The 125,569-nt window shown below is 37.6% G+C and overlaps 1 protein-coding gene and 1 pseudogene across 2 annotated transcripts; one reads left to right on the forward strand and one right to left on the reverse strand.

Moving 5' to 3' along the window:
- LOC108647608 overlaps positions 1–1,397 on the reverse strand; it is a 3,544-nt pseudogene extending 2,147 nt beyond the window's left edge.
- A 29,929-nt stretch (positions 1,398–31,326) lies between these two features.
- Positions 31,327–120,437, forward strand: lama4 (laminin subunit alpha 4). 2 transcript variants are annotated; one of them, XM_002936937.5, is made up of 40 exons: positions 31,327–31,844; positions 49,472–49,573; positions 58,832–58,959; positions 61,219–61,299; positions 70,165–70,379; positions 71,500–71,600; positions 73,939–74,119; positions 77,251–77,343; positions 79,155–79,306; positions 79,567–79,677; positions 81,721–81,832; positions 84,393–84,560; positions 85,132–85,328; positions 85,641–85,757; positions 86,262–86,410; positions 86,735–86,876; positions 88,922–89,018; positions 89,538–89,654; positions 91,174–91,359; positions 92,035–92,174; positions 93,358–93,522; positions 94,760–94,905; positions 95,598–95,760; positions 97,629–97,762; positions 99,601–99,772; positions 100,580–100,711; positions 101,170–101,309; positions 102,634–102,769; positions 103,461–103,598; positions 103,722–103,855; positions 104,500–104,658; positions 106,154–106,307; positions 107,064–107,251; positions 108,807–108,996; positions 112,356–112,511; positions 113,760–113,919; positions 114,739–114,869; positions 116,973–117,066; positions 117,459–117,578; positions 119,901–120,437. In XM_002936937.5, the coding sequence occupies exons 1-40, from the start codon at positions 31,650–31,652 to the stop codon at positions 120,044–120,046; spliced, it is 5,742 nt and encodes a 1,913-aa protein (XP_002936983.2). In that variant the 5' UTR covers positions 31,327–31,649; the 3' UTR covers positions 120,047–120,437. The 2 variants fall into 2 exon arrangements, with proteins under 2 accessions (XP_002936983.2, XP_031758207.1); XM_031902347.1 differs by lacking the exon at positions 77,251–77,343.
- Positions 120,438–125,569: the final 5,132 nt, after the last annotated feature.

Below are 125,569 nucleotides of genomic sequence, written 5' to 3' on the forward strand. Positions count from 1 at the left end.
CCGAGGTAATGGATAATGTTCGGCACATAAGGCTGGGTTTACCGTTACTTTGAAGTCACCGCAGATTCTGACATTACCTCCTTTTTTGATTACAGGCACAATCGGGGTTGCCCATTCACTGAATCGTACTGGTGAAATGATTCCTTGTTTGAGTAGGTGGTTGATTTCTTCCTCCACCTTGGGTCTGATGGCATATGGTACCACTCGAGCTTGGAAAAACTTTGGTTGAGTTCCTGGTTTCAGATTGATGGTAGCTGTGTAACCATTGAAAGTTCCTAACTCTTCACTGAAAACTTTCTCATGCTGTTTTAGAAGGCTGTCCAATGTCCCTTCGTTGCTGCGGTGTACTGCACTTATTGATTTGATCTCACGCCAGTCCAGATGAATTCGGCGAAGCCACTCGCGTCCGAATAGCGGAACCGCATTTCCGGTAACAATATACAGTGGTAACCGTGCACGTTGTTTGTTTAGCTTAACGCACACCTTGATGACTCCTTCTGGCCGGATTACTTCGCCAGTGTATGTCTTGAGAACAACGTTTGTATGGCGCAGACGAATGTGACTTAATTTATCTCTATACAGTTCCCCCGAGATAATAGAAACTGCCGCTCCTGTGTCGACTTCCATCTCTACTCGTAACCCCTCAATTTTTGGTTGTATTTTTATTACCGCTGTCCCTTCCTCATTTTCCCTTTTCATTATGTTCCCTGGTGCAGGGTTTTGCGATGTTGCGGTAACGTTGTGTAGTGTCAGTTCAGACTCAGTATCCGAACTTGTCTCTTCATTCAGCCTTTCCGTCTCAGTGCCCATTTTGTGAATTGTTTTTTTCTTTGTCATTCCCTTACTTTTTACATAGTTTCCTTTTCCGAAAACTCTCGGTATTTTCACCTCTGTCTTTGCACCTTTACATGACCGAGCGATGTGGCCCTTCTTTCCACAATTGTGACACAGTTGGTCTTTGTAAAAACATTCATTTTGGGTATGGTTAGACTTTCCGCATCTAAAACATTTTGCCTTTGGCGATTCTGATGCAAAAGACATGGCATTTACTTTCAATGAGTTACTTAAATGCTGTGATTCCCTCGATACAGCCTCCATTGACATTGCTATGTCCACGGCCTTTTGGTACGTGAGCGCCGATTCAGTCAAAAGCTTCCGCTGTATTGACTCGCTGCACAGGCCACACACCACTCTGTCTCTTAATGCATCGTTTAAATTGTCACCAAATTCACAGTGCTCCGCCAGTTTCTTTAATACAGCCACATACTGTGCAACACTTTCCCCCTCCGCCTGATTTCGTTTGTGAAACTTGAACCTCTCAGCAATCACAATAGGCCTGGGACTGAAATGCGCTTGCAGTGTGTTCACAATGTCTCCATATGACATAGTGCCGGGCTTAACTGGTGCAATGAGGCTACGTAAGAGTCCATAAGTGGATGCTCCCATTACGCTGAGGAAAACCGACACTGTTTTTCCCTCGTCAATGTCATTTGCTTTCACGAAGTGTTCAAAGCGTTCTACATACGTGGTCCATTGCTCTCTCGCCTCGTCGAAGGTATCAATCTGTCCAATGATCGTAGCCATCCTTACTTCTGGCTTGACAACTAGATATTGACCGTGGGCACGTTTCCCTCGTCGCCAATTTATGTTATGTCGGCATCAATATGCACAATTATGTTACTATATACTTGTTTTTAGGTGCACAATAACTAGCATGAAAACAGTCAGAGCATGGAGAGTGAACAGGCTATTTCCCTTCTGGTTTATTACTTCCGGGGCGCATGAGACATACATCACACCACGGTATTGCCACCTAGTGGCACGTATGTGAAATAACACTCAAATACATTACAATTTTTTTTATAATTCTAATATTTTTTATATGTAATTGTAGAAAAGAATTGCAGCTGGTAACTTATTAGAAATGCATATTTACCCATTTTTGGCTCGTCCAAATGCAGTCTTTTTTTTAAAAAATGTATGGTCTACTGGTATAAAACTACTGTTATGTGATTTTTTTGGCATCTAGAGTATGCTAATTTTTGGGGCAGTGCTTTGGAAATTTGTTAGGGTACTGCTGGGAGTTTTTGACCTATACTAGTCAAAAATCTCCATAGAACTATACATGTTTGGCATTGGTGCATTTAGGAGACACAGAACTTTTCAGTCAGTTTTATTTTCATGCATAAAATAAATGATGTTTCTGATATACGTCTTCACATTGAGAAAAATATGATTTTTTAAAAGCCTATCTTGTTGCAAAGTGGAATTACAAAAGAATGCTACCATATTGGTCCTGAAAACAAAACAAAACAATATATAATTTTCTTAGGCATACGTGTAGTCCCCCCAAACCAGGAAATGACTGGTTCTTTTTTCTCTGTAATAATGAAACAACCCTATTGCATTCATTTAATGTATAAATCAGTGCTGTCCAACTTTTTTATATGTAGTGGGTAAATTATTTCTCATATAGCTTGAAAGAGGGCTGGATTAAATTAAAGGGATGATATCATACAGTGAAGTGTATGGTGAGCAGACTGGGGCCAAAAAAAACTCTGGCTCAGGCCTCCATTTGGACAGCCCTGGTTTAAATGATTTTTAGCAAATTTACGGTACGGAGGCCCAAATCCCTTGTCTGGAAAACCCTTGGTTCGGAATATTCTGGATAATAGATCCTAGGGTTGATTCACTAAAGTGCGATAAGTTTTATCGCACTTTTTTTGCGTTAAAATAGACACGACAATTAGCACGCGATTCCCTACAGCATTACCACATGCATTAATTTGCACACAATTTCAACACATGCATTAATTAGCGCGCCGAAATAACACTAACGCATGATTCAATAAACACTTAGATGCGCTAAATATTGCATTAGTCTATGCGAAAATTAACACCTACTTGAGGCAGGCGGTAATTATAGAAAAGTACAGTTAATGAGCTTTTGGCAACACAATATGGACTTTGCAGTATTATTTATTCAAGTCTGTGTTGGCCCTAGAGTGGCCCTAGTAGCATATAAATAGTCGCATATAAATAGTAGCATATAAATAGTAGCATATAAATAGTAGCATATAAATAGTAGCCACATATAAATAGTAGCTGCATATAAATAGTAGCCGCATATAAATATTTATATGCTACTATTTATATGCGGCTACTATTTATATGTGGCTACTGTTTATATGCTACTATTTATATGCGGCTACTATTTATATGCTACTATTTAAATGCAGTATATTTATATGCACATAAATATAGGCGTTAATTAGCGCACATAATAATAGGCGTTAATTAATCCGCATGCGGTAAATGCAGCATAGCGCGTAAATTAGCGCAAGTATGCTTATAGTGAATTGTGCGTTAAGTCGCGGAAATTTAGACGCGATAACATTTTTAACGCACGCTATAAATAGCGCACGTTTTAACGCACTTTAATGAATCAGCCCTCCTATACTTTAACTTTAATATATTAAGGGCAGCATGGTTGTACACTGGTTAGAATTAAGGCATTGCAGTGATGGGGTCCTACGTTTTATTGTAGCCATGGATAGTGTCATCAAAAAGTGTGCAAACAAGAAATTAGCAGCCTCAAATGGATTGGACTACTTTGTATATGGGCTCAATTTAACACAAAGGTTTATTCAATCAGAACCACAGATAACATTGGTGTTTTAGCTGTATGTTTTTATAAATGTATTGCACATTATTAATATACATTTTACCCGGTATTGGTCAGTGTTGGGATTTTTATAAAAATAAACTTTAAGAGAGGGTTTGTCTCCGAAGGAATAACCTGTATGCCCTTTAATAAGTAAAGGATTGATGCAGATAAACTACCACATCACATTATTTATGTGGCCAGTTTAAATGCTTCTGCAATGTACTGACCTTTCTGAAACGAGTCAACAAGGAAACATGCAGAAGACAGGGATGATTTCCTAATATAGAAATTTCATGACATTTAAGGAGTACGCTGGTGCTCCATAAGAAGATGATACAATATTCCTAGTTGATTTGCTAAGTTACAAGTACAGAATCTCTATTAAACAGTATGTTGCTGGGCTATAGCTCAGTACACAGCTTTACTACTTGGACAAAATATTATTGAGGGTAATGCTGGTGTAGGGGATCAGAGAACCCTGTCCCCTGTTTTTCAGTCTGTGATCTCATCCAGCCTAGCTACAGCCTGGGGAGGGATCCGATTGGCTGGATGCCCTGGGAGAGGTGTGCCTAAGCTTTAGAGCCAAAAATCTAGGGGCGGGCCCAGCAGTTTATAAAGGGAGCCCCTGCTGTTGTTTGTCAGTGCAGGGAGAGAGAGCCAGAGTGAGCAGTAAGTACAAAGTGTTGTGTTCAGACTTGAAAGAATAAAAGTCTGCTGGACTGCCAGGGAGTATAAAGTCCTCTGTGGAACTTTCAGTGTGTGTCCCCTGGAGTGAACAGGTATTGCTCGGTTGCCTGCTACGTGGGAGCAGCCACCCTTTTCAACGGGGAAGGTACTCTGGGGCAGGTAGCGCTACCTGGGGGGACTTAAAGGAGAAGGAAAGGCAAAGTCACTTGGGGGTGCCAAAATGTTAGGCGCCCCCAAGTGACTTTAATCGTTACCTTGCACCCCGGGCTGGTGCCCCTGTTAGGAGAAAACAGCACCAGCCCGGGGTACCTGTAGCGCATCGCTTCCTACTCGCACTGCTGCTGTTTGTCCAGGACAGGCGCATGCGCAGTAGAGTGAAAAGCCGACTTCTTCAGCTTTTCACTCTACTGCGCATGGGCTCGCAGCGATACAGGAAGGAGGAAGCGCTGGCAGCTACCCCGTGCTGGGGCTGTTCTCTCTGAACAGGGGCACCGGCCCGGGGTAAAAGGTAGGCTATTGAAGTCACTAGAGGGTGCCTAACATTTTGGCACCCCCAAGTGACTTTGACTTTCCTTCTCCTTTAAGAGCTCTTGGGGAAGGGACTGAACTGATTTAAGGGTTGGGGTCTATCCGGATTCAAGTTGGGGCTGGGCAAGTACAGAGACTGTGCCAGCAGTGGATAGCCCACACAAGTTCCTCAGGACAGGATTATCAGTTATCCCTAAAGCTGTTCTACTTTCTATTTCAAAAGTTATATAAAGTTTGATATTTCTGCAACCCGTGTGTGAATATTTCCTAGTGGGAAACCCCCTTTAGGTGTGTTCCTCAGTGTTCACTAGGTGGAGGCACTGCGCTGCTGCCAGTTCCCAGTATCAATATTACTCTGAGAACACACATCTCCTGAAAATACAGCCCAATATTAAGTGAATGTGCCAAGAAAGGGTTACACTGGTAAGGCATGCTAGAGGCTGTAGTTTGGCAATAATGGCCACACTGCTCAATAAATGCTTTTTTTCCAGTTCTTAAAGGCATGCAGAGCAATAGATTCATAATGACCCTCCAGTGAGAATCCTGTCTTCTGAACAAACTTGAATCTCTGGTCCTTGTTAATGTAGGTCTTACCAATAATATTAAACAAAGCCCTCTTCTGATGACATTATATTTAGTCAAGTGAATACTAAACAGTAATCTCTTTATTAATGATGAGCGAATTTCCGCATTTCGCCATTGGTGAATTATTTAGTGAAACTTCTGTGAAAATTCGCGGTGGCGCGATTTCGCGCAAATCGCCCCGCCGCGTCTGCCATCCCACCGGCGACTTACATGTTCGCCGGTGGGATGGCAGGGGAAGGCAACTCGGGGAGATTAGTCGCCCGCGAACAGGGAGTTTTGCCGCGGGCAACTAATCTCCCCGTGTGCCAGAGCCCTTAAAACAGTTCTAGCACAAATTGCATTGCCCGTATCAGATAATCATTTTCAGATTAGATTAGGTTAAGAGAAAATAAAGAAACTGAATTACTAAGGGCTCTGGCACACAGGGAGATTAGACGCCCGCGATAAAACAAAGCGCCCGGCCGCGTATGCCATCCCACCGGCGATTTACATTTTTGTCGGTGGGATGGCAATCCAGGGAGATAAGTTGCCCGCGAACAGGGAGTTTTGTGTGCCAGAGCCCTAAAGGAGGAAAGATCTATCATTTATTTATGGGTAGAGGAACTGTCCCTAGAAAACATTAGAAGGTAAATCCAAAGTTCTATAATAGTTTTAAACCAGTTGGCTAGGATTCTGTATGTTAAACAGTGTCTTGAGACTGACTGATATTGATGAGGTACAATACAAAATCATTATATTACCTTTCTCTTTTTCCTTGAAAGGAATCTATTAATCATCCTTGTGCCCAATATTACTATTTTAACTTGAATGCCAGCCATCATGGCTGCCCAAAATACAGTACCGGTATAGGACCCGGTACCAAGGGTATTTCGGATAAGCGGTCTTTACGTAATTTGGATCTTCATAACTTAAGTCTACTAAGAAATCAATAAAACATTAATTAAACCCAATTTTACATCCAGTAAGGATTAATTATCTTAGTTGGGATCAAATACAAAGCACTGTTTTATTTTTACATAGAAAAAGGAAATCAATTTAAAAATCTGAATTATTTGATTAAAATGGGGTCTATGGGAGACAGGCTTTCTGTAATTCGGAGCTTTCTGGATATCGGGTTTCCGGATAAGGGATCCCATACCTGTACATGAAACATATTCAAGCTTCTAAAGTAAGAATCAAATTTCTACCACTAAAGGGTAATAGTACATGCATACATAACCCTTACAATTTTGTGTTACTGGTCCTTACATGCCATGCTGTTGGCTAATATTTTCTCAGTTTTTTGCCTTCAGTTTCAAGGACCATTGCTAAATATATATATACCAGTGAGAAATCTTGAGTGCCTTTTCTCAATTTACAACACAGCTTTGTAAGGGCTAGAAAATGACTTTAGACCAAAACAGCTGTAAGCAATTTGTAAAGTAAATTTTCTACATAAACCAGACCACAGTAAATGTACTAAACATATTTACCAACACAAGACAATAGTAATAGCAAATAACCTGTTTCTTTGACATAAAAATACTTGTACAAGTTGTTCGTTTGCAAAGTCCTACCACTTTGGCAAGACTTTGCAAAAGGTAACCATCGCCATCAATAGTTATAAACGTAACTCACATAATAGAAGTTCTGTTAATGCCTAGAGGGGCCTGTGGGGCAGGCAGAGCAAACAGTGCAACCGAGGACTAAACTACAACTGAGACTTTTTTTATCAGATTTTGTGGTTCAGGCTTTATGTGACCCACAAAATCTTGTCATGCAACAGTACACTATTTTATGGGATGCTACAAAATCTGATCCCCACAGTTGTAAATCAGATCAGATAAAGTCAGATGGTGTCTTTTGTTCCTGTATCCACATTCAATAGTCAATGTATTTCAATGAGAGAAAAAAGTCCCTTAGGGCAGGGTACATGGGGAGATTAGCCAGAATGTAAATCCCCGGTGGGATGGCATATGTGGCGCCGCGATTTGCCTAAGTCGCCTGAAGTTTCCTCTCAAGGCAACTTCGGCAAATCTTGGCAATGCATATGCCATCCCACCGGTGGTTTACATTCTTGCTGGTGGGATGGCATTGTGGGGAAATTAGTCGCCCGCAACCACAATGATTTGTTGCGGCGCAACTCCCTGTGTTCCCCTGCCCTTAGACACCATCAGCATCCAACGTTCCCTTCCGACAGATGTGTTGTATAGGACGCCATCCTACAAAAGTTCCTTGTAGTTTAGCTCTAAAGCCTCAGTATATTTCTGCTTCCATCAGCATGATTTCCTCAAAAAAGTTGCTCAAGGTTTATACTTACTGTTCTCTTCTTGAATATTTGCTGAAAGAAAAGACAATTACCTGACACTATCTGACTTTATCTGATCTGATTTACTTTACAGCTGTGGGGGTAAGATTTTGTAGCATCCAAAAAAATCTTGTGCTGTTACATAACAAGATTTTGTGTGTGCACTTACATTTTTTGCATCCTTTTTTGCATCTAAGCAGGTCTGGGTGGGCCACATAGCTAGTTCAGAGAGTGCAACTGTTCTCTCTACATGCGAAGAGCTGAAAATTCAATTATAAAAAAACAGAAATTCAGCTCAAAATTACCAGAAGCTTTTGGTAACCTGTCTGAGACAAGGTTCTCAGCTTGCCTTGTGGCAGGAATGGCCCTGAGGTTGGTGCTAAATGGAATTGTCCATGGAGATTCCATGCATTTATATTCCTAGTAGGCTGTATATATACAGTATATAAATGTATATATACAAAATCTATGCAGATTTGACAATCTGTCTGAGCAGGTTTGTCATTAAAGTAATGCCCAACTCTGTATTTGTGAAGGCCTTGTCATAGGCTTGAGCACTGGGGTTAGGATAGATAGGGATTTTTCTATCCTATATTAATAATTGCAATAAACTGGTCAAAAGGTTTTTTTTCCATGTTATATGGTATTTTTCTATAAAATAGCTCAAATTATATGCTGAAAACCTAGACCCCACCAATAGACCCCTAGACCCCACCAATCAAGAACTTAGTTGTATGCCTTCCCATGGTGATCTCAGAAGATATATATTACATCAGGTGAACATCTCATCAACATATCCAAAACAATAATAAATAATATAATAATATAAATGCAAGTGGTCAAAGGTGCCCCTGCTCAAATATTGCTCTACAGCAAACATAATTAATACGTTTTGGTTTCAATTTCTCAAAATAGTCCTTCCTGTAAGTAATACTTCCTTATTAAAGTTTGGTGGAACTGTACCAATACAAGGACCCCAGTGGGAGCAACTTAAAATGTGAACATTTTTAGGCATGGCCAGTGCAGATTAGAATTATGGGCAAAAAGCAGGACACTATCTGCAAGGAATTTGCATATTCTTCCCAGTGCTTGCATAGGTTTCCTAGACTCCTGATAAAACTGACTTTATATGTAAAAGTACTCCACTGGGGCAGTGAATAATATAAAATCTCTGTAAAAGCTACAGAACATGTTGGTGCTACATTAAAAAAAAAGAATAATAATTGTTACATAAGGTTAGAACAAACGTTACTAATTTAGTATGATATCAGGAATATTTTAAACATCACATTTCTGTTACATTAATTAGCTTTAGCAGATATTTTTTAAACTATTTTATGATATAGCTTTATGAAAAATGTTTCATGAATGGTTTAGGCAATATGGACTGAGTTTGGCTGCAACATTAAGATTCAGAATGTGCCTGTTTAAGGTGCTTCATTCATAAAATATGAATGAGCTTGTTGCTTAATAACTTACTGCTAAAGCTTATTTACTGACAAGAAATCAGATGCAGACATAGACTTTTGCTGCTTTAGCAGATCTATTAATGGGACGCGAATGTGCTGGCTGCTTAATAATTTGCTGCTAAAGCTCATTAAATAACATAATATAAATTTGCAGCTTAAGTTGATAAATTATTTATGACTTAATTTGTTTTTGTTTCAGCTGATTGTTTTATATACAATTCTTCTGACATTTGTGCTGGATCGTATTATTTCAAAAGTGGGCAGTGAAATTAATTATTGAGAACAATGTAGTGCAATAGATTTACTTTTCAAGGGCATATTGACCAAGTGTGTTTATTTAGTTCTACGGTATCTGTAACACCAGCTTTGAAAAAAAAAGAAGACATTTTTACAATCTCTGTGAAAAAAGTCTGATTTGTTTTCCTGTATACAGTATATCCTGCACAGTGTAGATGCAGGTTCAGATCATCCCTGTATCAAAATTTAAAGGCAAATGAAACCTTTCTAGCAAGCAAAGGGCTCCTATACAGGCCCCCTTATCAAAACCCCTCCCTCATGAATGCTATTGTTTTTTCATACTGGAGCAGGAAAAGCTGCTTAAAAGGGTTGGCAGCTGCTATATTAGCCTCTACTTCCTATCCTTGCATCCTTGGCCCAGATCACCAACCAGAAGCACAATGGAAGCTGCCATGTTTTGCAGCCAAAATTCCCTCTAATTTCCTCTAACATTCCCTCTAACATTCCCTCTAATTCCCTCTAATATTTATTTAGAAAGCGCCAACATATTCCGCAGCTCTGTACAATAAGTGGGTTTCATACATTGGACATACAGAGTAACATATAAAGCAATAATTAACCGATAGAAGAGGTGAAGAAAGTAAACGCCAGTACCTGTACACAAAAGTGGAAATCAAAATGCCATGCTCAACAGTTCTAGTATTAGGTTTATCTACAACCAGGGCAGGAACTAGGGGTAGGCAGAAGAGCCACCTGCCTAGGACGCAACAGTAAAGGGGGTGCTAGACAGGTACCTCTTTTGCCAATCCTTAATCTAGGATACCTTACCCCACCACTTATTTCATGGCACTCCCCCCTCCACAATGTCATTTGCGCGTTCATGCACAGTAAGGGGGCACAGTGGTGGCAAGGTGGCCGCCTCTGTCTAAACAACAAACAAAATTCTTTACACCCCCATCTTTTCTATTCTTTTGTGTCTGTTTTTGTTCTGTTTGCTTATAACAGAAGTCTCTGGGTTCCCCCTGAAGTTCTTTTGCAAACACCTATATTTTGTTGTATAGTTCCTTAAAGGAACAATACGCTCCATTTTTAGCATTAGTTCCATGAATAGAGCTTGTACCAAACAATCTTTCTATCTATCTTTTAAGATAACTAATAAAAAAGACACAAAAGTATTATAAGACAGTTATACACATTATTATATTATTGAAATATACTATATTACCAATATTTATATATCTTATATTGATAAACGCAAAAGATGTGATTATATAAAATATCAGACGGCCATAATTGTGTACAGAACTGCTATTAGGCTTCATCTAGTATACAGAATAATATATGTAACTGTGCATTCCCTAATTTTAAATGAAAGTATAATAAGGAATTCCATCACCACATAAAGGCAGAATGGTGCAGACTGAGATACAAATTGTAAGATATAATGTTTCCCTACTGTATATTATACTTATAATAAAATAAAGTCATTAAGAAATTGTGTGAAGCAGTAAAGGCAAAGTCATACAGGTCAGGAAACTCTGAGTATCACTTCCACAAACATACACAGTGTTTGTAACACAAACAGGGGTTATTATAATAAATTAAATAGTGGAAATGAATACATAAGTGCACAATTGGGATGAGGTAACTGCCCCTGCTCCAATCTATTAGAAAGAGGAGACAAGCAGAAAAAAAGAGAGGTTCAATATATCCAATACTATAAATTGAACAATATTAGAAGTTACTGAGATCCATCTATGTGCCCTGTGCATTTAATTTCAGAGTATAACTAGAAAAACGTTTCAAGTTCAACTAGAAAAACATTAATTATATAAACATTAGGGCATAATATATTTTGTAACAAAAGCAAATGGCACTCAGGGCTGCAAACAAGGGAAACCCTTTAAAAAATTTTATTGCGGAGGTGCAACGTTTCGGGGCAAAATAACCCCTTTATCAACCCCTTGATAAAGGGGTTATTTTGCCCCGAAACGTTGCACCTCCACAGCCCTGAGTGCCATTTGCTTTTGTTGCTAGATTGGATTTGGGAGGGTGCCGATCCCTCCAGCAGTGTGCACCGGGCGTTTAGTTATTTTGTAGAGCCAGGGTGTGCGGAAAGGTCTCTGTTGTGCTTACATAAAATATTTTGTACCACAAATATGGATTCATGCAGCTTTGTTAGGATCAAGTACAAGGTACTGTTTTATTGTTACAGAGAAAAAGGAAATAACTTATACAAAAGAGATGGCCTTCCCTTGAATTTTTAGAGAAACAACATATGAAAAATCGAGAACTGCTGAAAACCCATTCTTAAATCTCGAAAATATCTACAAGTAAAAAAAAGTTTTGGCGTGTGCTCTTTCCACTAAATATTGGATATGCCCCTTAAACATGGTATTAGATGTAACAATTTAGTGCCATCAGTATATATACATAATTTGTCAATGCCCCCCCCCCCCCAAAAAAAGATGCTAATAAGCTGCTTTGTGTGAAATTAATGCAATAACCATAGGCGGAGGGTGACTTTTTGTTTGGGGAGGCTAAAGATGGGCCATACATAGACAGACCTAAAGCTACACCCTGTACACTTAAAAATCCTCCTACTTGTGCCTGCGCTCAATAGCACTGAATTCGCTTGGGTGCAGCACATGTAGCCAATATCTGACAAAAAGCGCAAGATTTTGAAGCGTATGTAGCGTATTCTCAGCGTGTTTTTTGGCTTGCCGAGAATACACTAACTATGCTACGTGTCGCATTAGCCTAAAGTGTTTAAAATTATTCATACATGCACTTCTTTGAGGGGTTCTCCATCTATTTGTGTTTGTGATCACTTAGCACATTACATACAGTGAGACGCAGTCTATACTTACAAAACCAGCACATTATATGCAGTGAGAAGCAGTGGGTACAGATGACAGATATTCAGGCCCTGGCACTATAACACTGGCACTGATACACAATATTATTTTGTTTCCCAGCTATGCAGTCTCATGAGGGCTCCACTGTAACTAACTAGAAATGAACAAAACATAAAAGTAAGAAAAAAAAGCACAATTAGGTTTTTCAGGAGGAAAGAGTTAATTCAGAACCGGGTGATAGGGATATTATAGATGCCAGTTTACAAAAAACTATTTAAGTTCAGTGATTCAGCCTTTAGAACATATACAGTATAGTACCTGTGGGAGTTGGATGAAATCTGCAGCAAAAGTTGGTGAGGTTCTTAGGTAAACTTACAGCCTGCAGATCCTTCTTAGCTTCTTTTCTGCACTGCTTTCATTTTGTAATATCTCCCAATGACTGCTTATATCTGTGCCTTGATTGGTCAATTTTACTGTCTGTCAAGAAAGCTATGCTCTGATTGGAGAAGCCACAAGAAGAAAGATCAAATCAAAGCACAGCTGTTTACAACAGACCTGAGCTTGGAGAAAGGAGGTATGCCAGAAGATTTTCTGATGTTAGTTGTTCCAGAGCAGTGCAGAAATGGAGTGAGGTTTTTTTATTTTTTTATTTTAAGGTGCCAAGCAGGGGAGGCTAAGCCTCCCCTGCAGTTATTAAAAATAATTCAATTAGTGAAAGGAGTACAGCACACAATTTATTGAATGGAGTACAGCACAAATCCAGAAACTTTATTGTGTTTCATTGCCTAATGACAATTAACTGTTAAGAAACACCTTCCTAAAAAAGACTTCTGTATCTGTGGCCTTGAAAATGGTATATTGTTTCCCACATACACCCAGGGGGTAGGCAAAAGAGGCACATGCCAAAAGTCCAACAATGGGGGGCGCTAGACACAAACCACTTCTGCCTTAATACCCTGAGATAAGGCCCTACTCTAGCTCCTCACCTGCCAACACAGCCTGTCCCTGCTCCTCTCCTGACCTGCTTGTAGCATTATTGAGTATTGATTATTCAGACTTGATCAGACTTATATCAGACTTGATCATGCACCGGTGCCTTGATGTCAGTTCATGTCATTCTCTAGGAATTATTGATGCATCAATATTTACAGCCCTCAATTTGTTTTGCAGAAGACTGAGCACATATGGTTTCCATTTCTGTATCTTTTTTTCACAACAATCAGTTATAGTAATACAAATGTAATACTTGCAAACAATGGTTTATTGCTCTAAACAGTTGCATAGTTTATAGCTAATGGAACAGCATATGTTAATGAACATAATAACCACTAGGGTGTGCTACTCTTTAATATTCTGCATAAAAACAGCCTATTGTCAGAAAAATGTCCTATATTGTAGGGCACCAAATAGAGGTATGAATAAGATAATATCACTTTCAAAATAATTTTAAGGAAAAATTAAGAAAACTGTAGGCATTATGACTTGTAGGTTTAATTTATAACTAGTTTGAAAAAAATGTTAACTCATAATTAGAGTTTAAGCAACATATAGGCAACCCTAGGTAGAGCAGCAGGTTTTCCATCCACATTTGGCAACAGTTATACATGAATGGTTAGACTGAAGAATTAGATTATTCCAAAAAAAAACGGGAAATACCTTAAAATATTAGGACAACACAGCTTGCTTTCAGAACAGGGATCCAGCATTACATCCAGCAATTATACACAACTTGAATACCTCCGGGATCACCAGTAATATCTCAGATCTTAAAACTTTTAAAGAATATAATAGAAAAGACCATTAAAAATGCAAATAACACCAAATAAACACCTTAACAGAGATATCTTATATTGTAGGGTAGCCTTTATACTCTTCCTATACAACACTACCTTAGGTTTTTTCATATAGTATGTGTCTTAGATTTTTTTCTTCACCTTTCTTAAAGCTATAGATGTCATTAACTGAGACCGAGGGTAAAAGTGCAAGGGCACTAAGGGGCACAATAGTGCAGATTCAGGGAGTACTTCTTCCTTGGGTCTGGCTGCGCTTTGTATTTCATTCCAGATAAAGTAATCAGGTATAGGGTATGGCATCCATTATCTGGAAGTCCCTTTTCCAGAAAGTTCCAAATTACAAGAAGGCCATCTGTCCATTTTAATCACATAATTCAAAGTTTATTAAAGTGATTTTTTTCCCCTCTGTAATAGTGAAACAGTACCTTTTACTAATCCTTAATTGAGGCAAAACAGCCCAATTATGTTTATTTAATTTTGTTTGTTGTTCTTTTTTTTTTAGATATCCAAACAAAAAAAACAGATCCCCACCATCATCAGATAGTACCCCACTAAATCCAGTGGTGGAGAAAGGAGGTACCTGGCTGACTCCGGTGCATTACATCACTTCGAAACATTTGCATTACATCACTTACATACTGCACATGCCCTGAGGTCCTGTGCACTGAACCAAAATACAGCCCTTTTTTGCACCAAGTTATTTGGTATTTTTGGCTGCAAGAGCCATTCCTTTGATTTTGCTCTCATGAGAAGCTGAATGTGCACCCTTTTTGCATCAACTCACCTCTTTGATTGTGTCTCTGTCATGAAGCTTTATTTTAAAACTTTTTGGAAGCTTGTTCTCCTTGTTGCCATGCTCTCCCCACTGCCCTCATTTTTTTTTTTTTTTTTGCAACATAGCTTCTCATGTACAGGCATGGAGGATGCTACCAGGTAGAACTTTTCATCCCTTTTTAGAACATCTGTTTCCAAAATGTTTCAGGAATGGAGATGCAAAAGAGATAAAAGATACAAAAGATATAAGACTAAGGACAATATATCACAATGTTTTGTCTGTTTATCCCAGGGTTAAAAACAATAAAAGGGTACATTTTTTGAGAACGGCAGACTTTTTTTTCTTGGAACGGATAAAAATGTAAAATCCCATCCCCTAAACAAACCTTTGCTGCCTCCCAGGATCCAGTACAACACAACAAAAAACAGGTATCCCAAATAACCATGTCCAGAACCGGTGAACTTAAATGTACATAGTTTATGTTGCTTTCACTAGAAGCCACAAAAAAAGCAAATGGCACTCAGGGCTAAAAACAAGGGAAAACCCTTAAAAAGTTTATTGCGGAGGTGCAACGTTTCGGGGCAACGTGACCCCTTTATCAAGCTTGATAAAGGGGTCACGTTGCCCCGAAACGTTGCACCTCCGCAATAAACTTTTTAAGGGTTTTCCCTTGTTTGTAGCCCTGAGTGCCATTTGCTTTTTTTTTGTGGTTGTACTGGTTTTGGAGGGTGCCGATCCCCCCAGCAGTGTGCACCGGGCATATAATTTTGGAGTGCTAGGGTGTGCGGATAAGGTCTCTGTAGTACAATACTGCTTTCACTAGAAGCCTCAGACCATACTCTTTTTGACTGTTTGATTTAAGTATCAATTGGACTCTTTCCACAACATACCCATGGTAATTTGGCACACCCAAGCGTTTGACAGCCAATTACCCTACCGCTCCTGAATCCCAAGACGACCAGATATAAGACAACCACCAACGCAAATTGCTATACCCTATATTGAGTATATATGTCAAATCCTATGTTACTTTGGTATTCTCCTGCAATGGACATTATCTGCATATGTGGAATCTGATTGTTGTTAAAAAAAAATAAATAAAAACAGTTTAAAAAAAAAAAAAAAAATCCCATCGCCTACAAAAGGGATGTGATACAGTATATCTTATCAGTCTGTGCTGCTTTGGAGACTGTGGGAAAAGGTATTTACAGTAGGTATAACTCTGGTCTTCTGTGGGTTGTTAAGCAGATACAGTTATTAAGAAATTCTTTGGGAAATATATTCCTTTGCAGCTTGGCAAACCAAAAGCTGCCACAAATGGACCCTCTTTCCCAGATGAAAGGGAGCGTTCCTATAATTAGTATTAAATATTAGCCAATGAATTAAAATTGGTATGACTCCAAGGGGGATGATGAAAAATAGGAGCACAGGTGCAGTAACCTATAGCAACAGGTAGCATTTTCTTGTCCCCTGTTTAAAAGCAAACATCTTACTGGTTACTGTGGGTTACTGCACCTTGGCAAACTTAGTTGCGTTTATTATATATGGGGGTATACCCCCTATGCCAAAATCTTTAACTCACCAGTAATTTTGTTGTTTCCCCCTAATTTACTATAATAGTAACATATTTAAAAATGTAAATTATTTGTGATATTATGCATGATTCAGCGGAATGAGCATTTCCTTGCCTCATATGGAACCTATTACACTAACAAATTTAATAGAGCTTAAAAAGATTAATGACTGTAAATGTACCAACAATTATTCTAATGAGCCATTGGCAATAATGAAAATTACATCACTGTTATAACATTGTAATTAGATGAGATGATTAGAAAACAAATTCAATAACCTAACCACCAGTTTCTGCAAAGGATTTAAAGTCAACACAGGACTGATAAATTCATTTCTGAGCGTCTGCGCTAAAGGAATGGAGGATAGAATGTATTTGTCAGAGCCATAAATGAAACAAAAAGATGCTCTGGCCTTTTTCAATCAATTAACTGTAGGTGAATAAAATGTCATCAAATGTTCAAACAAAAAAAGGGGATGATTTTAACCAGTTTTAGGGATTTTCAAGAATAAGTGAACCATTTTTTCTATCTCTAAAATGTCTCTAAATAGTGCCCAGATTAATTTACCTTTCTACCTGCATTTTGTCTCATGTAAATTCTGTATTACAAGCAGTTCTGCTGCAAATCTCTGAGTTACTTTGTAGTTTAGCATGAAGCTCCACCCCCTTTTCTTTGCTGAGCTCTCCTTCTTCCTTTGATTGCGAAAACAGTCCAAGAGGTGTCTACTTCACATGCCTCATTTGCATTGGAGCAGAAGCAGGAAACATGCGCAATGGACACCTCCTCATCCTCCTTCACAGTCAAAGGAAGAAGAAGAGCTCAACAAAGAAAAGGGGCAGAGCATCATGCTAGACTAGGAAGTAGCTGAGAGAGCTGCTTGTGGCACAAAATTTACATGAGACTGAATGCAGGTAGAAAGGTATGTTATTCTGGGGGAGGGTTGCCACCTTACCCCTTTGATACCTGCATGGCTGCATATTAATCAACTCATTCAATTTATTGCTAATTAGCCATACAGGATGTGGATCCAATACTGGCCAGTATAAAAGGGATGAGGTGGCAACCCTATTCTGGGAGCTGTATAGAGTCTTTGTAAGGGCTTTAAAAATAAAAGGCTTACTTATCCTTTCATTACCAAAGGAAGTTTCAAGTTAAAGTGATACTGAAAGCCACTTAAATTTTTTTTTTACACCCGCTGTTGTGTTTTAATTTGTCAGCTTTAAATTCCTTATAAACTAAATCTGCAAAGTTTTGTCACTTCATAATTATGGTAGCACGAATTACAGACCCACGGAGCAGCCATGTTTGTTCCCCTCTTCCGGGTTTTAAAAAATGCCTCCCAAGTGAATAAATATGCCAAATCACAAACCTGCAACGCCCCTTCTGCTTTCAGCCGGTGTGTGACATAAGCTCAGCTACGTTGTCTATGTGTAATGGGGAGCCCTTAGAAGCAGGCAGGCACGGGAAAGCTTAAGCTGCCCTGCTATTTCATTCTTTGTGGGAAGAGCAGGGGGGGGTACAGCCCTTTGAAGTAGGCAGGCAATGGAAAGATCAAGCCTGCCTGCTATCTAGTTAACAACGCCATGCGATGCTATACAAGGGAGGGAGGGGGAACTCTTTGAAGCAAACGGCAAGCTGAATCCTCCCAGTTTATGAAGTAGTCCTTTTGACAGATTGAGAAGCTACAGTTGGGTTGCTAGACAGTCAGGTTCAGGATCTTCAGTAGGATTTATGTAGAGAAACAGGACTTTTAGGAAAAAAACATAGGTCAACATGACCTATAGGTAGCTTTGGAAGTAGGTTCATATTTTTATAAGTATTTTTTTGGTGTCAGTATCACTTTAATGTAATTTTCTGTTTATGGTGTGTGCTTGCAGGTATCAAAGGGCAGCTCTTCTAACTCACATTAAGGGCAATGAGACATGAGGAGATTAGCCACCTCACGATTAATGTCCTCTAGCAGTGGCAACTAATCATCTCCTAATGCTTTCCTATGGCTGATAATATAAACCGCCGTTAGGAAAACATATGTGTTGCTTCAGTTTTCTGAAATCGCCCAAAGTTGCCTGTTGAGGAAGAGTTCAGGTGGCTTCAGAAAGCTGAACACATTTTCCTACCAGCGATTTACGTTATCGCCAGTAGGAAAGCATTCAGAGGAGATTAGTCACCACGGCTAGAGGAGATTAATGGTGGTCTGACTAATCTCCTTGTCTGTGTTTTTGCCCCTAACTTTAGTTTAGGCAAATAGCTGTTCAGTTTAGTCTGTAAAAGAAAATTGCGAACTATTTATTTGTGCAGCAGATAAAACACTGATATGTAATAGCTTTGCAACAAAACATTTTCTAGTATTATTGAATCAACATAGTGATTCTACAACATTCAACATCTCAGATATATCTGTAGTATGTTTTTGACTCTGTTTCCTGTTTGTGGACATATCTGTATTAAACTTAGACCGTGAATATTAAAGACAATTGTGTGATCTTTCTTAAAAATGCCATGCACTATGTGGGAAAATGTTAAAATAGCAAATGCTCAGCCCTGAGCCTAAGAGGGCACATTGTCCTTGCAATCCATTCGTGTTATGTCAGTTAAAAACTATTCACAGTTCAATTAAAACAGCAGATGCGGCTCAGGCATTACTAAATATCCTCAAACCTTTCGTTCATGGTGCATTCCAAAGACAGACAGCCTTTGACATTATACTGTAGAAATGCTAAGCTGTAGTTAAAAACAGATGTTACCTTATTGTAGTTATTTTACTAACATGATTTGCTTTTGTAATGGTTGGCACAACTAACTGCCAATTTCTAATAAATTCACTGTGCTCTCTTAAAGTAATATCTGACACATGCACAGAGAATTGAGCCAATTGTGCCTTTTTTTAAAAATGAATTGTAATCTGTGTGTTGTAGGTAAAAATGTACACACACACAGACTTTTGAATTTGTTGGGCGGATGTTCCCTCTCTTCCCATGGGTATTGGCTGGGTAATGCTGTAAGAGGTGGAAGTTCTCCTATGATTATGTGTGTGGTAGAAATTCCATGATTTGGAGGCTGCTTGTACCTTTCCAGACAGCTGTTCTCCAGCTGCTCTTCATCTAAAGTCCTGAGTTTACACTGACAGCTAAAGGCTGTAGTTTCATGCAGGCAGCCACAATCATCCATTGCTGCAGGTAAATTACTGGATATTAAGATAATCAAAAAGCAGTTTAGAGATTATACCTTATTCAAATCAGCCACTGCTGCAGTGGAACTTACAATCTAAGATCCCTATCAAATTTACACACACATTATGGTCCGTCTAATTAGAAGTCAATAACCTGCCTGTTTGCTTTTTTTTCATTGACACTGGAAGAAGAGCCATGTAGACATGGATAGACATATAATATAAAGGTTCATTTATGAATGCAGATTTTGGAGCACAAATTGCCATGTTTTTTGCCCATGATTAAGTGCCCATATCAGTGCCGCCTCCCTCCCTGCGCGCTTAGATTTTTCATGTCAGAGGGGATAGCGTTCTCTGCACTTGAAGGCTCTTTATGTTACCAGGAGCGGATTTTTTTGACCTTTGTAGATCCTTTGAGCCTATAAGATCATGATGTTTTTTACTCATCATGCAGCCCTTTTTGACTAGTGAACTTCTAGAACCCTGGAGCTACCTTCAGGTCTAGGGTGGTGCTAAGCACTTTAGGATCAATAGGCACAGTTGTGTGTCTTTTATCAGAAGTGACAGGATGGGCACATAGAAGTGCATGATGCAAACATTGAAGTGCATGAGCCTTTTTGGATTCAAGCATCTTAATGAATCGTATCAAGATATACTCTCCATTGCATCCATTTTAAAGCACTCACATCTTTCAGGCACTGAATAGGCAATTAGAGCTGTGGAAATGATGACTTTACTATTGCAGGCTGTGTAACTGTAGGCCCGTTAAATAGATTTTGGGACAGGGAACCATTTTTTATGGAGGACATAGTTACCAGAGAAACTGATAATGGAAGGGTTAGATAAGACTATGAAGGAAACTTATCACTTTTTAGTGAGGTTAAAACCAACTGTTAAAATATATTAGTTAGCTTATATCTGTTAAGATATAAAAACAAATATTCTATTCCATTATTAATGTAATGCTGTAAATTTTCTCTTGAATACTCAGTTTCCCACATCACTGAACCACAGTTATGTACAGTTATTATTGCTCATGTTTAAAGTATTTGAAAGGGAAAACCAAGAGTGCTGTGAATACCCAGAGGCAACACGAATACAGAAAATGAAAAATGTCCTTATTTTCCAGAAAATGCAGGAAAGGATGACCTAGGATGTAACCAAAACATTACTTCCCTGAAATAACCTATCTGCTTAGTTATTTTGTATCCTTGCTTACAGTCTGTTTACTCCCTTCTCTACAGCTCCAGATTTCCCATGTAATTGTCAGTACAGATAATACAAATATTTATTAAAGATTTTGGATGGAAACCATAACAGCAATAGATACATAAAAACAAAGAACAGTTTAAATGTAATTGGATACTTGACAGCATGTTTATTCATTTATTTAGAAAAAATGGGCTAATGTAGTAAAATTATGCAGATTTGCCACATAGCAGTAACCCAAAGAAATCTATATATCTCAACTGGTCTAGCACATTTGCTATGTTCTTTTGCATGGGCGAAAATGTGCTTTCTGAATTGGTATGGATACAGTAAATCCAGGGTTCAGTTTGGGATTCGGCAGAAACCTAGCACTGCTTGCAGGATGCCAGTAGGATTGCCAGCCAGATACAAAGTTCTCAGCCAAACCGAATCCAAACTCTTAAAAACTTTAAAGCTTTGGACAACTGTATATGACCATTTGTTAAAAACAAATTGTATTTTTCTAAAATTGTAATATGCAAATTAGGGTTTGGATTAAGTTCGGCATCCTCCACAAAAGATTCAACCCAAATACAAAAAAATGTATTTGGTGCGTTCCATCCCAAGTCATCAGGAGTGTTCCACTGACCTCTGTTTTTCCTAAATAAACTGGTCTGTTCACCCTCTCCAGATGAGACTGCCTCACAGAAAACTAGTATATACCTCCCAACTGTCTCAATTTTCTAGGGACAGTCCCGATTTTAACAGCTTACCCCGCAGTCCCAGATTCTTACTAAAAACTCCCTAATTTCCGTTTGATCTCCTGCACTGAAAGTCGAAAAAGTTTCTCAAACTTAATTAAATAAGTAGCTTTTGGCAGAGAGCCCAGAAAAGTTAACAGGCAATACCTGCACTGAGATACAATTGTAACTAATAAGCCAAATAGGTCTCTTGGGGAAATTGAGACTTGCAGATTAAAGGGCAATTTCACCTTTTTTATTGCAATAAAACACAAAACAAGACTCCAAACCCCAGAAATGTGTTCAAACTTTAAATAACCTGCCAAATTTTGTAAAAATGGGAGTGGTATTTAGGGGGTGTAGTCGCTAAAATGGGCGTGTTAAAAAAGTCGCATTTTTCAAATGTTGGGAGGTATTCTAGTAGGAGGTGATCGGTTTTACAAACATGCATTAGCATTAGAAAACCGGAGAGACCGTAAGGTTAACTATAATCATTGGCCCCCTGAAAGCTCTCTTGGGTTTTGTCACTTGAGTATGTTTAAGTGCATGTAAGTAAGATAGTATCGTACTAGTAGGTGTCTTACTAGTGTCTTACTAGTGCCTTACTAGTTCATAAACATAGGAAAAAACACTGAAACTTTTCCACACATTCAGTTATTTACAACCATGGTGCAGCACCAAAAATGACACTTATTTGCTCAACATTAGGTTTGTTCAGCTGTGAAATACTTAACTATGGAATAGTGCATACTACTAAAGTGTGTCCAGACTGTCTGTGAAGGGGAGCCTTGCATTTTGTCTCAGCCACAGTCTGGCATTAATCACAGAGCCTTTAAGATATTTGCCAGTAAGCCCTAGACTAATTTAGCATTAGTCTGTTTTTTTTTCCAAGACACTTGCATTAACTGATAACCTTTGTTTCTTGTGGCTCAAGCTAGTTTCATATGAATATTGGTGCGTGAATGATGAACTACCTATCCTAACCAAAATCGGTGTGCTATGGATAAGTTTGAAAATTAAAAATATATATTGTACTGTATACCACTGATATATATATATATATATTTACCATTTACACATGAAGTTGTGCACTCATATGAAAATGAATTTGTTGTTAGCTTTCAAAAAAACAATTAAGTCAGGCAGTCCCAATGGCTCTCCTTGGAAAGGAATTCTATCCACACAATACACTACTGTATTCTAGGAATTTTGAAGTGTATAATGCATAAAAATCAAATCACTCTCCCTAATGTTAATGCCTAGGGAATAGATTAGTTATATGGATAGCTATGTTTTTAAAAATAACTAGTTCACTTCTCTTATCTGCTGAAATGTAATGGGTTACTGCCATCTTGGGCTCTATTTGTTAGCTACCACAAAGAGCTATGTATCTTTAAAAAGGAGACACATTTCTTTTTTTACAATAAACCAAGAGAATACCATACACATAACACACAAATGTGCCCCACTCCACACTGGGATTACCACCTCACCCTCTTTATACTGGCCACATATTGAATCTACAACTTAAATGGCTAATTAGTAAATCAGACTGAACTGATTTATGTGAAGTCATGCATCATGCATCTAAATTAACTGCTAACCAGATATGCAGGATTTGGATTCAATATGTAGCACCATGTATCTAAATTAATTGCTAACCAGCCATGCAGGATGTTGATTCAATATTTGTCCAGTGTTAAAGGGGTGAGGTGGCATCTCTACTCCAAACACACATTCTAGATCAGAAGATAACTGTCTGGTATATATAATAAGTGCTAACCACCCACCAACTCCACAAGCAGCACAAACCAACTAAGCATGTTGGTTATTTTTAAATGTAAATGTTACCCTTTTTTATTTTTTTTTTACCCTTTTTTGGCAGAGCACGGATACAGTATGACCCTCTTTCAACTGGACCATCCCATTATTTTTCTGAAAAAATCAGGATTAAAAATGCCAAAGGTTCTTAACCATAAACACAGGTTAATTAAATACACAGAGATAGAACTCACATAGTACAATATTGGCATAAAGGTATATAGGTTGCAGCAACAATTGTTCACAGAGCAGAACACACTGACACCTCTATGGAGACATACTTGGCAGTTTTTCAGTTCAACTTTCTAAGATAAGGTTGACCACCTTTTGAAAAATATAATACCAGTTGGGCTGGGGGCAGGGACACGATGTAAGGGGCAGAGCTATAATGCAAAAGGAGTGGGGTCCTGACATCATCACCAGACCGGAGAGCTGAAATTGAGAAGCATAGGAGTTCTAGAGGATGAACACTAGTCATTACAAATTTACAAGCAAATACATTGCCGCTAAATGTGTTATACAGGACCCATCCTTGGCTGGTATTTTTCCAGCTAAGTTGTTTAAAAGTAGCAGCCAGGTGGCAACCGTACTCTGATATGAGATACCCTATAGTTCTCCACATCTCCACATTTAAGAATGTAAAAATGGGCACAGTTATTTTGTTCAGTGACCCTATTCATCAAAGGTACTGTTTTTCGCACTTCCCTATAGCTCTTTGTGACAGTGGGCCTGTCCTGCCTCCTATATCAAATCATGCCTACTGAAGCAAAGAAACCCTAGAGCTACTGTCACCATTAAACTGGGAGAAATTCCAAAGTTTACCACGGCAAGTTGCATCAATAAGTGCAAATAGGTGCTAAGAATTATGCAATCCTGCACTTATACTGAAATTATGAGAAAAGAGTTGCATTGTGGGTAAAGAAACATGGTAAATTTTGGGCAAAATTGATTGCATTTTGCAACTGCAAAATGGGTAATTGGAGTAAGTTATATTATTGAAATTAAACTGGAGTTAAAAGAACATTAAACAAAAGCATTTAATTAACACCACTTTTAAGCACCAAATTTCTCCCTACAAATCTAGGCAGAATATTGACAAAAGTAGGGTTAACACAAATGTAAAGCTAAATTGGAGTGTTTGTTTGTGACAGAAAATTATTAAATGACAAATGACAATGATGATTTTTAACAGCAGTTTTTTTTTTACTTACGCCAAAATGTTTTTTTTTCACGTCATAAAGTTGAAGTTAAGCCATTTTGACAGTTTAAACTGACCTGTATTCACAGAAATGAGTAAGGCTGTTGTAAATTCCAGTTTAATAATTTTTCTTACTCTACTATTAGTTTGCCTCACTTTTGTTAATTCTCCCTGGTGACTTTGTTCCAACATTTTAATGAAAAAAAAAATTGGGGGGTGCAGGCAATACTGACTTGCTACATATTTACACTCACCTAAAGGTTTATTAGGAAAACCTGTTCAATTTCTCATTAATGCAATTATCTAATCAACCAATCACATGGCAGTTGCTTCAATGCATTTAGGGGCATGGTCCTGGTCAAGACAATCTCCTGAACTCCAAACTGAATGCCAGAATGGGAAAGAAAGGTGATTTAAGCAATTTTGAGCGTGGCATGGTTGTTGGTGCCAGACGGGCGGTCTGACTATTTCACAATCTGCTCAGTTACTGGGATTTTCACGCACAATCATTTCTAGGGTTTACAAAGAATGGTGTGAAAAGGGAAAAACATCCAGTATGCGGCAGTCCTGTGGGCAAAAATGCCTTGTTGATGCTAGAGGTCAGAGAGGGGTATTAGTATGGTGTTCCTAATAATCCTTTAGGTGAGTGTATATAGTGCACTGGGAAGGAATCACATGTTACAGCTTAGTGGAAAATGTCTAAATTTAATAGAACTGTATTTTACCACTGGAGATTAATATTTGGCTGTGGTTAGCAGAGTCACTAAAAAGGAATAGTTATTTTTCTTTTTATAGAGAACTGGGAAGTTCCCACTATTCTGCAGAGGAAGGCATGTTGCACCACACCCAGAGTTTAAGGATATTTACAGATGGTTATTGCTTGTGTATAATGATGCACACCCACTGGCAGCTGAACAGGGTCTCTCTAAATAATAGAAAATGCAATGTGGTTACCTGAATCTGACTCCCAGCAATAATTGCCTGAGGAAAAACAAGCCTTGGAGCCATTGCTCTCTACAGGGGGTTTTGCCTCTACTGAATTGCTAAAGGATAACTGAGTTTAGAGGATTCTCATAAATGTCCTTCCACATTACAAAAATATATTTCTATACTCTCTTTTTAACGTTAATGTTCTATAAAAGGCACAATCCCCTCAGATGGTTAGGTAAGCAACTTTACTGTCAATTTATTTGCTGCTTTATTTCTACCCTGAAAATACCTATTCCATTGAGTTTAAAATATTCAGCCCTCTCTCAGATAAGCAATAGAACTGTGTTATATATTAAGGATGGTGATGGTAATATAGGTACAGGACCTGTTGTCCAAAATGCGCAGGACCTGGAAAACGGGTCTTTCTGTAATTTGGATCCCCATACTTTGTCTCCCAAAAATTATTTAAATGTTAAATTAATCCATTAGAATTGTTTTGTCTAAGTTAAGATTAAATACAAGGCACTGCTGTATTATTACAGAGAAAAGTGAAATCCGATCTAAAAATTTTAATTATTTGATTAAAATGGAGTCTATGAGAGATGCCAGTCCCTAATTCAGCTTTTTATGGATAATAGGTTTCCTTATAACAGATCCCATATCTGTACTACAATTTCAAAATGGGGCCACATTAGGAAAGTATTGAAAAAAGCAGCAGTAAAAATACTTTGTTATTATAGCAGTACTGCCACATATTTAATGGGGTGACTGCACAGGCCCACCAGTAAAAAGAGTATCTTTGCCATGGGACCTGTGTTACCTTAAAGGAGAAGGAAAGTCATTTTGGCATTTAAATGCCAATAGATTCCACATTAGTGCCACCTAGAACGCTATTTATTCAGCAAAAAAGCTTTACTATACCTGAGTAAAGAGCCCTAGAAGCTCCCATTGTAGCTTGGTCTTGGTAGCTTCCTGCTGCAGTTATAGGCATTGGAAGCTCAAATCACACATTCCTAAGGGTGGGGGAGTGAGTTCTTATGCATTCTTATGGGAGGGGGGGCAGGAAATGGGAGGGGAAGAGGGAGAGAGGAGAGAACTGAGCAGACTCAAACCCCAAACCTGAAGGAGCCCAAAAAAGAGGAAGTCTGATACAGAAGAACATGTTCACAAAAAAGGAGACAAGAAATCATGTGTTTCTTTTGATAGAGGACTATGCTTATGGCTGTATTTACATAAACCTTTCTGATAAAGCTTACTTAGTTTTTACCTTTCCTTCTCCTTTAATACCTTAATCTTAGAGATAGATATCCACACATAGATAGAAGACCCTTTTAAATTAATACCAATGTATTCCCATTGTATATTCATGGAGAAGAAAGCTTGGTGAGCAACTTGTCAGAACATGACCAACAATACCAACATGTACATAGTGTCTTTGCATTCAAGGTTTATGCCTAGTACAGCTGCTAAACTAATGGGTGTCACATGATTACTCCATGATATTAATATATGCAAACAGAACCTTGTGCTTAGGAGCAAACTTATGTGCAGAGCACTGCAAAACCACTTGACCGTGACTGTTAGTAAAGGATGCCTAGTAATAGCAGCAGTGGGCAGGAGCTGACCATGGTGATGGCACTGGCAACTAGAATTTGGAAAAGAAGAGAGTGTTTAGCAGATCAAAAGCTGGTCGGTATGCTCTTTTTGTTGGGGCACCAACAAAAACTGAACTTTTTCTTCAGGATACTCTACAAGCATAACATTTGACGTTTTCTGTGACCTGTGGAGTAGTACCAAGGAAACAATGTAGTAACAAGTTCATTTGTTCCATTTCCTGTAACCTGCAACCCGCTCTTGACCTCTGCACTACTTCCATTTCCTATTTTTGTTTGCCCATTTTTTTCTGTCTGTCTTCCCAATAGTTTATATATAGTGATGATCAAACTCAGGCAACATTTGCTAAACCCTGGAAAATTTAACAAAACTGCTAAATTTTCCGAAGTTGAATTGAAGTAAATGAAAAGTGTAATTACATTGTGGTTAAGGCGTTTTAGCTCAGCAATAGCATATACATAGACCAGCATTGTTAGATACTGTACATTCCTTTCCACTATGCTACAACTTATCTTCATAGAAAAAAAGTCATACCATCTAGATCCCAGTTGTTTACTATAGTTATAGTATAGTATGGCTCCTTGACAAACTAGTTTCACTTGGGTAGAAAATTGCTAATCAAAGGATATATTTTATTGCCAAAAGTATCCAGACATATTTTTGACAAAAGTATCTGGACATTCCATCTTATATAACATCCTCAGTTGGAACACTCACTGCTGAATTCCAAACTGTTTCTGGAAGCAACACAGGACAAGACTATTCACTAGGGGTTTATGGTTTTAATGGGTGATCAGAACTCACCAAACATCACCATGTTCAGTGCCAATTGTCTGCTCTGGAACAGTGGAAAGACATTCTCTGAAGTGCTAAATTACCTTTCTCCATCTGGAAGTTTGACTGATGAATCTTGGTTTCACCGATGCCAGAATGCTACCTGTCTAAATGTATAGTGCCAACAGTAAATTGTGGTAAAGGAATAGTCTTGAAAAAGCAAACCTTACAGTTACAATTTACAATGACATTCTTGACAAATCTGTACTTTGTGGCTACAGTTTGGGAAAGTTCTTTCTGATGTCAGCACACTAATGCCATAACACACAAAGCTAGATCAATACAGAATGGGTTTGCTGAGATGGAAGAACTTGACTGTCCTTCACTGAGCCTTGACCTCAAACCAAATGAACCCCTGTAGGATAATCTGGAACACAGACAACAAGGCAGGCTTGATCCCCAATGTTAGCCTTTCAACAATATTTCAAAATCTAGTGAAAAGCTTTCTCAGATGAGTATAAGCTGTTATAGCAGCAATGGATCAATACAGGTATGGGATCCCTTATCTGGAATCCCATTATCCAGAAAGTTCCGAATTACGAAAAAGGCCATCTTTCATAGACTATATTATAAGCAAATAATTCAAATTTTTTTTTCAAAACATTTCTTTTTCTCTTTAATAACAAAATGGTACCTTGAACTTGATCCCAACTATGATATAATTAATCCTTACTGGAGGTAAAACAATCCTATTGGGTTTATTTAATATTTAATATTTAAGCAAACTTAAGTTATGGAGATCCAAATGATAAGATCCCTTATCTGGAAAACCCCTGGTCCTGAGCATTCTGGATAATAGGTCCCTTACCTGTAATACCCTTGGGTTAGGAATGAGATTGTAGACATTCAGATGTCTGGGTAATTCTGGCCACACAGTGTATCAGGGATCTTCAGTCTCCAGCCCTCATTTGCTGTGGAACTACTGATGACTGGCAACAGGGGCGGGCCAAGCCGACCGGGCGCCCTAGGCAACCCAGTCGGCCAACTCCGCCCACCTCTCGCCCCCCCGAACGGCGCATGCGCGCCAAAGCACAGGAGGAGGTGCGGTGACCAAATTAGATCAGTCATTGCCTCCGCTGCTAATGACAAGCGGCGGAGGCAATGACAAAGTAGCACTAGGGGTAGGCAGGAGAGGCTCCTGCCTGGCGCCCCTCAATCGTTGTGCCCTAGGCAGCTGCCTCTTCTGCCTACCCCTAGTTCCAGCCCCGACTGGCAAAGAGGGCATGAATACATTTTTACCAATTTCAGAACTTCTTTTACATGCACCATATACCTATTCTTTAAAATACTTACATACATACTTAATAATTTGTTCACACTTTATGGATCATGTTTTTTTCTTCTTTTTTGCTTGGTTCCAAAACTGAACAAAAATAATTTAATAAGATAAAATAACTGTCATTTTCGATCTATAAATTGTAAGTATAATTGTAACTATTCAGGGAGCTTAGAAATGAAAGATATTTATTATTCCGTTCTGACTCAGATCGCAGAAATTACATAAAGGTTACATTCCATGAATTTCACAAGTTTACTGTGGAAAGTACTGGTCAGTTTTTGGGCAACAAGCTCTGACTTCATACACTACCAGCCTTGTTTCTGGGGACTGACAAAGCACGTCTTTAAAGGGGAAACAGAGCACCCTTTGTAAATAACAGCTCTTGATTCTAAGATGATGCAATAACATATAGTAAAACACCAGCCTACAGAAGAATTTGTGTCATGGGTAAGAAGTACTTTTATAAAGCATGATATAGAAAATAAAATGTAATAGGTGTGATCATTTCTTTATCTGCTTCTGGCAGCATCTATAGCAGCAGTGAGGATAACAGCCTCTGAGAGGGTAGCATAGCTGTTCTAAAAGCTCTAGTTCAGCAACAGCTAAAAGGCATAAGGGTTGATTCACTAAAGGTCGATATTTCGAGCGCTATTTATAGCATGCGTTAAAAATGTTATCACTTCTTATTTTTTGCGGCTTAACGCGCGATTCACTATAGGATACTTGCGTTAATTAAGAAGCGATGTTGTTTGCGTTATTTAAGTCGCGATGAGCGATTTTCTTGCGTTATTTTTGCAGTATATTTCGCCGCTTTCTATATTATCGCACGATTTAACGCATGTAACCATTACGTTCATAAAACTACTTTTCTGCAAATGACCATTTCCCTGAAAACTGGATGATGCGTCACTCTAGGGCCCACACATACTTAGAAAAATCTCACTGCAAAGTCCATGTTGTGTTGCCAAAAGCTCACAAACCACAATTACCGCCTGCCCCAAGTAGGTGTTAATTTTCGCACAGACTAATTCAATATTTAGCGCGTCTAATGCTTCTTAGGTGTTTGTGAATCATGTGTTAGTATTATTTCTATGCGAGAATTAATTAAAATTAACGCCTTGTGATCATGCGTTATTTAGCACATGCGATATGCTTCTTAACGCACGCGATAATACTTTAGCGAATCGAGCGTTATTTTTCACGTCAATTATAATGCAAAAAAGCATGCGATAACACTTATCGCACTTTAGTGAATCAACCCTATAATGTTTAGGTGTAATAATCATGTTTCGCGTGATTTACAAGGGGGGGACTGGACGTGATCATTTTATCTAATGCTTGGTCACCTTATCCATTGCTTTAAATTCCACTGCAGAATTTTCTGCAAATGCCACCTAATAAAGCCAGTATACAGTGCATCCTCACTGTTTAATATGTAATTATGGAAGCCTCATGTTATTGATTTTACTATTCTGGCAAGTTAAAATGATATTTAATGCATCCTCCAGTCCTCAGGTAATTAACTACAACATTTTGTCCTGATGGACACACATTTTGACAGCGTGGAGTGAGGTGCCATATAACAAAAATATATTTGCTGAGACTTTTTAATAATTCTATAAGCTTTTAATTTCGATAAAAAATCCCAATGAAAAATTAACAAGCTTATCTCAGTGGTGACTATTCTAACTGTATAACTGACCCACTGTATCATGGGAGGCAACTGTATGGCTATATTAGAAACAATTCCACAATGATATATGAACAGCAACAACTACTTCAGAGGGTCTGGAATATAACCAAAGAATCCTTTGCCTTTATTGTTTTCTATATACTTCATCTTGATGAATGTATTTTCATAAATCTCCAGTACCTCAGATTGTACGTTTCTGCACATACTTTTTTAAAAAAAATAATTATTTTTATAAGAAATATTCAGTCAAATTGTTGATGGGTTTAAGCGCTGAGTATATGCTCAGAGTAAAGATGATTAGGGTTTAGAAAGTAAAGAGTGTTGTTTCCAAGCAGGAAGATCCAATGCACTGCGAGAAGCTAAGTTGCCAGAGGGAGGGTCTAGTAGAGAAGGTAGTGTTGAACGCTAGGAGGGAAGGCAGAGCCGAGGAGAGGATTGCACAAGCTGTATCCTGTATGCTCCCTCTGGAGATAAGGTAGCTACATGAGCTCAGCTTAAAAGCTCTGCGGCTCAGACTTTGTCCGTGTTAACTGAAGTCTCCAGGGGAAAGGCAGAGAAACTGGTACGAGAGGGGAATGTTTCAGCTTGACTGAAAGCACAACTGGCCGGCCAACCGGCTGCACATCTGGAAAGGAAAATCTCAAGTACAAACTGGAGTAAGAAGGCAGTGCGCCTTGCTGCTAAAGGACACCTCGTCTAGTATTTGGGAAAAAGGTGAAGAGAATGGCTCACTTTTCCCCGTGGTATTTTATATGCATGTTAATGTCACTATGGAGGTATCTCTGCGTCTGCAGTGGCTCTATGGAAGGTAGCGCTTTCCATTTGGACTCTGAAGGCAGCACTTCCATCCCCAGCGGGCAGGACATGGTGCAGCTGCAGCACGTTTATATCCCTGCCAGGCTGGTGCCACCGGCACAGGTAAGGACGGTGCCCATAATGATATGTATTACTCTCACAGCACTAAGACAATGTTATTGGGTTACTAAAAGTTTTATGATTTAGGGACTGATTACATAACTGTCCACAGAGGGGGTTGGAGGGTCACTTGCTCCACTATGGAGTTTTTCACTGGAGCAGGCCAAGAACAAGGTCCCAGGTTCCCATAATGTTAAACATCTCAAGGATTACTGCCATTGCTGCCTATCTCATTCCTCATAGTATTGAATAGGGAACATGAGTACCTGTGGCTGCAATACACCAAACCCTAGTCTGAGCTCCTCCATATTGTATGCTGAATGTTTTAATATCACTTCCCACAAAAAGTCTGTTATTATTTGGTTTAATGCCTCCTATTGTTTGGCAGCTGTGTCCATTCATTTGCAGTTCTTTTTCTGTTTGCCTTGTCTTGTTCTAGAGCAGTGATCCCCAACCAATAGCTCGAGAGCAACATGTTGCTCCCCAACCTATTGAATGTTGCTCCCAATGGCCTCAAAGCAGGTGCTTATTTGTGAATTTGTGGCTTGGAGGCAAGTTTAAGTTGCATAAAACCCCAGTTAAATGCACATAGGGGCTACCAAATAGCCAACCATAGCTCTTATTTGGCACCCCAGAACTTTTTTTATGCTTGTGTTGCGCCCCAACAACTTTTCCATTTGAATGTGGCTCATGGGTTTAAAGGGTTGGGGACCCCCTGTTTTAGAGTATACCAGAAAATATTCAATATAAAAGTTATTCACCATCAAATATATAAATATGAAAAAATGTCTGACAAGCCTTCTGTACACACCTTATCATATAAGCCATTTTGTGGACATTTTGGACTTTAGCCTGAAGATACTGGCAGGACCTTACAATTTACCCTTAAAAGACAGTGTATTTATGCTGATTTAGGGGCCCTCTAGCTGTATTTCTACTTTAATGAAATTGCAGCATAGTTCAGCTGTATAAAATCTTGATGTCATATATTCTACTTTTTTTAATTATCTTTGGATCATCTTCTCTGCCCTCTCTTGCTGTACCAGAATCTCCAGCATCTAAATGTTTAAAATATTGTATGGTATCATACTGTATAGCCACCATGTTTTTGCCATGGCTGCACTAGCAACCCCCGAATATTCACTATGCGGCCACAAAGTATTAAGGTAGCCATACATGAAAAAACTTGCCTGTTTGTCGTTGTAACCAGGCGCAGGGCCAGATTGGCTAATTCACAGGTTGCCAACAATTGGATCCTGGGATGTGGTCTTTACAACACATACTGGTTAATCAAACCTATGAGAAGGCCTATGCCCAGGCCAATAAGCTGACAGCATGGTCTGGAGGGGCCAAAATGACTGGTTTTATCGGCCCATGCATGGCCAGCTTTAGAGAATAAATGTAATATTGTATTCTAGAAGAGATTTTTTATATATATTTGTGTATTTAGCAGTAGTGTAAAAAGATGTTACTGGCACCAACAGCAAATTCAATTTTGGGCCAACACCCATAATTGCAAAATTATACACACTGTAAGCTGCTTGCTGGGATTTGTCCATTAAAGGACATGTAAACCCCAAACACAAAAATGTAATCAGTGAAAAGCCTCTTTGAAATCTTTCAATACTTGGCACTCTGGTTGTTCAGAGGTTAATAGTAAGGCTGCAACATCCCCTTAATCACTTAGATTTCCTTTCCTCTTGTAACTCACTCGGCCCCCTCCCTCAGGGACTTGCTTTGACTTCTGGCTTGTGGGCATGCCCAGTTGTTCTAAGCTCAGATGACTAAACACGCCCTCCAGTCTAGCAGCCAGTGAAGAGATGGCATTGCTGGTTCCTATAGAAACTCAGCTCTAGCTGTCTGCTTCAATTTTTTGTCTCCTAACTTTCTCTCCTGAGCTGAGCTCAAACATAGCAGAACTTTTATCAGACAGTTGTGCCTGTGTGAGCCGATATTCTTGATGAAATGTATGCAGAATCAGGGTCTTTGTATGTGTATGCTGTTTGCAGATTTAAATGATTTAAATGTGACTGATTATGTATCAGAGGAAAAATGGCTACCGGGTGTAAGCTGCTATATGCTTTATTAAAATGTGATGGTGCTGGCAAATGGAGGGGATATATGTAGTACAAATGTTGCCATTTGGGTGGGGGAGACCTGCTCAACTGATATACATTGTAGGCAAATGTAAGCTTTACATGTCCTTTAATTATTTTTTTACAAATCAGACCTGGCCTTACCTTAACACCTAGTTATTGTATGCAGGTGTAGGGAAATAGCACGCATCACAAATCAGAAAAACTTTAATCCATCACTCCTCAACATTATTTGGGCACTATGACAATGACTGTAATCCGCCTGTCAGTGCGCGCATAGAGAATATTTCGGACAGAAAATGTTTGAGTGTTCATTTTGTAGCTGAAATCAGTTAAATGTGCGCACTGACAGGCAGATTACTGACCTGCCAGGGTGCACACAAATGGTGCAGAGGGGGCCAAATTAGTCTTTTCATGTGTGCCAGTGCCCTAAGTCAAGGAAAACAGGTTGATTTGGTTATGACCTTTCCCCCACCCCCACCAGAAAAGATCCTGTGGACGCCCATGGCTGATTACACACTGCAACTGTGTCTCCCTGATACAGATTCCCACCTCACATCTGGACACAACAGCAGCCCTTTATATAAAATTTAGTTTATGTAGCACTAATAATTACAGAGTTGTAAAAAAAAGTTCCACCAATGGGTTTGCATTCTATGTTTGGTGCCTGAGGCACACAAAAAAGTTGATTGGAGTCTAATGAAACTTTTTCGCATCATAGTGTAGAGCTGCTAAATAGGCTTAACCTAAAAACTCATTTGAAGTTCAGCTCCCTGAGATCCATAACTCTTATTTATTGATTGTATGAAAAGTATTTATAACTTCATTATTTTATAAACTAGGAATGTATGAGCACCCTTCACTTTACAATCTCCTGCAATGTCCCAGTGTACAACTTGCAAGTTATTTTGTACAATATAATATCTAGATGAATAGAAGGTAACCGTACAAAAGAATATCTATGTGTAAGGTAACATATATATGGAATATGGTGTATATATGCAGTGTAGTGTATATGTGAAATTTCAGGTGCAAAGAAAGTAATCAACATGTGGAATTTAAGGCATATGTGCTAGGAAATATCTATGTGCAAGGTAATACCTATGTATTTCAAGTTTTATGTTACACCCATAAAATGAAAAGTTAGATTTTGAAGTTGAAAGTGTTAAAGTACCTTAAGGTGAAAATGTGCATTATATTCATAAGTTTCTGTGTAGAAGGAAGAATGTTTAGCGCTATGCTACATTCAAAATCGTATACAGGTATGGGACCCGTTATCCAGAATGCTCGGGACCTGGGGTTTTCCAAATATGCATCAGCTTACAGGAGGCTTTGTTTGGTGGTAATCTTGTTTTTATTCATCCAAAACTTGCCACCAAGGGAAGAAATTCAAAAATAAGCATCAGCTTTGGGGACACTGAGAGCAACATCCAAGAGGTTGGTGAGAAACATGTTGCTCACGAGCCACTGGTTGGGGATCACTGCCCTATATAATGACCTATGGACTTTCAATAACTATTATTTCACAACTGTTTAAAAAAGAACATATTAAAGATGTATAACTTGTGAACAGGGCTGTGTTTATGACCCATGCTGCCCTAGGAACAGGACCATCTCCTCTCTGCAGTGCATCTGCAAGGCAGTCTTTATACATGGACTAATTCCAGAAGAGTGTGGTTCCCCCCTACCCCTGTGGCCACCAAATTTAGCCATATATACATATATAGGCACCCAAGGGTCACTGTCCTAAGTTTGGGCCCTCGGGTGCCTATACGAAAATATGATCTTTATCATGCATGAAAAAATAATTACATTACATTAAAAAAAAGGCAACTCTATATGTAATTGACCTGTGCCCAAAGCATTCCAGTAAAGCCAAAGATAGCTTATGTTGCTGATATATATACAGGTGTGCAACCTGTTATCAAGAATGCTTGGGACACTGGGTTTTCCAGATACGAGATCTTTTTGTAATTTGGATCTCCATACCTTAAGTCTTCTAAAAAATAATTAAAAAATGGATTAACTCAATAAGACTTGTTTGCATCCAATAAGGATTAATTACATTTTACATGTGATCAAGTACAAGGTACCGTTTTACCATTACAGAGAAAAAGGAAATCAGTTTTAAAATTCAAATGTAGTCTATGGGAGATGGCCTACCTGTAATTAATAGCTTTCTGGATGACAGGTTTCTAAATAACGGATCCCATACCTGTATATTAATTTTGGCAGATCAGTTCAGTGTTTATGCACCTATTATACATAAGCTCCACTGAATGAGCTCATGTCAAAATGGAGGTATATTTTCAAATTAATTTATTTAGTCAATACTAAAATGGATCGAATCCACTGGAAACAGTTTTAAAAAATAAATACATCAAATTGCTCATAGCTTACTGTATTCTATACCTTAGTCCAGTCTGTTTTTTGGGGGCTAATAGGTTGAGTCCCTGGAAGGCTCTGCCAAAAAAATACAAAACCTTACCTTGTCCAGAGCCTGCTGTGGGATTTAGTAGCTTAAATGAGCCAGTCTTTTGGAGGTGTGAGGGATCAAAAACTAAATGACTACAAATAGGAAAACTATAGTACAGTTATGAAATCTGCTATCTGGAAACCCGTTATCCAGAAAGTTCCGTATTATGGGAAGGTCATCTCCCATAGACTCCATTAAAAGCAAATAATTTACATTTTTAAAAATGATTTCCTTTTTCTCTGTACTAATAAAACAGTACCTTGTACTTGATACTAAGTTATCTTAGTTGTACCCAACTAAGATAAAATGAATCCTTATTGGAGGTAAAACAATCCTATTACATTTATTTAATGTAATGTAATGTGCTTAAATGTTTTTTTTTTTTTTAAAGAATTAAGGTATGGAGATTTATAGAAAGACCCCCTAATCTGGACAACTCCAAAATCCGAGGTCCCGAGCATTCTGGAAAATAGGTCCCATACCTATATTTACCCTCCAGTATTTTATAAAGCTACCCGTCCAAATTACAGCTTCATTGTGTAGTATACAATAGCAAAAGTGAAACTACCATTGGTGCAGTGAAGCTACAGGGGCTAAATAGTTGATAAAAGGAAAAATTAAGTCATTATAAGTAATTTTTATTTAAGTAGCAACTGAAAATATAGTCCTGCAGTGGAAACATGCAATGTGATTCATATGCTAAAAGTGAACTTTTAGCAAGTGAAATTTGCTTTTATTTGTAATTTGTGTCAAAGGACATCTTTAGAAAATGTTAGTCAAATCTGCCCTGCTGTGCCTTTATAGCAAGTTGACAAATGTTCCTATGATTGTTTTTGCAGAGCAGCCTTACCCAAGAGGCAGATAACTGCTGCTCAAAGTGCTTGATGCATGGGGATTTCTTACACCTACTCCTAATATATCATATTATTGCCATGGCTGAAATATTGTTCTTAAGTCAAGCCTTTGCCCTATAACCCATAGCTAAACTGATATATTTTTTCTCATGCCTAAATAATCCCTTGATGCACTCTGACATTTTCCTAATAGCACATGGGCTGGTATTCCATGGGGTATTATGATGCTCTGAGAACTTTATAACTTTTTCACTTCTTTGGTATGTGGGGGAATCATATTCCCTGTTCTGTGAAAGCTTTGAATCCAATACAAAACATATGAGTCTTCTCATTTACACACAACATAATTGGTTAAGTTAGAACCACATGAGAGTTAAATCTAAGTCACCAAAAAAAACCCACAAGCTTTCAATCATCATTTTTGTGAAATGCCTTAAATGATAGTATAATTACAGTTTCAGTACAACCCTGTTAGTGGAACAGTGCGACTATTTACATGAATACATGTAAAAATGTATGGCCTTGTTTCATTTCTGGGAGCATTTCAAGAGCTGGGCTGCATCTCATACAGTAGTCTTTTTATCTTTGAACATGTTTTTATTTCCATGGTTCTTAGTTATTTCTATCATTTTCAAATTATTTAAGCCCTGTGATGCAACCACTGAAGTGTTTTCCCACATGATAATCAAGCATACTAAAGTTAATTTATATTCTTCTAGTGCATCTGGTATAAGGGCCTTAGTAGGATTCTTTGCTAGTTTTATGATGCTGTAATCACTTTTGCCAAAAGAACACATAAACAGGCAAATAAAGCTTTTATAGCCTAAGTACAGACTACTGCAATTAGACTACTTATATGATGGGGCTTTTAGGAGTCAAAAAATATATTAAATGGGAATGTGTAGTTGGTAGTGTTTACATTGTTTCATGGGCAGAAAGAAAAATGTTTCAGATTACCCACCTTTTAGTAGGTTCTTTTTAATCTTGAGAGGCATTGTGCTTTTGGGTAGAATCTATTATCAGGAAACTCATTATTCAGAAGACTTAAAAATATAGGAATGCCATTTTCCATAGAGACCTATTTAAATAATTTAATTTTTTAGTCATTTCTTAAAATATACCACTTGTGCTGGGTGGTAATTATGCTTGCACAAATCTATGGTGGTGGCAAAACAATGTTATTGTATTTCTTAGTTGCTTTTGTATTTTTTTTCAGACCCCTTATCTGGAAAATTTCAAAAAGTAAGCATTCCAGATTCTATCCCATTCCTGTATTAGACATCCATTGGGGCAGAGGCTAAGAAACCGAAACTCTTTGCATTGGTATAAGCTAGGTTTCCAATGTTACACGGGTAGACATATTTTGAGGCCTGTGCCCACAACAAATTGTGTTGCACACAAAAATTGTATGTGAAAACACAAGTTTACATTGTGCACTCAAAATAATTTGTTTGTACACAAAGGAATTAGAGGGAACATTTTTTATAAGTAATATAGCAGAAGTGAGAGTGGTATATAGTAAAGAACAAGTAGGAAGCTAACTGTGGCTGCAAACAGGGTAGTATTAGCTTAATATTAGGGTTGATATGCCCTTTAACACAGAGGTGACAGCCATTACTCATTGGTGCTGCTGATCTCTACTGTTTGATATGGATTTAAGTTCTTGGATAGTGGCAACTCAGCTTGCAATTTTATTTATCTTTTGTTTCTGTTCATAATTAAATCCTTTTCCCAGTGGAGCTTACAGTTCAAGGTCTTTATTAGTTTCTCACAAGGCTGCCCCATACTACTAAGTAAGCAGCCCCACCCAGGGTCGCTAATTATTAACCTATTGCTTACCTGGGCCTGTGAGGAAGGCCCTGCCAACGAGTACATTTGGGCCCCAATGAAAAAATGGGCCCATGCATGCATGGCCACGTTTCTGATCTACCTCATTATGCCAAACCTCACCCTAACCTGTGTTTTTATGTCTCTGGGGACCCCATATGCCATTGGGTCCTTGACTGCAGTACCCCCTGATGGCAGCCCTACATTCATATAATACTAGGATCAGTTTACTTCAATCGAGATTTGCAAGTTGAGTAGTGCCAGTGGGCAAACGCAGCAACAGAGTGCTGTACTTACCACTAGCCGAACGGCTGACAGATCCAGTTCTTAATGCAGACATGCAATTTATATATCTGAGCATAAGTTTACCTTTATTCATAATGACTGCAATATAAAATAGCATTAGCTGTCAATAGTGTTGTGTTCTGCATGGCTGTTCAAGGCCCCTAACGTACTGTGGCTGTTCCTTAATAATGCTTTTATTGTAATTACAATTTATTAATAATTACTGACTTAGCACACTGCTAATCTATATCACATCACCGATGATAGAACTATCAAATACTTTGTCATAGCAATACAACCAAATATGGTAAAAATCTGTACAGGGCCTGGCAAGAGCTTGCTGTAGGAATTGGTGGGAAACTGAAATTCACAACCAGGACTAAACCAACACATCATTGTATGGCTAAGTGATTAAACATAACTTCCCATCATTTTAGCATTTAAAAAATAACATTTACTTTATCAAGCCAGTTCCACATCAAAGGGTTATGAAACTCATTTATCAGGTACAATAATAAGACAGCATACTATATACTGTGAAGTCCAAGTAGCTGCTGACATAAAAGCAAGTCAGGATATGAAGGTAATAGGGCCCTTAGGAAAACAAAAGTTTTTACTGTAACCTTTGAGTTTTTCCTTCCATAAACGAGAATTAGTCAGACTTGACCAAAACAATAGTTCTTTTTTTAACTGCACTTTTTAAGCTGCCCTTGTAAATACAACCTTGTAAGATACAGGATATATAACAGAAAATGGGAACAGACTGCTCATCTCCATTCACATATTAATTTTTTTACTACAGTCCATGCCAATTGTACTTCACTGGCATATATGTTAGCTTGTACATAAGGTATACTGATAATTGTGGAGCGTCAGTTGACTATTGAAATTTGTTCCCAGACACGTTAAACAAAAAAAAATGTTTTCCTAGGGGGAAAAAAAGCATACAGTAAAACTAATTTGTTAGAACATATCCACAATGAATTATTAAGCAAGCTTTGGGTCAGGTAGAACATAGTTTTTGTTTTTTACCCATATTAATAGAAAAAGACCCACAAACATGCCCATTATCCAGAATGCTCAGGACCAAGGGTATTCCAGATAAGGGGTCTTTTCATAACTTGGATCTCCATACCTTAAGTCTACTAAAAAATTAATAAAACATTGATTAAACCCAAAAGGATTGTTTTGCATCCAATAAGGATTAATTATATCTTAGTTGGGATCAATTATAAGGGACTGTTTTATTACTACAGAGAATAAGGAAATCAGTTTTAAAATTCTGAATTATTTGATTACAATTGAGTTTATGGGAGATGGGCTTTCCGTAATTCGGAGCTTTCTGCATAATGGGTTTCCGGATAAGGGATCCCATACCTGTACCATTCATTTTGATTTTTTGTGTCTGTCTTTTGAAAACAGAAGTTTACATACTAAACACAAAACTTTATGGTGTGCATTATCTCATTTATATATTAAAAAAAAGAAATGAAGGGCTGCTTGGGTTACCACCTTTTTAGAAAAAAATGCAGACCTTTCTTTATTTTTATCTTTCTTCCATTAATAACATTGGTACTAAACATCATTTTTACAGGCCAGGTGGCAACCCTAAAGGCTGCCTAAAAAGGCATATGGGATTTTCAACTTGGTCAAGGAGAGTCAGGGAAATATTTGTTGGTTTGGATACTCTTGGGGCACAATAAAAGGGTGACTGTTATGATCTACAGTTACCTTGTTATTACTTATGTAGGCATGAACAAAACTTGGACTGCAGAAAGAGCTTGAGTCCAAATGCCATATCCTTTGCAACAAACAATTTATCATGAGAAGAGCATTTCAGAAAATTTAAGATTAATTGATCCACTAGTATTTGTGATCATGCATCAGTTTACTACCATGGTTGATACAAGATATTTAAAAAGAACTGAAAATACAGGTATGAGATCTATTATCTGGAATGCATGGAACTTGAGGTTTACGAGATAAAGGGGCTGTTTAGTAATTTGGACCACAAAACCTTGGGTCTACTAAAAAACAATAAATAAACCTTGCAGAATTGTTTTGCCACTACTATAGATTTATGCAGAGAAAAGATTTTCTAGATTTATTAAGCACAACTTGGCATCTAAAAGCTGGCAATTTGATGTAGAAGTCAGTTAATTTTTATTAGCTATTTTTCAATTTGAGTATTCAAGATCAATGTTTAAATTTGATTAGATTTACTGAAAATTAGATTTACTGAAAATGTGATTTGTGCTTCTTGAGTAATTTTTTAATTTACATTCATTTCTTAGATATCAGAAGTTTTTATTTTGTATATTTATGTATATATATAAATATATATATGTATGCACACACATATGCTGTGCAGACGAATGCCGGGGTCACAGAGCAAGTATGTTTTATTTCCTATGCTGTGTAATTGAGCCCTAGAGATAAGTTACACTGTTTTCTTTTGCAGTTAAATTTAGATAAACTGGTCACTGCAAATCTAAGCCACACATGTTCCAGCTAGCAATATGGTGGTTTCCCATGCAGATCTTTAATGAAAATCAGCTGTCAGAGGCTAATAACTCAGCATATGGTCTACCAATAAAGTTTAGTTGTTTTTGTTACAAAATGTTTTGCTGAGTTGGTGGGTGTTTTACAATACTTCAAATCAAAAATAATTTTCAGTTTTACATTAAATATATAAACTGTTTAATTAGAATTGTACATCTAAATATGTTCTACAAAAATTACTTAAAAGCATTGGTTATGATGAGAATGTACATTTTTGGAATAGTTCTATTTTTTTCTGGTGAGTTGTAACACCAGAGAAGAGCACCTTCTTAATAGTATTAGGAACTATCTATACCAGTGCTGTCCAACTTCTGCGGTGCCGAGGGCCAGAATTTCTCTAGCATACATGATGGAGGGCCACTAATGGAAGCCAGTTTTGGCCACTCCCCTTTTTTGAACCACACCCACTTCAAACCACACCCATTTTATCACAATAGTGGTAGTGCAGCAAAAACCCAAATGCTTGGTCCTCACTGCGGGGATATCAACAGTTATTCATATATGAAAGAATTATATTATGTCATATTAAGACACGCCCTTAAATCCATATGCCTCCTCCTCCCCTGTGGATAGCACAGCAACCCCCAGCAACATAATTACACACCTTAGGGACCATTTATTGGCTGTTTCCAACTACTAACAAACTCCCAGAACAAAGCCCTGTGTATGCCATACTCTGCCTGCCCTATACTGCCTATGTGCCATACTATGCCTATCCTATGCTGCCTGTGTGTTCCATATCCTCCCTGCCCTATACTGCCTATGTGTCATACTTTGCCTACCCTATGCTGTCTGTGTGTGCCATATACACAGGCAGTATAGTCCAGGCACTACATACAATGTCTGAGGTGTGAACAGGGGAACAATGTGGATGATTACAGCCTGAATCTGAGGTGAGAACCATGCAGGGGGCCAGTTAATCTCAGTACTGATACTATTTAAAGGAACAGTAACACCAAAAAATGAAAGTGTATAAAAATAATTAATATATTATGTACTATTGCTCTGCACTGGTAAAAGTTGTGTGTTTCCTTCATAAACACTACTACAGTTTATATAAATACCCTGCTGTGTAGCCATGGGGGCAGCCATTTAAATTGAAAAAAGGAGAAAAGGCACAGGTTACTAAGCAGATAACAGATAAGTAGCATAGATTCCCATTGTATTCTACACAGTTTATCTGTTATCTTCTTATGTAACCTGTGCCTTTTCTCCTTTTTTCAATTTAAATGGCTGCCCCCCATGGCTACACAACAGCTATTTCTATTAACTACAGTAGTCTTTCTGAAGCAAACACACAACTTTTACCAGTGCAGGGCAACAGTACATTATATTTTAATTATTTTAAAACATTTTTATTTTTTTGTGTTACTGTTCCTTTAAAGCTTACACAAAGGTAAGCCATCAAAGCAGCCAGACAGGTGGGGGGCCATACAGAGGGGGGTCAGCCTGCGGGCCGCCAGTTGGACAGCACTGATCTATACCACTTACAGAATCAGGTATATCCCTAATCATTTTTACCCACTCAGACCCAAACACAACCTGTAACAGCTTTATCTGCATGGACTATTACCTGACCCAATACCCACTGCCCTTCATAAAACCAAAAGTGAAGTTATCATAAAACCAATTGTGGCATCATCCAAGTACTGGGGGTATGGGAGGAAGAGAGACAAGGATGCCTATTTATCTACTCAAAATTCTGACATGGTGACCCACACTCCAAACAAAAAAATAGCCATTGAGTTACTCTCCATATGGTATAATGTATGTTTTTTTGGGGGGGTTTTTTTTGCTGCTGGAATACCAAAGTTTTTTTCTTATTATACATATCCAGGGCCCGCATTTTCTTGCTTTGCTTCATGGTAATGTCCTGGACTTGTCTGATACAGAGGTTGAGTAACTGTTAATGCTTAATTTCATTATATACTAACATGGATTGGTAACATTTGCAATGAAAGTGGCAAATTTTGCCCATGTAACTGCAAAACCCCAGTAGTGTTTAATATAGCAAGCTTTCCAAAAATGAATTAAATGATTACATGCATTGTAGCAGCAATACAGTTTTTTGTTTTTATTAATTCTGACAAACACTTTAGACTGTACCGTTGCTTTTTTAATGATGTGCTGGCTTTTAGTAAAAAGGGAGTGTTAAATAAGATTTCCAGTGCTTAACTCAATGCACTGTAATCATCGTATGTTGGTTTGCCATTGACAGAGTTAAGCTTTCAGCGCCTGACTTTCTTGCTAAGTGTTAGTTACATGTACCCATAAACTGAGCTGCCTTAGAGATAAACCTCTCAGCAGTACATTCCAGAATTTCAGTTTCACATGCAGAATAATACAGGATCCAAATAAAACCTTTGTCTTACTATATATGGAAAAGTAGTGAAATGTATTTATAACACAGAGGCTGATTATGTGGTAACCGTTGGTACCACCACAAAAGCTGTATTTGAATTTTCATTTAGATCAAACACATTGATTTATCTGAAAGCTGATAAGATTAATTGTATGGGTAAATATTCTTAATTTCATGACTACATGTAATATGTCTACAGAAAACCTGGTAAATTCAGCAAATGTAGTTTATAGCAAACTTGTTTTCCTTGTAGTTAAACTCTCCATTACTCATGTGCTTTCAGATTTTATTGTACAGGATAGGGCACTTCACCTTGGGTTTTGTCACAAAAATTATTTCTAAAAGGAATATTAGTAAGCAAACCACAGTCAAATCTAGTGCCCCTAGATTGAAGTAGATACCATAGAATGTGGCCAAAGAGCAAGACGGATAAATGACAAAGACCTAATATACAGCACAAGCAAAAAGCAAAGAGTAGTCAGAAAATAAACACCATCCAAAAGTAAAAAATCAGTTATTTGGCCTAGAATAGTCTAGTAAGAGAGAGACCTTCAGTAAGACTTTGAATGCTGGAAATGGCTGCTTTTGGCAGCCACTTGTGCTTCATCACGGTGTGCCAAGCCATAAATCATCCATTAATAACTCATGTGCAAGCTAGGATACCTCATATTTACAGTCAATCATTAATAACCCATGTACTAGCCAGGATACCTCATATTTACCACAACTGCATTCTGGCTATAAGCATCAGATTTGTGCAAGATCTCTAAAATGCAAGTTTCAGGGGAACACATGAAGGTGGCAGCACACTTCTCTTCAGATAAGCATAACATAATTGTGAAATGATTTTGCTATATACGGTAGCTTTTCAATGATTGTGTGGCAAATGATGAGTGGGATAAAAGATACAGGTAGGACATAAAAGACAACATGCTGTATCCACCTCACTGCAAAAAGACTAGATTCTGTGCTTCTGGTTACCCAAGGCATCATGTTTATTTTGCATATCATTCAGTTATGAATTATATGTAAGAATTATGATGGCATACATACTGAGCTGCCTTGGACATAAACCTCTCAGCAACACATTTAGGAATTTCAGTGTCACATACAGAAGGGGATCCAAATCATTATACATTAAGATTTATAAAAATGCCACTCTGAAACTAAAATGTGATGGAGTTAAAAATGCTAAGGAGTTCTATAATATAAGCTCTAGGTGAAGGATGTACTAAGTGCTATAGGGGTTATGGTGGAAATAAAGGTCTGATAGGAATTGTCATTAGCTGGGGCATTTTGGGGGACTCTCGCGTGCCAGAGCAGACCAGTTCATCTCATGAAAGCTCTATGTTACAAATCAAAACAGTATTGTAATAGGTTTAATGATATCAATTATAACAATAGCTGTAATTGTACATTGCCCTTACCTACTCTTGGCAAGCACAAGTTAGTTTCCAGACATTATGCAATGAGTGCAGGCCCTCTCAGTATATTTAAGGAAATGGGAATCTACTTATCACTAAACATTGACTGTTAGAAGCCAGAGATTTCTAATAACAACAATTGTAGTCTCATGGCCACAGTGAATAAATAACAGTAGTCATTTCCCAGTACTAGAAGGCAAATTATTATAGGTTTGGCATTTTTATCTGGAATGCTTGGGACCTGGGGTTCTCCAAATAAGTGTTTTTTAGTCATTTGGATCACCATACTTTAATTCTGCTTAAAACATTAAAACAAGAAACCCAATACGATTGTCCACTAGTACTGCCACCAATACGGACTTATTTTACTTTAGTTACAGTCAAGTAGAAGGTACTGCTTTATTATTACAGAGTAAAAAACAAACTATTAGATTTATTCGCTTAAAATTGAGTTGGCTTTTAATAATAAAGAGATTTCTGGATTACAGAATTTTATAGAAGAGGTCCTATACCTGATTCTTGGTAGCAAACAGTCACCAGATCTAAAGTGGGATCATTACTGGATTAGAAAAAGGGATCTGAGCTTTTAAAGTGCACAAAACAATGCATTTTATAGGCATTATAGGCTTTTGTGCCACTGTATATATTGTATAATGCTTGTTAGTGGGATTATGGGGGACTGTGGATTATGTGATGCTTTATGTGCTGCAAGTTTTTTACACCTATAATAAAGCATTTTCAATATGCTAGCTGCAAGTTACCGCAAAATATTTGTGCAAACAGTAGAATTATACTGTGAATTCCCATGTTTATTCACACAGATTTACCCAACTCACCTGTAATTTGCACCCAAATTAAAGTTGGTTAAAGAGCTGGGTGCACAACACTGCGCATAATGAGAGCAGGCACTTTCAGTGTGGAATTTTTCAAATCTGCAAGCATTTTTTACCAGCACTGCTCCTGATAATAGTAAATTAGGCTAATACCACCATTATATGTTTAAAAAGGCTAGCAGGGTTAACAAAAATTAAATTCCAGGTTGGCATTAGGTCTTTTGGGGTGCCCAGAATTCTGCCACGTGTTATTTCTTCAAGTTAACAACTTGGCTACAGTCAAAGTAAAAGTCCATAACATCAATTTAAAAATCCATAGCATCAAAGCAGAAGTCTAGAACATCAAAGTTCAAGTCCATAGCATCAAAGTAAAAGCCCATATCAAGGCCCCAACTATCATAAATGGAGTTCCATGACCTGTATAAAACATTGGGTCAAGGGTCATGGAACCAGTGGAGTGTTTGGCCCATGAGCCGCCCGTGGCTGCTCTTCAGGTGCTGACCCCGCACTTACCTTTACAGTTTCAAAATCAGAAATTTGGGTCTTAAAGTTACCAGGAGCGGATTTTTGCCTGAGGCGAGTTTCTTAATTTGCCTCATGGTAGCAGCGCCCCTGCATGGAACTTTTCGGCAACTTATAATATTCTAATATTGTACAAAAGGGGGGCATTATTTACTATATATCTTTAACCATCCATGCTATTCATTACATAATATCACACATAAAAATCTTATAAATATCTTATCTGCAGGTGTTCTATTTTTAAGCATAAATACCCTCCCAGACCTACTCTAGACTTTGCCAAAGGCTTTCTTACGTCATTTGCCATATGCCATATGTCTACCCATAGACATATTAATATGACATTATCATTTAGTACAGTTCTGCCCATGCAGTATACACAGTATATACTGTATATATATATATATTCCAGTTTGGCAATATTCTTTAATAGGTCACTTAACATAATATAAACTGTTGGTTAAGTATTTATTCTGGGGGTAAATTTTCCTTTAAAGGACAAGGAATGTCAAATTCATGCTAAACTATTTCAACTGTAATTTCCTTATACTGCACATGTGCACAATCCCAGAAAACAACAAGGTATGGCACCTAGAAGAATATTGCTGGGGCTGGTGCATTTCTCAATGAAGACAAACTCCATCCTAGGATACAGTTTTAAAGATTCTATTTATGTATATATATGGAAATTGGTAGAATATGCATTTAATCATAATTTGCTACGTTTTGTTCTAGTATTGGCTACATATACAGGTCCTTTTCAAAAAATTAGCATATTGTGATAAAGTTCATTATTTTCTGTAATGTACTGATAAACATTAGACTTTCATATATTTTAGATTCATTACACACAACTGAAGTAGTTCAAGCCTTTTCTTGTTTTAATATTGATGATTGTGGCATACAGCTCATGAAAACCCAAAATTCCTATCTCAAAAAATTAGCATATTTCATCCGACCAATAAAAGAAAAGTGTTTTTAATACAAAAAAAGTCAACCTTCAAATAATTATGTTCAGTTATGCACTCAATACTTGGTCGGGAATCCTTTTGCAGAAATGACTGCTTCAATGTGGCGTGGCATGGAGGCAATCAGCCTGTGGCACTGCTCAGGTGTTATGGAGGCCCAGGATGCTTCAATAGCGGCCTTAAGCTCATCCAGAGTGTTGGGTCTTGTGTCTCTCAACTTTCTCTTCACAATATCCCACAGATTCTCTATGGGGTTCAGGTCAGGAGAGTTGGCAGGCCAATTGAGCACAGTAATACCATGGTCAGTAAACCATTTACCAGTGGTTTTGGCACTGTGAGCAGGTGCCAGGTCGTGCTGAAAAATGAAATCTTCATCTCCATAAAGCTTTTCAGCAGATGGAAGCATGAAGTGCTCCAAAATCTCCTGATAGCTAGCTGCATTGACCCTGCCCTTGATAAAACACAGTGGACCAACACCAGCAGCTGACATGGCACCCCAGACCATCACTGACTGTGGGTACTTGACACTGGACTTCAGGCATTTTGGCATTTCCCTCTCCCCAGTCTTCCTCCAGACTCTGGCTCCTTGATTTCCGAATGACATACTTTGGACCACTGAGCAACAGTCCAGTGTTGCTTCTCTGTAGCCCAGGTCAGGCGCTTCTGCCGCTGTTTCTGGTTCAAAAGTGGCTTGACCTGGGGAATGCGGCACCTGTAGCCCATTTCCTGCACACGCCTGTACACGGTGGCTCTGGATGTTTCTACTCCAGACTCAGTCCACTGCTTCCGCAGGTCCCCCAAGGTCAGGAATCGGTCCTTCTCCACAATCTTCCTCAGGGCCCAGTCACCTCTTCTCGTTGTGCAGCGTTTTCTGCCACACTTTTTCCTTCCCACAGACTTCCCACTGAGGTGCCTTGATACAGCACTCTGGGAACAGCCTATTTGTTCAGAAATTTCTTTTTGTGTCTTACCCTCTTGCTTGAGGGTGTCAATGATGGCCTTCTGGACAGCAGTCAGGTCGGCAGTCTTACCCATGATTGCGGTTTTGAGTAATGAACCAGGCTGGGAGTTTTTAAAAGCCTCAGGAATCTTTTGCAGGTTTTTAGAGTTAATTTGTTGATTCAGATGATTAGGTTAATAGCTCGTTTAGAGAACCTTTTCATGATATGCTAATTTTTTGAGATAGGAATTTTGGGTTTTCATGAGCTGTATGCCACAATCATCAATATTAAAACAAGAAAAGGCTTGAACTACTTCAGTTGTGTGTAATGAATCTAAAATATATGAAAGTCTAATGTTTATCAGTACATTACAGAAAATAATGAACTTTATCACAATATGCTAATTTTTTGAAAAGGACCTGTATATACTTGCTCCTCATGCTTTTTAAATGTTTTATTTATTTATTTTTTGCTTTTCAGAGATGCCATATGGGATTTTATTATTCAGTGTCTGGAGAATGTTTACCCTGTAATTGCAATGGAAATGCACAGAAGTGCTTGGATGGATCTGGAGAATGTTTGGTAAGCTCATGTTATATTTCAGATTTTTTTGTTTTAAGGGATATGATTTTAAAACCTGTAAAATAAAAATGAACAATTACTCTTCCTAGCTTCTTCCCTCTTCACTGAAATTCTCAGTAAACAGTTAAAAGAGAAAGAGGGGAACACAGACCTGTTTTAAAGCAAACATCTTATTGGTTGCTATGGGTACCAGCACTGGGGCAATCTTAGTGACTTTTATTACAAAAGGAATTAGTTTAGTGGGAGTTAAAGGAAAACTATACCCCCAGATACCAACTACACCAACAGATAGTTTATATTATGTTAAGTGACCTATTAAAGAATGTCGCCAAACTGGAATATATATATATATATACAAAAAAGACCAGCAACACTGGGATTTCTGTGCAAATCAAAAAAGTATTTAAAAGTATTTTTAAAGTATTTAAATGTGCATATACAGCCAATGTGACGTTTCGGTCCTCCCTGGGACCTCCCAAGGCAACCACACCCTACACCTTAACAAGTATATATAGCCAGTGATAACCATTAATTAGGAACATGACATCACCAAATGCAAAGTGCAAAGAAAAGTGACTAGTGCAAATTGACTAACTTTTGTTTAAAAATACAATAAGAGCCAGCAATCTGGCAAAGTGATTAAAATACCATGTAAGCCCATACAGTCATTTCAGTTTCACATATATCAATACTATAACAAAAGTGCACAGTGCAAAGGTTAAAACATGATAAAAATGTTTTTAAACCACAAAATGGATAATTACATGTTTCATACCAATATCCTAGCTTCTCTAGCTCAATATATGAGGGTCCCCATTTTTCTATCTAAAACTCAGCTATTCATTCATTTTTACTCACAACTTGATGATTATAGAAACTGCGTCGATACTTACCACACTGTACCATGTACCTATTAGTGTATTCATAATCAAATATAAAAAACATGAGCAAAATAGCATAATATATAGAAAAATGCATTAACAGTTCCTCACAGTCTGTGTACTGTACCCCTTAACCAATAGGTAAAACACAGTTCAATTGCATAGTAGTTACATAGTTACATAGTTACATAGGGTTGAAAAAAGACCAGTGTCCATCAAGTTCAACCCATCCAAGTAAACCCAGCACACCTAACCCACACCTACCAATCTATACAGTCACATACATAAACTATAATTACAACCACTAATACTAACTGTAGATATTACTATCACAATAGCCTTGGATATTCTGATTGTTCAAGAACTCATCCAGGCCCCTCTTAAAGGCATTAACAGAATCTGCCATTATCACATCTCTAGGAAGGGCATTCCACAACCTCACAACCTCCACCACCTACGCTGCTTCAAATGGAAGCTCCGTTCCTCTAATCTAAAGGGGTGACCTCTGGTGTGTTGATTGTTTTTATGGGAAAAAAGAACATCCCCCATCTGCCTATAATCCCCTCTAATGTACTTGTACAGAGTAATCATGTCCCCTCGCAAGCGCCTCTTTTCCAGAGAAAACAACCTCAACCTCGACAGTCTCACCTCATAGTTTAAATCTTCCATCCCCTTTACCAGTTTAGTTGCACGTCTCTGCACTCTCTCCAGCTCATTAATATCCTTCTTAAGGACTGGAGCCCAAAACTGCACTGCATACTCAAGGTGAGGCCTTACCAGGGACCTATAAAGGGGCAAAATTATGTTTTCATCCCTTGAGTATACAAGACAGCACTTTATTTGCTTTAGTAACCACAGAATGACACTGCCTGGAATTAGACAACTTGTTATCAACAAAAACCCCTAGATCCTTCTCCATTAAGGATACCCCCAACACACTACCATTCAGTAGATAGTTCGCGTTTATATTATTTCTACCAAAATGCATAACTTTGCACTTATCAACATTGAACCTCATTTTCCAGTTTGCTGCCCAGTTTTCCAATTTTGTGAAATCTCTCTGCAAAGCGGCAGCATCCTGCATGGAACTTATAGTTTTGCACAATTTTGTGTCATCAGCAAAAATAGAAACAGTACTCTCTATGCCCCCCTCCAGGTCATTAATAAACAAGTTAAAAAGCAAAGGACCAAGGACTGACCCCTGCGGTACTCCACTAACCACACTGGTCCAATTTGAAAATGTTCCATTTACCAGCACTCTTTGTACTCTATCCTTCAGCCAGTTCTCTATCCAATTACATATTATGTTCTAGGCCAATATTCCTTAATTTGATCATTAACTTTTTGTGAGGTACTGTATCAAACGCTTTAGCAAAGTCCAAGTAGATGACATCAACTGCCATTCCAGCATCGAGGTTCCTACTCACCTCCTCATAAAAGGCGACTAAATTAGTCATTCAATTCAAGTACCCTATCCCTTATTACCCCTTCCAAAAGTTTTCCTACTACTGATGTCAGACTAACAGGCCTATATGCAGCATTTAGACCCCGTGGGGCCACACAATGTAATTTGAATATCCAAAGGGCCTCTCTTTGCAACAACATACGATCAATATTTCCACCTCTGGAGAGGTCAGGGATGCAGTCAATGGGCATACACTTAAAGGAGGATGCTGGATGTTTGGCCTGTAGCCAATGCTGTGCCACAGGCTGCTTAGAGATATCCTGCTTCACATTTTGTTTAGGTTTGGGATCCAAAGCAGCCCGTATTGTTGCACGGTGCATGCTCACACTTTCCTGTAATTGTCTATTTGTTTTGCCACAAGGGAACTTAATTATGTAGACCACATTATGGGATGTGCAGGTAAGTCTGTGTTTTATGGTATAGGCTCTTCCACTATGCGGATGAAAGAATGTATCACCTGTGATTAGGGTGTTACACATCACACAATTACCACATTTAAAAGATCCCTTTTTCTGTATTTCCCGTTGTAGATTAGTATACTTGCTCACCAGGTCTGTAGGGGATAGCAATTCTTTAAGGTTTTTGTCCCTTTTATGTCCAAACTGAATTCTACCTGTATTAATTGCAGTTAATTCCATGTCTGTTTTGACAATAGGCCAATGCTGTAACACAGAAGCTTTAAAGGGGAAGGAAAGGCTAAGTCACTTGGGGGTGCCAAAATGTTAGGCACCCCCAAGTGACTTAGATCGCTTACCTTGAACCTTGGCTGGTGCCCCTGTTAGGAGAAAAAAGCACCAGCCCAGGGTACCTGTAGGAAGCGCTTCCTCCTTCCTTTCTCTTCTGCCGGCGAAATCCGTCGGCCGGCACATGCGCAGTAGAGTGAAAAGACGACTTTAATGTTTAAGTTCGGCTTTTCACTCTACTGCGCATGCGCGCGCAAGCGAAAAGGAAGGAGGAAGTGCTTGCTGCTACCCCGGGCTGGTGCTGTTCTCTCCGTACAGGGGCACCAGCCCAGGGTAAAAGGTAAGCGATCTAAGTCACTTGGGGGTGCCTAACATTTTGGCACCCCCAAGTGACTTAGCCTTTCCTTCTCCTTTAATCAATGGAGTTCGAGCATCATACGTGGTGGTATAATATAATACATTTTCCTTATTTCCACCACTCCCTTTTTCACATGCATTACCTTTTAGTAAATCAGCCCGATCAAAAGACAATGTGCCCAGTGCTTAGTTTCATTTATCAGTTTCCTCAGGTAACCCCTTTCTAAGAACTGTGACACCATTTTGTTCACAGCCTCAGTCCTCTTCTGCTCATCACTTGTAACCCTCACTGCCCTCAGCATTTGGGACCTAGGAAGGGAGTTCAAAAGATGCTTTGGGTGGCTACTTGTGTAGTGGAGTAAGGTATTCTGTGGGCTTATGATATATCTTTGTTTGCAATCTGTTGCCCATTAGGTCGTTATAAACCATTACATCCAAAAATTGAATAGTCATATGATTATAATGCAGTTTAAACCATATAGGTGGCGGTACCCTAGTCAAATCCTCAGCGAAGCTTAATATTTCCTCCACAGGCCTATACCACAGAAAAAACAAATTGTCAATATAGCGTCCATAATAGCCACCATGCTTACAAAAATGGTGGTGACCCAAAATATACTGGGTTTCATATTGATGCATAAATGTATTAGCATATGAAGAGGCCACATTTGAACCCATAGCGGTCCCTGTAAGTTGCAGGTAAAATGTATTCTCAAACTTGAAATAATTCTTATATAGTATAAACTCCAGCAAGGTTAGAATAAATTATTGACAATTGTGTCAATAACTCCATTTTATAATACTGGTAATCCAAAACCACTACAGCTCCACCCTTATCTGCTGGCTTAATTATAATGTCCAATCTCTTCTGTAACACTTTCAATACAGCCTGTTCCTCCCTAGTGAGATTACCTCAATGTTCCATCAATCTGGGGAGGTGGGTAACGGACTAATTTAGCATCCTAGAAAATGTACGCAGTGATGTGCTAGGATCAAAGTCACTTTTAGTTTTTAAAAATACTTGTGCGTCCACTTCTATTGGGTGTTTCGGTACTGAGTGTTTAAAATGTTCCTTAAGTCGCAGGTTATGCGTAAACTTGTAGTTATCCTCTACATTCCATTGCTGAGGGTAGAAACTTTTTTCTCACCTGTATTTAGCTGGTGTTTGGAGAAATTCATTATCTTCTCCGTGCCGGTCTCATTTTCCAACGTGAAGGTCTCCCCCTCGGTCGTCCTCTTGCGGTGTGTCCAACCTCCGCGTCTGTGCCTGGCCCCCCGCTTGCCTCTGGGGGCAGATCCACTTCTAAAAAATTGCTCTGCCATGTGCGCTGTGCGTCATTCCAGCCTGCTCCTCCTCGGAGTCACCGCTACTCGAATATCCCAATGGACGTGTCATCATCCTGCGCCTTGGTCCTCCCGCATGTCCTCCATGTCGCCAGCGATAAACCCTGTAATCTTGCTCTACACGGAGGAATTTAGATCTCTTAAAGGCAAGTATGTCATTCTTATATCGTGTCACCTTATCCTGCAACTTCTTTACCCAATTTATTCCGGATAAGGGGTCTTTCTGTAATTTGGATCTCCATACCTTAAGTCTACTAAAAAATCAATAAAACATTAATTAAACCCAATAGGATTGTTTCGCATTCAATAAGGATTAATTATATCATAATTGGGATCAATTACAGTAAGTTACGACAGTACAGTAAGTTACAAGTACTGTTTTATTACTACAGAAACTCAGAAAAGTCCAGTTGTTTTAACTTAATTCTACTAGACACTGTAAGGGATATATGATTTCTCCAAATTAAATTCTTTGAAGATGAATAAAGCCTGACTTCATAAGTGCATGATAAGCAGCAGTGATTTTTTTTATTTTTTGCCTATTTCTGCCTATTAATAAAGCTAAATTAAAGTATTAGACCATTGATGTAGATGGCTTTTTAATTCACATTACTGCATGTTTACATAAGTGTCAGATGCCTGTGGTGATGGAATTTATTGCTCAGAGTCAAGGCCTAGTAGTTAAACAACCCCTAATTTGTGCAGTTGGAAATCTGAAACTGTAAACTAAACACAGGAGCTGAGAATCTGCACTAAAAATGTTATTACCGAATATGTTTCATCTTCAGCATTAAGTTAAAGGAAAAGTAGTAAAAACTCTAGAATTGGCTTTATGGGAATGGTTCAAATAGAGCAGATCTAGTAAAATATACTAAAGGAAATGCATAAACACTTTCCACGTAGCCCTGACACATGCAATGAAAAGAAACATTAAAATTCAAATTGTTACTGGTTATACTTTGTGTTAATACACACAAACCCATGCACGTACACAAAAATAAAATATACATGTACAGTGGTGCTTTGTTGAAAAACATGCCCCATATTTTTTTTTTTTTTACTTCACAGACACTGGGCACTCCATTCACAATCAATCTATTTTATCGTTCTATAAAATTACATCAACGTTTCGGTCCTGGTCTAGGACCTTAATAAAGATATTATACACATATATATATATTGTGTATAACATCTTAATTAAGGTCCTAGACCGAAACGTCGATGTAATTTTATGGAACCATAAACTGGATTGATTGTGAACGGAGTGCGCAGTGTCTCTGCAGTAAAATGTCTAATACAACTACATGCAGCACCTGATTATGAATATGTATATAGTTTCTTAAGTGAGTGCGGACTTCTTTGGTACATAGTATATATATATATATATATACAGTATATATATATATATTAAAAGTCCAGGAATGGTGCACACAGAAAACTTCAGGTACTGCCTGGGTGCATGGTTAACATAACATAATTACCGGTAGTAAGCCCAAACAAACCGCACTCACAAGTCCTGTGAGTGCGGTTTGTTTGGGCTTACTATATATATATATATATATTACATTACATTAACATTTATTTATAAAGCGCCAACATATTCCGCAGCGCTGTACAATAAGTGGGTTACATACATTGGACATACAGAGTAACATATAAGGCAATCAATTACCGATACAAGAGGTGAAGAGGGCCCTGCCCAAAAGAGCTTACAATCTACAAATATATATATAGCAACACAGAATGCTCTGTATAGCAGTGCAGCATTCATATGTCATAGAAGGCAGAGTGCAAAGTACAGAAAAACAATCTGCCAGGTTTTTGCTCTTGACTGCTGAATTCCACACTTGATAAACTGTTTAGATTTCTGTTCTCACTTTAGGAGCAGAGGGAACTGTAGACACCCCCATGAGTGTAGCCCTGCTGTGTTTTATATCAATAGATGTGCAAGTTAAGCTATGCAAGGGCACAGGCCGCAAAGGGCCCTGCATTTACCATCTGAATTATATTAATAAAGTAATTATTACCAATATATTATGTATGATCAAATTGATCATTGAAACGTTATAAAAACCATTTATCATTTATTTTTATTTAATATTAATTATCAAGTTAGGTGGTGAAAATAATTGAAATCAATTTGGCAAGGCAGTAACTTTGTTGTAAGACTTAGCAAATATTGCAAAACAGGTCACATGGTGTGTATACAATATTCAAAAACAAATTTGTTATGCCAAAATAATCCACAACTAGGAAAGTCACAGTTTGCAGTTTTGTATAGGTATGGAACATATTGCTCAGGACCAGGAGTTTTCCTGTTAAGGTTCTTTCCATAATTTGGATCACCATTTAAACATTAAATAAACCCAACAGGATTTTTTTGCCTCTGGTAAGGTTTAATTATAATTTAGTTGGGATCACATAAAGGGTATTGTTTTATTATTACAAGGAAAAAGGGAATTCATTTCTTAAATTATAATTATTTGGTTTAAAATGGAGTCTATGGTAGATGGCCTTCCCATAATTCTGAGCTTTTTGGATAATGGAATTTCCAAATAACAGATCCCGTACTTGAACTAATTTCTGGGCAAGGTTTTTTGTAAACAGACATTTTATATAGTGCTGACACTCTGCAGCACTTTATAGTAATTATACCTCATTCATTCGTAATAAGTTAGTTTGAATATATCAGTCCCTGCCCCAGTGCATCTAACTGTCAACCTTTCTACAAAGTTTATATAAACCATATTTTTTTTTTGCACCCACAGCATGATTTAATTTATATGTCTTTTTGTGTGGTGGTATCTATACAGATTTTCTAACCACAAGTTATTGGCGCCTTGCTTCATACTGGTGGTTTCTCAGTGGAAGTTGCGGGTTGCATTATGTGTGTGTTAACAGCTGGAAATATCAAACAAAGCTCTTTTTCAGAAATCCATAGGCACAGAGTAACCCGTCAGTTATATGGAAATGCTTGGGATCTGGGGGTTTTCAAATCTTTCTGTAATTTGGATCACCATACCTTAAATCTGCTAAAAAATTTTAAACATTAAGTAAAGACAGTAGTATAGTAGTATTGTTTTGACACCAATATGAATTCATACAGCTTAGTCACCATCAAGTATGACGTATTTACAAAAAGGAAATCATTTTTTTTTTGCTTAAAAAGGACTCTGTGGGAGATGCGCTTCTGGCAATTTGGAGCTTTCTGGATAATGGGTTTCCAAATAAGGGATCTCATACCTGTAATTTCCAAATAGTACATATAGTCAGTGTCGGACAGTGGAAGGAGCACCCAACCGGAAAATCTGATCAGAGGGCCCACCATTCAGGCCTCACCCCCCACAAATAAGGGCCCACCACCCCCATAAATACCGGCACCTGCAGTCATGTAATGCATGCCCCCTAGTGCTCCATCACACAGCTTGCCGGTGTGCTTGGCGAAGTTGGGCCCAACAGGATCAGGGCCCACAGGGTGTTTTCCCTTACACAGGCAGGCCAGTTCAACCCTGCATATAAGTTGCTAATATGATTTATATGAGCAGTATTAGTTCTGATCTTATTTTTAGAAGTTTTGCATGATGGTGAGTGCTCTAAATAGGTATTTTGTTTGTTCATTAAAATTTATCTGATACAGTTTGTTCTGTTGCAGGACTGTTGAAAAGCATACATAGTATATTTTCCAAACAAACGTATTTTACTCTGTAATAAGTCATCCAGTATTAAAATATTCCTTCAGCACATGGGCATATTAAAGCAACAGTAACACAAAAAAATGAAAGTGTCAAAGTAATTAAAATGTAATGTACTTTTGCCATGCACTGGTAAAAGTTGTGTTTTTGCTTCAGAAACACTTCTATAGTTTATTTAAAGCAAGCTGCTCTATAGCCATGGAGGTACCTATTCAAATTAAAATAGAGCTAAATGGTGCAGGTTACACAGCAAATAAAACTGTAAAACACCATTGTATTCTAGAGAACTTATTTGTTATCTGCTGTGTAACCTGAACGTTTTCTTCTTTTTTCCAGCTTGAATGGCTGCCCCTGTGGCTACACATCACTTCAAATAAACTATAATAGTCTTTCTGGCATAGTCATTTATGGCATTTTTGTGAAGTAGTATACTGTTCACTACAAATTGTCATGTTCATAGCATCCTTTGCCAAACTGGCACCAGGCAAAGAGAAAAGTCATTTCTCACTTACTTTAACAGTCAATGTAATCTTTGTGACTTCCTAAATGGAGCAAATTACTCGCAATGGGTACTGCCGAAGTCCAGTATTTAAATTAAAAATCCCAATTTATGTTTGAATTGGTCCATTACTTACTTCACAGTCTTTATGGAATATTCGTACTATTTTGAGATTGGATGGGCTTATTTTTCTTATGAATGATAATCTTCTAAAAATGTATTTGGGAGTAAATTTGGAGAGGAAAAAATGTAGTTCATTGTTTTAAAGCAATAAGATACATGTTTTTCTAAAGGCAAGTGCAAAATTAATTGTTTTGTTGTTGTATTTTTTCCATAGGACTGCCAAAGGAATACAACAGGCAAACAATGTGATAGATGTCCTCCAGGTTATCTTGGAAATGTGGTCCGAGGAGTACCCAAATCTTGCCTGCCATGTCCTTGCCCTTTACCATTTAGCCCTAACAAGTATGTGTTAATCAAAATCTTTTTTGATGTTAATTATGTTCATGTTTCTAGTAAATGCTGTTTGACATGAAACATACAATATGATTCACGGGTTACATTGAACATTTTTTTTTAATTAACAGGTTATATTTTTAATTAGCATGTCACATGTTTTATTCATGAGGTTAATGCTGTGTAACATATCTTTTAAAGCACATCCTGTGTTCATTTACATGACCAAAAGTCTACTCACAGATAGCTATTTCAGTTTTTTGGTTTAAATCATGAGGTTTAAAACCTCAAGCAATGAATGAAATTTAATCTCAAAAGGTATATATTTCGGTCTGCTTCGCTATTATGATTACAATACTTGCTACATGTGCAGTATGCATGATTATTACATTTTAACTCAGCATGTGTATCTGTTTCAGGCTATTGCAAAAACTGTGCTAGTTATAAAAATACTTGCTCAATTTCAAATTTGTACGTATTTAAAATATCATTTGCTTTGATTGTTTTTGCTGTTGAGATGACTGAGAGTTTATTTTTTCCTCTTGGGGGAAGTAGAATGAAGTAGAATACATGATCTCATCCCTGCTGTGATGGGAACATTTATTTTTGTGTAGTTCCCATGAACGGAATTCTTATTAGCTTGTAGTATGAAGAGACAGATGCAGCAATCTCTCCTGATTATAGCAGATGTCCTTTCTCATTATACAATGCCAGAAGTTACTGATCCTTGATTACCATAACCCAGTGCAGAAATGTTATGACTCTTAACATTGATATAAAGATGTGAACCCATGGCTGATAAAGAGAATTTTACAGATCTTAATTATTTGGGGAGACATTTTCTGTAACATTTACAGGAGTCCCAGAAGGAATAAAATGCCACAGAGGATGAATAGAATGTACAGTTCTGAGTGGAACTGTAAATGTGTTAGCAGCAGGAAATATAAGTAAGAGGAAGCTAGAAAAAGAAGACAATAGAAGGGAAGCATAGCCCTTAACTATTTACTTTTTATATGGATATTGTTCTAGTAATTCAAGTTTACATAAACGATGACCAGTCCATAATAGCAAAACTGTGTACATCAGCTGCATTAAATGAATTCCACCAACAATATGAGTGGCACCCATTCTTCCTCTTAATTGTTTCACACTTGTAACCTCAGGCATGCAGCAGGGTGGCCACCTGGTCGGCAAATAGGAAACCGGATGTCAATGTTGTTCATAGGAAAGAAAGAGAACAGAGATAGGAAAGCTAATAATTTTTCTGAAAAAGTGGTAACCCTACCATGGTGATTGTAAATCCTAGATTATCATGGCCTTTGAGACATGATGTTGTGCACTCCTGGAAAAAAAACATATGCTGCTGTGAGGCAGTTTTGGATATTTTCTTCCAACAGAAATACAAACTCTTCTAGGCAACCACTAGAATGTTTATCAAACATCAACCCCAAAAGATACACAAGTAAATAACAGATGAGTAGATGAAATTGGCTATACATACTATACCCCAACCCCAAAACCCCAAAAGATACACAAGTAAATAACAGATGAGTAGATGAAATTGGCTATACATACTATACCTATGTATAGCCAATTTCATCTACTCATCTGTTATTTACTTGTGTATCTTTTGGGGTTGATGTTTTGATAAACATTCTAGTGGACTTACTTTTTAAGTAATTAGAAATATGGATATTTAGTTGTGGCTTGCCATTATTATGCCATTGTTACAACTAACAGCTAAAGCTGTACAGCTGAAGCTCTACTGTGGGACATCAAACTATGTCACCCTCTCTACTGTTACCAGTATCATGAGCTGGGAAAATATATAATTCCAGATCTCTTCAGGTCGAATCAGTGTCTACCTTTTGATTTCAAATGGGTACACATTCAGTATATGAGAATCACCCAGTATTATTGCTGTCAGATGAAAGAACTTACATTCCCACCCACCCCTAAAACACCATGTAAATAACACAGTTATATATTAAGGGAGTGGGGGTGATATATTAAAAGAAGCAGAGTTTGAACCAGCTAACCATGTTACATGATAATTGGTGGCTATAAGTTGTTACTAGAACTTTACCAAACTCTGCATATGTTATAACAACATATGTTATAACAAACCAAACCAAAATCCTAATAAGCAGTTGGTTTCTGCTTTATTGATAAGAACAAAGCAGCAGAAGTTGCACACTAGCCTCTAAGTGACAGTAATTATTAATAATAATTCCTGGTAATGATAAATTAATCTTTGTTTGTCTCCAGTTTTGCTATTGCTTGTGGTGTCAAGAGTGGTTCTGTGCGCTGTATCTGCAAGGATAATTATGCTGGACCAAACTGTGAAAGGTAAGCGTGAAAATAGCATCATGTCCAAATATTCTCCATTTCTTTTGTGTATTTTCATACTGTGCAAAATGTTAAATTGAACCTTTATCCCCATACTAATAAAATGCAATATTTGCTTAGGCAATAGGCACATTATCCCATAGCTACCAAAAAAGTTTACTCTTAAACAATAACTGCTACCTGCTGATTGGTTGCCGTGGGTTACTGCACTTAAAAAAATGTATTTCCCTTTATTGCATAACTCCATTAAGACGTTATCAGTAAAATATAAGTGAACCTCAAGGATGGGACCCTTCTAGGAAAAGCATGCAGTTACATCATAACCTTAAAATACAGGTAGGCCCCTTTGTGTAGGAGAAATTAGGCAGGATATAAAACATGCAAACACTTCTTAAGGCTTTAGGAAATCTTAACAAGTGGTCATTTATTATATGTTGCATATAAACCAGGTATAACAATCCACTTAATCAGTGAACAGCCTCTTTGAAATCTTTCAATAACTGTCACACTGGTTGCCCAGAGGTTAATAGTAAGGCTGCAACATCTCCTTAAAGGAGAAGAAAAGGCTAGTAAAGAGTTAATCCCAAGCTGCAGGCATACCTTCAGTTGTCTCAATAGTGCCCTTAAGTCTCCCCATATTTCACCTGTTCAGAAGATCTGAAGCCTAACAGGAAGAAAAAATGCTGAGCTGTGTACAGAAAGTTCCCATAATGCCTCACTCCTGCACAGACATCCAGACCAAACTGAACATGCTCAGTTAGTAAGACCTCCTGCTGATTGGCTCAGATCCACATTCCTAAGGGGGGGAGTGAGTTCTTAGTATTCTTGAGGGAGGGGGGAGCAGGAAAGAGCAGAGAACAAAAAGCTGCGTGTCTCTGGCAGAGGAATTACAGACACAGGAAATCTTTTTTCAGAGAAGTCAGTGCTGCGTTCCTGTGAGTGCTTATGGCTATATTTACATAGACTTTCTGATAAAGCTTACTTAGTTTTTACCTTTCCTTCTCCTTTAATCACTTACATTTCCTTCTCCTCCTCGCCCCCCCCCCCCTCGGGAATTTGCTTTGACTTCTGGCTTTTGGGCATGCTCAGTTGTTCTAAGCTCAAATTACTAAATACGCCCCCCAGTCTAGCAGCCAGTGAAGAGATGGCATTGCTGGTTTCCATAGAAACTCAGCTCTAGGTGTCTGCTTCAACTTTTTTCCCCCAACCAACTCTCCTGAGCTGAGCTCAAACACAGCAGAACTTTTATCAGACAGTTCTGCTTATTTGAGCCTGTATTCTTGATGAAATGTATGCTGAATAAGGGTCTGTGTGTGTGTATGCTGTTTGCAGATTTAAATGTATCTGATTATGTATCAGAGGCAAAATGGCCACTGGGTAAAAGCTGCTATTTGCTTTAGGAAAATGTGATGGTGCTGGCAAGTGGAGGGGATATATGCAGTATAAATAATGCCATTTGGGTGGGGGAGATGTGCCCAACTGATATACATTGTAGGCAAATGTAGGCTTTACATGTCCTTTAAGGGCTGAGGGTAGTGTTCAAGGAGAACTAAACCCTAAACCTCAGCCCCTCTCCACTGACCCCCGTTCAAGCACCCTCCCCGCAGAATCTTTTTTGTTCAAATGTGTGTCAAACTGCCATAAATCTGCAGAGTTAGTGGCCAGTGTTATTGGCCAAGAGTATTGGCTGAAGGTAGTGGCCGCTCTTATGGACTGAGGTTAGTGGGTAGTGTTAAAGGAGAACTAAATCCTAGCCCATTCTAACCCCCCCTTCATTCACCCTCTACTCCCCCCCCCCTTCAAGCTCCTTCCCCGCAAGGGAGCTAGGACGGGGGCCAGAGGTAGGGCTAGGGTTTAGTCCTCCTTTAAGGGCCTAGGGTAGTGACTGGTGTTAAAGGCTAAAGGTACTGGCTGGTGTCAAGAGCCAAGGATAGTGACCGGTTTGAGCCCTGAGAGTAGTGGCTGGTTTTATGCCTTTTTTTATTTCCAACAGATTTTTATGATTGGGTGTCATGGGGCGAGAGTAGTGGCCAGTCTAATGGCTAGGGTATGGTAAGTGTTATGGGCTGAGGGTAGTGCCTGGTGTTATGGGCCGAAAGTAGTGGCTGGTGTTATGGGCCAAAGGTAGTGGCCAGTGTTATGGGCCGAGGGTAGTAGCCGGTGTCATGGGCCGAGGTTAGTGGCTGGTGTCATGGGCCAAGGGTAGTGACCAGTGTTATGGGCCGAGGGTAGTAGCCGGTGTCATGGGCCGAGGGTAGTGGCTGGTGTCATGGGCCGAGGGTAGTGGCTGGTATTAAGGCCCGAGGGTAGTGGCTGGTGTCATGGGCTGAAAGTAGTGCCCGGTGGTCTGGCCGGGGGTAGTGGCTCTTGACATCGGCCACTATATTTGGCCCTTAACACCAGCCACAACCCTGAGCCCTTTTTTCTCTGAAGTGAACTAAACTCTAGCCCATACTCATCCCCCCTCCCACCCTCTACTGCCCCCCCTTCAAGCTCCCTCCCTGCAAGGGAGCTCAGAGGGGGTGCAGAGGATGGGCTAGGGTTTAGTTCTCCCTTAAGGGCTGAGGGTAGTGGCCGGTGTTAAGGGCTAAAGATAGTAGTGGCTGGTGTTATAGGCCAAGGGTAGTGGCTGTTGACGCCATCCACTATCTTTGGTCCTAAACACTGGCCGCTACCCTCAGCCCTTTTAGGAGAACATGGGAAAAATTCCCATAAGCCACGCCCCTGCACCGAGACCCCTGTTCATGCGTAATTTGTAAGACTATGAGGAAGCTTCCTGCTGATTGGCTCAGATCCACATTCCTAAGAGAGGGGGTGGGGCTTTGTAGCATTCTTATGGGGGGGGGGTAAATCCTGGGTTTCTTCTCATAGATCAGTGGAGCTTTTCTGTGAGTGCTTATGGCTGTATTTACATAGACCTTTCTGATAAAGCTTACTTAGTCCATATTATTCACAATGTGTCCTGTAAATGCATATTATTAGATAAAAGTCCAGTTATATATTATGGTTTCTAAGTATTGTAGCCTCAACTTTTTAAAATGTTCAACTGTTCTTGAGAACTGTGCTTTCTCATCCTGAACACACATACTAGATAGGGTCTTAAAGTGGACCTGTCACCCACACATAAAAAGCTGTATAATAAAGGTCCTTTTCAAATTAAACATTAAACTCAAACTCATATTTTTATTAACACATCCATACCCATTATGAAAGCATTTAAAAATCCCAGCTGTCAATCATATATTGCCTGCCCCGCCTCTATGCCTAAGGCATAGAGGTGGGGCAGACAGTTACTTTCACTTTGAATTCAGGACTTCTTAGATGTTGCTGCACTCCTCACATTCCCCCTCCCTCCTCCCTATGGTTTAATGTAACCAGAGCATGGACATGGGTATCAGGTCCCCCCCATACTGGCAAAGAAACAAGATTTTGGCAAGATACAAAGCTTTCCTTAATAACAGTTTCCACAAAATGGCAACTGTCTTCTTGCTGCAATTGTGAATTCCAAGGCTAAAGAAAATAAGATTAAAATAATGTATATAGTGTATGTAAAATGTATTTTACTTGACAAACACAATAGAAAACAATTTGGAATTATTTCCTAGGCTGACAGGTCCCCTTTAATGGCTTACTAGTGCAATTCTTCTTCCATTTATTACACCTTTTATTACACACCACAAAACAAATGGCTGAAATTTTTTTGTCTTGTTTTGAAAAATAATTCTATTTTATTTATATGCTGCTTAAAATTTAAAGAATGAACATTTTTCGGTTTTGATTGCTAAGAATTTACCTTTTTTGAAAATCTTCCAGAGCAAATTAGAATGTTTCTGTAGTGGATAATTTATGTATACATAGTGAAGTAATGTACTTACTTCTCCAGGCTTGAAAGGGGGTGGTATTTCGGTTTTTCCCAGTTGATGCCGTAAAAAACTGGGTGTTTTTGGATGTCCTTGTAAAAACCCAGTCTCTTCTCAGGGTTCTTCTCCAGGAGCTACAGAGAAAAATGATGTATATGAATATATTTGTGTACTACTAATGATAAGCTGCCGGGGTCAGGGCTGCTGCTAGAACTATAGGAGCACCACTTTGTCCCTGCGAATAGATATGTAATAGCAGGACAAGGAACTTCATGTCCCCACCTTTCTCAAGAGATCTTCCAGTTCTGAGTTAAGCCATTCTGGAAAAAAAGGGGCTTGTCGTGGATAATAGATGTCAGTCTGCGCCAACGTCATATGGCTTAATTTCCAGTACCTAGCAAAGAAACAATAAAGTATTTTCCATAAGGTGGATACAGTCAGTATGAAGCAGCAGAGGGATCAGTGTCTCACAGTTTTTTAAAGCCTCTGGGGCCATGTACTTCAGTGTTCCATTCCTGCCTTTAATTTTCTTCCCGTCAACCAAATTCTCAACTGCCACACCAAGTCAGCTATCTTGATGTGTCCATCGCTAGTCAACAAGATGTTATCGAGTTTAATATCCCTGCAAGGTACAGATTAGGATTAAGGAGGAGTAGGGTCATAGAAGAAAGCTCAAAGTTTATTATGCCCTGACTAACAAGTTTGATATTCCTCTCATCATAATACCTTAATACCTCTCCAGAGAATGCCAAGCATGATTCTAAACTATGGAGATTAGAGAAGGACTTTATACCCTTTTGGGCTTAGTTTACATTGGTATAGCCTCAGATTTGCTCATGCCGGCAAGTACAAGGGTTTAAACCCTGTAGAGGTATAGGATCTATTATCGAAATTTTTTGTATAAGGGAGCTTTTGGTAATATGGATCTCCATACCATAAGTCTGCTAAAAATCATTTAAACATTAAATAAACCTAATAGGATTGTTTTGCTACCAATATGGTTTGGAATGGTATGGTTCCTGTCCTACAGTGCAGTGTGCTGTGTGCCGCCACCCCCCCTGCACATCCAGAGAATTTAGCCAGAAGGAAGTGGAACAGATGGGCGGGACTAGTAGGGTTTTGGGGGAATTTTTTAATAAATCAGTCCAAAACACAACTTTTTTAAGCACAATCCTTCACAAATGTTTAGAGGAGTATAATTCACTGGTACATTCTTAATTTTTACATGATATATCTCCTTTAACAGGTTTTCGGATAAGGGATGCCATACGTGTAAAAGAGTCACAGTCCTTTATTTTTTCCCCACAGTTTTAACTAAAATTACAGCATAACTGTATGTAATGCAAAATGTTGCACCTTCTGTGCCAATGCTATAGACAGGGCCGGAACTAGGGGTAGGCAGAAGAGGCACCTACCTAGGGCGCAATGGTACGGGGGCACCAAGTAGGTACCTCTTCTTTCACCTACCACCGGTTCCAGACCCTTTTCCCCCACTGTGCAGCAGCCCGGTAACCTTTTCCTGTAGACCTGTGCCCTGTGTGTGCATGCACGCATGGGGTGGGGGGTTGTTGGTGGCGGGCTGGCCAAGCGGACCAGGTTGCCTAGGGCGCCTGGCCGACTTGGCCCGACACTGGCTATAGATTCTGCATTTCCAATCAGTTAGAGACATGAGGTTATCTGCACATTACTCTGTAATCCTTGTTTTTAAATTATTGTATCACTGCATAACTTTCATGCATGTTAATATAGACATAGATTGTAAAACAAAAAATTAAGATATCTGTGAATTTTACAAATTCTACTTACCGATGGAGAATGCCTTTATTGTGTAGAAATTGCAGACGACATACAATTTTTTGCTGTGTAGAATCTTTGCAAATTATAAAATAAAATAATATTTAACTATACTGAATAAATCTTTTTTTTATCTTTCCTTCCTTACAAGTAAAAGAAGATCAAATAAGAGGAAACCATGATAGGCAGACTTGCAGGGACCATTCCCTCCCCTTAGGCTAGTATAGTCATTTAAACCCTCCTTCACTTCATTCCATGTTGATCTAAGCATTCTGGGAAGTCCCTCTGCTTTCCATGGTGGGAGTCACTTATGTTATTAAGTTTGTCTGAAGTCAGCCTGTGCGTTTCACTACTTGATTCAGGCTGCCTCTGCTGACATACTCCATCACTATATATAAGTGTTTTGCTGGTTTCAGGGACAAAAAGAAAGATACTGAGACACAGGAACAGATGGACAAACATCTGGTACAACGCTATGGGTTACAAGATCTGGAAATCTGTTATTACATTGCTCCATATAGGGCTGGTTTTAAGGAAGTACAGAAAATTCACAAGACCTGGGCCCTAAGAGTCATTGGGGTGACCAATGACCAATGGTGACCAACGTATTAAGCTGATTTTGAAGGGAAGAATGGGAAGTAGTTATGGGATTATTGGCACTACCTTCTACCTGAGTTTGAAGAGCTGCATATGAGTGGCAAAGGAAAGAGCACCCTGCAGCCAGTTTCATGATTCTCAGTGCTTTGTGGATGGCATGATTGTTCTTCCGCTTCTTCTTTATCTTCCTTATGGCAACAAGTTGGCTTTTGCTGGAAATAGAAGCCAACAGCAATAGAAAATAAATGTAAATGATTAGAGAGTACTTTGCCTTTAAGCTTGGCCATCCATAGCTGTTAATGTAAATGTAATGTAATGTAAATGTATCCTTACCAATGTATCCTTACCAATGTTATTCAGACAGACAAATTGTGCTGTGGTAGTTAGACACAGGGGCCTCTTGTGTTCCAGTTTTTCGTACAGGTATAGGATTATTAATCTGTAATAATTGGAACCTGGGGTTTTCCAGATAAGGGATCTTTATGTAAATTCTATCACCATAACTTAAAGGACAATGTCAACCCCCCAAAAAATGTGTTGCCTAATAAAAAAAAATATAATTCTTAGCAATTATCCAATATGATTGTATTTAAAATTGCTTTAAAAGTTATTTGTAAATGTGCGATTGCTATTCAAAGCAGCATTTGCTTTACTCCAGTTTATGACTTTGTAAACAATGTTGCAAAGTTCATTCTCCTTAAGGGCTCTGGCACATGGGGAGATTAGTCACCCACGACAAATCTTCCGTGTCTCGGGCGACTAATCTCCCCGGATTGCCATCTGATCGGCGAAAATGTAAATCGCCGGTGGGATGGCAATCCAGGGAGATTAGTCGCCCGCGAACAGGGAGTTTTGTCGCAAGCGACTAATCTCCCCGTGTGCCAGAGCCCTAAGAAAGTCAGGTCTGTCAATTTACTGCCTTGTGCTACATTGTTTCAACAGTCAGAGCCACCAGGGCAGAGAAAAGAAAAGGACAGGCAGACACTGCTTTTAATAGCAATTATATATACAAATAACCATTACAAATTTGTAATGAATGTATATTGCCAAGTTGCTTAGCATTATGTTATCTTTTATTAGGCAAAAAAGTATTTGTTGGGTTGACATGTACTTTAAGGCTGCTAAAAATAATTTAAACATTAATATATCCAATAGAATTTTTGCCACCAATACAGATTCATGCAGCTTAGTTAGGATCAAGTAAAAGACATTCAGTAAAAAGTATATTTTACAGAGGATAAAGATGTTATTAAAAATGTTATTTTTAAAAATGTGATTTGCTTAAAATGGACTCTATAGGAAATGGCATTTTCAACTTTCTGGATAAATGTTTTTCAGATAAGGGATACAATATATATATATATATATATTTTTTTTTTTTTATGAATGGCAGCTCCCCTAAAACAGATGCTGACAAAGTTCCAAACAGGACACCTTACATCTGAAAACAGGCTCTTGAATTGAATTGTCAAAATACCCATTAGGTGCTGCATAGTGATGAGCAGGTCAAAAATGTTTCAACCCACACTTGATCCCTATTCCACTGTGCCCCAACCCACACCTGACCTGGCCAGCCAAATCACTTCACTTTAGATACTCACACCCATGTCATCAACTGTTTTCTTGTTATTATTATTTCTTGAATTTATAAATAATGGTACATATTTATTTATTTTTTTTAAATTGTAAACGGATTTAGTTTAATTATGTAGTGAAAATATAAGTTTATATATATATATATATTGTGATCTGTACCAAAACCAGACTGAAATAGCCTTCCCAAACAAAAAGTTGCCATCCACCTATGCTAATACCCTCTTGTTCTGCCCATGATCTTCTCTGTCCTGATCAACCAGAATCTGCCCCATGACCAGTCTCTTTACTTCATTGTTACTGGTTCGGATTAATGGACACCATGAAGGAGTTATGAAATAAAATGCACAGTTTCTCTTGGTCAGATAACCTATAGTAACTACTCAGATGTAAATTAGACCAGTTTACTGCCACTGATTAAGGCCAATTTTGCAGCTAAACATCAATGAAAGTTTGCAATTGCTTTTATAGCGAATAAACGATAATTGCCTATACCAAATTGTATTTAGCTTATAAAAAAATATGTAGTTTTAAGTACTTAATTTAACTATTTGTGCTGTGGTCCTTGCTCTTGAGATGTTATAAAATTTGCTGTTGTTATATTTGAAGAGGAGGGCTGCTACACCCATTTTAAATAAAATTGAACAATATGAATAAACCAGTTATAAAAATTATACAGAAAACATTTTGTTTTATATAAGACAAATGATTATTCTTAGAGCAATGTGCATCTCCACAAAACTGAAGGATACTTATTGGATCTCAAAAAACAGAAAAAAAAGAAAAAAGAAATCTGAGATAGAAAGAACTTAGTGATGTCATGTAGGTCAGTGAGCTACATTATGAGTTTACATGCTTTGCTTCAGTTCTATGTCAGCAACATGCCCTCTGTGAACTATCGATAACAAAGCAAGCTTAGTAGCCCTGACAGGTTTAATGACAAAGCAAAGTAATATGGTTTAAATACTTGAACGGAAAGCAAAATTTGATAATTATTATGATTATACTCTTTTTGTTAAAGGTGCGCCCCAGGTTATTATGGAAATCCTCTTCTAAAGGGAAGTACATGTAAAAAATGTGACTGCAGTGGGAACTCAGACCCTAACCTGATATTTGAAGACTGCAATGAGTTGACAGGACAATGTAATAATTGTATGCGCAACACCACTGGTTTTAACTGTGAACGATGTGCGCTGGGGTATTATGGAGATGCCAGAGTTGCTAAAAACTGCAAAGGTAATTGGAACAATGATTGATACTTTATTAGTACAGTATAGAAAATACTAGAGGCGTGTTATATTTTCAGACCTAATAATAAATCCAGAAATTATGCAATGCATAATGAATGCACAATGGATTTCTTCTTACAAACAGGCTCAACAAAGAGTGAAGGGAGGAGGTTATATTCTGGTAAGCTATTTACCTAACTTACAAGGACCAAACAAGCACGTAGCTTCACTTTCCCTGTTTGCCCTGTTTAGTGTGTGAAATATGAAAAATCATAGTGATTAAAAAAAGGCAAGAAGTATGTTTAGCACGTGCCCTATTTATTGAACTCATGCTGAACAAGGGGGTAAACTGCCCCTTTAATGTCTCTATTGTAAAATTCTTTACATCCCTAGTAGCACAGTTGCAGTTACACTGTGTTCAGATGAAAGATCTACAAATTCAACTGATCCTAACCAGTTTGTAATTTAAGCAATTAGTACTTTGAATAAGTGAGAAGGAAACACTGAGGGGTAACAAAATGTTAAAGGCTCCCCCAATGTAGCACAAAAACTCATGAGCCCTGGGTACATGCAGGCAATAAATTATCTTCTGAAAGGAAGAGGATTACTCGCCTGCATGTACCCCAGGCTGGTGTGATTTCCACCACTTAAATGATTAAAATGACTTGGGGGTTCTTAATATTTGGCACCCCACAGTCATTTTAACGTTATTTCTCCAAACCAAACTTTCACAGTGCTTGTCATGGGCATTAAAAGGTGTAGGACAAAAATCCACTTTTTGCTATTCAACCTAATATTACACATACCATATCTGTTTGAATCTATGAATTACTGCATTTTTTTATTTAGTGGTCTTTGAATAACTCAATCCTCTTACATGAAAAGGAGAAAGACATTTGAGGTTTCATTTTCCATTTTTACCTACATGTACCTCAGCCCACTGGGTCAGCAAAGAGTTTTCAAAGATAAAAAGAAGCTCAAACTGTTGGGTAAAAGCTAAATAAATAGCTCTTATTGTATATAATTCACTCCCAGTTTTATACAAGCACACTTTTGTATATTGCCCATCAAAATGTTATTATGAACCTAGTTATGACAACTAATTAACCTGCAAATTTATGTTTCAGAGTGTCGATGCTCAAAGTGTGGTACAGAAACATGCAATGATATTACTGGGACATGTCAGTGCAAACCAGGAGTCACAGGCGTTTTCTGTGATCATTGTGAAGTAAGTAAATTATAACCCCACCATCTGAACTTACTTTATTTAATGTTCTTAGCTAGAATAATTTAAAAATGGCAATATGAAGTCCATTGTTTGTATATTTGGTAGGTTTAAGTGTGTGCAATAAACAGCAGAGCAGCTACTAGTTTCAGTTAAATTTAACATGAATTAATTGGGCAATAACTATTGTGGTACAATGAATTCAAAATGAATATTTGGTATGGAAGCAAAATCAGAGAATTCTACTGAAATGAAATTTGTTTGCCCACTCTTTGAAATAAATAATTATTGTACAAAAAACACATTTTCACAGTGAAAGCAGAGCTGCCTCGTGGTTCCCACCCCTACTGCTATCAATCTACAACTCCAAGCATTTCAATTTATTGCTGAGTGTGAATGCTCAGCATTTTATAGAAGAATTAAAGGGGACCTGTCACCCTAAGAAATAATTACACATTCTTTTCAGGTTAGTCAAGCATAATAAACTTGACTTACACTATATATATAAATGATTTAAATCTTGTTTCCTTCAGTCTTATTACAGAATTAAAGCAAGCAGACAGGAGCCATTGTGTTAGTAAGGAAAGCTTGCCAAAATCTTGTTTATGTGCCAGAATGGGGGACCTGATGCCCATGCTCATGCAGTGGCAACACATAATGAGGAAGGAAGGGGAAAGTGAGCAGGGCAGTGAAAGTACTGTATAGAAAGCGAACGTAATTGGCTGCAACGCCTCTGTGCCGAAGGCGTGAAGATGAGAAGCTGTGATCACTTTTCACTCTCTGCAGTTCCAGTTGTTCAGAGTGTTGGCCCAAATGAACAAAACAATAAAATGTGTATCAGTGTATATAGAAGCAGTATGGTATTAGTTCTGATCGGCTGAAATTTCATCCATGGCAATTGATTCCTCTGACTTGCTGTTTTTTGCATGAGATTTTTTTTAAAAAGTCTTTTTAGGTGGCAAATACCCACTCAGTGTGGGAGGGTGGCATTCTTTGTTAAATCCCATTCAGCAGCAAACCAGAGCAGAAAGCCAACTGAGTTAAGGAATTCATTTTTTTCAGTAACCGATTGCCAAAACATAGGGTTGCCACCTCGCCCTTTTATGTAAGCGAAATTTAGCAGTATCACTAAATGTCTGCAGTCTTGCAAAAACCACAGGTATTCTCATCACTATTGGTAGAGTAAAACATACCCTACCTTATGTATAATACCTCCATCCAGCAGGAAATTTATTGGTGTTGTTTGGGATGGCTTAGCCTACCCAAGCCTTAATTAAAATCTGCACACAGTTGGAAAGTATGTTAAAAACAAGGCTGGAAAACGCAGAACTCATTTACAAATACAAGTGCAATTTCAGATGCAGTACACCATGTATTTCACCCATAATGCAGCCTTATTCCACACAGTTGTAGATAGTAATATTCTAAGACAATTTGCAGTTGGTCATTATTTGTGTTTTTTTAATTATTTCACTTTTTGTTCAGCAGTTCTCCAGTTTGCCATTTCAGTAGATATCTGGTTGCTAGGGTTCAAATTACCTTAGCAACCAGGGAGTGGTTTGAATGAGAGCCTGTTATATGAATAGGACCTGCATAGAAAAAAGTAATAAAGTAATAAAAAGTAACAAAATAAAATGGTGGCCTCACAGAATAGTTTTTTGGTTGCTGGGGTCAGTGATCTGAGTTTGAAAGTTAGAAAAACAAGGCAAATAATCAAAAAGTATAATGAAAAAATAATCAAGACCAGTTGAAAAGTTACTTATAACTGGCCATTCTATGACATACTAAAAGTTAACTTGAACCTCCCCTTTAAAACAGATTGCACATACACAATTTGACAATCGAACAAAATTGTGCTCAAAATTTTTGGAGTGGGAATTGGAGCACTTCCCTTGCTTAGCGTTACAAATTACCCCCAAATTTGATTCCTCAGGCACAAAGCAGCTGCCTGCAATGGAAACTCTGGAATTATCACCACCTTCGCGGTGGCGGTAGCTCCAGGTTCCCCTGTCCCAGTAGACACACTTGCCCCCTAATCTTCTGAACACACTAAGTGGATGCATGTACACACAAGTGCAGGAAGTATTCATAGGAGCAAGTATATTTACTGAATGCAATCAATCAAAGCAAAGATTGCACAATTGCAACTGCAGTCATGTAAATGAGCCCTAGACTGTAGTATGAATATGAATGTGGGAAAGTTTCTTTCCTTTTATAAATTCAGTAGCTGAATTATTCAAAATAATATACTGTATATCCCTTCAATCAAACTTCTACATCTGTTGTTGCTTTAGTGACTGTATATGTGGCCTAACATAATGCCTGTGTTTTGTTTTTCTAGGCTGGGTACTATGGTTATACCAGTTGCTTGGGCTGTCAGAAATGTATGTGCAGCCCAGCTTCCTTGGATAACAACTGTGATCCCGAAACACGACAATGTAATTGTAAGCCTGGCGCAGGAGGTCTGAAATGTGAGAGGTGCAAGCCAGGATACTGGAATTATGGACCATCTGGATGTCAGAGTAAGTACATACACTCTGACCTTGTATTAGGTTAGCTTATAAACTAAAAACATCACTGAATATTACAGAAATCATATCTTAAATGCTTAAAATCAAATATTCCACATAGCACAGCATAACCTTAAACCAGTGCTGTCCAGCTGGTGACCCACAGCCCCCCATCTATCTAGCAGCTGTGACTGCTTACCTTTGTGTAAACTTTAAATGGTATCAGTACTGAGATTTACTGGACCCTGCATTGTTCACCTCAGATGCAGACTGTAAGCCCCTGCAATGTTAACATCTGTTAGGCCCTGCACTGCCCACACCTTAGTTTTGTTACTTGTGTAGTCATTATATGTTTCCCTGTCTGTGTGTGCCATAATTTGCCTGCCCTGTGCTGCTTGTGTGTGCGATACACTGCCTGCCTAGTGCTCCCTGCAGGAGGTGAACCTGGCAGGGGTTTGTTCTGGGAATTTGTTATCATTTGGAAATAGTTGTTAGGGGGTCCCTAAGGTGTTTAATTATGTGCTGGAGGTTGCTGTGCTATCTGCAGAGGAGGAGCAAGAGGCATATGGATTTAAGGGTATGGCCTAATATGACTCAACTTTTTTCACATGACTCAACCATTTGTCTTTTTAGTGTCTTACCACTATTAAATTGGAATTGGTCTTAAAAAAGTTTGTGTTAACATGGGTGTGGTTTAAAGTGGGTTTGGTTTAAAAAGGGAGTGGTCAAAACAGACTTCCTCTATCGGCCCTCCACCACATAGGCCACAAAAATTCCGGCCCCTGGTAACATTTACCATTACTTTACTGTAAGTATGAGCAAGAACTAGTGCTTTTAAATCTAGGAGCGTATTTATTATGCTGTGTAAAACTAATTTGCCGAAAAACGGGGTAAAAAGCTGTGTAAAATAAATGGAAAAGATCGCCATCTGAATGCCGGATATTACGCCGGATATTACACCGTTATTTTCCATAAGTTCCGGTGGAAGAAAAAACGCGTAAAACAATTACGCCGTTTTTACGCCATTTTTACACGGCGAAGCCTGGCGATGTGTGGCAAATTTTCTTGCCATTTTTTTACACAGCATAATAAATATGCCCCTAGTCTTCCAACTATAATACCTGTAGTTTAGATAGCAAAGAAACATTCCTTTGAATATATATTTTTTAATAAGTTAATTTAGCAGTTACAGTTGTACAGTATTTCAGTATATTTTGAGTTAATCTGTCATATGGTTAAAAATTTTTGTAAAAAGTAATGACACAAGACTAGCTGTAAAATAAATTTGCATTAACAATAATGATAATCAAACTGATAACGCTGGTTCACATTGAATCCTTTTCATGTGATGCTGATAATTAGCACATGCATATTATTGTTCAGATTCGGTTTAGTATTCAGATAAAGTCTGTGGTTTAAGCCGAATGCTAAAACTGTGAATTTTGTGCATGCATCCCTAGTAGCCGATTAGGGATACTAAAGGTACCTAGGTACCTGAATGTGTAATAAGATTTTATAGTTTATTCTTAAAACAGCACACACAGTAGTGTAACTACCATACAACCCAGTGGACAAGGGGGCTGCTGTATGGTAGTGCCCCCTTTCCCCCTACCTTGCATTTTAAACTTTGCTGCCTGCTTCTTTGCTGCATACAGCAACCAGGCAGGGATGGGAGCCTTGGGGTGTGCACTGTGCCCTGCCGTAGATTTTTTTGCAGGGGGGCCCTGTGTATACCTTAAGGTATACCACTGAGAAATTTAGGTATAATCTTCAACCAGCATTGTATCATTGTACAGCAAACAGAACAGATACAAACAGAAATTAAAGTATAGCTTGTGCTTTAAAGGGAACTAAAGCCTTTTTAAAACACTGGCTCCACTACCAGACACCTCCTGCCTCCCAAGGTCCAATAAAACATTGTGCTATTTTCACTTTTTGGTGATTACAAAATTATTTCGGTGCTCCCATAATTTCTGGTGTACTAAATAAATAATATATTGCCCTTGAAATCTGTTTTGTGATTATTTTAATCACATATATATATATATATATATATATATATATATATATATATATCAATTTTATATCTACTAATTAATTTCATGTACTGTGGGAGGTGATAAGGAAGGCTTTGGCAACAGAACGTATTAGTAATTATTAATACTAATTATCCAATAACTTTTTAGGGGATCCAGTTTTAAGCACATAAGGCTAATGCCACACCATGCATACGGCGTATATTTTCGGCAAGCGGAAAAACACAAAACTTTGCATTCTCTCACGTTTTTATACAGATTTCGGCTACATGTGCCTGTACCCAAGTGAATTCCATTCACATATTTTTCGGCTTGCCGAAAATATACTCCATACGCATGGTGTGGCATTAGCCTAATGTCAACTGTGAGCACTGTTGGTGTTGCAGTCACATATTCTCCACACACATACTTTTATAACTCTAAACCCAAATGAAAAAGTAATGTAAATTACTCAGTTTGTCTACATGTATGTATGTATGTATAACTTTATTTATAAAGCGCTACAATGACACGCAGTGCTGTACAATCTTACATATGGTCATCTTACACCATAGACTGTAAAGTAGCTGCTCTGAAAGACAAGGGAAACGCAGAAACTAGTAACATGCTAATTACGCAAGTATTCAGAGGAGCTGAGTAAGTTTATATTTTTAAGATTCCCATTAAAAGCACAACCTTTTGAGGTTCATCCAGGAGAGGTGGAATGCAGAACTGACATCTTATTTATTTTAAAAATGTTGTTTGGATTCCCTAAAATGTTTGACTTGTAGGAATTATAGTGTAGCAGCAGTGACAATGCCAAAAATACATGAAAATGTACATTTTGTACTTCTTGACAAAAATTTATTGCCCCAACCCCCTCGCCCCCACTGACAAAAGATAAAAGTAGCAGAGATATTTGTGATTCTGCTTTCTTGTTACAGTTTTCTATTGAAACCATTTGGATGTCAGTAACACACTGTAAAATAAGGAATATTATTGCAAAAGACAGATGTTTTACATTAAACATAATAGTGAACATATGGAATCCTGTATAATAAATGTATTATACATGATGATGGATTTGTTTTAGATAACATGAAACTTCAAAATGTTTTTCTCTTATAGAATGTGATTGTGGAGATGGCCCATGTAACAATAAAACTGGGGAATGTTTGTTAGAGGACCCAGAATCCCCATCAAGTTCAGACTGTTCATTTGGTAAGTGTTATTCTATTTAAAAGGAAAACTAAAGCCTAACTAAAGAAGCAGGTCAGAAATGTTGTTAAATATTTTGGGCTTCTATACCAGCCCAAGGTACCAACAACCCTTTAGCAGTGAAGATCTGTGCCTCGGTGAAGTGGTGAAGATGCCCCCAGTAGCTCCCCATCTTCTTTTCTGCTGATTCACTGCACATGCTCTGTGCTGCCTTCAGCTACCTAAGCTTAGGGACCAACACACAATATACTGTATATACAGAATAAAAAATTCACAATATAAGGCTGATTAGTAAATATAATACAGATAATTTCTACTTGACAGCTTTGACACCAGTTCAAATAGCAGCAGAATTTAATAATCAGCCCTGTAGCATTAGCTTATATGATAGGCAAATCTTATTTTCTGCTTAATAATTTGCTACAACCCCTAAGCTTAGCTTCTCATCAGCTGCCCAGATCCCACTGAGCATGTGAGTGTCACAGACACTTTCCAGGATGGGGAGCTCCCGTGACAAACTTGAAGTCCTGGATCATTGTTATTGAAATGCTGAAACTTTAGGCTGGTGCATTAAGTACAGTATATAAAATATGGCATTTTTAGTCATATTTATTTTTAGGGTTTAGTTCTTTTTTAAAGCCTTTGATGTCGGACTGTGCAAAGGGAAACAGTAGGGAACATGTAATTTACTCCTTGTCTAAGTGATCTGGCTTTTCTTGCAAATGCTACAGAGAGATTAGAAGTTTTGCCAAAGACATCTGTTATTATAAAGCTTGCAGTACAACCTATCCAATAAAGTAATCTTATCTAGTATACATAACATCATCAGTTAATTCAGAAAGGATAAGGTTTCACAAATCTGTATCTGTTTTCTGAAAATGAACTCTTTTGGGAGGTGGTCTTCCTGTAATTCAGAGCTTTCTGGATAACGAGTTTCTGAATCAGTGATTCCTTACCTTGAGAGTGAAGACACACAGAGCTATTAGTAGCAGCTGCTTGTCAGGGCTACTAAAATAATCTGTCATATACAATACTGAGAACTGCCTCTGCTAAAATACAACTAGAGACAATGATCAGTAAATAATCAGCATTGCCTTTTTTTGTAGCCGTGACAAGTAGCTGCTACTAGTAGCTCAGTGTGTCTTCACCCTTAGGGCAGTGGCACACAGGGAGATTAGTCGCCTGCGATAAAGCTTCACTACCACGGGTAACTAATCTCCCCGATATGCCATCCCACCGGCAAGAATGTAAATCACCGGTGGGATGGCACACATGTCACTTCAGTTTTCCACTGACAAATAAATGCCAGCACATAAAAGTCAATACATTGCCTTTCACCGACTGTACGTGTATGAACTGACAATATTGGGATCAGCCTGTCTGCATACACTCAGAGTGGATTTTGGTGCGCACCAAAATCTGCTCTGTGTACTGCAGGGCTGATCCCATGTCTGTCAGTGCACACACACAAAGAGCAGATTTCAGTGCACTGCAGTTTCTCTGCTGGTCTAGTAGCCACAACCTTAAGGACAACCACAAAAAGGGAAATGAGAATGCTGCAAGTAAAAGTGTTAAACTTGGTCAATTAAACATAATTATGTAATGAAAGGTTCAAAGTTTGCTACGCCTAATCACACATAACCACTTAGAACGTAGCATTTACTGGTCATCTTTTAATGATTAAAACTGAAATTGGTTGCTGTAAGTTAATAAATGGGGCACAATCCATAGTCTTTTTCTTACATTGTATGTGCCTAATATAGAGTGTACATTCGTTTTGAAATAACTGCAGTCGATGTCTATAATTTTTTTAGATTGTGATAAGTGTATATGGGACTTAATTGATGACCTCAGAATAGCTGCATTGTTAGGAGATGAAACAAAGACTACAGCACTTAATATATCAACTGGTGTTGCGGCTCACAAACATCTAAATTACATCAATTCCACGTTGTTCCATCTTACGGTATGATATGCATTTTGTTTGTCTGTACATTGTGTTTATAAGATATTTAAGGGATAGTTTACAAATGGAGGGGCATTAACAGCTTTCAACAGTCAAACACCTTCTTTATGGAGTGGGGTTTGTCACTAATTGTTTGGCAGTGAATAATGTTATGCGAAGGTGGATTTTTCATGGCATGCCCCCTTCATATTCATACCACAGCGTGTGCCACTAATAATGTCATATTTTTAGTGATGGTAATTGTATAATTCCATTTAAAGGAAATGTTGGAGGACAAGAACAATCAGTCAATATTTACAGATCTAATGATTGATAATGCAGAAAGTAAAGTGGAAGCTCTTCAGACCAAAGTAAATGAGCTTGCAGACAAAGTGAGTATTATTATGTTTTGGTTAACATTGGATGCATAACATGTATTTTATCTATATCTATGGTTCAAAGACTCACTGGGTTTAAAGGGGTAGATCCCCTTTAAATTTATTTTTGGTATGAGCAAACATTGAAATTGTAAGATAGTTTGCAATACCAGATTGCTAGGGTCCTATTAATTCTAGCAACCTGGTAGTGGCTTGAGTGAGTGACAGGAAGATGAATAGAAGAGGGCTTGAATAGGAAAATACTGTAAGTAATAAAAAGTAACAATTACAATTACCGGTAAACTGCAGCCTCACAGGTGTGTTGGGGTCACCACCATGCAAAAGTTAAGGATACATTGAAGCCTTTAGGCTGGCGCTACATGGGTAAGTAGGTTACCCTGTGTACCCTATTTAATTGAACTTCATTAGCCACCACAAAGTGATCGAGGCCCAGCATATAACTACACTGCTAAATATGAAGATGCTTTTAAGAATCTTTGTTATAAGTAAATTAAATGCCGACCGCAATTGTTGTGTCTGTGGCTACAGAGCACAGCAGGCACAGGCAAAAGAGAGCCCTGTACTTAACACCTGCCAGGGCAGGGCCCAAACAAGGGTACGTACCTCTTACCTACCTTTCCCTAATTTCAGCCTGTCCTGAACTCCTGATGCTTCAGTGTGTGAGTCATGCTCGCCTGTGCGGTGTGGGGGGGTGCACTGGGGTTGGAGGAGGCAAGTGGGAGGCATGGTGGAATGGGGTATCTGCAACCTTAGGCTCAGCAGTGTGTCAGGGAATGCTCATGAACCTCTCCTCATTGTAGCTCTGTCAGAATTTTGTACCCAAACCACACTTTCCAGATACATGTACAACTTTAGGTGGGGGCATTCTGACCAATAAAGATGGCGTACTGCACCAGTTTTTCCAGTTTGCCCCTGCTTAAATGAGCACTAAATATTTTTACTCTCAGGGCATTAATACATTTTTGGTTAATAAAAAATACTGACAAGTGACTGACAGCGTTTTCCAGTCAGTGCCATATCATTTATTTATTCAGCTAATGGGAATTTTCAACTGTGAGCATCCATTATGCCTGTAAAAGCCACATATAGTAGTAGAAAGTAGCTTATTCAGGCATACAATATATACTGTGAAATAAAAATGAGATTATGAAGATATGCGGGTTCCTTATAATTTGCGTATTTGATACCTTGATCAGTAGCAAACATCTAAAAGTCACGTGGTACTGTAGTTAATACAAATATAAACTTTACCTACAAACACATCACTCCACATCTCCCATGTTGTTGCTTGGCTGTCGCCAGTAACTCTCAGAAAAATGGCTTGGTGCAGCTTGACCACTTCCAAAGGCATAAGAGATGGCACTGCGGCAGAGGCCTATGTAAGCAGTGAACACACAAATTTTCATTGTGGCTATAGTGGAAGCTGACCCTTCGGTATAGGAGAAGCTGGTCCTGCTCCCCCTCGGGGTTACACCACTGCCCACATGGTGCTGCAGTGATCAGGCAAATAAAGTTGCTGTAGGGGAGAGAGAAAACAAATAGGGAATAAATGTGTGGAAATGTTGAAACATAGCATAATTATCAGCCAAAAATTGAAGTGTCTGCCATTGAACATATTCCCTCTCTGTTTTGAGTCATCAGCTAGAGTCATCAGCTAACCCCATGTTGAACTGGCGTACATATACAGTATGTGTATTGCTAAATTGTACCTGGCCAAGGCCAGTCAGAGAGGAGCCCCAAATGTAATACTCAACAAAACACAATGTTTCTTTACAGTAATATAGTATTATTTAAAATCTGGGAAAGCTCTCAGTTTTTGTATTTTATCACAAGAATTTTACATTTGCACTTGTAAATGATGGTAATTTTGCAGGAAAGCTGGCACTGAAAATTTGAAACTAACAAGAGTAATGTATGATTATTATCTTGTGTCTGTATCATCTGCAGCTGTGTTTGTGGTACCATGAGTCTCTGCTGTAAGCGTGCACAATGTACTACATGAAGTGCTGAACTTGTGTTGACATTGGCTATTTCTAGGGAAATCTAGCTGAGATGAAAGGATCTCGGTTTCACAAAGAAACCATGGAAACCATGAAACGGGCTAAGATGACTGCAGGACAAGTAAATGATATAGAAGATGGCATCCAAGGTAAACAACTTTTATTCTATTATTCTGGAAAATCTTCAGTGGTTTTCAAACTACTGCATTTGATATAATATATATATATATATATATATATATATATATATATATATATATAGCATTTTGTAGTCAGAAGCCAGTGGGAAATGTGAGGGAATATTACTTTGAAGAGAGAATAAAAAAAAAAGCTGAGTGTTACCATTAAAATAAAATAAAAGGGAATAAATCAGATATGCATATCTTGTCTCAGATCAAGGTCCTGTCTTGTTTATAATGTTCCTGTAATTAAACATCTTGCAGTGCTTTTAGCAAGACCAGGCTATGGCATCAGGTTTTCAGAGTTTTTGTGTATATATGGACAATTAAGCTGTCAAAAGGTGAACAAAATAGAGGTATGAAAGGTGATTTTACAGTACAGGTTATTGCGGCATTATAGCATGGTGCCACAAGTGCCGCCCCTCTCTGCCAATCCTTGCACTGGCTACCTGTCACGTACAGGATTCTGTTCAAGATTCTTGTATTCGCCTTCAAAGCACTCACTGGTGCCGCACCACTCTATTTAACCACCCTAATCCCCAAGTACACCCCCAGACGTAACCTTCGCTCTACACATGACCTCCTTCTCTCCTCCTCACTTATCACCTCTTCTCACTCTCACATCCAGGACTCACGCGCTGCACCCATCCTCTGGAACACCCTTCCCCGTCCCATTAGGCACGGCCAAACTCTCCCCTTTTCACTCAAGCCTATAACCTACAGTAAACCCCCCAAACATTCACTAACCACTGGTTTTCACCTCTCACTCTGCACTTACTGTCACTTTACACACCTACATGAACTCTAACGCCATGCTAGTTAGACCTTGACCTTATGGGGGAGATTTACTAATCCACGAACGGTCCGAGGGCGTCCGAATGTGTTTTTTGTAATGATCAGTATTTTTGCGACTTTTTCATCGCCATTGCGACTTTTTCATATGTCCCGCAATTTTTTCGTCACCGTTGCAACTTTTTCTTATATTTTCCACAACTTTTTCGTCACCGTTGCGAAAAAATCGGATTGGTTTTTCCACAAAATGCGATAAAATCGCGACGGCAACAAAAAAGTTGCGACAAATACGAAAAATCGCGATGGCGACAAAAAAGTCGCAACAGTTTCGTTTCCAATACGATTTTTGCCCTTTTGGGATTCGGATTTGTGGATTAGTAAATCTGCCCCTATGTCTCAGCCCTCCCTTTTAGAATGTAAGCTCTTGCGAGCAGGGCCCTCCCCCTAGTGTCTCCGATCCTCATCCAAATGTAACTGCAAACCATTATTGTGAATTGTTTATATGTACATGTTAACTGTTCTGTCTTTTGTACCCCTCTATTCTATAAAGCGCTGCGTAAATTGATGTGGCTATATAAATAATAATAATAATAAAAATGATTACTACTAGAAACGCTGCATTTATAATGAATTTACTGCACCAGCCTAAATCTTCAGCATCTCTATAACAGTAATGATCTAGGCCTTCACAGAAGCTTACCATCTTGGATTTTGGTAAGACGGTACATGCTCAGTGTGGTCTGGGCAGCTGTTGAGAAGCTAAGATAAGGGGACGTTGCAATCATCAAGCAAAACATAAGGGTTGCCTAGTATAGAAGAGGATGCTACAGGGCTGATTATTAAATTGTGATGCAAATTTGACTGGTTTCTGAGCCTTGTATCATGACATTTGTATTTTATACATACAATATATTGTGGGTCCCTAAGCTCATGTAACTGACAATATCACATAACATGTGCAGTGAATCAGCAGAAAAGTAGATGAGGAGATACTGGGGGAACTTCAGAGGCACCGATCTTCCCTGCTTAAGGGCTGTGGGTGCCTTGGGTAGTACAGAAGCCCAAAAGTTTAATATTCCTAAAATATGCATTTTAGTAGTGTTGGCAGCTGGCCAGTATTGATGCTTGATACTGATGTTATTTTATCAAATATAGATAAAAAATATATTTGTATAAAATGTCTGATTGTTTGTTAACATTTGAACAAAAATGGTAACATTTAATTAGGATTCTTTATTCAATAATATACAATCAATAAAAGTCAGCTTTAATTGGTGAAAATTTGCAGTTTTGTAACCCATTGCAATAAAACAGTATTTTCTGGTGTACTGTATAATTCTGATTAGTCAATATAGCTTACTAGACCTGAGGGATAATTTACAAATGCAAGTGCAGTGTGCAACATGCTTGCATTTTTATGCAAATCGGGTGCAAATTACACTAAGCATTAAGTGGGAGTTGCATCATTTCCAGAGTGCAGTGTGGGAATCCTGGAGCTACCACCGGGTCCAGGGTGGTAGTAATATACTAATTATCAGAAGAGGCAGGATAGATACATTGTCAACCATGTGGAAGAGCAGTAGAGTGTTGTTTTGGCGCAAGTGCCTTAATGAATTGTCTCAATATGAACTCTACTGTGTGTCCATTTTGAAGCATATATAACCATTTTGGGGTGAACTGAAGCTGTCTATGTGTGTTCTACTGAGGTGAAACTTTTGTTTTATCATTTTCTTTTCAGAACTACTTGGCAAATTAGAGTATTATGAATCATTGCAAGGAGACCTGAGCGCTGCTGATCGTGTTAAAAGTGTGAAACAAGCAGAGCAAATGCTTAAGGAAATGGAAGAACTGGACTTCAGTACACAAAGGATTGCACTAGAAGAAGAGGAAGAATATGTTGAGGAGTGTAAGTAACCTGACTCTGGATATATATCCCAGTCCGCTGCAGTAGTGTCTGTTTGGTCCATGGGCCAATCTGGCAGATTTAGCACTCAACAAAAGTGGCCAGACATGGGTAGATTTAAGCTAGCAATTCAAGGCCTTTAGACTGATTAGGCAGTATGGGGCAGTGTATCTGCCTGTGTATCCAACGGGAAAATCAAACCTGCCCGAGCGACACCTGGGCGATTTTTCAGCCAGATATCGATCGGGGAGGCCTGTCAGGGGGACAGGCAATCCTGTCTGATGGCTTCAATGCCTGTCATTGTAATTTGATCGTTTGGCTGAACCTTCTTCCAATATTGACCTTCTTAGGAGGGCATAATGGAAGATCCGCAACCTCGCCAAATGAGCGGATGTTAACAGCTATGGCCAAATTAAGGTTCTTTTTTGGGGTTTCCTTTATTTTGTTAGATACTGTTTATAAATGTTACAGTGTTCTATAAATACATTTCTAGTTTTAAGTTTCAAAATGCTGAACTTAACTTGCATTCAGTTAAATTGATTTCTTTACGATTTCTTTCATTTTTCTTGTTCAGTGCTGCGTGAAATCCTAGATGAATGGCAGCAAGTACAAAACAATACCCGATCTCTTCTCCCTAACGTACTAGAGAAAATTGCAGAACATGATGATGAGCTTGCAGATCTGTATGAAGCACTGGAGGAAGCACGCCATGACATCAACCAAACCAGAGAAAAAAATAAGGCAAACATTGCCAAGCTTCATATGTCTAATGTAAGATGGAGTCACTTTCCTTTACAGCACAATAAAATATGGAAAAATTTCTTCTCTAACCATGGCCACAAACAGTATACACTAGGGTTGCCACCTGGCCGGTATTTTACCGGCCTGGCCACTAAAAATTATGCTTGATGCCAATGTTATTAATAGGAGAAAAAAGGCAAAAATATAGGAAGGCTGGTATTTTTTTCCAGAAAAGGTTGCAACCCTAGTATACACTGAAGGAATATAGAGTATCTATGACATTCTTAAAAGCTATATTTATTGTAGTCTGGCACTGTTTCACAATTCTTGTCTTTTTTATAGATTCAAACAGTAAAGCTGACTAAAGAAGTGGAAAATGTCAGTGAAACATTGACACAAGCCAACATAACATTGAATGGCACACACATGCTCATTTCCGATATCAGCGATATTACCAAGGTAATATAGTAAATAAAAAAAGGAGAACTCTGATCTATTCTTAGTCCAGTAAAATCCAATCTATACTCAAGGAACTGAAATGTAACGTAGGATATCTGTTATCTGAAATGCTTGGGAACTGGTGTTCTGTAATTTGTATTAGCATACCTTAAGTTAAGGCAACTGAAAACAATGAAAAACTGAATAACCTCAATGGGATTGTTTTGATACCAATATGGATATATGCAGCTTAGTTGGGATCAAGTCAAAGCTACTGTTTTATTATTACAAAAAAAAAAGCATTCATTAAAAAAAAATCTTTTTTTTTTTGCTTAAAATACTCTCTGCCTTACAGTAATTTACAGTAATGAAGATTTCTAAATATTGAGTTTCCAGATGAAAGATCCCATACTTGTATGTCTTATATGTATATAAAACAATTTAGTAGGCATATAGTTTAACTGTTAATAATTAAACTGGAGCAATGGCAATGATCTAATTTTAGATTTGTTGTATGTCATATAGAACATGTCTGGGCATCATGCTGAAGTTGATGGAGCTTACACAGGACTAAAAGAAAGACTTGAAAATTTGTCTCGCAATGTTGAAAACATAGTTGAAGAAGCTGTCGCTCACTCACTAACCCTTCAAAGAGAAGCATCTGGACTAACCAGGTAGGGGAGCAATGTTGAATAAAAATAATATCAGATATAACACATACGTAAATGTACAGCTTAATGTTACATTATTTCCTATTACATTTTAATACAAAACATGTAGCAGCTTTGAAATAGACAAATTGCTCACTGAAAAAAATATTTGTACATGCCTCTAGACACAAGCTATGCTAAAACATGGGCAACCCATGCACGGAACTCTGCATTGCAATTGCATGGTTGACAGTATAGACAGTATGGTTGACAGATAGACAGTATACTTGGTAAATATATACCCCTATTAAAGTTTTGAACATTGTACTGTTATGTTTTCCCTTTCAGTGACTTAAAGGGAATTGATGCAAATGGATTTGTTCAAAAAGCCATTGATGCCTCCAATGTCCATGAGAGCATTGTTAATATGATTGAAGCTGCCAATGAGACATCTTTTATTGCACTGAGTACAGCAGAAAGAGTTATTGATGTAAGTTGCCATATTTTTTCACTTATTATAACTTTCCTTTATAGTTTACTTTTCTGTTAAATCCCATCCATAGCAATACAGTGTTATCTCAAGGATCATCTTTTAAAAAGATCCTAATAAGGACCAAAACGTCAGATTTTTCTGTACAATGTGTTTATAATAAAGCTATTAATTTAGCTCTTAAAACTCTATAGGCTCTTAAAACCCTATGCCATTAAAGTGCAGCTAGCTCATTTATTGTGTATAAATACAGGATTCTTTAGTGAATCTCCAGAATGTTGTGCCTGCTGCCTGCTCCTTTATGACTCATGAAAGGGAAAAAGCTGTCTGTGATTGTGCTAGATTAACATATTACACTTCCAATAAGTTGCAACAAAAAATCATCTTCATAGTGCAGGTATCGGACCCCTTATCCGGAAACCCATTATCCAGAAAGTTCCAAATTACAGAAAGGCCATCTGCCATAGGCTCCATTTTAATCAAATAATTCACGTTTTTAAAAATGGTTTCCTTTTTCTCTCTAATAATAAAACAGTACCATGTACTTGATCCCAACTAAGATATAATTACTCCTTATTGGAGCCAAAACCATTCTATTGGGTTTAATTACTGTTTAAATAATTTTATTAGCAGACTTAAGGTAGGGGATCCGAATAACAGAAAGACCTGTTATCTGGAATCCCCAGGTCCCCACCATTCTGGATAATGGGTCCCATACCTGTATAGGCATGCTCTGAAAAAAACAAATGCTTCAGATTTCTGAAATGGCAGCAACAAAATAAAATAAACCAAGTGTCGGGGGTGAGGGTATAGTGTATGTATTGCATACATTTGGTAGTGGTGACCCATTTCAGAGTACACCTGGCAAAAAAAATACGTACTCTTGCTGAGTGCTGTGCTTATCTGTTAGCAGTCCATTATATTTATCTCCACATATGTTTTTATTGCATGTTAACATTCCAAAAATGTTTCTGGTAAAGGTGGAGAGAGGTGAATTAGTGTTCAATTAGTAATGGAAATGATTTCTATGTAGCTTATTGTCATTGACATTATTACTGGTATTTCATACACTTGGATCAGATTATTAGGGGTATTAAAATACTGATACATTTTTCTCTCTCTGTGCCAAATGAAGTTCTTCATTCATGCTTAAGAAACATTTTCATTTTGCAAGCACAAAAGCTGGCTATCTAAAGGCAGTGGTATTACAGTGGAAGATGTAGAAGTTGCAATAAAGTAGTGTTTATGAAAGTTATCATTTTAGGATAAGTATAAAAATGTGCAGAGCCCTACTCCCATCTGACTAAAGAAAGTCCATGAAAGAATGTGGTACACATGCCAGCTTCTGCTAAGGAGCAGCTGCCAGGGCTGTAGATTTTCATTCACTGGCAACATGTGGCATAGAAAGATCAAAGTGCTCTGACAAGGGAATTCAAGTAAAGAATAATGTCTTCTACAGGCAATACCAGAATTATAAAGGAGTATTTTATTTCTCTAGTATTCAAATACACCTTCTTTAAAATATGCTGTGTGCCCTGGATCTTTGGTATGCTATAGATATCAGTGCTTCTTATTTATCCCCTTACATAATCTCTTACTGGTGTCCCCAAGCATTTGTATCCTATTTTCTAAAAATTCCACAATTCAGCCTTTAAGTGTTTCTGTTTCTGTTGGCTGGTAATCCTGTACACTAATCTAATATGGTTATAAGCTCTCCCTTTTTAGTCACTTAATTTTGGTGTAATTACACCAGAGGTTAACCAAACATCCAGATGGACACAAGTGATCAGTCAGCAGTCAGTTGAATAGCATAAAAACATTAAGAAGTGTGGCTAGCTTTACATACTAGGATGTTAGGGATCATACCTGCAGGCATTAACAATTTTAAAAATCTGGCCTGGCCTCCAAAATAGGTTAAATGGTAGGTGTGATTTTTTACATTTTTTTCACACAGAAATGTCTTGAGTATTTTTCTTTAATATTATGAAATAGAATCCAACACTAATTACTTAAACCAGACATTTGTTGGTATATTTTTCATGTAGGCTACAGATGGAATGGACAACCAGATAAAGTATCAGATGACAGAGAGTGAGAAACTGTTGGTTCAAGCTAAAGAACTGAAGGGGGCATCTGATTCAAGTAAGCTTTTTTTTTTTACATTACAGCAGCAGTAGGAACATAGTTAACTTCTTGCATTGATTTCTTATTTCATTAATGTTTATTTCATTTAATTTTATTAAGTGCCAGTATAAGACCCCTAAACGCTCTGCTGTCAATGTTGTCATATCCCTTCAACCCTCTTTCTATTGCTACAGTATATAAATGAAGGTCTTAAGCTCTTCCCTGCTCACCACTTATTTTCTATTTACATTATTCTCCAAGCTGATCTTCTTTTCATGTCCTTTAGGATATTACGGCTATGAGCAACCAAATGTTCTTTGCATGTATGGCTTGCAGGTACAAATCAACCTTGGGGTCAGAGTGATTTAAGCAGCCATCTGGAAGAAGACCTTGAAATATTAATAACCCGCTTGCAGTATTTGTATTTCAGTGTCAAAAATCATAAATGTCAAAGCTACTGGCAAATTAGAGAAGTATTATAGTTGAATACTTTGTTATAAAAGAAATAAATCTAACTGTATTGTTCTTTCTGCCAAGGTAAAGACTTAGGAATTTCAGAAACTAAACAACATGTAAACTCTGCTACTCTGAGAAAGGATGCTTTAAGTGATAAAATAGAAAATGCCATTTCTCAAATTGAAGTACATGAAGATGGTGAGTTAGCATGAAAAAAACATTATTTGTATATATAAGAGGGGGTTTATTTTGACCTGGTTTACCAATTATTTTGTAAAACATACAGATTATGCATAAAGGATTATGTATAAAGGAGATAACATGTTGCTTCTACTGCCAAGGTAAAATGAGATAATTTCTATAAATCAACAGTGCTACTAGCATACATAAAATGATAAGATTACAATTTACAGTTGTGTTCTTTTAATATATCAAAATCTCAACAGTAGCATGATGCATATGTCTTACATTACACACTCAATTTATGGCTCTTTAATAGCAGTAAGACAGCAAGGCTAATTGATAAAGTGAATTTTGAAGTGCAAAAGAACAGGCACAATTTATTTTTTGCACTTTGAACCTTGTCTTCAAGTCTAGTTGAATTGCACAGGTCCTTGAACTCCGTTTCAGGGCACAGAACGACCCTCCTAATAAATACAGCACTTCCTGAATTCACCAATGTTTTATTCATGTGTGGGGAGGCACATAGGTGTCCCCCCTCATACCCCCAAACTTCCACATCATTTAGATGTGCAAGACATGGAGTGGCGATGGATAGTGGCCATCACAGGGCTCTGTACTTAGTGTCTGCCATATGGCTCTTGCACTTTTGCCTGGGTCATAGTAAATGACCCCAATGACAGTGAGTTTTTATCTGTTTAATATTTCTTATTTAGGTATATTTGAAGTTAAGTCATGATTGGAAACTAATTTCTGTAAAAGAGCTATATAACATTTACAAATTTATAAAAAGTATTAGAAATAGTAGATAATTAAAACTATATTTAAGATACTTTTGTTATGGATAAGACCATTTTATTATGTATATTAGATATTATGACACTTGTGCTAGCTACACAATACCTTTCCATGCTGTTTGAAGGCCTTTAAACTATACTGTATGATCATTAGATCTCTCTGTTGAGTGATTTGACCAATCTGACGACCTCTGTTACAGTTGCAGAAAAACAGATTGTCTAAAATATAGTTCAGCTCAGCATGTATGAAGTCATCAGCACACTCAGAAAAGAAAGGCTGTATTTATATTCAGTTAACCTTTGTAGGTTGGTGGTCATTTCTTAAGGGAAATCCATTAGAGACCAAATCTTACTTTGTGATATGTCAGCATTCTTCAGTGATGTCAAAAAGTCAAGAAGATTTATTATTTTTAAAGTATGTAACTACTTTACTACTGTGCCTTCAAATAAACTGTTTCTTGACAACAGATGAACTATTTTATGTGAAAGGTTCATTTCCATAGTCCTGCAAAGGACTGTTGCTACACAGCAGTAAATTTATATAAGCTATAGTAGTACTTCTGGAGCAAATACAGTTTGCCAGTACAGGGTAATAGTACATACTGTTTATATGCTACATAAAACACTTATTTTAAAGTGTTACCGGTCCTTTAAACAACATAACAACCATCAGTCAAATAACAGTCAAATAAGCATAAAGTACACAGAATAATCATATAAACAATGAATTTACCTTTTAGAGAACACAAGGAAGCGACTAGAAAAATCTAAACTGGATGCTGAGGAAGCCTTAAACATCACAGCTATAATATCAAAAGTGACCGATCCAATGTCCAAAAATGCCAAGATTTGGAGTGAAAATCTTAGTAATACAGATTTTGATGCTTCTGCTTATAACAAGGTTGTAAACTCAGCAGGAGAAGCTGGTAAGTCATTGATGTATACTGGTTTCATTTGCTACATGGATTGTTAGGCATCAGATGTCCCGTGGCTATGATTTATTGATAAATATATTAACACAACAAAGTTTATTTATAAGAAACAATATCTGTGTATTTTGTACACATCTTTAGGCATTAACCCTTTCATTGCAGTGTTACTTCCACTAATGACCTGCCTGGGTAGTTGTTGTCCACTTCTAAGCCAGAGTTCACTCAAAGATAGTCATATTAAATTTATTGCACATATAGTGGCACAACACATTTGTTATTTTATATACATGCATATTAGAAGGGTTAAAATTTCAGTAGTGATAAATAACTGATCCATTATATTTTGTATGTGAATATCAACACAGATCCCCATTAACTGAAGATGCATTCTGCCTATATTATGTGTTCAAGCACATACAGTGACTCCCAGTTAATTTTCTAGTAAAACTATTGGGTTTGCTAAGCTTTCTTTACTTAACCACAGCAAAAAATATATCTCTAATGTGTATCACACCCTCATATGTCATAAATCGTGTTACAAAAACATGTCAAACTTTTACTGTATATATATATACATTTCAATGGATAGTCATGCATCATAATGTTTTGAGACATGTTTAGGAAGAAAAAGTAAATATTTTGTATTTATTAATCTTTCTTTTATTGCAGTGAGGAACCTCACAGAGGTGGTCCCCTTGCTTCTAAATAAGTTGCGCACAGTAGACTACAAGTGGCCTACAAACAATATCTCATCCAGCATTCTCCGCATTAGAGAACTTATAGCACAGACAAGGAGTGTGGCCAGTAAGGTATATGTCATAAGTCATTTAATACCTAAGTGATCTGCTATGTTCTACTGCTCATAATGCTCACATACTGTATAGCCATGTTATTGAGGCATACTGGACATTTTTATAACCTTTGAGCTGACTGGTGATAAAAGCTTCCCCACCTAGTTGCTAGGAAAACAAATCATATCTAATGATATATTATATTTGTCTCTAAAATCACGTTGGGTTATTTAGACACATTCCAAAATCTTATTTCTATTAGTGCAATACAAAAATGTACTTTGCTTGGACATAGTAAGTAATTTGTAGCTGCCTCTATATTAAATGCAAATCTTTATTACTCAGTGACTAATAGTGATGGTAAGGAATTGCAGAAGTGCCCCGGCGGGTGGGTCTGGTAAACTTTAACATATTGCCATTTGATGTTGCATCTGTTCCTGTTGTAAATTTTATTTGATTGGTTAGGCAGAAATGAAAGAACTCTATTAATGTAAACCACATAGAAAGAAGCAATTTATAGTCTTGTAGTCAACATAATATTGAGTAGTTAAACATAATGGCTAGTCCTTTTAAAGGCACCGTCAGTAGTGCTTGCTTACAGTAGTACTAAGGGCAGTGGAGCCTATTCATGAGCCAATGGGTATAGAAAAGGTGTGTTCAGTCATAAACAATGTAATATTCTGAAACAATTTGCTAATGGTCTTCATTTTTTATTATTTGTGGTTTTGTAATTATTTCACTTTTTGTTTAGCAACTTTCCAGTTTGGAATTGCTGCAGCTATCTGGTTACTTTACCTACATTACTTTAGTGATCAGGCATTGGTTTGAATGAGAGACTGATATATTTATAGGAGAGGACCTAAACAGTAAGAAAAGTAATTGAAAAGTAACAATAGCAATAAAATTGTAAATTTACAGAGCAATTGTTGTTTGGCTGCTGGGTCAGTGAGGCAAATAATTTAAAAACTATAAAAAATAAATAATGAAGGACAGTTGAAAAGCTGCTTAGAATTGGCCATTCTATGACATACTAAAAGTTAACTGAAAGGTGAACCACCCCTTTAATGCTACCATTAAATAAATACATATGAGAGAAAAACAAGGTCATTTAAATGCACGTTTCTTAAAGGCTTACCTAAGGTCTAAAGTTGTTTGTGTGCTATTAGGTACAGAAATAATTGGTTGTTCTTGTTTTCTCCAGGTCCAAGTGTCAATGAGGTTTGGAGGTAAATCGGCTGTTGATGTCAATTTAAAAACAAATGCGGCAGACCTGAATGCATTTTCTTCTATCAGCTTATACCTAAACCCCATTGCACATCAGGAAAAACCTCATGACAAATTCATAATGTATTTTGGAAATAAGAATGTAAGTATTATTTTAAAATGATTAAAAAATATATTTATTTTTTATTTGCACACAATATGAGCTTGTCGCACAACTAGAAAGTAAGAAAAGCATTGGCATTAAGAAGCAGGTATCTCATGAGAGGGGTATAGCATGACCATAGAAATGGCTGCACAGAACAACTGTGTACTAAAGCTATAGAAATCTTCAGTTTTATGTAACCGGAGAACCTTGGTTACTAGACCTGTTCTCCATTCACATCAGTCCCTGCACCACTGGAGCTTAAAATGCATGTTCACACAATGGTTGTGTGAATGTTTCACGTTCACACAATGGTTTTATAAGAAGCCAATAAACCCACTGCTATGTTTCTGCAATCTTGAAAGAAATTCAGACAGAAATAGGGTGCTGTTCAAGAAAGTATGTTTTTAAGCGACTGCAGCATTCTTCATGCTTTAACAGTTAAAAAACAGCCATTTGTCATTAGCAAATTTTTATTTTTTTAATAAACAGCAGTCATTATGGGTCAGTAACTATGGTAGCGGAAACACACTCTGCAATTTTTCTGGGTTAATTCCCACACCAAGAATAATGCAAACTTTGTGGGTTTCGGGCTGGCCTGCACATCACTAAAAGAGAACATATTTCGCAGTGAAACAAAGTCTCACTTTTTCAGTACAATATTAAAGGGGAACTATTGGGAAAATTAAAATTTAATATAAGCTTCAACTCATGAAATATGAAACTTTCTAAATATAACCAATTAAAAATGTTGTCCTATTTCTGAATAATCAAGTTAATTTTCTGAATAATCAAGTTAATCCTCACTCCCGATAATCTCCCCGTGTGCCAGAGCCCTAGCAAGTAGCAGTGCTTAAATTGTGCATCATCCAAATTAAGTTTGAGCACACATATTTCAGGTTTGAAAGCTACATCTATTATTCACTGCAATATATTAAATCCATAGACAATGCTATTACATAATAGTATAATAAATGATGCTATGGGAACACAGTGCATTCTTTTACATTATATAAGTTACCTATTGTTTTATGTCATCAACAAGCTGTTACATTAATTAAAATCCATTTAAGCTGTAAGTGATTTAGAAGGTTTCTGTTGCCACACAAAGGCTTTATAATTGTTTTAACTTCTTTAAGCAATAAATATTTTTGTTTTTGATAATCGTACTTTATATTGTTGGCTATGATGATTTACTGGCACAAAAATTATACACAAATCAACATGTTTCTTCTAGTCTACATCGGACTACATGGGTCTTGCAATTAAAAGCAACAATCTGGTATATGTGTACAATCTGGGAAGTGGAGATGTTGAGATTCCACTGGACTCCAAGCCTGTCAACTCCTGGCCAGGATATTTTAGTCTCATCAAAATTGAAAGGTAGTGTATGAAAAAACTGTTTGATGAAATAGGGAAAGACGTACATATCCTGCCATCACTTAAAATAGATATTCCGTCTGTCCAGTTTTGAAATTACAATATGAAACGTTTATGATAATATATAGTTACAGCAATTAACTTTTTATTACCAAACACTAGAAATTTAAACATCATGTTTGACAATGAGAAGTGATATTGTTGCTAATGTTTAAACTTTTATCCTTATATGTATGGGTACAGTTAAGGATCTGTCCAGAAACTGTACAAAGCTCATACAGTATGTGCAATCATTTAGTAGCAGTGCACTCAATCAGCATACTACATCAGACTATTATAGACAAGTAATAACTAACAATAACTAAGTATTGTTGTGTGTGACCTAGCTGGTCAACTAATAGTGGAACAGATGCTCTAACAAACATATATAATACATATATTTACTTAAATATCCAATGGGGAAGCGATATAAAAAGGAGATATAATAGATTAGTTGCATTACACTCAGGCTACATTTCTTCCCTTATTCATGCACTATATGTTACCAGTATTATTTCATACACACATACTTGAATACATTGTAAATAACTGACATATTTTTGAGCTTGTAAGGGGAAAATATATCTGTTAAATGCTTTCTGTAAGTAAAAATATGAAATAATTTTACTGAATATCACTTCTCATTTGTTTCACAGGCTGGGCCGACACGGCAAAGTGCTTTTAACTGTACCTAGTCCAAGTAGCACAGCAGAAGAAAAATTTATCAAAAAGGGTGAGGCTACTGGAAGAGATTCTGTTCTAGATCTAGATCCTAGCAGCATGGTGTTTTATGTTGGTGGCGTTCCTTCAGGATTTCAGGTAAGTGAAAATAACCAAATTGGAATTATTGTGGCCATTTCTGTGGACTCTAGATAGCTTGTTTATTAAAGAGTGATGTAAGGAGTAGTTTAGTATACTTTAATCTAGATCCAGGGTCTTTAAATTTAAAGAACTAGTGCCTCAGAAGATGCCCCAGTAGCTCCCCGTATTTTTTTCTACTGATTCACATGCTCTGTGCTGATGTCAGTTACTGAGCTTAGGGACCGACTCACAATATACTGTATATACACAATATAAATGTCACAATATATGGCTGGTTAGTAATCAGTACAAATAATTACTTCATGGCAGCTCAGAAACCAGTGAAATTAGCATCAGAATAAAATAATCAGCCCTATACCATCAGCTTATATTACAGGCCAACCTCATTTTCTGCTTGATATTTTGCAATTGCCCCGTAAGCTTAGCTTCTCAACAGCTGCCCAGAGCACACTGGTGCAATAAGTTCAGTGTATAAAATATAGCATTTTTAGCCATATTCATTTTTAGAGTTTAGTTCTCCTTTAAAACACCACTGTTTATTGCAAGCATAGTCATTATTTACTAACCACAGTGTCTTACCTTCAGTGCTTGAAAGCTTTAAAGAGTGTGGGGGGGGTCTGCCACTTTTCCTGTCATTTTGGAGATGTTTTTTGTGCTTCAGGAATGGCATTCCAAGGCTGACAATTAGCATTATAGAGCACATTTCAGATTAAATATCTTTTGGGGTACAAGCATAATTTTTTTCCTTAAAGGATATAAATATATTTATATAGACCTGTAAATGTGTGCCATCTAGAAACTTTTGTTGCCTTGTCTGCAGAACATTCCGTCTGATAGTAATTTATAGGCCATTTGCAGAACATGTATAATATATATAATAATATATATGATATTAAGAGATATAATATGTGCGCATTGGTGGCTGACACTATTGCTTTGCAGTGGTGGGGACCTGTGTTCTGACTTGGTCCTTGGCAATATCTGCAAGAAGTTTGTATGTTCTTCTTGAGTCTGTGTGGTTACTCCAGTTTCCTCCCACATTTCAAAAACATATTGACATGTAAATTGGCTCCTAGTGAAATTGTCACTAGTATCTGTGTATCTGTGTGATTGGGGCCTGATACTGTAAGCAACACTGAGGAAGAGTCTAATGTCAAAGATAAACACAATTTGCACAGTTAAAATTAGCATAATTGCTACCATATGGATTGATGGCAGTGAATTCTGAGGAATGTTGCACCACATAGTAAGATATTTTCCGAACATCTTTCCTGCCAGTTGCAATGATGAAAGGGAAGAGAGGAAGGAGAGGAATTTATACAAACTCTGACTCATAAGCAGAGAAATAACTTGTTTCATAGACTTACCTATAAGCAGCGCCGGTTTGTCACCGGAATTTGTTGCGCCTTGAGGCCGCCCTCATTCGCGCCCCCCTCGCGGGCACATGCGCATTGGTTGCTATAATTTACTAGAATTGTTTGCACTTTACATATATTATATCAGAATAAAAGTCTAAAATATAAGCATTCAAATGTCTTCTTACTCTTTCATATTATTTTATGTTATGTTACTTTGTACATTTTGTATTGTTCTAAACATATCACCCTCTATTGTGGATTGTAGATTTCCAGGTGTACGCCTGCTAGCACCCATGAATCTTCTGCTTAGAGGCAGACTAAATATAATGATAGAGATACTGTTACAGAGATGTTTAGCCATTTTTACTTTAGAATTCAAATAACTTTGGCTGTATGTTTGTGTCTCAGGTGGCATATTTTATCAGTAGCCAAAACTATTATGTTAGGTTGTGAGCAGATGATTGTTGTATATGTGATGCACAATTGCTTTCTCTGTTTCATTTTTAGCTTCCTGCCAGCTTAGATCTGCCAGGCTTTGTTGGTTGTCTAGAGCTTTCTACTGTCAATGATGATGTTGTTAGCTTGTACAATTTCAAGAACATCTACAACTTGAACACGGCCACAGCACCACCATGTGCCAGGTAAAGAAAATGTTATCATTAACATTCTCTGTACATTATGGGGCAGATTAATCAAAATGTGAGATTAGAGCCCAGCAAAGAATAATTCACCCACTTTCAATTCCTATGGGATTTTTAGAAGCATATTTATCAACGGGTGAAAGTTAGATTTCACCATTTAATAAATACACTTCTTAAAAAAAGAAAGAATAGAAAGTGGGTGAATTTTTCAGTGATAAGCTCTAATCTTACATTTTGATAAATCTGCCCCAAAGTGTCTATCTTTTTACAGAGCTTTTTAGATACAGTGCAGACACACATGTGGCTTATGTGCTAATATTCTTAGTTTGCACCTTTTCTACTAAGTTCACTGTAGAGATGAAATGCCTTTTGGAAATTTATGAAAAAAAAAAACATATGCATCAAGGGGTTAAATTCAGTTAAAACACACATTTAGCTAGCAGAGAACATTATCTTCAAAATATTCCATGAGATACTTTGCTCCAGTAACAGTTCACAACCTTGGTGCATTTAGTCACTTCCCATGAGGAGTCTGGAAGTTACTCTCTCCGATAAAGCCTTCCTGATCTTATAGCTGTCATATCCTTTCCACAGATTAAGGCTGAACCCACATAAGCCATTTTAGTTAGGTTTTTATCTTTTTTATTCTTGGCTTAAATGTTTACCTTCCTGGGAAATAAAGCATGCATTACATTAAACAAAAAGTGTTGAAATGTAAGAATAGTAATCATAATGGCAATCTGCAAAGAAGCATTTCCTCTAATATGGTTATTAATACTTTGGTAACATAAGTGCATCCGCTTAGCTAAGCCTAAACAAACTTTGATGAGAATAAAGTTATATATAAAAACATACCATATATTTGTAAGAAAAACCCAGTAAACTACCATAATACATTTTGTTGCTAAGCATACCCTTAGGGGTCCATTTACTAAACAATTTTAAGATATATTCACATTTTTTTCTAAATTTTAGAACATTTCAGAATGTATGCGAAAAGTTTGTTAACTTTTTCGTGGTTTTCTGTAAATTTCCATGAAAAAAATTGTACTTTGCGCCAAGAATACAAACTTTTCGGAATTCGGTTACACTTTCATCGGGACTATATTTTCGCCAGGTTTGATCTGTCGAGTGCCATTGAGTCCTATGGAAGGCTTCCAAAGCCAGAACTGTTTTTGTGCCGTTTCGAACTTTATGATTAATTGCAGTATTTTCGTACGAATGATAAAAGCATTTTCGAGACATTTTCGAACTACAGAAATTAACGTGGTTACTTCGAAATGATATATTATATATAATTATTGTGGTTACTTCGAAATGATATATTATATATAATTAAATATTATATATTAACCATATTGAGTTTCAAGCTCAGAAAAAAAGTGTATTTTATTAAATGTGCTCCTTAAAGTGAAAATATTTTACAATATGATTAGCCTCTATTTTTTTTTTTAAATTTGTATTTTACAAGCTAAGGCAGAGAAATAGGAATAGCATAATATTACAGTAAATCTATCTCCCATATAACCCATATTAATTAGATAATTCACATTTTTAAATTTGTAATAAAACAATATCTTGTACACTGTACTTGATCCTAAGATATAATTAATCATTATTGGTTGCAGAACAATCCTATTAGGTTTTTTTTATTCAATTTTTGCCAACTATAGAGACAGTAGCAGCTTTATCTTTTTTCTACATGTTTACTCTGTTTTTGTGCTTTTGCAGTTGAGCCAGGGTTTGCCTGTGAAGTTGAAAAATATTTTCATAGCTATTCAGGCTTCAGCAACCTTAAAATAACATCATACTGACACATAATGGTTCTTTTTCCATAGAAATAAATTGGCCTTCACACAGAGCCGTGCAGCAAGCTATTTCTTTGATGGCACTGGATATGCTGTTATACGCAACATGGAAAGGAGGGGTCGCTTTACGCAAGTCACTCGCTTTGATATAGAAGTCCGAACACCAGTAGATAATGCCCTTATTTTCCTGATGGTTAATGGAGTAAGTAAGATTATTTTAATACCCTTGTCATCATGGATAATAGGTTATTGGGTTATGATATTTCCATATTGTTGAATATATTTGTTGCATGGCACTAATGTAAGAGAGAGAAAAAACTACGTAAGTTCAGTATATTCATCTGGCAGACTTCCGGCTCTTGTTGAACAGCCTTGAGCTGTCAATTGATGCTCAGTTTGGGGTGGAGCAGTCTGGACTTTACTGGCATGAATACAAAACTGTAAAATTCTGTGTATTAATAATATGTAATTTGTACGTATTCCAGGAACATTTTTTGTCCAAGCAAGGTTTTCTAAGAGTCAGGTACAGACAGAGAGGAGCACACTGCATGAACTACAACTTCACATGTATTGTTATTGTTGTATATCACACTTGCAAGTCTGGTCATTTACTAATCAGTACCAAAGGACAGTTCATGTGCTGTGGCATGACATTACCTAGATATTAGCTTATATTAGTGGTTAATTAGATTTGTAATTTGTAAGAATATCAGCTGTAAAAGGTAATCCAGGGTGTGAGAATAACACTATATAGCCTTTGGCTTTGTTGTTGTCAACATACAGGAACTGCCCTTTATTTTATTGTTCATAACATCCACAGTTTATGATTTCTAATATCAGTGCCTGCCATCCCAGACAACAACAGATCATTAGTTGTAAACAGAACAGCAAAACAATTAACAGTCAAATACAAATTTATTGCAACTGCCAACAATGTGGCACAGGTTTTATAATAAAAAAGCCCAGGAATATTTTTTTAAAAATCAAACTGTTTATGTTATTGTTTTAGACCAAATTCTTTAGTATGGAACTCCAAGATGGTTATCTGAGACTGCACTATGATTTTGGATTTGCCAAGGGACCTGTGCTTCTTGAAGATTCAGCAAAGAAATTCCAGGTTAATGATGCAAGATATCATGAGGTACAGTATTCTGTTTAACCTAATTTGCATCGATGTTTTGCTAGAAAACAGGCCCCTTCTATGACTTAAGGGATGCACACAAAAACAAACTTTAGATAAATTCAATCTTGCTTTTAAACAGTAAGTTATGTCTACAATAACCAGTGACTTGCTCTCTTTTATCACAAATCAAAGAAGCAGCCCCTCTTCGTACCAGCTCTCTCATGTGCCTGCACCTGAGCAACATGTCGGCCCAGGTACAGGTACATTGAGTGAATTTCAGCTCCGAAACACATCAGTATGCATTGTAATTGTATATATGGGTTTCAAGCATATGTACAAAACAAGCAGCCATTTGTTATGTAAATGTATCAGAAAATTAATAAAACATACATTAATCATTTCACTTGAGCTTAGAATGTTAAAACGTAAGGAATGTATGCAGTTGTTCCAATCTGTTTTGTGTTGTCTTTTACAAGATCTCAGTCATTTATCACAATTCCAAGAAGATGATATTGGTGGTTGACAGAAGACATGTAAAGAGCGTTGACAATGAAAAGACATCAATTCCTTTCTCTGACATTTATATTGGAGGAGCACCTTCTCTAGTTTTGCAGAGGTCGGTGTCAATTTCAGCTAAAAACTATCTAAAAATAAGATTTTCTTTCTGTCAGAATTTGGTCTGTGTGTATTTTGTGATTTTATCACCACATTACCAAGTTTGCAGTGGGACTCCCACAGCGTGTTATTAGCTATAAAGCAGTACCACGTAGTGAGTACCACTGAGAGTATAATGATAACATATATTGAAACTGAGCACCTAGCAATTATCACTGTGGCAGCAGCATCAAACATTGTAACACATAAAAATATTATGTGGCTGAGACATAAATTTGTTCAGGAAATCATATTTGAGTGATAGTAATGTATTTGTTCAGTTTTAGGTGTGATCTATTAACTGATGATGGTCAAAATGGAATTAAATACAGGATCCGCCACAAACGTGTCATGAATTTGAGTAATAATTATTAAACAACAATTTCACAATCATCCGAACTCCTTTTTTTTTTTTTTACCCTGCACCAAAATGGTTTTAACAACAAAATGTTGAAGTAAATCAAAGGCATATTGCCAGTTTAACTTCTTTGTAAATGTAATTTTATTACAACCAGCAAAATGCAATTAACGGCACCACTGTGTGGCATATTATTATGTGGCCTAAGTTGTATTCCAGATTTGATTGGAGAAATTAGGTTCAGTATTTCAAATTCATTTTGACCTATAGAACAACAGTTTAATGCCAAAGCATACACAACCACTATATTCACGAAAAAGAGTAAGGCTTTTGTGAATAAAGTTGGCCATACACGCACCGATGAGATTTCGTATGATATTCGGTGCGTTTATGGCGGCTTGATGAGGAGACCGATATTGCAAAAGGCTTTGGATATCGGTTGATCGGCCAGGTTAAAAGATTTTGATTGGGCACCATTGAAGGTGCTTGAGCAAAATCTATGTTCAGGGCTGAACTCCATATCTGACAATTCAGCCCTGAATGTCTTAATATGTACAAAAGCATAGAAAATTCTAGATACAATGGGGACATTTGGTTTAAAGTTCTCCAACAGCTGTTTAAGCTCCTTGAATTCATTTACCCTTGTCAGTAGTTTAAAACCAGATACATATTAAGTTCATTTTGTGCATGGTTATCTAACAATTAGTTTAGATGCATACTGCATGTCTACTCAGATGCCAGTCCTTGTGCAGAATTGAATTGTTACAATTAATTGTAACATTAATTGTTAATTAGCCAATCGGTGTATGAGTTACAATGGTGTTTGGTTTTAAAGGGTGAGGTACCAACATATTCAACAGAATAATGAATATAGAAACACTGAATTACAGAATCCATGATTTGTATAAATTGTCCTTATTCCTTTTAGTGTGAAGAGTCACCTAGGTGCAGACATTGCCTTCAAGGGATGTATAAAAGGTTTCCAGTTTCAGAAGAAGGATTTCAATTTGCTGGAAGAACCAGACACACTTGGTATCAGCTATGGCTGTCCTGAAGAATCACTTGTAAGTTCAGCATTCAGAGGCCTGCATTATTTACCATTTAGATGAAGTACACTTGCTGAGTCTTGAGCACTAATACACTCATAAGTGGTGGGAGACAGAGTCTGTGTTATTTGATAAATAAGAATATTTCTGATCTCTAAATAATACATTCACTCTACATTCTATAAGGACAAACAATCTCTTGATGCATGATATGTGGCTGCAATGCCATCTTACCAACTCATCCCAGGCACCCCTCTTCTGACTTAGGGCCAGATATATATATATATCATATATTTTAAAAGCATATTTATCAAATAGTGAATTGTAATGTTCACCCATTACTAAAGAGGCTTCTAAAAAGCCCATAGGAATGAATAGAAAGTAGTTGAATTTTTCTGTGGTGAGCACTAATTTCACATTTTGATAAATCTGCCCCTAAGTCTACACTAGGGAACACTAGGAAAGGTAAAGAAAATGGTAGCACGGTGCTACACTACTTTTTTTCTTATGGAAAAATGTGCCATTTAGTGCACTGTCAGTGCCTAAAATATTAGCACCCCTCCCCCAGTCAATTGGGGTTTTTCCTGTGCTTTAACAGTTGTTGATGTTATTACATTAATGTAATATACCCTGTGAAAAGATAACACCATATTTATATTTGTTTTGAATCATACTAATGAAAAGCAAATGTTTTCTTGTTTCACCTCAGATGTCCCGCCGAGCTTATTTTAACGGTCAGAGTTTTATTGCTTCTAGTCAGAAGCTGGCTCCTTTCGACTCCTTTGAAGGTGGCTTTAGTTTCAAAACTTTACAGCCTAGTGGCCTGTTGCTTTATCACTCTGAAGGGGTAAGTAGATCTTAATGATTGTAGTTCCTGTGTATTACATTTATTGCTTAAGCTAATGTATTTCCACTGGGGAAAAATCAAGTTTCTTGCTTGTATTATTTATTTTGAATTCATTCTTTCTAGGCCGATGTATTTTCAGTATCCATGGATAAAGGATCGGTAGTCTTAAGAATAAAAGACATCAAAGTGCAGTCTAAAAATAGGAAATACAGTGATGGGCAAAGCCACTTTGTTGTTGCATCAGTCTCCCCAACAAGGTATAGTATGCATCTAGTAGAGCAAAGTATATTAGAGCATAGCATAGTATGCAGCCTTCAGATGTTTTGGATTCACCAGCTTGGGGATCTGAAGTCAAATTTTTTAAATTGATATAAGAGTTCCATCCCAATCACTAAATAAAGCAATTTTGCAATGTATATTTGTTAAAGATTTGTTTCCGCAGCATTCTCTTTTTAGTTTCGTTCGCAAACTCCTACAGTTCAGCAGCCGCTGGCTGTCTTACTCCCTGGGGCTAAACAAGCATGTATATATGTAAGGGTTACACCACCCTAGTGCCTTATCTAGCACTTAAGCATCAGAGAGGCAGCCCATCACTAGCGTGCAGGATGGCCAGCAGCCACTAGCCTTAATGAATTAGACTGCAAACAAGACAGAGAAGAAAAAGCTGTTGAAACAATCGCATGTATCTCAAAGCAGGAACACATTTTAACATACATACTGTACATTACAAAATTGTTTTATTTAGTGATAGAAACCTATATATGCATTTTAAAAAATTGATCCCATTTAAAACTAATGTGCATTAGTTTTGTAAATATGTTAAGGAATTCCTCAGTCTCCTGGATTACCATGTGTTATTCCGAGCCATTAGGTAACCAAAATACTTGATGTATTCTTGTAGGTATCAGCTGCTGGTAGATGAAACAGATGCAAGTGTCCAAGATAGGCAGAAACCTGGTGCAAGCTCACTGGTGGCAAGAACATTTTACTTTGGAGGCACCCCAGTGGGAATTTCCCAGGCCAATTTCACAGGGTGTATCAGCAATGCTTATTTCACAAGGTATGTTATATATGGAATGCAGGGGGAATGAAGGCTTAAGTGGACATCTTAATGAATTATTGGATAAATGTGCTAATTAAAATCATAACTATGCACTCAGTAAATGCAAAAATCTATAGCAGCTATGTTTTAGTAAACCATTATTGCAAAGTAACTTTAAATTAATTCACACTGGAGCACAACTGCTCTATTGCATAAAATTATATACTACAAAGATTTTATGGTCACCCCACTAAAGTGATCTTGTGTGGCAAGTGACACCATATGGCAAATTATTAAAGGGGAATTAAAACTATTAATTTAGAAAGGAGTTCTATTTTAACTGTATTTTTCTTAGAAAAGTATAAAGACATAGTTTATTAAAACCACAGAGCTTACTATTTGCCAAGTTTCAACAAATGTCAATCGGTGTCACCAGTAAACTATTTTATGGGGGGGTTGTATTTTACCACAGCAAGAGATTCATGCAGCAACACAACCATAGGGAAGTGCAGTCTTAAAGCCTTGTTGCTGTAAAGCTGGCCATACACAATAACATAAATAAATGTATTTACCCAATTTGGCCATCTATATTTTGGGCTAGATGGGACTGATCTAATCGTTTGGCCCATGCCAACAATAAGATCCTAATGGGAGCCTATGTAAGTCAGCAGAGGAGTGCATAAGTGCACCAATGCAGATTATTTATCAGGCCTGATAGATATCTGCCCAATTTTTGGCCAGATATCAATCAGATAGGCCATCAGTAAGGGCTCATACATGGGCAGATTTGCTTCCAGCTCAGTCTAAAGGGGTCGAATTGGCAGTTTAAGTCTTCCCATTCACGGTCACCTCAACACTGGGAGGACAGATAATCAATCAGTTTTCCCATTTTTGCTCAACAGAATTTAGGAGCAGAGGGTGGGATTGAGACATGTAAGGATAATATTTTTCAGGTCGGTCACTCATTTTGCTGTGACTTTCATTTTTCTTTTCCTTTCTATTATGTTTATGGAATATAATTAGCCTAAGAACCAGTAACACAAAAAAGTATTACAGTAGAACCCTTATTTTAAGTTTTTCAGGGGACCAGAAAAACAATGGTGTAAAATGCAGGGAAACTGAGGGATGTAAAATTATAAGATTATTAATGTCATTTTAACGTGTATACCAGTTATTGTGAATTTGGCCTCTTACAGCAAAAATCTGGAGAGTCTTTTCCCTGCACATTATTCATCATGCACATAGAACATTTTCATTATTCTTGCATAAATTCATAACTGATTGGCTTTTATTAATATAGACACTGAGTATTTGTAACTGGGGAACAAATAGGTTCAATCAGTGGGTTTGGCCCCATTTTGCTCCTTTTGATCTTCTAATTTCTTGTTTGAACTCTATCAGTTTGTAGAATTTGTTTGCATTGGATCTCTGCTTAAGACTACATGCGTTTAAGAATGATTTATTTTTGAGATATACAATAACAATGTTTAATTTAATGTTTCATATTCTAAAGAGTTGACAGAGATGTTGAAGTTGAGGATTTCCAGAAATACACAGAGAAAGTCCAGTCTTCTCTTTATGGGTGTCCAGTTGAATCGCCTCCTGTTGCTCTGTTTCAAAAGAATGGTAAAAATTCTTCTAAAGACAAAGGAAAACTAAGGAAGAGTGTAAGTTGTTTCTGGTTCTGATCTTTCTTACTGAAATGCAAGTCAAGCAGCCACAGTGGTTCTCGAAAGTTTATGAAACCTTTAAAATTTCTATATTTTATATGAGTGACATCAATTAACATCATCTGATTTTCAAACAAGTCCTAAAAGTAGATGAAGGAAACCTAGTTAAACAAATGAAACAAAAATTATTATATTTGGTCATGTATTTATTGAAAAAAAATGGTCCAATAACACAATGCATGTGGCAAAAGTACTATAAGTGAATTGTGCTCTCAGTATTTGGTGTGACCCCCTTGTGCAGCTATAACTGCAACTAAACATTTATGGTAACTGATCAGTCCTGCACTCAGAGGAATTTTATCCCATAACCTCCATACAGAACAGCTTCAGCTCATGGATATTGGTGGGTTTCCTCACATGAACCCTAGCAATCAGATGCTGAAATTTCAAATTGGAGAAATTGGTGTAGAAAGCTAAATAATTCAAAACCCACAACAATATTAAAAATGAGATACTTTTTACTGCTGTGCAGCTTTTCCTTGAGTGTTATTTTTAACCCAGAGTAAATCAGATTACATGGGTCACATATATCAAATTTTCTATACATTTTTGTATACAAATGAATTGGTATTTGCACTATATTTGGCATTTTCTCTTTACCCCCTAATAAATGTGCCCTGAATAAATTAATGGATTATGCATGTAGTTAAACAATGCAGGCAAAGAGGCTGACGGTTGGTTCTATATATAAAGGTTGGAATGGACAAAACATTAGAATCTCATGCTGCATTTGGGTCCAAAGAGACAGAAGAAGACTCAGAAGAAGTCACCCTGTGCTCTCTGTCTAGCAGGCCAAAGGCTGCCAGACAGGCACATCTCTATGGTGGCATAGCAAACAGCCGTCAGGAATTCAACCACATCCCTAATGGTTTCAATGAAAAGTAAGTAATATTCATAATACTTCTGCAATATTACATTTGTTTCCAGTGCCCCAACCCACAAAAGAAAATCGTATTCCCTTCCAGGTTCTACAGTTTTTCACTCTTACTCATTGTCATTTTTATCCTTTGCTAATGATTGCTATTGGTTAAAAAAAAAAAAATATATATATATATTGTATATTGAAGCAGTAGAATTCTTAATGAATCGCATAAGTCAGTGTAGGAACTGGTCAAAAGGGATGACTTTGACGCAGTTGGCCAGCTTGAAGTATATTGCAATATATGGACAAACAATCCCTGTTTTGCTTAAAGGGAAGGGCATTTCTTAGTAGCTTAAATGCACCGAATGTCTTAATGTTCTATATATTGATAATGGGTGAGTGCAGAGGATCTCTTGTTGTTGTTTCTATGTATTTCGTGGTCACAACCTCATTGCACCCCCGCCTAATGGTTTAAAATTTAGTGGTTGAGCACAACTTTCCCTTTTTTTGCTATATACTGTATATATATATATATATATATATATATATAAAACTACAGTGTGTAAGAACTGTTTGATATTATTATTAAAATCTGTGTCAGGACTGTGTTACCCTCCAGATGTTGTATTACACCCTTTAGCATCCCACTAACATCCAAAGTCTGTCAATAACATTGGGAGTTGTTCAGCAACAGCTGGAGAACCACATGATTCTCTCACGCTGGGGCCTCAGGGCTCACTGTTCTTTAAATCCAGCTATGCTTATACATATCTGCTTCAGTCATCAAGTCAGGATAATAATATCAAAAAGGAAAGGAACATTTTCCCAAATTTCTACATACTATAAATTTTAAAACTTTTTTTTAAATATGGCACCATTGTGTATAGAGAGCAACTAAGGTCAATGTAAAAATCCTTGGTATAAATAACAATTACTTAAAATAAGATTTTTTATTCTGCATCATTACTCCTTCACTTTTAACTTTAAAGAATGTAAACATTGTAGAAAAAAATGTATATGTAAAGAGCATTGTATAGGCCTCCTGTCACTTTACAGTATGTGTAAACAAAAAAGAACATGTTTATGAGACTTGTTGACAAGCCATAAATTCACCCTAAGTGAACAGAAGTTGATATATGCTGCTCATTACATTGTGGATACTGGAAGAGCAGCCCTAACACTAAGGGCTCTGGCACACAGGGAGATTAGTCGCCGGCGACAAAACTCCCTGTTCGCGGGCGACTAATCTCCCCGAGTTGCCATCACCTGCCATCCCACCAGCGAAAAAGTAAGTCGCCGGTGGGATGGCACACGCGGCGGCACGATTTCGGCAAATCGCCGAAGTTGCCTCATGAGGCTTTTTCTCCCCGTGTGCCAGAGCCCTTAACTGCCCACCCATCCACACTACAAAGAAATGCCCAGTATATCACTTGGATGTTCAAGCTGTGTATGCATTTCATTAAATGATTAAATAATAATTGTTGTGGTTTGGATTTATCTGCTTGAATTAAAGTGTGAAATGTAAACAAATCATTTGGACTGAATATTTCTTATCATGTTCCTTTGTTGCACAGGTCTGAATTGTTTGTAAGACTAAAGACTCACTCATCCAATGGAATGATCTTTTATGTCTCTGATAAAGAGGAAGACAATTTTATGACTCTCTTTCTGTCTCATGGCCGGCTCACCTTTATGTTCAACAATGGCCAGCAAAAGCTAAGGATCAAGTCTCAAGAAAAGTACAATGATGGCTTGTGGCACAGTGTAAGTTGAATGACTGCTTTTCAGAGCCCAGTTCCAATGAACTGGGCTCTTAACCTTTTATGCAGCTTAAACTACATGTACATACAGGTCCTTTTCAAAAAATTAGCATATTGTGATAAAGTTCATTATTTTCTGTAATGTACTGATAAACATTAGACTTTCATATATTTTAGATTCATTACACACAACTGAAGTAGTTCAAGCCTTTTTTTTGTTTTAATATTGATGATTGTGGCATACAGCTCATGAAAACCCAAAATTCCTATCTCAAAAAATTAGCATATTTCATCCGCCCAATAAAAGAAAAGTGTTTTTAATACAAAAAAAGTCAACCTTCAAATAATTATGTTCAGTTATGCACTCAATACTTGGTCGGGAATCCTTTTGCAGAAATGACTGCTTCAATGTGGCGTGGCATGGAGGCAATCAGCCTGTGGCACTGCTCAGGTGTTATGGAGGCCCAGGATGCTTCAATAGCGGCCTTAAGCTCATCCAGAGTGTTGGGTCTTGTGTCTCTCAACTTTCTCTTCACAATATCCCACAGATTCTCTATGGGGTTCAGGTCAGGAGAGTTGGCAGGCCAATTGAGCACAGTAATACCATGGTCAGTAAACCATTTACCAGTGGTTTTGGCACTGTGAGCAGGTGCCAGGTCATGCTGAAAAATGAAATCTTCATCTCCATAAAGCTTTTCAGCAGATGGAAGCATGAAGTGCTCCAAAATCTCCTGATAGCTAGCTGCATTGACCCTGCCCTTGATAAAACACAGTGGACCAACACCAGCAGCTGACATGGCACCCCAGACCATCACTGACTGTGGGTACTTGACACTGGACTTCAGGAATTTTGGCATTTCCCTCTCCCCAGTCTTCCTCCAGACTCTGGCACCTTGATTTCCGAATGACATACTTTGGACCACTGAGCAACAGTCCAGTGCTGCTTCTCTGTAGCCCAGGTCAGGCGCTTCTGCCGCTGTTTCTGGTTCAAAAGTGGCTTGACCTGGGGAATGCGGCACCTGTAGCCCATTTCCTGCACGCGCCTGTACACAGTGGCTCTGGATGTTTCTACTCCAGACTCAGTCCACTGCTTCCGCAGGTCCCCCAAGGTCAGGAATCGGTCCTTCTCCACAATCTTCCTCAGGGCCCAGTCACCTCTTCTCGTTGTGCAGCGTTTTCTGCCACACTTTTTCCTTCCCACAGACTTCCCACTGAGGTGCCTTGATACAGCACTCTGGGAACAGCCTATTTGTTCAGAAATTTCTTTTTGTGTCTTACCCTCTTGCTTGAGGGTGTCAATGATGGCCTTCTGGACAGCAGTCAGGTCGGCAGTCTTACCCATGATTGCGGTTTTGAGTAATGAACCAGGCTGGGAGTTTTTAAAAGCCTCAGGAATCTTTTGCAGGTTTTTAGAGTTAATTTGTTGATTCAGATGATTAGGTTAATAGCTCGTTTAGAGAACCTTTTCATGATATGCTAATTTTTTGAGATAGGAATTTTGGGTTTTCATGAGCTGTATGCCACAATCATCAATATTAAAACAAGAAAAGGCTTGAACTACTTCAGTTGTGTGTAATGAATCTAAAATATATGAAAGTCTAATGTTTATCAGTACATTACAGAAAATAATGAACTTTATCACAATATGCTAATTTTTTGAAAAGGACCTGTATACTGAAAATTCTGCTTTAATGCTTTGAATCTGGTGCATTCAACTTTTTAAACATGGTTTTCTTAGAAATCACTTACATTGTTTGTATGTTTAAACAATTTTTAAATAGTTGTGGTTGCAAAGCATCTGCTGGCCTGATGTTTGCCTGTCTTAGCTTTCCTGTGAATGTGCAGTTTTCTTCAGATGGTTGGAAACAGATTGTTTACATGTTAGTTTGTGGTGGAAGGTCTGAGAAAAGCAGCTGTAGAAACTACCTTGTAATCACCTGGGGAATGCTGCTTACTTTTTGCTGCTGACTCCACTTGTATTTGCCCACTTAGGACACATCACAAATATGCTTAAAGTGGTACTTCACCTTTAAGTTAATTTTTAAAATGTAATAGAATGCCCTATATTTAGTAGCCTTTTCAATTGGTTTACATTCTATATTGTAGAAAATTTAATTTGCTAAAGTAAAAGTTGTGTGTTTACTTCAGAAAGACTACTATAGTTTACATCTACAAAGCTGATGTGTAGCCATGGGGGCAGCCATTCAAATTGAAACAGGGGAAAATGGCACAGGTTAAATAGCAAATTCCAGCTTTGTAAAACACTTAGGGGCACATTTACTAAGCCACGAACTGGCCGAATGCGTCCGATTGCGTTTTTTTCGTAATGATCGATATTTTGCGATTTTTTCGGAAAATTATCGCGATTTTTTCGTTACCAATACGATTTGCGCGTAAAAACGCGAGTTTTTCGTAGCCATTCCGAAAGTTGCGCAAAATCTAAGCGTTAATACTTGCGCGAAAAGTCGAGTACGAAAGATTCGGATTCATTCAAGCTTCAGTATGGTGACTTTTCTTGGGCCAGGTTGGAGCTGCAGGGTGCCATTGAGTCCTATGGGAGGCTTCCAAAATCATGCTAAGTCTGAAAGTTTCGCCCGCCGCTTATGAGCACTCAATACGAAAAAGGCGCGACAAGATACGAGCGCATCGTAACGGCTACGAAAAATACGCAAATCGTATTGGTAACGAAAAAGTCGCGACAATTTCCGAAAAGTCATAAAGGCGCCGAAAAAAATCGCAAAAAATACGAAAAAGTCGGAAAATGTTCGTTTTCCAATCGGATTTTTCCAATTCGGATTCGAAATCGTGTCTTAGTAAATCAGCCCCTTAGTATTCTAAAGAATTTGCCTTTTATCTGCTAGTGCCTTTTCTCCTTCTTTCTAGCTTGAATGGCTGCCCCCACAGCTGAACAGCAGCATATAAACTATAACAGCAAACAAACCATTTTTACTAGTATAGGGAAACACTATATTATATTTCAGTTACTTTAAAACAATTTCTTTTTTTGTTGTTACTGTTCATTTCAATTGTGTAGTCAGTGGAAGGGAAAGCATAGAATAACTTTTGAACATTTGTAAGAATTATATGTATGCCACATTGTTTTCTTATTTCTGTTTATTTATATTTGTTATATTTATTCTGTTAAAACAGGGTATATGTATCAATAAAACAAAGAAACATATTTTAAATGCATATTTATGATATTTATTATTTTTCATGTGGTTAATAGAGAATGAAGGCACTTAAGGGAATACAGAAATGTTACATTTCACTGTTAACAGTTCTACAGCACTTCAGCTTCTACACTGATATGCTATTTTTATTTTAATGATAGTGAGATGTTTGCTTCTGTTTGAATTGTAGGTGTTATGCATTAGAGAAAAGAACAAAGGAAGATTAATAATTAATGGGCTCCGAGTATTAGAAGACAGTATTTCTGCTGCTGCTGTTACATGGACAGTGGATGCGCCATTTTATCTAGGAGGTGTAGCACCTGGAAGAGCAATCAAGAATGTTCAGGTACACTACTGCAGCCAAAGTAACAATATTGACACAAAGTATAAAAGCATGTTGAAACCTCAACTGAACATAAAGGATGAACAAACACAATAGGTCCTAACTCTATGTTCCTATTTGTATCATGTCCCACATTTTCATAATATCAGATTTTTCCAGTTTATCAAACTTAACTCTTAATTGCTACCGTCCTTCTCCTTCATCACAAGGAGCATGGGCTCCTTAAGCCAGTCATTAGCATAGTATCACTCCACCAGGTTAGGTTCCCCATTGTCTGCCCCACTGTCTGATAGGACAAGATTCTTTGCAGAGCTATAGTTGACTCTCACAACAAAATCTGAAATTATTGCTGCTAGAGTTAAACCCCACAGTTGACAAAACACAAAAATACTGGAATCCATAGACTATTTGGGGCAAATATAATTTATACTATAGAAACCGCACTTGTATAAATAGTTACTTCTCTCCCTTTTCAAGCCATCACCGGACACACTTATGTATATAGCTATACGTTCATCTGTGTTGTTAATTTTCACTGCAAATAATATTTATACCATGTACTATTAGCACTGGGAATAAAACTATTCCCAAAAGATGTATTTATGGCCATTATAATACACAAGATCTGACAATATATCCTTACAAACAGTGCATAGTGATTAAAATTGTGATAAAATCTGTATCACAAATAATGTACACCCAGTTGTAAAATATGAGGATATTTGGAGTTACCTCTGAGTTCCACTTAGACTTAGACTTTGTCCTTTTATATTGCATTTATTTGGTCATGGCACTCCTAGGTAACATCTAATATACTTATTTTTTACAACAGAAAGTACATTATTTAGTATATTGAGATACTACCTATTGGTTATAATGTTATTTGTTATAATGCACCATAGATTTCACACATGGGTTAGCTTTCTGCAGTTTGATGTAATGTACCATAACTACAGTAGGTTCAATTTTACAGTGATTTTGCTTGATCTTCATTCTTTTTTTACATTTTTCCACACGTAGCAATATAAATTATATGGAAAAACTAACTGAAAAATCTTGGCAAAACATGTACAGTTGTAGTAGTCATTAGCAAGAGTGTGCTAAGAATCTAATTAGTCATCATGGACAAATTCATATTTTGGGCTATAGAAACAGTTCTATTTTCAACTGGTTCTGTAAAGACACGTGTCTATGTGAGTTGCTTTTCTACCTAAATGTTTTAGTTTTTTACTAATTCTCTAATTTCCTTAGATCAATTCAGCGTACAGTTTCAATGGCTGTCTCAGCAATTTGCAGTTGAATGGACGCGCTTTGACGTCACCTTCCCAGACATTCAGTGTAACACCTTGTTTTGAAGGCCCCATGGAATCTGGGACCTACATTTCATCAGAAGGAGGATATGTGATTCTTGGTAATAAACTACTGAATGAAAACATTGTGTTACATACCACCAATGCCCCATCTTGACTGTCTGGACAAAAGTGTTTATTTGACAGAAACACGTGAATCAACACAGACAAGTAAAATAACGTGCTGGAATGACATACTGAAAGAGCCCTCTAATACTTCAGATACCTTCAAACCAGTGTGAAATTCTGTGAAAATTAATATGCCTACACAAGACAACCTTTTCAAAATACCAAAGATAAATAGCAAATAGAACCCAACCACATGAATGTCAGACACTGAAATGAATTACTTTAGATAAAAACATCAGAATTTTAGGCAGTCCTATAGCTAGAAACACAACATACAAATACAGTCATAAATGTTTATTATACTTAATCTTAAAAAAAAAGGAACCATTGTATAATACATCATTTTCTGCGTAGGTATATTGCCAGGTTATTTAAATTTGGCTAAAGATTCTTGCTTATTATCATGCACATACACAGTGCGGGTGGCTAATGAGCAGCACATTATGAGAGGCTAAGTTAGAACCAGCATTTTATTAAGATTCATATTTTTCTACTGTGAAGATATCCTACTTTATATGGAATCTTAGCTTATGTAGTTAAACGTTTCTAGTGTAGTTATGAAATCAGCATAAAATAAAGGCGGAACATATGGCTGTTTCTCAAATGACATTTGTCACACATACTTGTGTAACATTCTAATTGTAAGTTTACAAGCTAAATGGTGCTTTCAATATTTGTTGAATGAGCAAACACAAACAAATGTTAGACAGTTACAGCCATTTGATGTATTACTTTAACTTTCCCTCTTGTAGATGACTCCTTCAGTACTGGGTTAACGTTTGAGTTTGCCCTTGAAGTCCGGCCACGAAACAACTCCGGAGTTTTGATTCATATTCAAAATGTGAATGGAGAGTATTTGAATTTGCACATGAAACAGGGACAGGTAGGCAAAAGATAAGGTTTCTTATTGTTTTGTTTAATTGTAATTGTTCTTTTGCTTATTTGCCCAAAGAAAGCAGATACTTTGATTCCAACCAACACAGTGATTAGTCAATCAATAGTTCTATCTAGACTCTGTTAGGGCTCTGGCACACGGGGAGATTAGTTGCCCGCGACAAAACTCCCTGTTCGCGGGCGACTAATCTCCCCATGTTGCCTTCACCTGCCATCCCACCGGCCACAATGTAAGTCGCCGGTGGGATGGCAGACGCGGCGGCGCGATTTCGGGAAATCGCCGAAAAAGACTCGCGAGGCAACTTGGGGAGATTAGTTGCCTGTGAACAGGGAGATTTGTCGCAGGTGACTAATCTCCCCGTGTGCCAGAGCCCTTAAACAGAGTTAGAAAGAGCTATCAAAATGTAGGGTAAGGCCTGCAACAAAAGTATACATTTGTCATGTTATATTAGACTGAGTAAAAAATAAAATACTGCTTCCATAATTGCGTGATTCTTGAAGTGAAAGTAAAACTAATTATTAAAGACATGAGGCGTGAACAAGGAGCAAGACAGTGTGGTATAGTGATAGGTTAGAACAGTCATTGATGGTCGAGTAACTAGGCTGTTGGCAAAGACAGGCAAAAAGAGATTTGTTAATAACAATGATGGTTAAAACAAGCAATTAAAGAAGAGAGGGCCCTGACACACAGGGCGTTTCATCTCCCCATGAGAAATCTCCTCTTCTGTGGGTGATGAAGCACCTAACAATGCCTACCCTTTTTCTTTCATTTGAATCGCCAATAAAATTGTTTAAAGGGACAGTAACACTAAAAAATGAAAGTGTATAAAAGTAATTACAATATAATGTAATGCTGCCCTGTACTGGTACAACTGGTGTGTTTTCCTTAGAAAGACTACTATAGTTTATATAATAAAGCTTCTGTGTAGCCATGGGGGCAGCCATTTACAGGAGAAAAGGCACAGGTTACTTAGCAGATAACAGATAAACCCCCATTATATTCTACAAAGCTTATCTGTTATCTGCTATGTGCCTGTGCCTTTTCTCCTTTTTCCCAGCTTCAATGGCTGCCCCCGTGTTGACATAGCAGCTCATTTATATAAACTATAGTAGCGTTTCTGTAGCAAACTTACCAGTTTTACCAGCGCAGGGCAACTGTACATTATATTTTAATTACTTTAAAACACTTTCATTTTTTGGTGTTACTGTTCCTTTAAGGCTGCATTTTTGAGCAGTTACCCTGGCAAAACACTATTTTATCCAAAATAGTATTAGCTATTAGGGTGCTGACACATGGAGAGCTTCATCGCCCATGGGAGAAGAAAATTCCTTACAGTTAATGAAGTGCTTCATATGTCAGTGCCCTAAAAGCAACTACTTATAAATTGTTATTGAGAAGCAGCTGATTAAAACATTGGTGTAAAGAATGAGAATGGCAGGTGCAAATATTGTTAATCGAGTTGAGGGTTAAGATTTATTTTATCTTTACACTTTAGATATTAAAGTAGATTTGCACCACATCCATAATTGTTTGATTCAGTCGACCATAGAAAGCTCCACAATAGATCTGGCCAAATACCAAACAATCTAAAATTTTAGTTGCATATTAACATTTGAGAAAAATAAAACATCTGCGTAACATCTTAATAAGTTTATAACTTTAAGGGTTCAGATCGAATCCTGGATCTGGTGCATCACTATTTAAGGCAACATCAATATGCACAATCCAGCTAAGTCACAATATTTTAATACTGAGACATTATTTACTTGCTTTGGTTTGTACCATATACAATTTGAAGGGTTTGGCAATCACAAATGAATGCCAAAATAAGGTCCAAAACAACAGACTACTACAGAAATCTAGTGCAGGATGCAATTGCAGAAAACTGAGCAGCCACTTTATAAATATGTAATTCTGCATAGTTACCAACCACAGTGCTATGTAAAGCATGTGACAGCTGCTTATTTAACTCTGTACCAAGGCATTATAGGTTAATTGTAGACCTAACATGATTTTCTGAAGTATTCATATGTAGTAGTTCTCTAGTTTATAAAAAATAACTGATAAAATGCTAATTGCATCTTCCTACAGGTTATTGTAAAGGTGAAAAACGGCAACCGAGAATTTTCTACACGTGTCATACCAAAACAGAGTATCTGTGATGGCCAGTGGCACCGAATTGCAGGTGTGTATAATCTACATATTTTGTAATGTTTGCATTTAGGAATAAAATAAATATATTAAGTAGTAAAATAAATAAAGTATTTCAAATACAAATACATGTCCCTGGTTCTGTAACTATACAGCTGGTAGTTTTCACCAATATTTCATGTATACACAGATTTTTTTGGTAATATTATTTAAGACGCATACACTGAATTTAAAGTATTGCGTGAACCAAAAATAAAAAGATTTGTTTTTCTACAGGAATTTTGCCCAGATACTAATACTATTTATCCAAATCATCACTGTATTGTTTCATGTTATATGCAACTAATTTTACACTGAGGGGATTGCACTGCTGTATAGTGCAGCATAATTTTCAAAAGTGGTTTAATCCTATCTCTTTTGTTTAAGTGATAAGGGATGGAAACGTAGTGCAACTGGATGTGGATTCTGAAATAAACCATGTAGTGGGCCCCATTAACACCAAGGTGCTGGATCTTAAAGAGCCTGTGTTTGTTGGAGGTGTACCTGGTAAGTTACTATACAGTTTTGTCTGGGCCATTCACCCTACAGCAGCCTGTATTATTTAAAATAAAAAGCACAGAAACCCAGATGTTATCAATGGCTATATTTCAGAACAAACTGTAACAGACACTTTCCCAAGATACAATTCTAAAGCTAGTTAGATCTGTTTATTTGGTGCAGTCTATTACTCATTATTATAAATAGGACAATAAGTAGCTAATGCCAACCTGTGTATAGATAGCTTTTTATGATTTAGGGTTACTACTTTTTCTAGGAGCACATTAAAAATACAGGGCTAAGCAGGGCTGCATTCATTGTGGTTTCCCTTAATATATCAGATAATATTGTAGCTTTGGTATATTCATTACACTACCAGGTTTTATTTTGTGGGACATTAACATGAAGAAAGGGCTGCTGCTATAAAGCTCTGTATAATAAATTAATTCTAAATTTTTGTAGCGGAATCCTGCAATAAAGGTCAACTAAAGAAGCCCTACAAAAAGCCTTACTTTAAAGGTGACCTGTTACCCAGACATAAAAAGCTGTACAATAGAAGTATTTTCAAATTAAATATGAAACATTATTTTTTTTTATTAAAACATCCATAGCTGTTATAAACTCATTTAGGAATTTTAGTAGTCAATCATATTTTGCTTTCTCCACCTAGAGCAGTGCTGTCCAACTGGCGATTTCCCTCTGTGTGGCCCCCCACCTGTCTGGCTGCTTTGATAACTTACCTTTGTGTAAGCTTTAAATTGTATCAGTACTGGCCCCCTGCATGGTTAACACCTCAGATTCAGGCTGTAAACCCCCTGTATTGTTTAAAAATGTAATCCCCTGTGTTGTTTACACATTTTAATCCCTACATTGTTCATCCCCTGCAGTGTTCACACCTCAGGCTCAGGTTGTAATCACCCACATTGTTCACCTGTTCACACCTCTGACTGTAGGAGCAGTAGAAACCCAAAAATAAACCCTGCACACTATAAAAGGAACATATACTGAGGTGGTACTGCAATTAAAACGTTTTTTAATATATAGTTATTGTGCAGACTGTAGGAGCAGTGGCAGCATTGTGTCACTGTAGGCTGCCTGTGTGTGCCATACTCTGCCTGCCCTATGCTGCCTGCATGTGCCAGAGTATGGCACACACAGGCAGGGTAGGGAAGGCATAGTATGGCACACACAGGCAGGCTAGGGAAGGCAGAGTATGGCACACACAGGCAGGGTGGGGCAGGCAGAGTATGGCACACACAGGCAGGGTGGGGCAGGCAGAGTATGGCACACACAGGCAGGGTAGGGCAGGCAGAGTATGGCACACACAGGCAGGGTGGGGCAGGCAGAATGGGGCGCACACAGGCAAGGTAGGGAAGGCAGGGTATGGCAAACACAGGCAGGGTAGGGAAGGCAGAGTATGGCACACACAGGCAGGGTAGGGCAGGCTGAGTATGGCACACACAGGCAGGGTAGGGAAGGCAGAGTATGACAGGTTTTTGCTGTACTGCCACCATTAATATAGCTATGGTCATGCGATAACATGGGTGTGGTTTCAAGTGGGTGTGGTTTTAAAAAGGGGAGTGGTCAAAACTAGTTTCCATTATTGGCCCTCCACCACGGAGGCCGAAAAAATTCCGGCCCTCCGTGCCACAGAAGTTGGACAGCACTGACCTAGAGGATGAACAGGCAGTTACTTTCACTTTCCATTCTGCACTTTCTAGATATCACTTATCACATCTCTTATTCCCCCTTCTTGCTCACTGTCTAATTGTGTAACCTGTGAATAGGCATGGGTGTCAGTTCCCACATTTTGGGGCCTGCTAGTTGTTTGTGTTGGTTGTGTATGTTTGTGAAGGAAACTAGATTAATATAATTTATATAGTTTAAGTAAAGCTTATTTTGCCTGAGTAGCACATTAGAAAGGAATTTGGAATTATCTCTTAGGGTGACAGGACCCCTTTACAGAGGAGGCACTTTCTGTTAAGAAATAAGGAAACATTTAAAAATGTGAGCAAAAAAACATCCTGGTAAAAGGCTGTGGAAATTCTCTAGAATACCGGAAACATTTTAAAAATGTATCAAAAATATATTTTACAGGAAAATGTTAGTAACATTGATGACAATTCAGGATACTACAGTTCAAATTTTTTTTATAAATCTTTTAAATGTATTTGCAGTGTAATAGTGAATTTATTTGATATTTGAAAATAGATGTTTTTTACATAAAAAACATATTCCCTACCTCTAGCAGGGTAGAACTCTGCATAAACCCCTGGACAATTTTATGCAGACACTGACAATTATTATATTTCATGTTTTTTCTGTTTTAAGGTTCTCTACTCGGACCTACACTGACTACACGCAACTCTTTTACTGGCTGTATCCGTAACTTTGTGATAGACGAACGTGCTGTAAGCTTCAATAAAGCATCTCTCGTCAGTGGGGCAGTGAGCATCAATTCATGCCCTGCAGCTTAATTTGTCCATGCTGTACAAACATGTTCATAATAAACAAATAATTTCTAAATAGTGTTGGTTTACTGTATATATAGGGAAGACCAGCTTTCTGCGCTATGAAATAAAACATTCCAGATTTATAAAGTATTTATAGGATTCCAGCAAAGAGTTTGTATGTTCTCCCTTTATCTTCCTGAGTTTCCTTTGGGTACTCCAGTTTCCTCCCACATTCCAAAAACATACAAACAGATTGATTGGCTTTTTATAAGATTAAGACCATATAGTGTGTGAATATGATAGGACCTTAGATTGTAAGCTCCTCTGGGGGCAGGGACTGATGTGAATGATCTATACTCTCTGTAAAGCTCTGGGGATTATGTCAACAGTATATAAATAAAGAATAATAATGATCTCCAGGTAGTCTGATTTCCTCCCACACTCCTAAAACATACAGGCAGGTTAATTGGCTTCTGAGGAAACTGACCCTACTTAGTGTGTGAATGAGATAGGGACCTTAGATTATAAACTACTTTAGGGCAGGATGCAAATGATGTATGTAAAGCCCTGTGCATGTTGTCACTATATAAAGGATAATATTAGTATGAATGTGAGAATGAGATGTTTATATTGCACAATTTAGAAATATGGGAAAATTTGGCAAACATGATAGCTGTAGAAAAATGCTTCATGTAACCCCTGGCATCCTTAGGAGCAGGAACTCAAAAATGGTCTCCTTAACTGCAATTGCATTTATTTTTTGGGTTCTAAAGAGGTGCCAGTTTATCACCTAGAAATTATGCCTAAAGCTTGTGAAATGGTGGAAATTGATAAAACACAGATTATGGCTTGTTGGTCAGAAAGGTCAAAGGTAACATCATTTTTATTAGTTGTTGTTTGGTAATATGTTACATCAGTGAGTGTAAATGATGGCTTCACAAAGCAGGTTATAGGCTCATAGTGCTGGAGCTACTTCCTAGTGGCACATTCATCAAAGTACAAGTTCGAACCCCGAAATGGGAAAAATTCGGATTAGATATGATAATTTATGATGATTGCAAATATGGCGAAAATGCTTACGAAAAAATCGGAATAGTCACAATAATATCGTATCGGCCATCCGAAAGTCACAAAGTTTTCTTATCGAACGATCGTAAATGGCGGGAAAACCTTTCTGACTTTGATCCTTCTGTGAATGATTTTGGAAGCCTCCCAGAGGACTCAATGGCACTCTGCAGCTCTAACCTGGCCCAAGGAAAGTCACGATACCGAAACTTGAATGAGTCTGAAACTTTCGTACTTGGCGCAACAATACGATTTTGTCGCACAAATATTGTCGCAAAGTACAAAGAAGTCATGCAAAGTACAAAAAAGATGCATAAATGTATGAAAAAGTCGCAGAAAATAGGCACAGTACGACCAAACAAGAATTTTTTGTATTTTATACCTGTCGTACTTTGATAAATGTGCCCCCTAGTGTTCATTAATAGACTTGAATACTAAACAGCACAAGGCACCTAATCAGCAATTCACCTTTATGTTATGGTGTATTTGTAGTGGGATACAAGCAGAATGCCAGTGAAAGAAATGTGACATCTGCTATTAGCCTAAGCCAGGATGTTCCTAAACTGTATGGCTGGCCACCATAGGGGTAGAGCAGTAAATGGTAGAGCCCATCCAGAAGACTAATTAGAATGTGATTTTATGGAAATGGTCTCCAAAATATTCTTAAAAATCCAAATTCAAGGTTGGTTATGTGGATATTTGAGATTATACTTTCTATGTATTTTTAAAATACAACAAAATGGTTAAAATTACAGTGTCTCGTATCTGTCACCTTGCCATGTCATAATAAATTGCAGTGCTGAACACAAAGGTACCTTGGACCCAGAATGTCTAAAAAACAACCACCATAAATGCTCCCAGATATGCTTGGGCCCTAATTAATCAACAACCTTTTTCGAGTTGGCCTGTATGAAGTGGATCTGTAAAATATTATATTAATGTAAGACTTTCCATAGAACATTTATTATTAATTCCAAACTTTTTTGTCTTGAAGATTCATTTACTTACAGGAAATATGTATGTCTGTACAGCAAAAAAAAACAAGTGTAATGTACATTACCTCTTTCAAAACTGCACCATGTCCCACTTATGATGACTGGTGAAACCACAGGCTATGAAAGGCATGTCTGTGCCTGGAAAATATCTGTTTAGCTAGTAAAATAATAAGGCAATTTATAAGCAAGAGAAAGCCCCTCCAATCCTTCCTCAACTAGTTTATACTCCCTTGGCAAACCTTCTTGATCCCTTCATCATCATTGCTACCGAAAGATTTTGCATTATCAGCTATTTAATTGCCTTTTTATGTTCTCACTACCGGCAATGAAAAGGCTTGTTTTCATAACAAATTCTTCTACTTAAACTACAAAATGAATAATCAACAAGAAGTAAAAAAAAATTATATACTTGACAATTATATTAAACCTTCCCCCAAATTTTACCTTCCACTAAGGTGGTAAATTGCTTCAGTGCAGTTGCCAATTATCCAGAATGACAAATGAGAAGTTTGCTTTCAATTTCTAATTTACAGTAGCAGACTGTTCTAATCCTATTGTTGATTGGTTACTATGGTGGTGCAATTTTGAAGTATTAAAACTTTTTTTTACTGCCCTACATTTAACCTATGAAAATACAAGATTGGATGCACCCTGAAGCTAAAGCTATATATATGTAAAATACTGAATTTACAGTCCTCAAAATCACCTCACGCACTTTAGACAGAAAAATGGCAGCCAGAAGTTCTGGTTGGCAGAAGAATACACCCACAAGAACATAAGAATTTGATATACATATTTTATGTGTAGTGCCTGGGCCACAGCAGCATCCAACCCTGTTCTGATTCCATATTGCAATTGTTATATACCTCTCTGAAATGCTTTTGAGCATTTGGATGTCAGGTTCTGGTCAGGAAAACTGAAGGCTGGAAGTCCATAAATTATAAAACTGAGAAGCTAAATAAAGGCAAATATAAACTATAAGCCTCTACAAAATGGGAATAATAAGTATATAAGCACCTCTCTGAAGAGTTACAATGTGCCATTGTGATTGGATTAGTGGAAGAGTTCATATGCTGAAGGCTTCCCATACCAGTCAGTTGAACTGAAGAAGCTGCTCGGATCTTCAATGATTACTTAACAAGTCCAGTTGATTTAGATTTATATATATTAGATATACCATGACCTGGATGAATGAACATCTTCATAGTCATATATATAAACACAGGAGAAACTCCAAAACAGAATGGGGCCAAGATAGAGCATGCAGTTTTGGAAGAACATAGAGGAAAGAGCTACTTTTTCAGGGGTTACTGAAACTGCACGTTTGTACTATAAAGACTCTTAGGGGCACATTTACTAATCCACGAACGTCCGAAAAGCGTCCAAATGCGTTTTTTTTCGTAATGATCGGTATTTTGCGATTTTTTCGTAAATTGTCGCAACTTTTTCGTAGCCGTTACGACTTTTTCGGAACGTTACGACTTGCGCGAATTGTCGCGACTTCTTCATAGCCGTTGCGCCGAGTACGAAAGTTTCAGATTCATTCAAGCTTCAGTATCGTGACTTTCCTTGGGCCAGGTTGGAGCTGCAGAGTGCCATTGAGTCCTATGGGAGGCTTCCAAAATCATGCAAAGTCTGAAAGTTTTGCCCGTCGTTTATGAGCGCTCAATACGAAAAAGTTGCGACAATATACGAGCAAAACGTAACGGCTACGAAAAAGTCGCAACAATTTGCGCAAGTCGTAACGGCTACGAAAAAGTCGTAACGGTGACGAAAAAATCGGAAAAAAAATATGAAAAAGTCGCAAAATGTTCGTTTACAATCCGAATTTTTCCCATTCGGATTCGTGGATAAGTAAATCAGCCCCATAGTGTGCTTTGTTGCTCCAGCAACAAAATAACCTGGTTGCAACAAGAGATACCCTTCTATAGTAAATAACCAGTCTGCAGAGTGCCAGATGATATCCAGGTGGACTTTAACTAAAGAAAATTCCTAAAAGCCATTTCTTATTTCCACCAAGGGCCCATAAACACCTAGAAGTTTTAGAGCTATCTACATTAAAAGGGAATGTAAACTCAAAAATCTAATTTTTCTAAAAGAAAAATTTCTTCCACAAGAAATAAATTATAATCCAAAGCAACTTTTCAATATACCTTAATGTTGTACCTACAGTGCACAGTATTGCTGTGTAATTTTTTAAATTTTTTTACCAGCAAAGCAGCATGTGCCTAAACTTGTTTATGATTTTCCATAGGAGATAACAATTTGCGTCTATATTGAAAAATCACACAGCTGCAGTTAGAATGTTTGAATATGGGTGCAAATTGCATCAGTTCCAATACAGCAAAGCATGCAATTATTTACGCTTAGGCAGGTGCAACACACAAAGGAAGCCAAGGTCCTAACACCTCTTAATGGCAGAACTACCAGGTTTCCTGTGTAGCAATGTGACCTGTACTTTACACATTACACAGAAAAGGACTCAGCTGGTTTAAAATTAATGTGTTAAGGATCGTATATAGACACAAGTAACTTTGTGAATAGCATTTTAAAGGATAATTTTTTACATCCTTTTTTGTGATTTGCACTGCACCTTGAACTATAAAATATACACAAACTCAATCTGCATCTGAGGTGCTTTTATTTATGTTATCATGGCACTCCAACTGGTTTTAATTTGGTACTGCTCACTGTCCTTTTGTGGTCAGGAAAATTTTAGAGACCAAATCATATATTCTTGTCTGTCATCTTTCTCTGGATCATGTAGCAGTTAAGTAAGATTTACTTGGGTAAGGGTGAAGACACACAGAGCTACTTAGTAGCAACTACTTGTCATGGCTACTAAACACCAGAAATGACCCTGCCATAAATAATACTGAGAATTGCCTCTGCTAAAACAAACATAGACAATTATCAGTAAATGGTCAGAACTTTCTTTCACTGTAGCCATGACAAGGAACTGCTACTAGTAGCAACGTGTGTCTTCACCCTAAGGGGCAGATTTACTAATCCATGAATCCAAATCCCGAAAGGGAAAAAATCGTATTGGAAACGAAAATTTTGCGACTTTTTCGTCGCTGTCGCGACTTTATCGTATTTTGCGCGACTATTTAGTCGCCGCCACGACTTTATCGTATTTTGCGCGACTATTTCGTTGCCGACGCAATTCTTTCGTATTGAGTGATTGTAAACGGCGGAAAAAACAATCCGATTTTTTCGCGATGATGACGAAAAAGTTGCGGAAAATATACGAAAAAGTTGCAAAAATACAGATCATTACGAAAAAACGCATTCGGACCGTTCGTGGATTAGTAAATCTCCCCCTAAGGGTAATGTCCCACGGAGCAGTTCAGTCATCCACAATAAATCCCTGCTATCACAGGCAACTAACTGCTCTGAAATACGTTTCCATCGGCAGGAGTAGCCGATGGAAAGGCCTTAGCATCGCTTCAGTTTTCTGAAGATGCGCAAAGTTGCCTGCCTTTAG

This window comes from Xenopus tropicalis, chromosome 5 (assembly GCF_000004195.4).
Source record: "Xenopus tropicalis strain Nigerian chromosome 5, UCB_Xtro_10.0, whole genome shotgun sequence".
Taxonomy (NCBI): domain Eukaryota; kingdom Metazoa; phylum Chordata; class Amphibia; order Anura; family Pipidae; genus Xenopus; species Xenopus tropicalis.

What these genes read in the sequence shown, in the direction of transcription:
- lama4 (XM_002936937.5), top strand. Translation starts at nt 31,650, where the DNA reads ATGGCTCACTTTTCCCCGTGGTATTTTATATGCATGTTAATGTCACTA. An exon ending in GGCTGGTGCCACCGGCACAG is followed by an intron (nt 31,845 to 49,471) that starts GTAAGGACGGTG and finishes TTTGCTTTTCAG; the next exon opens with AGATGCCATATGGGATTTTA. An exon ending in CCACGTTGTTCCATCTTACG is followed by an intron (nt 79,307 to 79,566) that starts GTATGATATGCA and finishes TTCCATTTAAAG; the next exon opens with GAAATGTTGGAGGACAAGAA.